Source organism: Schistocerca serialis, chromosome 7 (assembly GCF_023864345.2).
Source record: "Schistocerca serialis cubense isolate TAMUIC-IGC-003099 chromosome 7, iqSchSeri2.2, whole genome shotgun sequence".
Lineage (NCBI taxonomy): Eukaryota > Metazoa > Arthropoda > Insecta > Orthoptera > Acrididae > Schistocerca > Schistocerca serialis.
The window spans coordinates 70630724-70774902 of NC_064644.1; the positions used below are offsets into that span (position 1 = coordinate 70630724).

The 144179-nt window shown below is 40.8% G+C and overlaps 2 protein-coding genes across 2 annotated transcripts; one reads left to right on the plus strand and one right to left on the minus strand.

Annotated features, from left to right (window-relative positions):
- The first annotated feature begins 44180 nt into the window (after positions 1 to 44180).
- Positions 44181 to 91797, plus strand: LOC126412892 (uncharacterized). The gene is made up of 3 exons (XM_050082781.1): positions 44181 to 44297; positions 85984 to 86164; positions 91540 to 91797. Exons 1-3 carry the CDS (start codon positions 44257 to 44259, stop codon positions 91795 to 91797), a joined length of 480 nt encoding a protein of 159 aa, XP_049938738.1. The 5' UTR covers positions 44181 to 44256.
- A 9258-nt stretch (positions 91798 to 101055) lies between these two features.
- On the minus strand, positions 101056 to 102063 carry LOC126412893 (uncharacterized). The gene has a single exon (XM_050082783.1). The coding sequence runs from the start codon at positions 102061 to 102063 to the stop codon at positions 101056 to 101058; it is 1008 nt and encodes a 335-aa protein (XP_049938740.1).
- Positions 102064 to 144179: the final 42116 nt, after the last annotated feature.

Below are 144179 nucleotides of genomic sequence, written 5' to 3' on the forward strand. Positions count from 1 at the left end.
CAAGCAGGTCGAGCCGCGAGCTGTATTACGGCGTGAGCTAAGACCGCAGAGACCAGAGTGACACCTGAGTTGCTTTGCTCAACGCTCTGGCTAGAGTCGAGAACGGTAGGATGAGCGTGGAGCGGGCGAGTTCCGAGGGTGGGGTGAGCAGTGAACGGCCACCAGTCACCCGCTCCGAGACAAAGCAGGTTGTTGCAAGTAGTTCTTATGTTCTCCGCTAGGAGGCTCTCTGTCCTGTTGCTCGCATCAACTGCCCAGAGGGCAGGATGTGCGACTGAAACGATCGCTGATGGAGTGCGATGCTAAGTTAAGCTGCGTCAGACACTGCACGCGGCAGAGGAAGCACTGAGACGGCACGGCATATGTGAAACACAAAATCCAATGGGGCACTGCACAATGCAGGCAGCCAAGGTAGAAGCAGGGCAGAGGCCGGCGCTGGCTGTGTTGTGTGGCGTGCAGTGTGCTCTGACCATCAGAGGCCCTGCTGATATGCTCCGTCTCTCTCTCTCTCTCTCTCTCTCTCTCTCTCTCTCTCGCTCTCTCTCTCTCTCTGCTGTGGGAAACGTTTGGAGCTACCGTTCTTTTTTTCTGAATCATTGATTGTTCACTCCTTTGAAAGATTCAACTCTATGAATCAGTTCAGGAAAGGATCCCCCATCTCTACTCCAGACTGTAGCGCCTAGAACCGCACGGCCAATCCGGCCGGCCGAAACACTAGAGGAATGGGATGTGTAACACCTCATTACAGATCTGGTCTTTTATGAAACTGAGATTGATTCAAACTGCCCATGAACAATTTCCGTATTTCACATAAAACCATGAATTCATATTTTAAAGATGATAAAATGAAATAAAAAAATAATAAGAGTCAATGGAACAGAGTGTTATATACAAAGTACCAAGGAGCTTTATTTGAAGAGTTTCTAACAAACGTCTCTTTTCTTTTACAACCACAATATAAAACCAACGCACGTATTGTTAACATCTTTAGCGTCAGGGAGTCTTTGTGTTTGAGATTTTAGTATCCTAGCTTTTAGCGTCTGAGTCCTGAGTATTTGCGTCTCTTAAGTTCATGCGCCACTTCGTGAAACCGTTAACTTCGTTGGAAGCGGGGCTAATTAAAAATAAATTTCTGTTCATTTAATTTATTGTCAAAAGTACGAAAACTGACAGAAGTGAGATAACTGTAACGTCCAGAGAACATCTAAATCGAGAAAAGATCCGCATCATTCACTCCAATTTAAGAACTTCATTTGTTGCCAAAGCTAATATTCAAACATCGCATCGCAACTTGACTTCGCGTAGTAGACCCTGTTTGGACATTCATTATCAAGTTGAGGTGGGACCAGTCATAGTAGTGAATCACATCAAATAAACTGTGTTAATAAAAACCGAGTTAAGGAAAAACTATAGTGTCGTACGATTTCGAGGACAGTGTCAGAATAAGTGAAACGTGTATTGGATTACCACTGGACAATAATAATAATAATAATAATAATATAATATTCCACATTAATATTAAAGTGAGTCATTTTCAAAGAACAAGCATCGTGCTGTCTTACATGAACACAGTGCCTTTTGAAGGAATTAAAGTGCGCGTCATATATCTTGGCGGCCGAGTTTAGGTTCGTTCTGCGCATCTGACGTCCCAAAACACAGTCAGCCAATGAACACAGAACGACGTTGCCAGATCTCGACAGCAGTGCAAAGCACGGACGAGTGTCTTCAGTTTTAGAAACGTTCAGTCATAAATAAAGTAATAGAACAAAAGCAATGTCTTGATAGCAGACTTTCTTTTACAGAAAGTTTGGAAAAAGCATTCTTTATACCAATTGCTTCGTATTCTATTAATTAATTAAACCAAACAAGCAATAAGACTCCTAATTAAGGCGATAGCAAGTAAAGGTGTTTGTTTCAATCTCACGAACTGCTTTTTCGCAATAAAGAACAACGGTAATTGTTTATTTCCTATTGTACTTCGACGAAGCGTGAGTAATTCATAGTCATACCAACAGTATTTATAAGCAGTTGCGTGAGGTGTTAGACTCCTTATGGAGTTTCACCATGCGATGAGTTGAGATAGTGGAACAGTTAAGATGTTGGGCTGCGAAGTGAAAGGTTAAGAGTTCAAACCTTATGCGGTGCTTAATATTTTCTTTATTTAAAAACAATATTGGAGTGCCTTACTTCACGTATTTTATTCGTTTGAATGAAATTTCTAGTGCTTTGCCTCTTCATTAACTTTTTCGCTGCTGCAGACACATGCTTCCCGCATTCCGCGCTGTGCGCGATTTTGTCATCACTGCACTTCTCGCCTGTGCAGACACATGGTGTTCCCACTGCTTTGACACACTTATCATTCGATTTCACAAAAACTATTTGGCCAAAAAATTTGATTTTTACACGTCTTCTTGCCTGATACCTTCCCCCCATAAATGACTTAATTTTGTTTTGATGTGCAGCATTAAATGTAGTAAACCATTGCACGAAATTTTGAAGAGTTTGCAGAGGTAAAAGTCCATAGCGTATACTTTCCGTATGGTCGATTTTAGTTGCCACAATGTTGAGAATGAAATGTGGACAAGTTACCTAAATTTCATACAATATTTACTGTATAACAATATCTCATTTAATTTAAGTACCACATAGGTGTCGTATGTAATACTGAGAAATATTCCGTCTTTCGCGACTGTAATAAAAGTTTTATATACACACGGCGCGATTGGCTTTATTTTAAAGCATTTCCATCGGTGAAAGGTATGGCACATACACAATGGTATTCATGTTCTATTTCTTGTTTTTGTTCCACAGTCGCAGTTTTACCAATGGTATTGAAATATATCCCTCTTCTGCAACTGTAATAAGCGACTTATTTAGACCAGACGCGTTTCTCTCTTTTGAAGCATCATAAGAGGACTGTATTTTGTGTCCTCCATTGCCAAGTCACCTTTCGTAGTTTTGTGCTGCGGTAGCACAATATTCAACGTTTGTGTTGGCTCATCAGTGTTTTAGCAAATAAATGCTGTTTGTGTGTGCCACACACAAAATTATATTTGACATAGCTCTGAGCACTTCACTGACAGACGGTATATTCAAGTCCTAATGTTTTTGTAAGTCCACAGTTTTGTTTAATGTATTTTGTCTACTTCCTTTTGATTGATTGAAGTTCTTTAAAATAAAGCCAAACGTGCCCAGTGTAAGTAAAACTTTTGTTACAGTCGCGAAAGGTGGAATATTTCTCAATATTACATACGACACTTATGTGGTACTTAAATTAAATTAAATATATAGGTATCTTGTCCACATTTCGTTCTCAACATTGTGGCAACTAAAATCGACCATACGGAAAGTATACTCTATGGACTTTTACCTCCGCAAACTCTTCAAAATTTCGTGCAAAGGTTTAATATATTTAATGCTGCATAATAACGGCGTTGAACATCGAAACAAAATTAAGTCATTTATGGAGGGAAGGTATCAGTCAAGAAGATAGGTAAAAATCTAATTTTTGAGCCAAATAGTTTTTGTGGAATCGAATGATAAAGAGTGTCAAAGCAGTCGGAACACAATGTGTCTGCACAGGCGAGCAGTGCAGTGACAAAATCGCCCACAGCGCGGAATGCATGGAGCACGTCTTTGTAGCAGCGAAAGGGTTAATGCGGCCGTGGTGGCTTTACTTCATGAACTGCGCGCTCCCCCCTACACGTAAGCTTGCGAACTATGCTATACTATGGCGCTGCTTCTACTGGCGCGTGCGTCGTGTGCAACTGGCAACACAGCAATCTCCAGCGTCTGGGCGGGCATGTGCGAGCCGCCAAGATAAAAGAATTGAACTATAATTCGATGTACAAATGCTACACTAACCAAAAATATCAATTCATTTTGAAACCCGAATCGGCCTCCTAGTATTGTTAATAAGCATCTTTGGCGGCAACCGCTAAACAACGCAGCTAGCCGGTAGTAACAATTTTAATCTAAACCTATTAGCAAAAGAGACTTTAAAAGATTTGTGTAACTCCGAATATAGCCTCAAATAATGCAAAGAGTGGACATTATTAGCAGATATTGACTGCAATAACAGATTGTGTTGCACCGCTTTGCTTTCACATATCTCGACGACGTGAAGAATACTGGCTGGGCATAGAAAAAGGACATTCGTTTTCGCTGATCGTGGAAGTGCGAGGAGACAGCAATTGGAGGCGTCAAGACCTCTCCCCAGGACGCCACCATACTCGCCGACATTAGTCACCCGGGGTAGTACAGAACCGCGATTCATCGCTGAACACATTCCGACGCCGTTCATCATCAGCATTTCGTGCTTTCAGGCCATCGCATCACACCACACGCAGCCACCTGTGTTGCGCTGTTAATGGCAGCCTACGGGGCAATTCTTTACTCCGGCCTGTGACTAATGATGCGGGATGATACAGAATGTTGCAAGGAAACCATTAGTTCTTCTCGGAGTACAGGCGCGAAGGGCCTACAATATGCTTCGTGCATAATACAGCGATCCTCCCTTGTGGACGTCTGTCGTGGTCGACCGCAACGTTGGCGACGAATATGTCTGCCTTTACGATCCCAACCAGTCCAACATCTGTCATATCTGAAAGCCCCACAAATCTGAATATTGCACAATAGCAGCCCAAATGGTTACCCACAATACGGCCCCCTTTCAAGCTCTCCCCTCATGCTATCACAACGGTGTCCCACACATACAAAGGTCTCTCCAACATCTGATGCTGTTTACTCCCCACCCTACCAGGCATGATAACAACGCTAAGGCCGGTATTACACTATCAAATTTCTTTGTCCAATATCTTTGTCCAGTATCTTTGTCAAAGATATTTGATAGTGTAATAGGGATCTTTGACAAATGTCGTCCAATACTTGATCAAATCTAGGCCAAGGCCGTATATTTGATCAAAGAAATCGCTTGTCTTCTGTTCACTGCAATGCGATATGTTACCACACGGAGCGCTAGCATCGCTGCACCGTTCTGTCGTCTGTAGTGTTTTTATAACCATTGCCGGTAAATACAATTGGTGTGTGCCGACAACTACAGAATTAATAGAGATGTCTGAAGCTTATGAGGCGCTTTACAACGTGAGGCACCCTGAATAAAATATAGATTAAGAAGATTGGAGACCTAACCTGACCTAACCTAACCTAACATTACATAACCCTCTCCTGTAGCAAGGAATCGGAGTGTTATAGTGAGCCTGTCTTCTGAAGATGTAGCAGTTCTTAAGTGAAAATTGTGCTTTGTGATATGAGGATACACTTCATTGAGCACATACAGAAATGTATGCTCATCCATTCTTAAGTAATTGATGTACGACTTGACGTCTTCCACTGTAAGCTCACGTAACAAGTTTTGTTGAATGCTTTTATCATGTCGTCGTAAAACCCACGGCTTCACCCAGATTAGATTAGTTTTTCGTTCCATAGATCCGTGCTGAGGAAATCCTCGTGGATGTGGAACATGTCGATTTTTTTTAAGCTGAAATAAAAATACTAATAGTATGAATAAATACATCATTTGTTTCTATTAAAAATTTCGCCAATGGAGTAGAAGGAGTTGGCCAGTAGTAAGTCTTTCAGGCTCCTTTTAAACTGATCTTTATTTCTAACTAAATTTTTTATGTTTCCTGGCAAATTATTGAAGATGAGTGTTCCCGAGTAGTGGACCCCTTTTTGAACTAAAGTAAGTGTTTTTAAGTCCTTGTGCAGATCATTTTTGATCCTGGTATTGTATGTATGAACTGAGTTGTTTGTTGGAAAAAGAGATATATTATTTACGACAAATTTTATTAAGAAGTAAATATACTGAGAGGCAGTAGTTAACCTGCGATCCGGAAGTATAGTGAGACTCTGTCATTTGGGCCTACGAGAGTTATAGTTTTTTTTTGTTTGTTTCTCATGCCTAGATAACTGTACAAACATATCGTTGCATGTATTGTAATAATCATTACATATAATGATCCACATGCAACAATATCTCTACGGAAGTATCTAGGGATGAAATACAAAACAAAAAAAGCTAACCTGCAAATCTCGTACGTCCAAACGACAGTCTCACTGTACTTCTGGCCCGCCAACAGTTTCATTTTCTTTCTTATTTTCCCCCAGTACCAATGCAAGAATCTGAAGTACCCAGTTCTTTGAAGAGGTTTCTGCAGGAGGTCCGTGAATTTACTCCACAAATAATACGTATTACACGCTTTTGGACCTTGAAAACTTTTGTTTGACTTCAAGATTTACCCCAAAATATTATCCCATATGACATTATGGAATGAAAGTATGCAAGCTTTTTCATTTTTACAGAGAACTGCAACTCTAAATCATTTGCTTACCTGCCGACGGTGTCTACTAGTGCGAAATTACATTGACATCCAACCCTGTATTGTGGGTGCTTCACACTTTGTCAGGCAATGTATAACAACGTAAATACACGGTAACATGAGAAAATTATATCATATTAGACACTTGGTCACGTTCTGTAAGATTTAGACGTCCTCATGTTGCAATCTAGCTTCCTGGATTCAAAGAAAGTCTTTTGGACTATTAGAAACACGAACTTGTACAGTTTCTGTTGTTACCGACAGTGTGTGCTACTATCGTGTATGGTGAATGTGGGCGTTCTTAACTTCAGAAATCACAGTTTCTTTTCCTTCATATATCCTGTATTACACAGTTCTGCGGAGGTTTTGGATCGCAGGCTGGCTTTTTATCATCAGCATAATGCGTCGGACGATTTCTTTATTACTCGTCAAATTTTTCTAACTAATGAGGTCGACTTCTCAAAAGCTTTTGTAGTGGAATGACTGGTGCAGCGTCGTTTTATCTTTAACGATGCCATCTTCGTAAGTGTATGTGCGCTTCTTTTCCAACCATATCCTGTGTAAGACGCATTACTTTAATGATCTTAACAGTTGCTCTAGCCGTAGGTACCTCGGCTACATGTTTGCATCCTTAGATTACCCCGAAGCTATCATTACACGGGAGGTCATTATTGGGTCCTTCAAAGACTGAGTCGGTAGCTTCTGTTTGCCAAAGAACAGGTATGTTCTTTGTGAAGTACTCGTTAGCCTTCCTGCTTTCACATTTCTTTTCCGAATCAGAAACGGACGGTAATGATGTCACTAGAATACTCAATGCTCGCTTCTCTAAAATATCTTCCTGCATCTTCCGCGTTGTTGGCAATCGTCGTTTCCTTTACGTTCCGTGTGTATGTGTGAAAATAGATATGTTTGGCTCGTATGATATATGCATCTAAATGCAATTATTACCAAAAAATTCAGCAACAGTACTTCGCTGTCGTTCAGGAACAGTTTTCCTCGATGTTAATAAGTGAGATACAGCAGCGTTCACTAACGATCTTCATTGTTCTAATTGAAGCAAACGTGCTTTTACCAAACTGTATCATTGTTAGTCACAATTCTCGTAGATGTACGAGTGTAAACGTTGTTCAAATGAAGTGAAAATAGTGAATATTAACTACTCGTGTAAACATGCAAGAACACATACAAGAATCATGTTCTGGAGTCTAAACATTTAATGTTTTGGTATTAATATGTTTGTGTAGTTCAAATGCATTGATCACGAAAGTCGGCGGTTCTGGTATGGTTACTGTAAAAATAAATAAATGTAATTAAAAATACCGATTCAAAACTTCAGAATTTAAGTAAAAGTATTGTTAGTACCCTAAACCCCCCGTCCCCCTAACGTCGACCACTCTATGACGTCACAAGGATGATGAGTCTCCAACAGGAAACTAAACAGGCTAGGTAATATTTTGGCCATAAAAAGGTAATAAGAAGGTTTGTGGTGCTAGGAGAGTTAAAACAGACATCTTGATAGCCAGTTTGGTCGGAAGGTGTTGAAGCGTCATTTAGCAACTAACAAGCGGGAGACAGGTCAAACCCAAAAAGATGTACCTGGGTTTTCAAATGTTTGCCCACCCAGTAATGACAATCTATGTCAGCAATTTATTTATAAATCTATTTGCTTTATTGTGTTACTTCAGCGTCAGGAAAGTTCAGCCAAAGACAGTGAAGTGCTTCAAAATGCGACTATGATAGGTAGCGGTTGTTATACAGTCTGAGAAATAGGACTGTAACTCCATCCCCTCAGGGTTTGGAATTGCTGCAGTCACTGTCCATGTGTTACCCACGAGGAGGGGAAAGTAGGGCAATATAACTAAGATGGCAATATGAAGAATTTGATTATTAACGAAGATGATGATAGACCAAGGAGCTGTGCCAATTTCATTGGCAAGTCAGGTGTGTCAGTCCCAAAGATTTTATCCTGCCGTAGCTCCACTGTTCTCAAGTTCCTGTGTTTACTTCTTACGCTACAGCGTTTATCGAGTGAGTATTTTCTTCGTGTGATATTTCTAAAATATTGCTCTGGACTGGTCATCTAATGTGTAATTTTTGTTTTCAGATAACTGGAATACTTAAGAGACAAAAATATTCAATTTGGTATGTACCATGTATGAGACCAGCGACCTACTTTCATACCTCAAGAGCAATAATTCCAATTCCAAAAAAGGCATGTGCTGACAGGTGTTCATATTACAGAAACACTAGTCGAATAAGGCATGGTTGCAAAATGCAACACGAATTATTTACAGAAAGATGGAAAAACACGGGGAAGATCAGTTTGGCCTTACTGACCCTACAACTTATGTTAGAGGATACGCTGGAGAAGGCCAAACCTACCTTTATAACGTTTGTAATTTTAGAGAAAACTTTCGACAGTGTTAACTAGACTACATACCTTGAGATTCCGAAGATGGTAGGAAGCCTGTACTGCAATCAGACAGCAGTTACAAGAATCGAAGAACAGGAAAGGAAAGTGATACTTGACAAGGTACAGAGACTTGATTGTAGCTTATCTTCGATTTTATTGAATCTGTAAATTTAGCAGACTGTAAGTAAAACCAAGCAGAAATATGGAAAGGAAAGTACAAGAAGAAGAAGTAAAAACATTGAAAATTGCCGATGAGATGGTAATTCTGTAAGCGATGGCAAAGGACTTGGAAGAATAGTTGAAAGGAATGAAAAGAGACTGTAAGATGGACATCAACAAATGAGAACAGGGGTAGTGGATTGTAGTCGAATTAAATCAGTAGATGCTGAGGGAACTATATGAGTTTTGCTATTTGAGCAGAAAATAACTGATGTATGCCGAAGAAGACAAAATATAAAACATAAACCAGCAATAGCAAGAAAAGCGTTTCTGAAAAAAAGAAATTTCTTAGCATCGACTGTAAATTTATGCGTTAGGAGGTATTTTCTCAATGTATTTGTCTAGAGTGTCGCCTTGTACGAACGAGAAGTATGGACGACCAACAGTTCAGACACAAACAGAAGTTTTTTTAATACGGTGCTACAGGAGAATGCTGAAGGTTAGGTAGAAACATCGAATAAATAACGAGGAACCACTAAATTTAGCTGGCAGGAAAGGAAATTTATGGCATAAACTGACTGAAAGAAGGGGTCCGTTGATAGCGCATATTCTGAGGCATCAAGTAATTGAATTTAGTAATGGAGGAAAGTATGGGGCTGGATAATTTTAAAACTGGGCAACCACAGCTAAAATAGTTATACATAATTCGTTGACACTTCATGCAGTGAACTGGTTTTTTTTTCTTATTTTATTTTTTCTTATTTTTTTATTCAGGTGAGATGAAAGTGAATGAAATGTTCAATGGTCCGCTGTAGCTGTATTTGTTCAGGTCACTTATATAAACACACAACCCGTTTCGCAACTTTTAAGTTGCACCTTCTGGTACAAATATCCACACAAAATAGTTTTTTTAAACTAATGCAGTTATACAACATATCATAGATACTGAACAACTAGGGTTAATTGTGGAGAAAAATGTTACTCATCAAGCTAGGAAACTGATGTGGATCGCATACACCCCACAAGAACAGGCTTTTCTATACTTAATAAATGGAACCTCTAAGTTCATACCAAAAGGAAGTTACTTACAAATGCTGTTTCATAAGTTACAGAATGCCGCAGAGTAACAATTGGCATGGTTAGGTTAAGTTTTCAGCACTCCTTAGTTGATAAAAACCAGCATCAGTTCATAAAAAGACCATTGTCAGTGATGAATGCCATGTCTAATACGAAAAAACAGAATTAGGAATCAGACCTGATCCTTAATTTTTAAAATAACAATATAATAGTAACTCCAACGAAAAATAGATGGGCGCCATCCCCACATGACGTGGACCAATTGACAGAAACGGGACTTACCTATGTTAAGTCACTTTCCGATCAAAATATGGTCTTGTCGGCCTATGTCAAGCAACAAAATGCCCTTCACAGATGTTATTGAGGGAAGTGCTGGACCCTGTAGTAACTGAAAAATAAAATGCAGTTAGTGACGAAAACTAGTAAATTTAATGCATCGAAATCTACTGAAAATTATTTTAACTGTTATCAGGAAGCCACCAATGGCTGAAAGGAAGAAGTGTATTCTGCCAGTTAAACTTACAAAAGCCGATAAGCTGACGTGTATTTGCCAGGTGACACCATAAACTACAAGCGTCCCGAGTGTTGTCGAAGTGTGTGATGTGATTGCCGCTGGGTACCGCGATAGTGACGAAATCTAAACTAACGAGGGCAACAAATAAAATAAGAAAGCCTGATGCTAGCGCTCTGCTGAGGATTTAAGGTCGCTATGCAAACTATTAGTCTCTGTTCTTTGTATTACATAAAATTGAACCTGAATAACACTAAATGTAATAATGTTGCCAAGATGAACTACTTATTTCTGAATTATTGTTTCTGAATGATTAAAACAGAATAAACATAAAATGGAGCAGATGACATCAAAGTGGACCAATAGTGGGAACAAACGTGAACGCTAACTTAAAAAAGCTGTAATAAGCTAACCAATAGATTAGATGTTGAGTCGCCTAAATTCAAAAACTTAAATAGTCAAAATTGGCCAATAAAGCTCAGTGCCTTAACTCTATTTGATTACTGAGGGAATTATCAGGGAGCTGTCTTATGAACTTTATTACATATATTTTTTAAGCACGTTTAAAACAGATCTGCTTCAAACCAGTCTTCGAATGCAAGACCATAATAACAAGTTGATATCCCACTATTCTGTTTGAATTAAAAACGCAAGGTCTGCTCAGATAATCAATTGAACAGAGTATAAAATGATGATTGTCAATTTATCCTTTAACTTTTTACAAGAGTTCGTTATGTTACCTGACAATTTATTAAGCCATTAGGGTTTGTAAACATTTGTTTGTATTTTTGTTGTGTTGTGATATAAATCAGAGGTACCTGAACAGTTCCATCAATATCTGATACATAACTGATCCTAATACGATCGAGCCTCGTTCTAGTCTGTTTCTATGATAACTTCTGTCATTCCCCACCTGAACCAGCTATGTTTTTTTAATCTGCACAAACTTCCGACTGAGAAGAGAAAAAAATATAGGACAGGCAGTGACCATTCGTTTAAGCCTAGTTAACCAGCAGAGCAGCAAGTTACGTATTTAGCTTTCTCTTTTTTTCGTAGTTTAATTCTTAAATTCAACGCGTTTTTTGTGTGTATGAGTTGCAATCTCGTGGTTTAATAACTGTAAAGTGTAGATGCGCGCACTGCAGTGCAGCTGTCATTTCTTTTGAATGGTCAGCTACACAGCTCAGTAACGCGTCAGCCTCCGTTGGTGGCACATTAGGAAGGTAGCAAGTTACATATTTATCTTACTGTGTGTGTTTTTATTGTAAATTCTTAAGTTAACAGTACTAAGATGCACGTGCTGGCTGTCTGCGGACACAGGAGGAGCTGGCCACAGTTTTGCGAACAGCTCAATATGCTTTCGCCCACCGTTAGTCACTGTCTAACATTCTGCATGATGTCTGTTAGTTCTAAGTCGTGTCTCCCTACCACTTTCGCGCAACGACGCTCTGAGCGTGTTTTTCAGGGAATTGACTAGTTTGAACCTGGGACCTGTTGCTGGTAAGGAGACGCCAGACCATACGTGACATGTAGAGTTCAGAAGAGTTCAGTGAGACTAGCGATGATATAACCAAATACTTAATGATTTCAGCGTCAGCTCCACTGCACTCCCTGTAAAAGAATCTTACTTAATACTAACTAAATTTACTGGAAGTGGTTCAAGGCTTTCCTATTTTTAGTTAGCTGCTAAAATAACATCGAAAAAGCAGTTAAGTTTACCATTGGAAATTTTATTCTACTCACAAAACATTGTTTATAAATTGCACTATTGATAAAAGGAAATATTTTAATACAGGATGATAAAAACCAACTGCATTCAACAAAAATGTGAACGAATATTCCCTGAGTGGGTTTCCAAGTTCTACAATGGATCGAAGGATGACCTATGCCATATCACATCTATAATCTAGATTTAAATTAAGTTTCACAAAAGAGAAAACTATCAAAATAGTCTACAGTGACCCTCAATTATCTTTAATCACTTATCTAACTTTTCGTAAATTACAGTGGCTGATGTTGCTTCTCAATAATTATATAACAGAAAAATCATCGCATTTCAGATTTTAACTTACGTAGCAAATGTGAATACCAGAGCTACAATTGACGATCGACACTAGTATTACGTAAAAAGGGGATGTAACAGATGAGACTTCTGCAGTTCTGAGTGACACCTTATGTGCTCAAAAATGCGGCATCGCGTGCATTCATTACCTTGTCGGTGTTCGTCAGGGGGCGGCGGGCGGCACAGCTCCACGCACCTCGCCGTCTCGGAAGCAACTCTCTCCTAACTTCTCCTTACTACAATTTACCAAAGTTGGTTTAAAAAAACTACTTGCCTGTGTTTTCATCTGACCAATCAGGGTCTCAATGTTAACCTTAAGCTCCGTCTACAAAAATTCTGTCTATCCAATGAGAAACATTATACTTTTCGTGGTGGGGCAATGTTTTTAACGTTTGCAACGTAACAGAGACGCGAAAAAGTCTCACGCTAAGACTTGCAGCTGGTGTGGCCCTTTTAGAGTTATCATAAGATCTATACTGTTCTTCTGGAGGGCTCTATCTTTTAACATGGGCTGGGGGGTGGTCCTGGCGGTTACTTTTCGTGGTGGGGCAATGTTTTTAACGTTTGCAACGTAACAGAGACACGAAAAAGTCTCACGCTAAAACTTGCAGCTGGTGTGGCCCTTTTAGTGTTATTGTAAGTTCTATACTGTTCTCCTGGAGGGCTCTATCTTTTAACATGGGCTGGGTGTGGTCCTGGTGGTTGGCTGGCAACATGGTAGTCCGTCTCTTATCGTAGGGCCTTCTAGCTTAGCACGGTTCTGCTCTCGGCTTCTGTTCTCGTTTCTTCCCTCGGAACTGCGTCTGTTTCACGGTGGGAAGGTATGACATGCATTTAGGCGTTCTTGTGTTAGTCTGTGGTATTCCATTTGCTCACTCGTTGATCGTATTACTTTGGTTAATTTAATGTCAGGATTTATTCAGAGCTATGTGACATACTGCTGGATTTGCTTATCATGTCAGGGTTTTCATGGAAGGTGTTGAATTTGCCTGACACCTTACATATTACCACCCTTCGAACTTAATTTTTGCACTGAAGTTAGGCAATGATTGAATCGTTGTCTAAGTCAGTCAAAAATTATTCCTTTATTTAAATTTTGTTGCCTACTGTTCTGCCACGTTATCTTGGTTCTATGCTAGTTTGTATTACTAATTTAAATTTTTATATTCGTCCACATTATTCTCAAAAATATGTTTATATTGACAAGAGGAGAATATTTTATGCTATTATAATTATAATTTTTTTAATTCTTTTCTTTCTTAATTTAAGTGTTTTTTAAGAAGTTTTTTATCTTAGAAATATTGTTTTTTATAAATATAGTAATTAAGTAAAATCTATGCCTAACACATTGTCTAAATATCATGTACAAGTAAAATGTTGTTGTTTCTAGACACTCATTTCAACATTGTTACACTAACAAATAAGAATTATTTCCAAAAATTGCTTTGACAAAGAAATATACATACACGAGTATTGAGATATTATCCTAATAAATGGTACTAATATTTAAAAAAAGGGAAAACATCTAACAAGATAATTTTTTATTTTTTGTTTTTATAAGGAGAAAATAAGTAAAATATAGTTATTCTTTTCTTTTTATGAGGAGAAAATAAGTGGCATATACTTTTAGTGTTTATTATGCCTTATTTTTGTTCTTTATATACTGTCCATTTCAGAACTAATGACTTATTTTTATCGATAGCCTATTTTTTAATTAAGTCCATAGTCAATGACTGTTATTTTGCAGTTTATTAGTTGTCTGGTGTGCTTAACTTATGTAGTTTTTCACACATTTCTTTTGCACAATTCCTACATCACATAATTTGATTTCACACATTCACACAATACCATGAATGTTTAAGCATGAGGTTGGCGAATGTTTTTGCACGAAGGTGATGGACTTGAGCGAGATGGATGTGGGAAAGTATTTGATGTACAGCTTTGTTCGTCGTTCCTTGTTGGCTTTGCAAGTGTGTGTTGCTGTTGTGGAGGTCCATAATGGAATGGAGCTGTGAGTGCAGAATCTCGTGGTTTACTGGCTTTGTATGCGTGAAAGTCATTGTTATGTGTCGCTGAAAGCAGTCGGTTTTCGTTGTAATACTTCGCAGACGACTAGATTACAATAGGATAGGGCTTTGGGAAGGTAAGTCGTCTATTCTTCACCCATCTTCTTTCTTGGTCTCAATCTTGCGAATCTTCAACTTCTGTTCTGCCTGTTTTTCTCTGCTTCTTACTTGATTCTTGGTTCTTGTCTGGGTGGGATATGGAAATATTTATTGATATCTAGTCGCTTTGAAGTTCTCCTGTTAGTATCAGTTTGATAAATTGTTTGGGTGTGTCATTTTTACTTTGTGGAAGTTTTCTTCAGTTTCGTGCATCAGCGTGCTGTTTAATAGCAGTAGTGTGACTTTTACAGATATTTTTTTCCAGTGGTGGCTTGCCCAAGTGGTCTTCCTGTCGGGCCATTTTTTGGTCGCTCCGTTTGTGGGGCGTCCCGGGGTTTATGAGGAGTGAAAGTCCGGTGTTTGCTTGTCTGCCCCTGCACCGGTCGCTGTCCTTTCCCTTCTCTCAACGCTTCTGCCTTGTAGGAATCGTGTCTTGCTAATTATGTCCTTTTCTTTCTTGATACTTCTCACGTTGCAACTTGTGGGTCGTTGCATCTAGTCCTTGTAGGAGTTTTTACAGTGGTTCTTACAAAAAGTTTTACTTACATTCATCTAACATATGTCTAGTATCTACATTGTTTTACGCCTTTTTAAAAAGCTTTACAAATTTTGGCGCCCTTTCTATGTTACAATTCTAAGATATTTTGAGTCTTAACTTCTACAAGAACCCTCAAATTCGTTTTTTATTTTTGTGTAATGTCGTGGTGTATAGCATTTTAGTATTTCATGCTGTTAGACTATCTATGTTTTATCCCTTCGCCTGTTGGCGTTATTTTTGTTTTTGTTTTTATTGAAACTACTTTCTTTTTCCCACATCCCTCTCTCTTCATTCTTCTTTCTCCTGACGATCTTATCTGCAACATAATCTTGAAATATTGTGCTGATTATATACCAGTAATAAAATTAATCTTCAAACTTTTTGATATGGTTCATATGGTGAAGTCCTAAGGTTTTGCCTGTTTTTGGGTTCATTAGTTACACAGCATTATCATGAGCAATTCGGCTAATTATGACAGGTCCTTTGTATGCAGCGTAAAGCTTATGTATTTTGTGTTTCTGTTTGCTGGAGAGATGGTGTGTTTTTACAAATACTTTCTGGCTACTGAAAATGTTCTTTTAGTTGCTGCTCTATCTCCTCTTTCTTTTCTTTTAAAGGCTGCCTTTCTGATGTTGGAGAGTGCTGTTACTATGACTTGTTTGTGCTGTCTACGTGGTACAATAGGAAATCTAACATTTTCTCTGGTTATGTTTGGGGGTTCAATATTTTTAAGTACAGTAACTGGAGGTAGTAGTGTAGTGCTATGTGGCATTTCATTTATTACTTCTTGAAAATCTTTAAGGTATATATCTCAAGTGTTGTGTCTTTTGCCTGCATATAATCGGCATAAAGTGCCTATGTCCTTCATAGATCGTTCTGCTGGATTTACGCTAGGTTTGTACTTAGATATGTAGATAGGTTTTATTTTGTGTTGTTTTAACGTGTTCTGCCATTGCACTGATTTGTATTATGGACCATTATCCGAAATTATTCCTTCCACTCGACCTACTTGTCTGAGAAACTCTTGTCTAAATGCTTTACTTATAGTAAGACCTGTTGCCCATTTTAATGGTGTCAAGGTAACATATTTAGAAGTAAGTTCCAAAACGACAAATATGAAAATATATCCATTTTTTGTGCGTGGGAGGGGCACCATCAAATCTGTTGCAGCTATTTGTTTTAATTTTTTAGGGATTATTGGAAACATAGGTGGTTTGGTTTGGAAAGTGACATGTTTAGCCCTCATACATTTTTTGCATTTGACTAACACTGTTCTAATTCGTCTTTCCATATTAGGAAAATGGCTTGTTTGTGTTTTATTTTTTAAAAGCATTTCTTTGGTCCAAAGTGGCCATTACTTAAATGTGTATACCATATGTACTTATTAATTAGTTCATCTGGGATGTGAATTAACCATTCATTCGTTGCAACATTTCGTCTAAAAAATAAAACATTGCTTTTTACGAGATAGTGCTGTTGAATGTCTGGAAAATCCTTACTTCTCCACTTGTGTTTGATTCCTAGTATTTCAGGATCCTTGTCCTGTTCTTTGCCTATGTTTTTCAATGCTGTCGTAATGTAGTTTTCGAAAGGTACTTGTTTCATATAGTACATTGTAAACTGGTCTTCTGCTGCTTCCAAACCTATGTTATTGTCCTGCGCCCTGTGGACATCGTGATAAAGCATCTGCTAATACATTCGCTGGTCCTGGTATGTGTGTAATAGTGAAGTCAAATTCTTGTAGTATTAAAATCCATCTGGCTAACCTCCCATGAGTTAGTTTGGCGGATAACAGAAATTCTAATGCTTTGTGGTCAGTGTATACTTTTGTTTTTCTTCCTAATAGGAAGTATCGAAAACGTTGGAAGCCCCATACAATGGCCAATGCTTCCAGCTCCGTGACTGAATAGTTTTTCTCGCTTTTTGTGTGTACCCGACTGGCAAATGCAATTGTTCTACATGATCTTAGCCCTGTCTGTTCATATTCTTGGAATAAAACAAATCCTAAACCTGTTTTCGCGCTATCAGTGGCCATACAAAAATTTTGTGTTAGATCAAGATGTGCTAAAATCGGTGCTGTTGTTAGTGCGTTTTTCACTTTTAAAAATTCTTCATTGGCTTGTTGATCCCATACCCATGGCGTGTTTTTTCCAGTCAATGCACATAGGCGTGAATTTGCGAGAGAATCGATCCAAATAATTTTTTTATAGAATCCGGTGAGACCTAGAAATCCTCTGAGAGTTTTCTCATTATATGGAGTACAGAATTCTTTGATTGCCGTTAGTTTTTCTGGGTCGGGCATTACACCTTTCTCTGAAATTATGTGTCCTAGAAATTTGACCTTTCGCCTTCCAAATTTGGATTTTGTTTTATTTACTGTGACCCCATGCTCTTTCATGATCTGTAAAAACTAATTCAATGTGTCGTTGTGATGATCCCAAGAGGGTTCTGCTATAATCACATCATCAACATAACAAGTAATTTTTTGTAAAATTTCAGGACTGAGTATAGTATTAAATCCCATAATAAACGCTGCTGATGATATGTTTAAACCAAATGGCAATCGTTTAAATTGGTAACATCTACCGAATATGATAAATGTAAATTTTCTACATTCTGGGGCCAATTCTATTTGCCAGAAACTACTCTGTAAATCAATTGATGAAAATATCTTAGCACCATGTAAGTTTTATATCAATTCCTCTATTTTTTCTGGGCGATCTGTCTCAGTGATTATGATTATGTTGATCTGTCTGGAATCAAGCACTAACCTGATGCTCCCATCTCATTTTTGTACAATATGGGGCGGGCTGTTATATGAGGAGGTAGCTGGTTCAATAATATCATCATCTAACACTTTAGATATCTCCTGGAATACTTTATTCCTGTAGCTTAATGGGGTTGTATAGGGTGGCACTCTAAATGGTTTGTGCTGTTTTACTTCAAACTTGTACTGAAAGTGTTTAATACTGCCTGTCTTAGGTAAAAATACCTCTGCTTTATCTTGCAAAATACCCTCTAATTCTCTTTTACTGTCTTCCGAAATACCTTGAACTTCTTGCAATTTTTCGTCGATTACTTTATGGACTTCTAACACGAGTTGAGGCGATTCCTCCTTTTGTGCATACCATTCTAATTCTTCATCCTCTTTATCTCGCGTCATTCTTAATTGTTTGTTTATAACTGGCATTTCTTCTAATTTTAGCTTTTGCTCAAAGAGAAGTGTGACATTCCCGAATGTTACGCTACCTTTCCCCATATCTATTATCGCTCATCTCTCATTTAAAAAATCTGCACCTATAATCAAATCTACAGTTAGTTTAGGTATAATCACGAAGTTGGCTCGATCTTTTGACCTTGGCACGAAAGAGTTAACCTTGTTTGTCTCGTAACTTCCGCAGCATTGTTTCTAATAGGACCTCTTACTTTAATCTTACGTGTTTTCAGAACTGGCAATTCCTCATTGGCATTACACTGCATGAATAAATTTTCTGAGATCGCAATCAGTTCACTTCCGCTATCAATTACAATATTGACTGGGATATGCTTTACCATGGCCTTCACAACTGGTTGAATTTGAAAGGGTTGGTTCTGTTCTTCTTCTTCTTGCACCAACGAATCCTCCACTGAATCATTCATGAGTCTTTTCAGGAATTTCCCTTGTGAATTCGAACTTTCTGTAGGATAAGCTTCGACTGCTACTTCTCTCTCTTTTATTTCCTCTTCTCTATTTCTTCCTTCATTTACGCTTTCTTCAACATCCTCTACTGTTTCCTCATCCTCGTCTATCTTCTCCTTCTTCGTCGCTACTTCCACATAATCGCATCTAAATGCTCTAATTATCGCTTCATAACCTCCTTCATTATATACGTTGGGTTGTGTGCCCACTAGTAACTTATTTTCAACTTCTGTCGACTGCGCATTATCCTCATTGAATTCGCTTTCCCTGGTTTCCATCTCAAATAGCTCTGCAATACTCATTACTTCGTCCTTTTCTCCTACATTCGTTGTGCAGGCCTCTGGTAATTCATCTTCCTCGTCAGTATTCTCCCAATTAATTTCTTCCCAACACGATATTGTTATTTTCCTGTCTTCGTTTTCATCTGGTCCCTGCGGTTTTGTTTCTTCCTTCTTCTCTTCTCGTGATAAGGTATTTACTTCTCTGTTCAAGGTGCTGCAATTGTCCTGGGTCGGCGCGTCATTCCCTTTGGCATAGGCGCTTAGCTATCAATTCGAACGTTTTTCGGGGTTTGGTGGTCTTACCTCCACCTCTTCTATCTCTATTCTCTTTTCTTGCTCCGCTTGTTGATATTGGTTTCTTTGTTGATAATTTGTCGGTCTATTGGCGCTCCAATACCCGTTCCGGTTGTCGTTATTCCCTCTGTAATAGTTGTTGCCGTTCCTGGGTGAATTATAGTTATTGCCATAGTCTCTTCTAAATCCATAGCCGGTTCTTTGTTGAAATCTATTGTCGTTTCTTGATGCGAAGTTATGACGTGGTTCGTAGTTATTGTTTCTTCGTACTGTGTCTTGTGGATTCCACTGCTTATTGCTTTCGTTTTCACGTGCGCTTCGTCTTTTTCTTGCGTCATCTTCCGAAAATATGAACTCTAATTCCCTTAGAATACCTTTAAGTGCTTCGACGTCATTGCCTCCGCGACCTACTAATGATTGCTGGTACTTCAATGGTAGCTTCACTGTATGGTACATCTAAGCATTGATTTTTCTTTGCCATTAATTCGAAAAATTTCACGGGACTCTTCTCTCCTGAATTTTCGAAATATAGGTTCTGTAATAATTCGTACTTCACTCTGTTCTGTGCTTCGCTGGACCAATATCGTGAGAGAAACTTCTCTCTGAAATCTTCGTACGATCGGCATGTCGCTGCAACATTCTGCATGGTTTCTGCGACTGTTCCTGACATGTGTGCACATATAAAGTCTAATTTGTGTGCTAGCGTCCAGTGTTCTGGTAATCCTACTTGGAACTGATCAACAAAAGTTCGTGGATGTAATGAGTTTCCTTTTCGAAAGTGTTGAAATTTTCTGACTGTGAGGAAGTAATCGTTGTCGTACTTCGTCACAGTTCCATATGAAATTCGCGATTCTTCGCCACTTTTGTTTCTGATCATTTCTCCCTTCGTTATTTCCGGTTGTGGTAGATCTATTGGATATTGTCCACTGTAACTTTCGCCTACCCTTGCGTAGTAATTTTCTTCCATCGGTTGTGAACGTGTAGCTGAATGCATTGCACAGTACTCTTCGCGACCTGGCTTTCCATCGTCACGTATTGGTTCGGTATCTTGTCTGGCTAACCTTTCTGCTTCAATGCACGATCCAAACTGTCTTGAAACATACATTTGTGGTTCCGCATACGTTTGTGGTGCCGTTTGTTCATCAAGAATTTCGAAACGTGTTTGTTGCTGTGCAGGCTGTCTGATTTCACGTATGTTACTATCTGCCTGTGATTGGAATCGCAAATGCATGATATCTTCGTTAATTGCTTGTTTTTCCGGTGCTGTTACAGATACGGATGTGGTTGCAAACTCAGTGCTTGTTCGATCTTGTTCACTACGCTCTTCAATGGTTTGCAACAACTCTGTTCGCAATTTCTGAAATTGTTGCTTCGTTTGCGCTTCTATTTTGACTATGTGGTTATCATATCTTTTCAGCGCTGCTTTTGTGATACGTTTGCGTAACACACTGTTTTCAACAATTTCACGCGCTGTACCTGCTGCTTGTCTAGTAATTACGTTTATCTCTTTCTCTACTTTCTTGACTTCTCCCTGGGTGTTGTTACGTAATGTTTTGATCTCACCCTGAGTGTCATTACGCAATGTTTGTACGTCCGCTTGTACCTTGTCAATGTTCTCAATTGATTGTGACCTGTTACTAAGTTTCCTATCACTTCTCGAGATTCTCTACTTTCCTGCTCCTCTGTCGTATGCTGACTTACGTTTTCTATGCCTTGACGTACATTATCCTCGTTATGGTGCGTTATCTGTCCTATTTCTCGCGATACTGCATCGTCAGTTGTACTGTCCTCTATTCTCTGTCCATCTTCATGCTGGGTCTCTACGTCAGTTCGGTCAAGGTCTCGATCTGCCATTGCTAATCTTTCCGAATCCCTTATTTTCTGTTTTAAAAGCAATTCACGCGCCCTACTTCGCGTCAACATGCGCTCATACGATCTCACGCGTTTCATAAACTTTTTGCACACACGACTTGACAATCCATTCACTTACTTGTTGGGTCAGAACCAACTTGTCAACGGTGCATTCGCCACCTGTGCGCTTGCATTGGAGAGAAAACTTAATTCTAACAATATTAAAATTCATAACTTAATTATGCTATTGTCTCTGCTAGAATCTCTCGCGTTCTATTCAATACGTTCTTACTATCTATCGCTGCAGCTACTGTTTTGGCCTATTTATAACTTTAGGAAAAAAAAATTTTGTTACAAAAATTTTTCAACAAGACATTTTTCTTACCTAGTTAGGCATGTGGTCGACCTTCAATCAGGTATTTTACCATCCTGGCAGGGTCGCCATTCTCTAACATTCTGCGTGGTGTCTGTTTGTTCTAAGTCATGTCTCCCTACCACTTTCGCGCAACGACGCTCTGAGCGAGTTTTTCAGGAAATTGACTAGTTTGAACCTGGGACCTGTTGCTGGTAAGGAGACGCCAGACCACACATGACATGTAGAGTTCAGAAGAGTTCAGTGAGACTAGCGATGATATAACCAAATACTTAATGATTTCAGCGTCAGCTCCACTGCACTCCCTGTAAAAGAATCTTACTTAATACTAACTAAATTTACTGGAAGTGGTTCAAGGCTTTCCTATTTTTAGATAGCTGCTAAAATAACGTCGAAAAAGCAGCTAAGTTTACCATTGGAAATTTTATTCTACTCACAAAACATTGTTTATAAATTGCACTATTGATAAAAGGAAATATTTTAATACAGGATGATAAAAACCAACTGCATTCAACAAAAATGTGAACGAATATTCCCTGAGTGGGTTTCCAAGTTCTACAATGGATCAAAGGATGACCTATGCCATATCACATCTATAATCTAGATTTAAATTAAGTTTCACAAAAGAGAAAACTATCAAAATGGTCTACAGTGACCCTCAATTATATTTAATTACTTATCTAACTTTTCGTAAATTACAGTGGCTGATGTTGCTTCTCAATAATTATATAACAGAAAAATCATCGCATTTCAGATTTTAACTTACGTAGCAAATTTGAATACCAGAGCTACAATTGGCGATCGACACTAGTATTACGTAAAAAGGGGATGTAACAGATGAGACTTCTGCAGTTCTGAGTGAAGCCTTATGTGCTCAAAAATGCAGCATCGCGTGCGTTCATTACCTTTTTGGTGTTCGTCAGGGGGCGGCGGGCGGCACAGCTCCATGCATCTCGCCGTCTCAGAAGCAACTCTCTCCTAACTTCTCCTTACTACAATTTACCGAAGTTGGCTTAAAAAAAACTATCTGGCTGTGTTTTCATCTGACCAATCAGGGTCTCAATGTTAACCTTAAGCTCCGTCTACAAAAATTCTGTCTATCCAATGAGAAACGTTATACTTTTCGTGGTGGGGCAATGTTTTTAACGTTTGCAACGTAACAGAGACGCGAAAAAGTCTCACGCTAAAACTTGCAGCTGGTGTGGCCCTTTTAGAGTTATCGTAAGATCTATATTGTTCTTCTGGAGGGCTCTATCTTTTAACATGGGCTGGGGGGTGGTCCTGGCGGTTACTTTTCGTGGTGGGGCAATGTTTTTAACGTTTGCAATGCAACAGGGACGCGAAAAAGTCTCACGCTAAAACTTGCAGCTGGTGTGGCCTTTTTAGTGTTATTGTAAGATCTATACTGTTCTTCTGAAGGGCTCTATCTTTTAACATGGGCTGGGGGTGGTCCTGGTGGTTGGCTGGCAACATGGTAGTCCGTCCCTTATCGTAGGGCCTTCTAGCTTAACACGGTTCTGCTCTCGGCTTCTGTTCTCGTTTCTTCCCTCGGAACTGCGTCTGTTTCACAGTGGGAAGGTATGACATGCATTTAGGCATTCTTTTGTTAGTCTGTGGTATTCCATTTGCTCAGTCGTTGATCGTATTACTTTGGTTAATTTAGTGTCAGGATTTATTCGGAGCTATGTGACATACTGCCGGATTTGCTTATCATGTCAGGGCTTTCAAGGAAGGTGTTGGTTTTGCCTGACGCCTTACAACTGTCTCGAGCTGTAGCGGTGGCAGAGGTTCTGGCAAGTCACATGGGACTACTCAGATGTCGCTTGTGTTGACCACTGGCTCTGCTGCCAAGACACCTTGCAATGTACATGAGATGGGTGACCTGCTTGTACCTCAGGGTGAGTGGTGAGTGAGAACACGTTTGAGTCACTTGAGCTGGAGAGTCAGTGTGGAGGTTGCCCATCTGGCCTTGGTCATTCACCTGCGAGTGGACAGGTGGTCCCTCTTCAGCAGGGTCTAGGCAGGTACATGGAGGGAGAAAGGTTTGCAACTTGCCAGAAGCTCCAATGTTAGGCACATTATGTAGCCCCTTAGGGAAATAACGTCGAAGGCTGGAAAGAAATCCAGTGTGCACTCGCTTAGTTTGCCGGGAGCCTCATCCAAGACGTGGAAGGGGCCCTGCCTGCAGCTATCTAGCGTACGGGGTGCAATCATCTGCAAGTTGTGGCTCACATCGTTACCAATGACGTCTGTCGCTTGGGTTTTGAGGATACTCTTAGTTCGGGATTACAAAAGTGTCCGATTCTACCCATTTGCTTAGATGCATGACGTCATCAATATGGCGGAAATGGCTATTCTAAGCGTCTCCAATATGGCGCCTATGACGTCACTATGTACACATGGCAACAAACACGAAAATACATGTAAATAAAACAATAACATCTCCCTCCAAAAGTACAGTCAAACTAATGGGACAACCACGGGAAATTTGGGGTTTTAGAGTGGGTGCGAGCTAACATCCCAAAGATGTTCAGGCTCACATGGGCTTCCACTTCGTCGAAATGCCTTGGCTCAAACTAGTCTACGGGTTGACCCACACGTGTCGCATACACGCCCTAAATTAGACACTTGTGACCCTGTGGTTAGATTGTTTGGCTCATAGCAAGTTTGCGAAATTATATGAAACATATAACAACAGTAATAATAATATCGGGAACTAATTTAACGACCCATAAATGATGTAGGCCACACAGTCGCGATTTGGTCAGAATAATGTTTATTCAGAAAGCAAACTAATAGCCAAAGTGGTCGTATTTAGAATTACTATTACACTCGAGCGCATATCCATTTGACACAGTTTGATCATTCACAATCTCATCGCGAATTACAAGTCCAGTACTCCACCTCGTTAACTACGCGAGTTAGAGTTCACACCAGGGTCGCGGCTGCTCACCGGTCAGACAATAAGTCCCGCGATACCAAACAACGCGAAATTTTCAGGTCATTTCACTTCCTAGCCACCTAAAGACCGATCGTCCGCTTTTTCGTCTCCACCAACACTGTCCCTCTGCCCGTCCACGGCCGCGTTTCCCGAGCGCCAAACATCCTCGCTCAACTGACTAGGACAGTTCCCTTTCCTGAAGCCATCCATCTGATAGGCTACAGTTTATTCTACATTATTTTACATTTTAACATATTTATATAATCAAAACTTGACCACTTCACATTCTAAATAAAGTAACAATAATATCCACTATACAGGGTGACTCACTAACTATTGCCACCTAGAATAACTCGAAAAGTATGATAGTAGATGTAAAGTTTGTGGGACAAATGTTACATGAGACAATGAGGGCCATAATATGACATTGGTTTTTTGTTGCTAGGTAGAGTCGCATCAGAGATATGAAGGTCAAATTTGTTTTCCTAAATGGGACGCTATAGTTTGGTACTTATTTTCTAATTGCGGCTATCGAGACGAATCCAGTGATGTATAACATTAAGGTCTTTGAAGGTCAAAAAGGTGCCATGAACGTTCATTTACAGAAGGTGTTTGAAGTGATCACCATTGCTATCAATGCAGTGCTGCCATCTTATCATGGATTGAGTGGTATACCTTATCACTTTGGCACTTATCGAAGCACTTGCTCTGACAATTCTCTCTCGTATATCGTGCAAATAGTAACTATTCGCCGAATACGGCGTATGCGTCAAACGTGACATTGACATGTAAACACCATTCGACGGTTTCGCAATACAGCACTAATATGAACGGTAAGATTAGTATCGTCGAATCAAGCGAATGTGAATGATGTAGTCCTATGAAGAACAAGTCGATATGCTTCTCATTTATGGAGAATGCCAACGAAATTCAGTGAGAGACAGAGAATTATACACTGGAAGATATCCTCAACGTACTCACCCTACACATCGTACATTTACATATGTATATGATAAACTGAGAACAATTGGATCTTTAATGCAGCAGAAACATATACGGCAAAGGAAAGTTACTAATGAGGAAACGGAAGTTGGCACTCTTGCCACTGTGGTCCGAGCACCTTAGTTCGCCTCAAATAGCATGAGCCAGATTAGTGTTGTTCGTGTTCTGCATCGCCATAAATATCATCTTTACCATATCAGTCTCCGCCAAGAATTAACTGGTATGGATTGTATACATCACAATGAATTCTGCCCATGGGCTGAACTTCAGATTCAGAGAGATGACACATTTATTAATTTGATTTTATTTACTGACGAGACTACATTCACGAACCATAGAAATGTTAATTTGCATAACATGCATCATTGGGCAACTGAAAATTCATGTTGGCTGTGGCAAGTTGCACACCAAAAACCGTGGTCAGTGAATGTATGGTGTGGGATTCTGGAGGACAGAATTATAGGCCCCTATTTCATCGAAGGAAATCTTAATCATAGGAAGTACACCACATTCCTGCAAGAAACATTAGGACTTCCTTTAGGAACAAGGAACAGAATGTGGTATCAACACGATGGGTGTCGGCACATTTTCGCTGATGGCTAGAAATGAGTTTCAGACACAATTCCCAAATTGTTGGATTGGACGTGGAGGAGATGTGTCATGGCCGGCTCGTTCATCAAACTTGACACTTCTGGATTTTTTCTTGTGGGAATTCGTAAAAGACATTGTAAAGACGTTCTAACTACACCTGAAGATATGCAAGAGAAAATTGTCAGAGCATGTTCTTTGATAAGTGCCGATGTGATAAGGAATACCACACAATCCATGATAAGAAGATTGCAGCACTGCATTGATAACAATGGTTATCACTTCGAACACCTTCTGTAAATGAACATTCATGCCACCTTTGTGACCTTCATTGACCTTCAAAGACCTTACTGTTACACAACACTGGATTCGTCTCGATAGCCAATATCAGAAAATAAGTACCAAACTATAGCATCCCATTAAAAAGAAAAGTTGACCTTCATATCTCTGATGTGACCCCACCTAGCAACAAGAAACCAGTGTCATATTATGGCCCTCGTTGTCCCATGCAACTTTTGTACCACAAACTTTTCATTAGTGTATCACCCTGTATAATAAACGTTAAATTCTTTTACATAAAACCAATAAAATTTCCTTCTTAACTCTGAATGCCACGGCTAGTAGCCTTGCACCAATGTGCTTTCTGATAAATAACTAAAGAAAAAAAATAATTATTTTGCACTAAAATTTACCTAATAATTCAATACGGTGTCACGTTGTCATTGTTCAATGTGTTTTGTATGGAGGAAGTGATGATCTGATGCTTAACTGAAAATACTGATAATTTAAATTTACTATATCTTTGAAACAAATAAAGTTACAGAGTTGATATTTACAACATTTGTCATTTTAATGATACGCTTCCATATGAAATGTCGATTGTTAAGATCGACCAAAGCGTTCAGGTTTTAGCATTCAGGTCTTTTTTACAAAACTTGTCAATTTCACTTCAACATTAAATCCTAAACTATTATAGATAAGATCAATATTCAAGTTTTATAGGGATCACCATGAAAATTTATTAAGGATGGTAGATTAAAATTACTGTGGCTTAATTCCCTGAATTACTACAGAATTGAACAGTTTTCATAAACGTTTCCCTTTGCGGCCGATCTTAGGTCCTCCATATTTAATGCTGCTATGTCTCCCTGGCCACAAATAGCTTCTATGGGGTTTCCCTATGACGTAGGTTCTTGTTTGTCTGACTCTCACACTACAGCATTTAGGCCTCATTCAGCACAATAGGTGCCTGTGAATTTCCCCATCTCGTGGCAAAGCTGTGCTCTTTGTGCCGAATGGTCCTGGACGACAGGGTTCGTTTCACAATTCCTGAAGGCTGACTCTTTCTGCCATATATTTAAATGAGAGAGAAATGCTCCTTAACTCACACACCTCCATTTCATAACATCTTGGCGTGCCATATATGTTATGAAGTAACATCCAAATTTTCAAGACACAAATTCATAACACAATAACATAAATATACTAAGTGTCTGATCAATAGTGTGGTTATTTGTAGTGGCATTGATGCAGCATGCTTTAAATTTATAGAAACTTATATCTAACATAAATTATGAATTGCGGCATATTAAAATGCCAAATAAAACTATGAATTTACCAAAATCGACTGTCTACTAAAATGCCACAAAAATATCAGCGCCACTGCGCTCACTTTCACAGAAACTTTTCGACACAATGAAGTCTCCAGCGGCCCTCCACAGATTCGGAGCCGACTACTGAAATTCTGTATGACGCTGCCTTCCAGCGCCATCATTTTGCGGGAACAAATCTGTTGAAATTCGAATCGGGTACAGATACCAGAAAACAAACACTTTCCGAAACCATCTAGGATCTGCACTGAACACTTTCCCCAGTAGAATCGATACAAACACATCTAAACTACAAAGTAAACAACTGATTTACAGCGTTTGCAAGATGCTCGTAAATTCTTCAGTGATTGGGACACAGTATTCAAGTCCCACTAAATTCATGCATTCATTCCCAATCGACTTCATCGTTAAATTAATACTTTCTTCTAATTTAAATAACTTCCTTAGACTCAAAACTAACGACAGATATGAGCAAATCTCACCCCACGTTTAATTTCATGAAGTGAAGCTGCATACACAAATCTTTACTCCATTCAGCAATAAATTATTCCCCCAAAATATTCTCATATAAGTAGATAAACATACATCTGTCTTCCTAGGTAAGCATTATTAATTTTCATTTTCCTAGTTTCTCTTACCTCCATGCACCCAAATTGGCGTGACATAACTTATAATTTGGAAACTACAACTAACAAAATACCATCCAAAAACTTAAGTCTAACACATACATACACATAAATAAATCCCCTACATACCCCCAAAAACCTAATTTATATGCATACTGAGCACTGATTTTTGACTTGGTACCATTCACCAAATAATCGAATTCTCTGACCACCTTGCACCCAAATGTGCATCTAAACTATCTCTTTATAATTGTACAGACCTTGTGCCAAGAAAATCCTTATGGGAAGAAACAACAGACAATCTACAATAAATCCTGAAATAAAACATTGCAAATTACCCCTCCAAATAATCTTATAATCTAGACACAGACACACTTATTACTTAAACTGTTTTCCCCTTCCCTTCCATCTCTGTTGTTCTTGTGGTCTTCAGTCCAGAGACTGGTTTGATGCAGCTGTCCATGCTAATCTATCCTCTGCAAGCTTCTTCATCTCCCAGTACCTACTGCAACCTACATTCTTCTGAATCTGTTTAGTGTATTCATCTCTTGGTCTCCGTCTACGATTTTTACCCCTGCGCTGCCCTCCAATACCAACTTGGTGATCCCTTGATGCCTCAGAATATGTCCTACCAACCGATCGCTTCTTCTAGTCAAGCTGTGCCACAAATTTCTCTTCTCCCCAATTCTATTCATTACCTCCTCATTAGTTATGTGATCTACCCATCTAATCTTCAGCATTCTTCTGCAGCATCCCATTTCGAAAGCTTCTGTTCTCTTTTTGTCTAAATTATTTATCGTCCACTTTTCACTTCCATACATTGCTACACTCCATACAAATACTTTCAGAAAAGACTTCTTGACACTTAAATCTATACTCGATGTTAACAAATTTCTCTTCTTCAGAAACTCTTTCCTTACCATTGCCAGTTTACATTTTATATCCTCTCTACTTCAACCATCATCAGTTAGTTTGCTCCCCAAATAGCAAAACTCATTTACTACTTTAAGCATCTCATTTCCTAATCTAATACCCTCAACATCACTGGATTTAATTCGATTACATCCCATTATCCTCATGTTGCTTTTGTTGATGTTCATCTTATATCCTCCTTTCAAGACGTTGTCCATTCCTTTCAGCTGCTATTCCAGGTCCTTTGCTGTCTCTGACAGAAATACAATATCATTGGCGATCTTATAAGTTTTAATTTCTTCTCCATAGATTTTAATTCCTACTCCGAAGTTTTCTTTTATTTCCCTTACTGCTTGCTCAATATACAGATTGAATAACATTGGGGATAACCTAAAACCCTGTCTCACTCCCTTCCCAACCACTGCTTCCCTATCATGGCCCTTGACTCTTATAACTGCCATCTGGTTTCTGTACAAATTGTAAATAGTCTTTCGCTCCCTGTATTTTACCCCTGCCACTTTCAGAATTTGAAAGAGAGTATTCCACTCAACATTGTCAAAAGCTTTCTCTAAGTCTACAAATGCTAGAAATGTAGGTTTGCCCTTTCCTTAATCTATTTCCTAAGATAAGTCATAGGGTCAGTGTTGCCTCATGTGTTCCATCATTTCTACGAAATCCAAACTGATCTTCCCTAAGGTCAGCTTCTACCAGTTTTTCCATTCATATGTAAATAATTCGCATTAGTATTTTGCATCCGTGACTAATTAAACTGATTGTTCGGTAATTTTCACATCTGTCAGCACCTACTTTCTTTGGGATTGGAATTATTATATTCTTCTTGAAGTCTGATGGTATTTCCCCTGTCTCATACATCTTGCTCACCAGATGGTAGAGTTTTGTCAGGACTGGCTCTCCGAAGGCTATCAGTAGTTCTAATCGAATGTTGTCTACTCCCAGGGCCTTGTTTCGACTTAGGTCTTTCAGTGCTCTGTCAAACTCTCCATGCAGTATCATATCCTCCATTTCATTTCATCTACATCCTCTTCCATTTCCATAATATTGTCCTCAAGAACATCGCCCTTGTATAGACCCTCTATATACTCCTTCCACCTTTCTGCTTTCCCTTCTTTGCTTAGAACTGGGTTTCCATCTGAGCTTTTGATGTTCATCCACGTGGTTCTCTTTTCTCCAAAGGACTCTTTAATTTTCCTGTAGGCTGCATCTATCTTACCCCTAGTGATATATGCCTCTACATCCTTACATTTGTCCTCTAGCCATCCCTACTTAACCATTTTGCACTTTCTGACGATCTCATTTTTGATACGTTTGTATTCCTTCTTGTCTCCTTCATTTACTGCATTTTTGTATTTTCTCCTTTCATCAATTAAATTCAGTATCTCTTCTATTACCCAAGGATTTCTATTAGACCTCGTCTTTTTACCTATTTCCTCCTCTGCTGCCTTCACTATTTCATCTCTCAAAGCTACCCATTCTTCTTCTACTGCATTTCTTTTCCCCATTCTTGTCAGTCGTTCCCTAATGCTCTCCCTGAAACTCTCTACACCCTCTGTTTCTGTCAGTTTATCCAGGTCCCATTTCCTTAAATTCCCACCTATTTGCAGTTTCTTTAGTTTTAATCTACAGTTCATAACCAATGTCTTACAATTTAAAAACTTGTTCCTAAATCTCTGTCTTACCATTATATACTCTATCTTAAACCTGTCAGTATCTCCAGGCCTCTTCCATGTATACAACCTTCTTTTATGATTCTTGAACCAAGTGTTAGCTATGATTAAGTAATGCTCTGTGCAAAATTTTACCAGGCGGCTTCCTCTTTCATTCCTTACCCCCATTCCATATCCACCTACTAAGTTTCCTTCTCTTCCTTTTCCTACTACCTAATTCCAGTCACCTATAACTATTAAATTTTCGTCTCCCTTCACTATCTGAATAATTTCTTTTATCTCATCATACATTTCATCAATCTCTTCATCATCTGCGGAGCTAGTCGACATATAAACTTGTACTACTGTGGTAGGCATAGGCTTCGCATCTATCTCGGCCACAATAATGCGTTCACTATGCTGTTTGCAGTGGCTTACCCCCATTCCTATTTTTTTATTCATTATTAAACCTACTCCTGTATTACACCTATTTGATTTTGTATTTATAACCCTGTATTCAGCTGACCAGATGTCTTGTTCCTCCTGCCACTGAACTTCACTAATCCCCACTATATCTAACTTTAACCTATCCATTTCCCTTTTCAAATTTTCTAATCTCCCTGTCCAATTAAGGGATCTGACACTCCACGCTCCAATCCATAGAAAGCCAGTTTTCTTTCTCCTGATAACAACGTCCTCCTGAGGAGTCCCCGCCCAGAGATCCGAATAGGGGACTATTTTACCTCCAGAATATTTTACCCAAGATAACGCCATCATCATTTAACTATACAGTAAAGCTGCATGCCCTTGGGAAAAATTAGGCTGTAGTTTCCCCTTGCTTTCAGCCATTCGCAGTACCAGCACAGCAAGGCCGTTTTGGTTAGTGTTACAAGGCCAGGTCAGTCAATCATCCAGACTGTTGCACCTGCAACTACTGAAACGGCTGCTGCCCCTCTTCAGGAACCACACGTTTGTCTGGCCTCTCAACAGATACCCCTCCACTGTGGTTGCACCTATGGTACATCTATCTGTATCGTTGAGGCACGCAAGCCTCCCCACCAGTGGCAAGGTCCATGGTTCATGAGGTGGGGCTTCCATCTCTCTCACATACCCTGTTCGATCCGTCCCTCTATTTTGTACTCATACCAAAATAATTCATTAAATGCTTCTTTCGCTCCAGTTTCATTTTTTCTCCCTTCTAGATCTCTCGCTAACTTAATCTCCTCTTGAGTCCATAAATGAGGCAATAAGGATAGTAATTTTTGTGTAAATAGTTCCACGTAGTCAGCGCATACACAACTTTCCCACTAGAGCGCGCCCCACTAAGCACAACAGCGCAGGTGCAGCACTCGTCCGTCTCCACTCTACGAGATGGTGCTGCCATAAAGACGAACCAAATTCTGCTTCCACCGATCCGCGTATTAATATGTAACGCAGCCAATGAGATTGCTGCTAACGTAGAATCTCTTCTCCTCACGGATCACACTCGCGCAGTGATACCTGAATGCTCGAGGTATTATAACGAGTGTACAGACCTCCGATTAGTCAGTCTGCATTTGTCTGCATTTGTCTGCACCAGTCTATAGTCAAGTTTCAGTCTGCACCTAATAAGATTACCATATTCCTGTACATAGCCATGAAGATAAATGTATAGACACTTTGTCAAGTATCAGAGATATGTGAGAATAAGATTAACGTACCAAGACCAAAGGAACTTCAGATTGTCAACTGTAAATAGCATCCAGAATCAAGTTAAGTAAGGTTTATGTTTGTTATTACTTTAATAAATGTGTGTGAAAATTAATCAAGTTCTGTTTAAAGATGGTCACCATCAATCTGCTACTCTAAGCGTGCAAGTTGCATTTCTATCGTCTGACCTAACGGCAGAAGATACACACGCCACGATAAGACCACGAGACATATTGCTGACACTCGCCTACTTCGTTAGAGCGACAAGTCAAATAATCTGATGGTGTGTGTACCAAAGGTCTTACAGTACGCACACCACAGTAATGTTCTGCCATACCATTGCCAATCAATTACAATAAAATTACGTCCCTCCTTAAGATACCAATCTATTAAATGCAAACATTTTGGGTTAGGCTTTAATGTGACTGTTATTGACATTAAATGAAGCAACAAGTTTACTGTTAGCAGTCACTGTTTATTTATCTCCACTACACGTTTCAAAGGCTTAAACCTCCAGAATCAGGTGGATTTACATTTGTTAATATGACATTTGCGTGTATGTTGTGTTATGATGTTTTGGAAGAACTTGTGGCACTGTCTAGTGGGGAAACAAAACACTACTTCAGAACATGGTTTTGGGTGTCTTTTGACAAAAAATTAAACGTGTATCTAACGGTAAACATAAAAATAAGTGAAATAAAATACCTCCAGTGGACACAGGTTCCTTTTCATGTCATAATATGCTGCCATATTTTGTAAACAAATATGGCGTCAGAAACTATTGGGTGCATGGATCATATAGCAGAAGAGAAAACACTATCGCAAAGTACAAAGAATATACACCCTAACAACATTATTACAGAATAAACTTTTTAAAGGGATTTGGAGGTGTTGTTTGAAGTGTTGAATACATTCGTTGGAATAAATACTTCAGGTGGTATATAAATCAAGTCTTTGACAACTTAAAATAACTTAAAACTTCACACTCATTTATATAATGAGGTGAAGTGTTACAAACATTAAGCACAATGATGATATTGGCTACAGTGTAATAATTACACACAAATACAATTTTGGTTGGGATTCATAGATAGATATGAAAGACTGGATTACTACAACCTTTAGGCAGTTATTACAGATACAATCTTAAGACTCCTTGCCCTGTAAAGTCGCTCTTATACAATCACTCTTTCCACCTGCTCTCTCCCTCTCACTTTCTCTTTCTCTTCCTCCCCTTCTGCCTCTAGCCTTTCATATCTATCTACAAATCCTGACCACAATTGTTACTTGTGTATAGTTTTACCACTGTAGCCAATATCATTTTTGTAATTCAACTTTGTAATACTTCACCTGATTGTATAAATGAGTATGAAGTTTAAGCTTTAAACTTATCAAAAACCTGATTTATATACAACCTGAAGTATTTATTCCAATGAATGTATTCAACACCTCAAACAACACCTCCAAATCCCTTAAAAATTTATTCTGAAATAATGTTGTTAGAGAGTATATTCTTTGTACATTGTGACAATGTTTTCTCTTCTGCTATACGATCGATGCACCCAATGGTTTCCGACGCCATATTTGTTTACAAAATATGACAGTATACATGTGGTGTGTCATGACACGAAAAGGAACCTGTGCCCACTGGAGGTACTTTATTTTACTTACTTTTATGTTTACCATTAGATACATGTTTAACTTTTTGTCAAAAGAAACCCAAAACCATGTTCTGAAATAGTGTTTTGTTTCTCCACTAGACAGTGCCACAAGTTCCTCCAAAATATCATAACACAACACACAGACAAATGTCATATTAACAAATGTAATGCCACCTGATGCTGAAGGTTTAAACTTTTGAAACGCGTAGTGGAGATAAATAAACAGTGACTGGCAACAGTAAACTTGTTGTTTCATTTAATACCCTTCTGTCCAAATATCGCTTTCTTTATTAGAATCAAACTCGCTGTATTCTCCCTTAAAATTATCGACATTAGTAGCTCAACATCATTATCATGAAATAAAGCATTACTTTTTACTTCCACATCATTACAAACATGTTCACAAACAGTACTCTTTCAACAGCCGCTGATACAACATACAGCTCGGTACATAAAACCTCATTTACCTCCATCGACCAATCACAACTATAAGAATAGTCCATTGATTCACCATCCTCGGCCGTTTCATCACCTAAATTGTAGCTACAGCGTTGTGCAATTTCTGAATCAACAGTACCATTAAATTCCACAGTGTTTTGATTTAAACCTGAGCATCCACATTAATTTCAGATCGCACATCAATTTCAGATCCACATTCATTCTCAAACAAACATTCGAGATCCACAGATCCACCAGACTTTCTGGTTCACCTCCATTAGTTGAAAGATACACACAGATTTCTTCCCAGTACCAACAGCTTCAACTTTCGTAACTTCAGCACACAAAACATCATTACTACCTTCCTTCAAAAATAATTCACCAATATCCGCCGATACACACACAAATTCATCAACAGCTGATGCGACTAATTCTAGGCCGCCTTTATTAACCTCCCTAACAACTTTCGCCATCACAATATCACCTGGGACATCATCACCTTCATCACCATAATCGTTACTGCTGGTTAGTACCTCTTTAGAATTTTCTATACCATCTAACTCCAGCAAATTCAGCTCCACCTCAGCCTTCTTTTGGCATGTAGAATCTTTCATTGTATTAACAGTCACATACTCTTTCGTCTCACATTCATAAAATAGATAATTTAGTCCTAAATAGTCGTCATCACCTTTATCACTATCTTTCATTATCTTATGATTACCCCTTTTCTGTATGATCTGATTTGGAAATTTACCTATTTGATTCTAATTTCTTACTAATTTCATTTCAATATTCTGAAGCCTTTCTGCCGATTTATTGACACCTTTCACATTTCTGTTTACTCACATCCTAATCACCGCAAGTATATTTTACCATCTCCGGATCTGAGATGTGGCGAAACTTCGTTTCCCGATCTCCCATCTCACTGGTTCATTCCGCCAGATGCCGGTCCTTAAAATCTATGTTCTTGGTCTTGGCCCCTGTCACGAAAGTATTCGTTCCCATTAACCCTTTCAAATTTATCATTGGATGTGTTCCTGTTACCATTTCCCTTACCAAAACTGCTGTTTGCATTGCATTGATAACTTCCTGGATGTCTTTCATAGTAGTTACTCAGACTGTAGTTATGATTTTCACTCTGAAAACTATTTGACTGCTTACTTTGAGGTTTAAATTTCAACGTCCAAAAATTCATCTATTAAGTTGCTAGGACTGTGCACTAGATCCTACTGCAAATTTTCTCATAACCGCCTTTTCAACGTCGTAATTTCAGTAATCACTCCCAATGGACGTTTCACATGCATTAATCTCGCAAGTTCACCTTTACAAAAATCTCGCATCGACCCATTCCTGTATTTAAATGTTGGCCCTTTCAGAAACTCATTTTGGAGCCGTGTTTCCTTCGCTTCACTCCTGAACTTGTTCACGAAACTGCTTTCAAATATTTCATAGGTAGTGAATGTATCACTGTGTATATTTGCCCTCGATTGCGGCTCAACTTCTAAATGTCTTTTCACGAATTTTATCTTCGCTTCGCCAGACATTCCCCTTATGAAACCATCCCTGCATGCTGCTAGAAAATTTACTATTTGATATTTCCCATCGTCTGCAAAACATTTGGCCATTCCCAAGTTCATACACGAAACAATGATCACTCTAGGGGTTTGATGTGCAGCTAAAGAATTCAACTCGCTTTTTATTTAATTGATTTGCTTTTTAACTTCATCATTTTCAATTTTAATGCCAGATTCGACTTGTTCCTTTATTTTATCTACTTCTTTCTTCCCTTTACCTGTTCGAACAAGTAAGTTGGTAATAGCCTCTGTTGTCACAGCCATTAGAGTATCTTGCCTACTCATACAATTTCTTACGTTGCCTCCCAGATCTGCCTGCAACTGCTCCACCTCATCACTGAAATTTTTCTCTACTTGATCTACCTTTGAGTCAATTATCCCAACTTCATCAGGAATTTTACCCATTTCACCCCAGATGGTTTTTAATTTTCCATCTATCAATTAACGCTTCCATTAGCAGTTTTACTTACTTCGTCTTTCACAACCAAAGCTATTTCGGATTGAACTGAATCAATATTTAAATTTACTTCACTCATATCGGTTTTAACAGAATCAGTTTTGGATCCCAATCCTCTTATCATTTGCATTAATTGTGACATCACTTCTCCCGCAAACTGCCTGATTTAGGACTATTCACCCTACTCAATTCACCACAGATCTTGCTCTCCTGCTCCGACTTTGGGCTAAGTGGCTCGCTAGTATTTTCGGACCCACACAAACTGGCTGACTGCTTAATATTAGCGTCGTCTATTACTGGCGATTGAACTACAAAATCATACATAATCTCGCTATCAGAGCAGGTACTTAGCTTTGTTGTGCTGGATACTTCTGCCATGGTATTGCTGTAGCCTCTGCCATCGTATTGCAGCCGCCACTGCATGATGAATCGCCATTGAAGGTGCTACTGCTGGCTGGAACCACATGCTTTCGAAGACGACTCTTCTTCTGCATTATTTTTTTATCACTCCTAAACACAGCTAAAACTCAGTGCACACAACTGTTGAAAAATCCGTAGCTCGGAGTCCCCACGCAAACAGCCTAAACTGCCACAGACTTGGAACCTAGATCACAGAAGGTCGTTCACTGTGAGAATTACAATTGTAATTTCACAACTATTAAAGAAACCTTATTTTCAGCCCTGAACCGGTCTCACATTTAACTTTTGCGAGAGGTTCAGCCTATCGTAGTTCAGACAATACTTTTGGAAAGACTTTGCAGAATTCAAATACAATTCTAAACTTTCCAGAGTTCATATTCCGCAACTAACACTTTCCAAAATCCAGTCCTGTTCCAACACTTTGCAAGATTCTTATCCCTCAACTAACAGTTTTGAAGTTCCTATCCCAGATGAGCCCCCAATTGTGAGCAAACATCCCAAAGATGTTCAGGCTCACATGGGCTTCCTCTTGGTTCACTCATCTAGGGGTTGAACAGTACGTGTCGCATTACACGCCCTATATTAGACACTTGTGACACTTTGGTTAAATTATCTGGCTGACGGCAAGTTTGCGAAATTATATGAAACATACAGTGTTAATATAACAAATAACAACAGTAATAATAATATCAGGAGCTAAATTAACAGCCCATAAATGATGTAGGCCACACAGTTGCCTTTTGGTTAGAATAATGATTATTCAAAAAGGAAACCAACAGCGAAAGTAGTTGTATTTAGAATTACTATTACACTCGAGCGCATATCCATCTGACACAGTTCAAACATTCACAATCTCATCGAGATTTACAGGCTCGATACACCACCTCGTTAACTATGCGGAAAGATAGAGTTCATACCAGGTGCGTGGCTGCTCACCATTCAGAGACTAAGTCCCGTGATACCACACAATGCGAAATTTTCTAAGTCGTTTCAATTCCTACCTACCTAAAGTCTGGCCGTCCGCTTTCACGTCTCCACCAGCACTGTCCCTCTGCCCATCCCCAGCCACGTTTCCTGCACCCTGAACATCCTCGCTGAACTGGCTAGGGCAGTTCTCTTTCCTGAAGCCATCCATCTGAGTGCCTACAACCTATTCTACATTATTTTACACTTTAACATGTTTAAACAAACAAAGCTCGACCACTTTCATGTTCTAAATGAAGTGACAATAATATCCATTATATAATAAATGATAAATTCTTCTGCATAAAACCAATACAATTCTCTTCTTACCTTTGAATGTCATGGCCAGTAGCCTTGCACCAATGTGCTTTCTGATTAATAAATAAAGAACGAAAAATAACTTTTATACACTAATTTTACAACAAATATTCTATAACCTAACGATTCAGTAAAGTGTCATATGTGAAGGAAATGATGATCTGATGCTTAACTGAAAATACTGATAATTTATGTAACTTTAAACAAATAAAGTTACAGAGTTGATATTTACAGCATTTGTCATTTTAATGATACGCTTCTATGTGAAATGTCGATTGTTAAGATCGACCAAAGCATTCAGATTTTAGCATGCAGGTCTTTGTTACAAAAGTTGTTAATTTCACTTTAACAGTAAATCCTAAACTGTTATAGATATGAGCAATATTCAAGTTTTATTGGGATCACCACGAAAATTTATTAAGGATGACAGATTAAAATTACTGTGGCTACAGAATTAAATAGTTTCCATAAATGTTTCCCTTTAATGCCGATCTTAGGTCCGCCATATTTAACACTGCTACATCTGACTGGCCACAAACAGTTTCCACTGGGTTTCCCTATTATGTAGGTTCTTGTCTGTCTCTTTCACACACTACAGTGCTTAGGTCTCATTCAGCACACTAAGTGCCAATGAATCTTCCCATCTTGTGACAAAGCTGCGCTCTTTGTGGCACATGATGCTGGACGACAGGGTTCGTTTCGCAATTCCTGAAGGCTTACTCTTTCGGCCACATACTTAAATAAGAGTGAAACGCTCGTTAACTCACGTGGGGACAAGCTAAATATAATAGTAAAAGAAACACATGACAATCCCAAAAAAAAACAAGAAATGATGAACAAAAAAAATTACATTATTCTGCTACAACAACAAAATCAACAGGAATCGGATTTTCCCTTTACCTATATAGGTCAACCACAGCTGGCAATATCAAAACACCAACTCCTACAACTAAAACTACGAAAATTCGAATCTGATATTTCCCTTGACCTATATTGCTCAATCACAGGTGATGACACTGAAGCACCAACACCCAAAACTAAAAGTATGAAATTGGCATTGGTCATTTCCCTTCACAAATATTGGTCAACGACAACTATTGATAGCAAGAAACCAACACCCACAACTACAAAAAATTAAATGAAAACCACAACACCTCAATAATTCAAAAATCAAACATCCCTATTTAAATCAAAGGACATTCAGTACAGCATAAATACACAAAACATCCCAACTCAAGAAAAAGAAAACAGTTACTTACTACCAAAAAATTCTGGCACTTTTATATATATATATATATATATATATATATATATATATATATATATATATATATATAAGTGTGTGTGTGTTTGTGTGTGTGTGTATATATATATATATATATATATATATATATATATATATATATATATATATATGTGTGTGTGTGTGTGTATGTATGTATGTATATATATATATATATACACACACACACCAGTCCCCAGTCCGAGACATCAGAACTCTGGTCAATCTCATATTCTTGTGACAAATACTACACTTCACAGTTACAGCACTCAGTAAAAATAACTGGAGGAGTTTAATAACAGACAACAAGTCCTCCCCCATCTGCGGCCACAACATAGCACTGTTACGTTTCATTGTCATATCCATACCTAACAACAGAAGCCCACAATAAATTAAACATCTTACCACAACAGAAACAGCAAACCAATAACACCTAACGAAAACGCCAAACTCATAAACAAAAAAAAATTTAATTGATAACTCACTGAAAACACTTCCAAACCTTAAGTTTGGAACTACAAACACCGCCAGCAACTTCAGATATCCAACACCCAGGCTGAAATGAGCTCGCCCGGCTAGCTGCGCGGTCTAACACACTGCTTCCTGCGCAGGAAGGCATGCTGGTCCCTGGCACGAATTCGCGCTGTGGATTAGTGTCGATGTCTGGTGTGCCAGCCAGCCTGTGGGTGCTTTTAAAGGGGGTTTTCCATCTACCTCGGCGAATGCAGGCTGGTTCCCCTTATTCCACCTCAGTTACACTGTCTTGGCGATTCAGCGATTGCTGCGCAAACACCATTTCCACATAAGTATACACCATAACTATTCTACCACACAAAACTCATCTGGTATGAGATGTTCCTGGGGGTGGAGGTGGGGGGGGGGCCGAACCACACAGTAATACTGGGTTCGATGTGGGGCATCAGTGTGGTGGATGAACTGCTGTGGCCTGTTGTGGAGTTGTGAACCACTGAGGGCTATGGTGGGATGAAGCCTCTCTGTCGTTTGTATGTTCCCAGTTTAATACATACACACAAGGCTCAAATGGATCCAGTACAACACATCACATTCAGCACATACATACACACCACTAGAGGGCACCATCAAACACAACAAGACGTCATCTATGAACACAACCAACTCATAAACGCCCTTACATCACAGTTCAAAGCAGATGAGTGGAATCAGATGCTTCCATTGATCCAAAATGTTACATATTGTGATTTGTATAGTCACATTCCTTTTGGAACAGAGTTTTGTATGGTAAAATTTGCATATCTGATGCACACTTTGCACTCACACATTGTTTTTGGTTCATGATATGACGTGTTGTTGCAAATAAGGTGGTGGAAACCATGGACTGCCAGTCTGGTGATCACATGCCTCATTTAGAAGTTTTCCTATGCCCATGCCCAGTCAGTCATGGAGCCTGTGCTGTAAAATTCTGGAGGTGTATCTTTCTTTTTTTCCTTCAATGTTTTAAGTAGACTTTTCAAAGCCCTGCTGTTGTGTAAATGAAACACTCATAAGAAATGGGAATAAACTGATGTAACTATGCTACCATTAGAGTTTTGACATAATGGTCAATACATCCATCGTATTTAGCTGTAATTTTTTGTATAGCAGACAGAAGATACAAGAAAAGGAACACGTCTCAATGCAAGCATAACTAGAAACATCTTACCTATTTCTGCTTTTGTACTGTATGTGAGCCTGAATAATTAGATTACAGTTTCCTTTATCTGAAATACCGGTAGTATTTAAGTAGTTCATGCATATTTTAGGGGGTTTAATAATCTGGTATTAACAGACGTAGCTTGCTGATGTGCTTTTGACCAGTTTTGATCAATTTCGGCTTCTCTTCGAATAATATGCTCGTTATGAAATTGCTACTGTAAGTACAACATGCTATTTGTCGTTGATATTAAGTGTTTTTATTCATTTGAGTGTTCTTACAAAAGCTATAATACGCTTTAAACATATATATATATATATATATATATATATATATAACTTGATGCTCTTCTCATAACACGAGTCTACATTGTATGTGTTAAACTCAGCTATTATACAAATTTTTGCTCAACTGCAGAAATTCTTTAAACCATCTTGTAAATCTCAAAACGCCATTTCGTTTCAGAAAATCGTGTTAGGACTGGGCATATGATTAGCGAAACCGAACAATTCAAATTTCTAGGTGTTCAGATAGACAGTAAACTTTTGTGGAAAGCCCACATTCAGAATCTTGTTCAAAGACTTAATGCTGTCATTTTTACTATGGTATTCGAACGGTATCTGAAGTGAGTGATCGTTTGACACGAAAATTAGTATGCTTTGCTTATTTTCATTCGCTTATGTCGTATAATATTATATTTTTTGGTAACTCTTCCCATTCTAAAAGGATATTTTTGGCTCAGAAATTGGGCGGTTTGGGCAATAAGTGATGTAAGTTCATGAACCTCTTGTCGACCCCTGTTCACGAGTCCAGGTATTTTGACATTGGCCTCTCAATATATATATTCCTTATTGTCATTTCTTGTTAATAATATTAGCTTATTCCCAAGAACAAGCAGCTTTTACTCCGTTAATACTCGGCAGAAATCAAACCTGCCTTTGGGGTGGACTACCTTAACTCTTGTGTAGAAAGGTATGCAGTATACTGCTGTATCCACTTTCAATAAGCTACCACTAGAATTCAAAAATCTTAGCAGTAGTCCACGCGCTTTCAACTCTGGACTCAAGAGTTTTCTCATGGGTCACTCCTTCTATTCTGTTGAAGAGTTCCTTGAAAAATTAAGCTGATTCTCGTTGTATTGCTGATTGCGTTTACTTAAACTTATGGCTTGACTTTTTTTCGAGTTCATAAACATTTTATTTTTATCTGTTATTACCCCTATGTTGTAATTTCATGTACTGACACTTCCATGACCTTGGAGATTTGCTCCTCAATTTGGTCCGATGGAACTGGAGGATATTAGTGTTTAACGTCCCGTCGACAACGAGGTCATTAGAGACGGAGTGCAAGCTCGAGTGAGGGAAGGATGGGGAAGGAAATCGGCCGTGCCCTTTCAAAGGAACATCCCGGCGTTTGCCTGAAGCGATTTAGGGAAATAACGGAAAACCTAAATCAGGATCGTCGGAGACGGGATTGAACCGTCGTCCTCCCGAATACGAGTCCAGTGTGCTAACCACTGCGCCACCTCTCTCGGTCCGATGGAACTTGTCATCTAAATGAAAATAAATGAACACAAACTTCCTGACATCGTCATCTTACCTCATCAAATGTCAGGGTTCAGAAAAAGTCGCTAGTCTAGTAATGTATGTCTGTGTGAAATTGAGGAACTACATTAGATGTAGTTTTAGTTTCATAGATCCAAAAATAAGATGTTCTTCTAACAACAATAAAGTTTATTAATGGCCAAAGCAAGCTCCACGATGTATCTTCATCAGTTTTGTTTGGTAAAGTGCTGTGAACTGAAACAACATTTTAAAACGTCACCATTTATTTACTAGCGAAAATGAGGACATAAAAAACATCAAACAACATTTATAAGGGAATGAATAGATTTGTTTATCTTAGTCATTGTTTTTCCCTTGCATAACTGTAATAAACAACTGTATTTTTCTTCTTTATTAGAACTGACTCTTTCACTTAAAATGTTATTTACTGAAAATTACTTAGTCAACTCATTTTCTTTTTTATGTACAGAGTGGGCGTCAGGCCTGTTCTGCTATTACAAAACCTTAATATTTTTTCGTTTTCAGATATCTGACCTTGCTAGTGGAAGAACACTCAGTGGAAAAATATCCAAGTCGTCGTACAACATTTGGAATTTGCCACGAAAACAAACCACAGTTATAGTGAAAAGTAAAGTTAAAGAAGACATAAAAGCACAAAATCCACTGCTATTTCATTAGTGACCGAGGCGAAAATAGGTTAACTTTCTATGTTACCAGACGACAACGCCGTCAAAACTTTCTTCCCCAGAAAATTTGATGGGACCTGGCGTGAGGTGACGGCCCATTGACGGCCTGTGTGAATGCCGCCAGTTGAAATGCATTGACGTGACGTGACGACCAGAGTGAATTGACTTTAAGATATCTCGTTGTGGTAGAGGTTTCTTTGTTCTTATTTGCGGCTTCTGTTAATTGTACAATCTGAGAAGTCGTAATATGCCTATAAAAACAAAATCCAACAGTAACACGTCATACTTGTTGTCACACCTGAGTGTACAAAACATTTGAGCGGATCATCTGTATGGCACGTTCAATAGCGTTGTAAACGGTGCTGTGCGTCGGAAACAGTGACCTCAATAAGCTCACTGGTCGGAAACAAAGATGTAGATTTCGAATGACTGATCGGAAGTCATATGTTTTCAGTCGGCGCGAATTTGGATATTACAGCTGCTTCGTAAGTTTGACACATAGTTGCATAGCGTTGGCTTGTGATTGTGTATTTTGTTGGGTTATACGTGTTTTGTAAGAGAGGCTCGTGATATGTAATTGCAGTCAAGAGGGAATGAACTAACGCCTTTTAAGTGTATTGTTTGGTAAATAGCTCCGGTTTTTAGTTTGGGAACAAGTGAAGGATTTTTGGACATGTATGCCTATTAACGCGTTCGAACCAAAAACTTCGTATTGGACCGCAGTATGAATATACGGATATTTGCTAGAATGTAAATATAACTGCGGAAAGCGCCCTACATTAAAGACTGTGTCACGACACATTATTTGCAGTCTCATGTGTAAATTAAACCAGTTTTATTAGGATTCCTTGAAAACTTTAGAATTTGTGCATACGGTGTATATTTGAATGCAAATAAACGATACTAAACGAGAACCTGCGGTGTTCACGTGTGGAATGAGAGATATTCAAATGAAACATGGTGACAAAAATAAAATTGCAATTTTAAAACCCCACAGAAAGTAAAATGCTTTTAGTAACTCCACTGCATTATTTGAGTATTATAATTATGCACAACACTGGTAGGTTATTCTAAATTCGTTTTATACTGGTAATGTTTTGGTGATCATATTTGATCTAAAATTTTACATATTCAAGGACGTGGGGGACAATGATATTAATCACATTACAGCTTCAGCCCTTAGTTTCTGATTTCAGTGATCATCAGCTTGAAAACGTTCCATCCGATTTGTTTCAACTGTCAATAAAATTCACTTATTTTATCAAAAATTTTAATTTTGCGTGGAAAAATTGTTTTGTATGTGTAGACTGTAGCGACTTGTTAGGTGTCACTTAATACTTTGAACTCTATTTGCTCCAGTCAGAAATCTCGGCAAAATATGCGAACTGTCTGTTGAAATGCACCACAGCTAAACGTCAGTTCACTTGCCGTTTTTGTATAGTGCTATGTACGCTATTAACGTGCAATTCTAGCCAGTTTAATTTTGCATTTCTGCCAAACTTACGACCAAAACACGATGTAGAACGAACGCGAGTTGCTAAGTCGAAATGAGTTCATTAAATGCCGAAATTCAGATATCCTTGATATGCAAACTGCCCAAGAACATCTTCCGGTGGCATATACAAACAAATAACAACTCAAAATTCCACAGAAGATGCTTCACAAATAATACGTAAACCACTTATAGTACAATAAAAAAGAGTATTTTATTTAGTTGCATTAGACGAATCACATCCCAAGAACATTAAAATGACTTGCTGGTGCCAGAAACATACCTTAGGATCATACAGTAAGTTAAACCCTGTGTGTGAAATTCCTTTGCGTTTAGCTAGATAGCAAAATTAGTCAAAACAGATTAAATAACAAATCTCAGATCACTGTTTTTGTACCTACCTAATTTCTGACTGTTCACTTGAAGACAGAGTGCTGGCTTATTTTCATAGTTTCAGCCACTTTTACCCTAAACAGTTATCCTTTGGGGCAATGCAGCTACAAAAACGAATTAAGTATTCATTCAGTTATTTACTACATTGTGTAGATCCCATCAAGAACCAACTTTGTGGATGCTGGAGTGACACATTGTGTACATTAACAGATGATAAGCAAATAATAGAAAAATCTGTATGACATTAACAATAAATTAGTGCAAACAGTGGAAAAATCCAGGTTGAAATGTAATGATATTGTGAAAAGGATAGTTCTTAATCACTATACAGCAGAGGTTCCAAGTCACAGATAGGCACAACAAAAAGAAACCAAGCTTTTGGCCAACAAAGCCTTTGTCAAAAAAAAAAAGACACATGAACACAACCACAGTCCCTCGCAGCTGAAGCCAGTATCTGGCTTCAGCTGTCAGAGACAAAGTCCTTGTTGGCCAGAAGCTCATTTTGGGACAGTCTTTTTGTTGTGCCTATCTGTAACTCAACATCTCAACTATATGGTGAGTTGTAACTAACCTTTTCACAATACTGTTACAATAAATTAGTGCCATTCACACATAACCACTGAATGGAAAACTGTGCCCGGTAGCTGAAGAAAGCACTGATCACAACAGTTTACAAGCAGGGTAGCAGAATGATCCACCAAACTACTGTTCAGTAGCCTTGACATCCTTTTGTTGTAGAATCTTAGAACATATTGTGAGCTCAAATGTAATGAGATATCTCATACAGAATGACACACTCCATGCCAACCAGCATGAACTCCAAAAACATCAAACTTGTGAAACCCAGCTCACACTTTCCTTACATGACGTCCTGAAAGCCATAGATCGAGGCAGTCAGGTAGATGCAGTATTTTTTTATTTACAGAAAATATTTCACTGAATACAACACCTGTGCTTATTATCAGAACTATGATTGTGTGGAATATTGAGAGAAATTTGTGAATGGGTAGTGGATTTCTTTACCTTGGATGAAGAGTCCTTGATGCAGAAGTAATTTCAGATGAGCTCCAGGGAAGTGTGTGGGGATCTTTGCTGTTGATCTTGTGTATTAATGATCTTGCAGACAATATTAATAGCAACCTCAGAATCTTTGCAGATGATGCTGTTACCTATAATGAAGTACTGTCTGAAAATAATTAAATACAAATATTCAGTCATATCTTGATAAGGTTTCAAAGTGATGCAAAGATTAGCAACTTGCTTGAAGTCTTCAGAAAAGTAAAATTGTCCACTTTCACAAAATGAAAGAACCATGGTATCAAACAGTATCAGTTGGAATCTGTCAACTTGACATTTACTTGTCTGCAGGCCAACTCTTTGTAGGAATGTGTAATGGATCACTTTGGTTCAGCTGTAGGCAAAGCTGGTGGCAGACTGTGGTTCGCTGATAGAATATTAGGGAGATGTGGTCAGTATACAAGAGCGATTCCTTACAAATCACTCATCTGACCTATGCAAGAGTATTGCTCAAGTGAGTGTGATGCATGCAAAATAGGACTAACGGGGGACATTGAACATATTCAGAAGAGGTCAGAGGTTTGTTCGACTTCTCGGTGTGTCACAGAGATACCGAAGAAACTGAACCGGCAGACACTTGAAGATATATATGTAAACTATCCGTAGAAAACTTACTACAAAATTTCAAGAACCAGCTCTGAATGATGGGTCTAGGAATATACAGCATCTCCTGTAGGGATTGCGAGGGTAAGATTAGAGTAGACTAATTTCAATCTGCACAGACACATTTAAACAGAATTTTTTTCTGCATTTCTATATGTAAGTGGAATGGGAAGAAGCCCTAATAAAATGATGGGTGCAGTGGGACATTCCCTACCATGCTGTTCAGTGGTTTGCAGAGTATGGTTGTAAGTAGCAGCTAAATCAAACCAAGTAAGGAAGAAATCTGCTACTTTGAAAAACTTTTTATTAAACAGCTTTCATACACAACATAATATTTCAACAATGGAAAATCTAGGATGGAAAAATGACAGTATCATGAAAAGGATGGATTGCTACTCACCATATAAAGCTGATGTTGAGTTGTAGACAGACACAGCAATTACACTGATTTGTTTTTATAGAGAAAATGGTTTCCTACATGTGTAAATATTCAGCCATGGTTGCATTTGTCATGAAGCCTCACAACACACTGCTACTTGCCATATAGCCAACATACCTTTTAAATCTTTGAGTCTAGATATTCAGTTAATTTGTAGAAAGAATGACTAATGAGATAATTTTTAAGTTTTCCTCTGAACTGGTTGTGATTACCCATTTTTTGCTTTGTCTGATGGGAAGTAGAATACTTTTGCACCAGGTAGAATACATTTGCATGGGCCCGGGGGGGGGGGGGGGGGGGGGACAGTTCAGCTTCAATTTATTTTTGTCAGCAACATTGTAAATATATTGGGATGCAAGAATTTAGGTTTTTAAAAAGGCATCTGCAAGATGAGCAATTTTCTACTTAACATACTATTCTTACTGGTCACTTCTGTTTATTAAACAGTTCATTTCTTTAGGTACACACTCCAGAAGATCCCCCCAGTGGATCCACAACTCTTTTGTGGATACGTGCGTAGCGAGCACGGGGCCCCGAGCTAATGTGGCCTTCCTTCCTTTCCGGGCTGCATACCTTCCCTTTCCGCATCCTTCCCCATCCCCTGTCTTTGCCCCCTCCCCCTCACCTCTGGCTCTTTCCTTCACTTTCTCCCCCTCTGGGAGTATGGTTTGTGCCTACGTCCGGAGACGGACGCTTGCAAATGTACCACATTCTTCACCTTCCTTGCTTGTATGTCTTCTTCCTTCCTTTGTCCTTCTCTTTTCCTTACCTCTTCTCTTTACCCTTTTCTCCGCTGCGGCGTTTGAGACCCCCTCTTCTTTCCTTTCCCTTTCTCTTTCTTCCTCCCTGTGCGTGTCTGAAGGCCGACCCACGCACTTCCATGCGTAGCCGGTGACGGGGTAACGCGTAATTCCCCGCCCCGGGTAGACAGGTAGGACACGTACGTACCCCCTGGTAACGGCCAGGCCCAGGGAGGGGTGATTACCCGAGCTGATACCTTCCGAAAGTGCCGATTGGTCCCTCCGTCCGTTTGTTGGGAGGTGTGACCTGAGGTGTGAACAGTCACCTAAGGCGGGAGTGCCCTCAGAGAGGGCCCCCACAAGGGAGGAGCGCGCCATCGGAGACGCCGGTAATCATGGGGGATTCTTCCGCAATGGTTTCCTCACCTTCCACTTTGTCTGCTCACAAACGTAAGTTCACTGAGTCTCAGCCACAGTCAGTTCTTCCATCGTTGCCACAGTTCCTTGTTGTTTCTCGGTCTGACGAAGGTCACGACTTCTCCACGGTCAACCCTTTCATTATTCAGAAAGGTGTCGACGCAATTGCAGGTCCTGTAAAGTCTTGTTCCAGATTACGGAATGGCACCCTGTTGTTAGAAACAGTCAGTGCCCTCCAGGCACAAAAATTGCTGCGTTCCTCACTACTACACACCTTCCCTGTCCGGGTGGAACCGCACCGTACTTTAAATTCCTCGCGCGGAGTCGTTTATACACGCTCCCTCGATGGCTTGTCTGACGAAGAAATTCAGCACTACCTGTCTGAACAGGGCGTAACGGCTGTTCGTAGGGTTATGAAGAGGGTTGACACAAACATCATTCCAACCCGCACTGTCTTCTTGACATTTGACAGAGTTCAACTCCCATCAAAGATCAAGGCAGGCTATGAGATAATTTCCTTTCGCCCTTACGTCCCAAACCCTACGCGTTGCTATCGGTGTCAGCGGTTCAATCACACCAGCCAGTCCTGTTCCAATCCGGCCAAATGTGTTACGTGTGGCAGGGATGCCCATGAGGGTGCTTGTCCACCTCCATCCCCTCGCTGCATCAACTGTATGGGTGACCACGCTGCTTCCTCTCGAGATTGTCCCGTTTTCAAGAACGAAAAGCTCATCCAGGAGATCAGAGTAAAGGAAAAGGTGTCGACCTTTGCTGCTCGAAAATTATTCGCCAGTCGACAGCCCACCGTGCCTCAGAATGGAAAATACAGCACTGTCCTTGCTTCTCCTCGGCTAACAAAGGAGGCAGCCACGCAGACTTGCGACCTCACTTTTAGTGCCAAGGTCGTCAGATCGGCCAGCGCAAAGATCGCCCGTTCAACCTCCCCGCTTTCGCCTGCCCACTCTATGGCTCACCCTTCGTCGGGTTCTGCTAAATCTCGAGCCCACAAGTCAGACACGAAGTCTTCGAAAACAGAGCATACTCGTGAAGAGTTTTTACGTACCGCAACTTCACAACCATCGGTTCCTCCTTCATCTAAACATCATACTTCCAAGAAGGCTACAAAGAAACCCAGTTCCTCTCCTTCTCCGCCAAGGCGTGTCCCATCTACAGCACCACCTGGCGGAAATCGCCCTCGGCCGTCCTCTGTGTCGCCGAGGCGCACTGCTGGTGGCCGGTGAACCGGCCGATCGCTGGTGGCAGGAGCTGCTCCTGACCAACCTATGGATCAGGATCTTCTGCCTTCGGCTGAATGCCATTCCATCCTGTCGGTCGCAAGCTCTGAGCAGTCGTTGAGTTGACAGCGACCTTGGTCACAGTCCTCAATTTTCTGTTCACCCTATGTCCATTATCCACTGGAATATCCGCGGCATTCGAGCCAATCGGGATGAATTGTCGATCCTCTTACGATCCTACTCGCCGGTCATCTTCTGTCTTCAGGAAACAAAGCTGCGTCCCCATGACCGCTTTGTTCTCCCTCATTTTCAGTCCGTCCGATATGACCTCCCCTCTGTTGAAGGCACCACAGCACATGGAGGACTCGTGATTCTTCTCCATGAAACTCTCCATTATCACCCAATCCCCTTAAACAGTTCCTTCCAAGCTGTCGCCGTCCGTCTTTCTCTTTCTGGATACACGTTCTCTCTTTGTACTGTATACATTCCATCGTCCACACCAATGGCACGAGCTGATCTCCTTCATCTTCTTGCTCAGCTTCCACCCCCCTATTTGCTGGTTGGGGACTTCAATGCCCACCACCCGCTTTGGGGATCTCCACATCCTTGTCCACGTGGCTCCCTATTGCTAGACGTCTTCCACCAAGCGGATCTAGTTTGCCTCAACACTGGGGCCCCCACATTTTTGTCTGCCTCCACGACACGTTTATCTCATTTGGACCTTGCGGTCGGTACTGTTCCGCTAGCTCGGCGCTTCGAATGGTTCGCCCTTGATGATACACACTCGAGTGACCACTTTCCATGTGTCCTTAGACTGCAGCCTCAACTGCCATATATGTGCCCGCGACGCTGGAAGTTTGCCCAAGCCGATTGGACACTTTTTTCGTCTCTAGCGACATTCGATGACCATCGCTTTCTCAGCGTCGACGATGAGGTCACACATATTACCGCTGTTATTCTTACAGCTGCGGAACATTCAATACCACGCACCTCCGAATTGCCCCGGCGCCCCCCAGTTCCTTGGTGGAGCGAGGCATGCCGTGACGCAATACGTGAGCGGCGACGTGCTCTTCGCATTTTCCGTCACCATCCTACTTTGGCCAACTGTATCCGCTATAAGCAGCTCCGTGCGCGATGCCGTCGCGTCATCCGCGATAGCAAAAGGCAAGCTGGAATTTCTTTATTAGCTCATTTAACACCTTCACTCCCTCCTTGGAAGTTTGGAGTCGGCTTCGACGGTTCTCAGGCGCGCCTAGTTTCTCCCCGGTCTCTGGGCTCACTGTCGCGCATGATACCTTAGTGGACCCCGTCGCAATTTCTAACTCATTGGGTCAGCACTTTGCTGAGATTTCGAGCTCTTCCAATTACCCGCCAGCATTTCTCCCGAAGAAACGTGCAGCGGAAGTGCGACATCTTGCTTTCTCCTCTCAAAATCACGAAAGCTACAATACTGTTTTCTCCATGCGGGAACTCCAACATGCCCTCTCTTCTTCTCGCTCCTCCGCCCCAGGACCGGATGGTATCCATGTCCAAATGTTGCTGCATTTATCCCCCCATAGTCTGCGTTTCCTCCTTCGCCTTTATAATCGAATTTGGACCGACAGTACTTTTCCCAGACAATGGCGGGAAGCTATCGTCGTTCCCGTTTCGAAACCTGGAAAGGACAAACATCTCCCCTCTAGCTATCGCCCCATTTCTCTCACGAGTAGTGTCTGTAAGGTTTTAGAGCATATGGTGAATTACCATTTAGCTTGGTGGCTGGAATCCCGCAGTCTTTTAACACCTGCCCAATGCGGATTCTGAAAGCATCGTTCTGCAGTTGACCATCTTGTTGCTCTCTCCACTTATATCATGAACAATTTTCTCCGGAAACGCCAAACAGTAGCAATATTTTTTGATCTGGAGAGAGCATACGATACCTGTTGGAGGACAGGCATCCTCCGCACACTGTTCTCTTGGGGCTTTCGAGGCCGGCTGCCCCTTTTTCTTCGCGAATTTATGGCAGAGCGCACATTTAGGGTGCGGGTGAACACTACTCTCTCCCGTACTTTCTCCCAAGAAAACGGGGTACCCCAGGGCTCCGTGCTAAGTGTTGTACTTTTTGCCATCGCCATAAATCCAATTATGGATTGTCTCCTTCCTCATGTCTCGGGCTCCCTCTTTGTGGACGATTTTGCGATCTACTACAGCTCTCAACGGACAAGCCTTATTGAACGACGTCTTCAAGGATGTCTCGATCGCCTCCACTCGTGGAGCATCGAAACCGGCTTCCGTTTCTCACCCAGTAAGACCGTTTGTGTTAATTTTTGGCGACGTAAGGAGTTTCTTTCGCCCTTCTTACATCTAGGTCCTGTCAACCTTCCATTTTCCGACGTCGCTAAATTCTTGGGTCTTATGTTTGACAGAAAACTGTGCTGGTCCTCCCACGTTTCCTATCTTTCGGCTCGCTGTCTGCGTTCCCTTAACACCCTCCGTGTCCTGAATGGTACCTCCTGGGGAGCGGACCGAGTGGTCCTTCTCCGCCTCTATCGCGCCTTAGTGCGCTCGAAATTGGATTATGGAAGCATAGTCTACTCCTCTGCTCGGCCGTCTATTCTTCGGCGTCTCGACTCTATCCACCACCGTGGATTACGTTTAGTGTCTGGGGCTTTTTACACCAGCCCTGTGGAAAGCCTTTATGCTGAGACTGCTGAACCTCCGCTGTCCAATCGGCGGGCAGTCCTTCTGAGTCGTTATGCTAGCCATCTGTCTTCCATGCCTGCTAATCCAGCCCATGACCTTTTTTTCGACGCCTCCTTTGATGTAGGGTATGCAGGCCGCTCCTCCTCCCTACTACCCCCGGGAGTCCGCTTCCGTCAACTGCTCCATTCTCTTTCCTTCCGCTTTCCTAAAACCTTCTTGACAACTTGGGGTACAGCACCGCCTTGGCTCCGTCCCCGGATCTGCTTGCTCCGTGACCTATGTCAATTTCCCAAGGATGGTACCCCTACACTTGTTTACCGTCGGGCATTTGCTGCTCTATGTGCACAAATGACTGACGCCACATTTATTTACACCGACGGCTCGAAAACATCGTTAGGTGTAGGGAGTGCCTATATTGTTGGCGACACCCCAAATCACTTTCGGCTTCCCGACCAGTGTTCGGTTTATACTGCGGAGCTTTACGCTGTTCTCCAGGCTGTCCATTACGTCCGCCGCCATCAGCGGATACAGTACGTAATCTGCTCAGATTCTCTCAGCTCTCTCCTCAGTCTCCAAGCTCTTTACCCTGTGCACCCTCTGGTCCACCGGATTCAGGACTGTCTGCGCTTGCTCCACCTGGGGGGCGTCTCGGTGGCGTTCCTCTGGCTCCCGGGACACGCTGGTATCTGTGGGAATGAGGCGGCCGATATAGCGGCCAAGGCTGCAGTCTCTCTTCTTCGGCCAGCTATTCAGTCGCTTCCCTTCACCGATCTACGGAGCGGTTTATGTCGCCAAGTTGCTCATTTATGGCATGCGCATTGGTCAACACTTCCCCATAATAAATTGCGAGAAGTGAAAGCCCTTCCTTGCGCTTGGACCTCTTCCTCCCGAACGCGTCGTCGGGAGGAGGTAATTTTAGCTAGACTCCGGATAGGGCACTGTCTTTTTAGCCATCGACATCTTTTAAGCGGCGATCCTCCCCCACTCTGTCCCCACTGCTCTCAGCTGTGGACGGCCAGACACCTTTTAATTGAATGCCCCTATTTTAATCAGTTACGCTCCCATCTACAGCTATCGCCTGATCTATCGTCGATTTTAGCAGATGACACGCGCTCAGCCGACCGCGTTCTCCAGTTTATTAGTGACAGTGAAATGACTTCAGTTTTTTGAAGCTTTTTTTGGGGACAACCAACCCCTTTCTGTAGTGGATTTTTAAGCATTCCTTCTGCTTTTAGTTTCTCAAATTTTATGACTTTGTTCCCATTGCTGCTGGTTTTAAATTTCGGTTTTTTCCTGTTTCCTAAGTCACGGGCTGGGCGCTAATGACCATAGAAGTTTTGCGCCGAAGATAATTCCAGAAGGCAATGAGGAGTGAAAACATGTGAAACAAACCACCACAATGAGAGATGCTCCTAACAAAACATGCAGAACTGACCATTTAGATTTGTTTATTAATATGTTGTCTCCAGTTTAACTTGTTTTCCAACAGGACAAGGCATTTCACGCAGGGAATTGAATGAAGGAAAAAAGTTATAAATTTTATAAACTCCCTCTTGATTGTCAAGTCTTAAGTAGTCCAGTTAGAAGCCCAGAGCCACTGAACTTGAAGTGCCTTAGCAAACGATGTTTTGAAACTGACAGATCTAGGCTAGTTAATCTGTTTGGCCCTAACAATACAGGAATATTAAGATGATAGTTGTTCTTATGTGTAAGGGGAATAGATAGGCACCAGGTATTTATTGAATCACGCTGACATGGAGGCTCTTTGTTGATAGATTCCTCTTTCATTGAAGAGGCATTCATCCATGGAAAGGTATACTGTGTAGATGTAGTCGTTACCAAATCAGTTGGCATAAAATAATGCATTGTCCATCTTATGGCTGGCTGTTCCAGAATGAGCAACATAAAAGGAAACCATTTTGGAGGTTGATCACATGATCATCTTCCCTTCACACTTCTCAAAGGATATTTACTATTCTATGGTGATTACATTATAGCTATGTCTAGTAGGCTCATTGTCATATTCTCAGGCAAGGGGACCCATCCTATTGCCATTGTGAAGCCCCTTGTTGGTGCCCCACATTATGCTAGTACTCCCAACTTCACTGCCCTGTAATGAACACTGATGCTTCACAATTCTGGTCACAGTAGGTGATGCCCAAGCTGTGGACATGGTTTTTAAACTTTAGAGAGAGTTTTTGTCACCATGGTCTCATCTTATTTTTCCCCATTCTGTGATTCGAGCATTCTGCCACTATTCTGCAATGAATAAAGGGCTGTTATCAGATGAGGAAGTTGACATTCAGCTACAAACTAGGTGCATGAGAGGAGGAGGGGAGGTGGAGCAGTTGTGACTCTGGCTGCTTCAGATCGCCTACCTCTCCTATTTCATTGCAGTTCCTTACTTTTTGATGTTTATTTTCCTCCTCCTGCTTTTCACCTGGCTCCCTGGCTCAGGTGACGCCACAAGGATAAAGAGTAAATTGGCAGTCTCTACTTTCCTTCTTCCAGAAAGTTTTTGGCCTAGATTATTAAAGAAATTAATGGGAGGTGATGACCTCAATGTTTAGTCCCTTTCAAACTCCTCAAAAATTCGACAATACTATGGGAAGGATAGATTGCCACTCACCATATAAAAGAGATGTCGAATGGCAGACGTGCGACAAAAAGACTGCTGCACATGTGAACTTGCAGCCAAAAGGCCTACATCTAATCTAGCGAACACACGTGCATTCATGCAAGCGCAACTAACACACAAGTGACCACTGTCTCTGGCCACTGAGTTCAGTCTTAGACATAGCTTTTCCCTCGTGCCAAGAGTTGTCATGTGCTCAGTCATTGGCTGTGCAAACCAACTGTGTGCTTGAATACATTGTCAGGTGCTAATCTATGTGGGTTCAAAAGTTGTGCTTCCTATAGTTCAATTCGCATGAGTAATTTGTTCCACTCACGGGATTCTGTTACCCAGTTGTTAGGAAGTCATCATTGGTGTTTGTAGTACCTGTAACGACCGTGTGGAATAGCGGCGTTGTCACGCCTGCTGCAAATACTAAAACCTTCAAGAGGGATTCTGATTCAACAACATTGCAACCAGAGATGGGTAGTAGGTGTGTGGATAAAATGTGAAAACAGCATGGACAATGTGTTGGAAGCATTCTTCCCAATTACTGAAAACACATGTGCCATGTGACATAGAAAATTAAAATGATATTTTGTGTCAGGTCAGTTCTGTAGTGCTAAAAATAAATGATGAGAGAAACACAATGTGCATAAAGCGGAAATGTGTCTACCCAGATTGCAGTGGAACAAAAAGGACTACAAGATGGTGACCAATTTCTATGTCTCAACAACCGGAAATACGGAAGCGTCCGATCCCACCTGTCTGCTTTGACCCATGACGTCACCAATCTGGCGGAAACGACCATAAACGACAGTTCCAATATGGCGCATATAAAGTCGTTATATACACATTATGAAGACGAAAATACATCGAAAAACAAACACACACCTGTTCCACAAGAAGCCTAGTGACACTAATGGTACAAATGCGGGAAATTGGGGGTTTTTGGTTGGGGTCAAACTAAATATAAACAAATTTAGACACTCACCCCCATACAAAACCACGCAAAACGACGAAAAAATCGACATCACAAAACTCCCCAAATACCACTAAACACAATATCATCTGGAATCGGATACTTCCCTTGACCTCTACAGCGTGAGTCACCTAACGTTACCGCTGGATATATTTCGTAAACCACATCAAATACTGACGAACCGATTCCACAGACCGAACGTGAGGAGAGGGGCTAGTGTAATTGTTTAATACAAACCATACAAAAATGCACGGAAGTATGTTTTTCAACACAAACCTACGTTTTTTTAAATGGAGCCATGTTAGTTTTGTTAGCACATCTGAACATCTAAACAAATACGCAATCAGTGCCATTTGTTGCATTGTAAAATGTTAATTGCATCCGGAGATACTGTAACCTAAAGTTGACGCTTGAAACCTCCGACGTTCAGTTGCGAGAGCCGGTGGACTGAGTCAAAGTAGTGTCATGCGCATACTGCATCATCACCGCTTTCACCCGTTTCATGTGTCGCTACATCAGAAATTACATGGCGATGACTTTAATCATTGAGTGCAATTCTGTCAATGGGCATTAACAGAGAATGTGTTGCAGTTCTACCTGTTTACCGATGAAGCGGGTTTCACAAACCACGGGGCAGTGAATCTACAGAACATGCATTACTGGTCTGTGGACAATCCTCGTTGGCTCAGACAGGTAGAGCGACAGCAACCGTGGACTGTAAATGTATGGTGCGGAATTATTAGCGACCACCTCATTGGTCCTCACTTCACTGAGGGGCCCAAACAGCTGCAACATACATCGCATTTCTACAGAATGATCTGCCAACGTTGCTCGAAATTGTCCCACTGGAAACGCGTCGACGTATGTGGTATCAGCATGATGGTGCACCTGCACATTCCGCAATTAACACTAGGCTGACCCTTGACAGGATGTTCGACGGGCGTTTCATAGGACGTGGAGGACACATAAATTGGCCAGCCCGTTCTCCTGATCTTACACCTCTGGACTTCTTTCTGTGGGGTACGTTAAAGGAGAATGTGTACCGTGATGTGCCTACAACCCCAGAGAATATGAAACAAAGTATTGTGGCAGCCTGCGGCGACATTACACCAGATGTACTGCGGCGTGTACGACATTCATTACGCCAGAGATTGCAAGTGTGTGCAGCAAATGATGGCCACCACATTGAACATCTATTGACCTGACATGTCGGGACACACACTATTCCACTCCGTAATTGAAAACGGAAACCACGTGTGTATGTGTACCTCACCCCTCATGGTAATGTACATGTGCGTCAGTGAAAAAGACCAATTAAAAGGTGTTGGCATGTGGACGTAATTTGCTGTTCCAGTCTCTTCTGTACCTAAGGTCCATCACCGTTCCCTTTGGATCCCTACGTAATTCGGTGCTCTCCGATACACACGATCGAACAGCGGAGGAGTGGTACTCAAGCATCAACTTTAGGTTACAGTATCTCCAGATGTAATTAACATTTTACAATGCAACAAACGGCACTGATTACGTATTTTTTTATATGATCAGATGTGCTAACAAAACTGACAGGGCTCCATTTAAAAAAACGTTGGTTTATGTTAAAAAACATACTTCTGTGCATTTTTTTATGGTTTGTATTAACCAATTACACTAGCCCCCCCCTCCTCACGTTCGGTCTGTGGAGTCGATTCGTCAGTATTTGATGTGGTTTACGAAATATATCCAGCGGTAACGTTAGGTGACTCACCCTGTATAGCTCTACAACAGCTCCCGATCCCATAAATTGGGATCGAACACTTCCCTCGACCTATATAGCTCAACAGCAGCTCCCAATCCCATAAGTTAGGATCGAACACTTCTCTTTACCTTGTTGTTGTTGTTGTGGTCTTGAGTCCTGAGACTCCATGCTACCCTATCCTGTGCAAGCTTCTTCATCTCCCAGTACTTACTGCAACCCACATCCTTGTGAATCTGCTTAGTGTATTCATCTCTTGGTCTCCCTCTAAGATTTTTACCCTCCACGCTGCCCTCCAATGCTAAATTTGTGATCCCTTGATGCCTCAGAACATCTCCTACTAACCGGTCCCTTCTTTTTGTGAAGTTGTGCCACATACTCCTCTTCTCCCTAGTTCTATTCAATACCTCCTCATTATTTATGTAATCTACCCATCTAATCTTCAGCATTCTTCTGTAGCACCACATTTCGAAAGCTTCTATTCTCTTCTTGTCCAAACTACTTATCGTCCATGTTTCACTTCCATACATGGCTACACTCGATACAAATACTTTCAGAAACGACTTCCTGCCACTTAAATCTATACTCCATTTTAACAAATTTCTCTTCTTCAGAAATGCTTTCCTTGCCGTTGCCAGCCTACATTTTATATCTTCTCTACTTCGACCATCATCAGTTATTTTGCTCCCCAAATAGGAAAACTCCTTTACTATTTTAATTGTCTCATTTCCTAATCTAATTCTCTCGGCATCACCTGACTTAATTCGACTACATTCCATTATTCTCGTTTCGCTTTTGTTGATGTTCATCTTATATCCTCCTTTCAAGACACTGTGCATTCCATTCAACTGCTGTTTCCTTTACTGCTTGCTCAATATACAGATTGAATAACATCGGGGAGAGGCTACAACCCTGTCTCACTCCCTTCGCAATCACTGCTTCCCTTTCATGCCCCTCGACTCTTATAACTGCCATCTGGTTTCTGTACAAATTGTAAATAGCCTTTCACTCCCTGTATTTTACCCCTGCCACCTTTAGAATTTGAAAGAGAGTATTTCAGTCAACATTGTCAAAAGCTTTCTCTAAGTCTACAAATGCTAGAAACGTAGGTTTGCCTTTTGCTAATCTTTCTTCTAAGATAAGTTGTAAGGTCAGTATTGCCTCACGTGTTCCAATATTTCTGCGGAATCCAAACTGATCTTCCCCGAGGTCGGCTTCTACCAGTTTTTCCATTCGTCTGTTAAGAATTCGCGTTAGTATTTTGCATCTGTGACTTATTAAACTGATAGTTTGGTAATTTTCACATCTGTCAACACCTGCTTTCTTTGGGATTGGAATTATTATATTCTTCTTGAAGTCTGAGGGTATTTCACCTGTCTTATACATCTTGCTCACCAGATGGTAGAGTTTTGTCAGGACTGGCCCTCCCAAGGCCATCAGTAGTTCTAATGGAATGTTGTCTACTCCCGGGGCCTTGTTTCAACTTAGGTCTTTCAGTGCTCTGTCAAACTCTTCGCGCAGTATCGTATCTCCCATTTCATCTTCATCTACATCCTCTTCCATTTCCATAATATTGTCCTCAAGTACATTGCCCTTGTATAGACCCTCTGTATACTCCTTCCACCTTTCTGCTTTCCCTTCTTTGCTTAGAACTGGGTTTCCATCTGAGCTCTTGATATTCATAGAAGTGGTTCTCTTTTCTCCAAAGGTCTCTTTAATTTTCCTGTAGGCAGTATCCCCTAGTGAGATAAGCCTCTACATCCTTACATTTGTCCTCTAGCCATCCCTGGTTAGCCATTATGCACTTCCTGTCGATCTCATTTTTGAGACGTCTGTATTTCTTTTTGCCTGCTTCATGTACTGCATTTTTACATTTTCTCCTTTCGTCAATTGAGTTCAATATTTCTTCTGTTACCCAAGGAGTTCTACTAACCCTCGTCTTTTTACCTACTTGATCCTCTGCTGCCTTCACTACTTCATCCCTCAGAGCTATACATTCTTCTTCTACTGTATTTCTTTCCGCCATTCCTGTCAATTGTTCCCTTATGCTCTAACTGAAACTCTGGACAACCTCTGGTTCTTTCTTTTTATCCAGGTCCCATCTCCTTAAATTCCCACCTTTTTGCAGTTTCTTCAATTTTAATCTACAGTTCATTACCAATAGGCTGTGGTCAGAGTCCACATATGCCCCTGGAAATGCCTTACAATTTAAAACCTGGTTCCTAAATCTCTGTCTTAGCATTATATAATCTCTCTGATACCTTCTAGTATCTCCAGGATTCTTCCATGTATACAACCTTCTTTCATGATTCTTGAACCAAGTGTTAGCCATGATTAAGTTACGCTCTGTGCAAAACTCTACCAGGCGGCTTCCTCTTTCATTTCTTAGCCCCAATCCGTATTCACCTCCTATGTTTCCTTCTCTCCCTTTTCCTACTCTCGAATTCCAGTCACCCATGACTATTAAATTGTCGTCTCCCTTCACTACCTGAATAATTTCTTTTATCTAATCATACATTTCTTCAATTTCTTCATCATCTGCAGAGCTAGTTGGCATATAAACTTGTACTACTGTGGTATGCGTGGGCTTTGTGTCTATCTTGGCCACAATAATGCTGTTTGTAGTAGCTTACCCGCACTCCAATTTTTTTGTTCATTATTAAACCTACTCCTGCTCTACCCCTATTTTATTTTGTGTTTATAACCCTGTTTCACCTAAAACGAGCGAGGTGGCGCAGTGCTTAGCACACTGGACTCTCATTCGAGAGGACTACGGTTCAATCCCGTCTCCAACCATCCTGATTTTGGTTTTCCGTGATTTCCCTAAATCGCTTCAGGCAAATGCCAGGATGGTTCCTTTGAAAGGGCACGGCCGATTTCCTTCCCCATCCTTCCCTCATCCGAGCTTGCGCTCCGTCTCTAATGACCTCGTTGTGGACGGGACGTTAAACACTAATCTCCTCCTCTTCCTCCTCCTCCTCCTCCTCGTCCTCCTGTATTCACCTGACCAAAAGTCTTGTTCCTCCTGCCACCAAACTTCACTAATTCTCACTATATCTAACTTTAACCTATCCATTTCCCTTTTTAAATTTTCTAACCTACCTGCCCGATTAAGGGATCTGACATTCCACACTCCAGTCCGTAGAACGCCAGTTTTCTTTTTCCTGATAACGACGTCCTCCTGAGTAGGCCCTACCCACAGATCCGAATGGGGTACTATTTTACCTGCGGAATAGTTTACCCAAGAGGACGCCATCATCATTTATCCATACAGTAAAGCTGCATGCCCTCGGGAAAAATTACGGTCGTAGTTTCCCCTTGCTTTCAGCCGTTCGCAGCACCAGCACAGCATGGCCGTTTTGGTTAATGTTGCAAGGCCAGGTCAGTCAATCATCCAGACTGTTGCCCCTGCAACTACTGAGACGGCTGCTGTCCCTCTTCAGGAACCACACGTTTGTCTGGCCTCTCAACAGATACCCCTCCGTTGTGGTTGCACCTACGGTACGGCCATCTGTATCGCTGAGGCACGGAAGCCTCCCCACCAACAGCAAGGTCCATGGTTCATGGGGAAGGTCTCTTTACCTATGTAACTGAAAAACATCTCCCAATACCAATACCAACTTTCACAGCCACACATTTCAATGAAACACTTCCCTAGACCCCAACACACGACACATACACCGAAAACAAAACAGTAAAAACTTACCACAAAAATGTTCCGGCGCCGCAAACTAGATTGGCCACCACTATATATATATATCTCACACACACACACACACACACACAAACGAAAAAATACTCAACCAAAAGAAAAACCCGACCCACCCACACCTCAACCCCCCCCCCCCCCCCAACCAACCCAACCTCCTCCCTCACCCCAAAATAAAAAACTCACAAACAAAAACCAAATGCAACATAAAAAAATCTCAATCACACACTACAACTCAACAAAAACTTCAACAAAATAGATCCTCCACAACTAAAACACGAACAAATACACTCCCCCCCCCCCCCCCGTCACAAACACTCTAACACAAAATAAACCACCCACCCCACCCTGAGCTGCAGCCAGTCCAGCGACCCACCCACCCACCCACCCACCTACCAAGACCACCCTAACCAACTACTTTCGGCCTATACGTTTTACTCACAGCCCTTAAGAAAACCCGAACAACACAATAGCCCTCAGGGATACTCTTCCGCCAACAGTACTCATCTAAATGAGACTGAAGGTTAGAAGAGCGCATCTTCCCCCTCCGAAGAACTGACTTAACCAGCCTCCACATCCCCTCTATTGTACTGGTACAAGCCCCCATCTCATAATTCTTGAACTCTAAGCTATGATTCACTACTAAATGATGAAATCCCCTCTCACCCAACCCCCTATACGAAGAAAAAGCATCAGAAACTACTGTGGACCCCAGCTCTATATATTCCTCAATTAACCCCACTAATTCGGCCATAGACCTCCCTTACACAAACCTAAAAACACATTCGGAACAACCACGCCCCGGAACAACAGCCCCCCACACCCAGAGACCAGCCACAGACTTACCCCTCCCATACTTCCTATTCCTAAACTGCGACTCGTCCACCTCCACAACAACCCCATGCCCCCCCCCCCCCCCCCCCATCTTACCCCTGTACTTAATAAACTCTGAACACACTTCACAACAAAAAGAATACCAATCAAGACTACTCCTCTCACTCACACCAGTCTCATGCGTGCAAAAACTGTGTGGGGATCTATAACAAAAGTAATAAGTAACCGGTGCAACCTCGTGCATGCCCAACCTAGACTTCTCGAACCAGGTACCGCACCATATAGAACGCCAAATGTTGTCTTTCCGACAGCGCCACATATAACTGACCCTGGTCTGAGAGGCCGGAACTTTAGCCAACTTCATTTCTTCACGGCAAACACTGCATTTGACCACCTTGGCAATTAAGCCAAAAAGCTGCAGAAACTTAATGAGCTCTAAAGAGGTGTTCCCCGTCATAGCCCTCAAACGGGAACTATTAATCTTATCTGTCATATCCATTCCTGATCAAAAAACAACAACCGATTAAATTTAATAAAAATACCACATGGCGTACAGCGATCACCACTATATTAACCTTCACACAAAACCACAGAATCGTTAACCACTGAAACGAATTCCACTTCAAACACACTCGAACAATACTCGACACAGCAACAGCAAACTAGGCCCAAAACACCAAACAAACGAAAACCCTGAACATACCACCAGGGGGCACAACAAACCACAACACGACGACATCTACAAACACGCCACACTCACAAACCAAACTCCGTGCTGTCATGACGCCACACACCACAACACAACACCCTTACGTCACCGGTCAAAACCGGCCCGTGGGATCAGACGCTTCTGTTGACCCCAACAGCCTTATCTGTAATAATGGGGACATAGACGTGGACAACGGCAGCATAATTGGGAGAGCTTCTACAATCTTCCAACATACATTCAAAGGGTGTGTCCACAAAGCTTTGGTCGTACTATTATCATCCTTCCGATGGCCATATATGCGTGTTAGATGTGGAAAATATCAGTAAAATTGATACACAAGCTCAACGTTTTGTACCAACAATTCTTCAGGAAAGTTCTGAAGGTCAGTTATCACCACCACATTTCAAATGAAGAAGTGCTGAGAAGTGGTGTATCCAGCCTGCACAAAGTCATTGCTGAAAGAAGGCTGAAGCGGGGCATGTTCTCTGCATGAAAGATGGAACAACCTCAAATCAACATTTTTGTTGAAATAAACAGATGGATACAGCAAGATCTTGTAACACAAAGAAATAAACTTCTGCAAAGGATCATCAGTGCATGGACATGACCTGGGAGGAAGCTGAAAACCTGGCAGCTGATAGTTCACTGGAGGATTCTTGCTGCCTTATTTGGTACTGAGCATTGGGGGAACTAACTGTAAGTTGCATCACTATGATGCCCATCTGATCACAACTGAACCGTTTGTCCGAAAATTAAATTTCAGATGTTTGCCAGTCTTCCTCTCCAGACATCACGTATTGTGACTTATTGCTGTTTTTTAAATGAAGATGCCTTTGAAAAAACCCATTTTGAAAGGAGAGTAGACAAAGTGAAACATGATGATGGATAGCAGTAGATCATAATAGAAGAAATTTTTTTGAGGTGTTTTAAGCATTGGAAGGTTTGATGGGTCAATGCTTTGACGTGATAGGATTCTACTTTTAGGATTGCAACCCCATCAGATACACCATATATTTTTCCTACCCAAAATATAAGGTTGGAAGCATGGATTCTGAAAACATGATAATGTGAAACCCAACTAGCACTTTTCTCACATGACATACGAGAAGCTATATAACAAGGCAGTCAGGTGGACGCATTATTTCTTGATTTCCGAAAAGCATTTGACTCAGTACAATACCTTTGCTTATCATCAAAAGTTCGATCATATGTGTTATTGAGTGAAATTTTTGACTGGATTGAAGACTTGTTGATAGTAAGGACACAGTAGTTTATCTTGGATGGAGTCATTGTCAGATGTGGAAGTAACTTAAGGTGTGCCCCAGGCAAGTGTGTCAAGACCCTTTCTGTTCATGTTGTATGTTAATGACCTTCCAATATTACATTTTAAGCACTGTTCTCCTTTGTAATTTCATGCATAAATGCAATGTTTGATTATAAACTTATTAATGAGAAAATTATTTTCTAAAATTTACACGACACATTATTTCTTTACTTTGTTTCTCATGGAATACAATATATAGAAGTAGTATAAGTATTGTGTGTGAGTGTGAGTGTTTTGTATCTCAGGAGAAGGCCATTTTGCGTAAAGCTTGTGTGTCTAGCAGTCTTTTTGTTGTGCCTGTCTGCGACTCAATGTCTCCTCCAAGTGGCGAGTAGCAATCTATTCTTTTCATAATTTATATAAAATCTTTGAAATGCTAATGAAACAAACATATAGTGGAAGCATTGGCATATCAACTGTTTGTATTTTTCAGAATTATTCTCCTTGAATCTGTAGATAATTTCTAAAACCCACAGTCCTGTAAAATGTACATTATGAAAGTGCACATACTTCACCCTGTCTTTCTGTTTGTGTGTCAGCCTCATAATGGTTGAAAAATAAAAGTGAAATCTTCATTTTATCCAGCATTTGTAACACCATATTCAGTTACACACCATGTTCAATAAATTGCATCCTGCAAATGAGTATTTAGGTATATGGAGTGAGTCAAGTTGTGTATTAGCGAGCAAAAGAGTCATTGCAGGCAACTTCTGTGAAATATACTAACCACAAATTACAACTGTCACATTGTTAGTTATGGGAATTGCTTCTAGATTATTTTGTAATGTGCTATAAATAATGGTATTATGTATGTAAAGTTGTCCTCAAACTGAAGGTTGGTTTGGACACTACAGTAGTTTAGTAGCAGGGTCCTTTGTTTGAGCTTAGAACTGATTTACCAACCAATTATAGGAGGGACCTACCGTTTAATGTCGACTCAGAATCATTACACAGCTTGTAATTTTTCACATGAACTGATCATCACTTGGTAATTTACAGAAAAGTATTAGGGCCACTGTAGTGCTGAACCCCAGACCTTTGGATTTGTAGCCAGAGAGCCACCAAGTCAACTAATGGCTGTGTCTTAGAAAACTCTTTACCCTTCATTATTTCTCACATCAGGGTGTCTCTATTGATTTCATATAGCGATACTGGCTGTCTGTATACTGAAAAGTTGAAATCTTGTTAGGCATGTACTGAAACTTAGACTGTTGAACCTTAATACTCAGTAAGTGATAAGATACTCTTGTATTTAATTTTTGAAAAGCTAGAGATTTCAAATCTCCTCTCTGGTTTTTACTGGCAGCCTGTTACTTTTGCACAAGAATATAAAACTACATTCTGAACCTGTAACATTTTCAATTTTAGTGCTGTGGTTTTAAATTTCATTGTTCATCTTAAGTTTGACGTTCATTTCTCATCAGACTAATGTTTTTGTAACAATTGTAAATGATTATTACCTTCATCTCAGACTTGGTCACGCTTAGCCCACAGTTTTCTTGTTAGAGTAATGAGAATGCATATATAGAAACCACAGTCTGAAAATTCAGGTGTGCCGTGTTTTAATTATAGGTTATGACTGGCTGTATTGCAAGGTGGGGAAGTGCAATATGTCTATAATCCTGCCAAAACAATGAGACTGGAAGTAACCTGCCCAAATAGGAAAGAAACATATTCAGTCTCTCAGTAATATGAAGAAGAGAGAAGGCTGCCCACCACATGTAGGAGACATTGATGTGAAGTAATACGAAGAAGATAGAAGGCTGCCTACCACATATAGGAGACATTGAGTCTCTCTCTCTCTCTCTCTCTCTCTCTCTCTCTCTCTCTCTTTTGCTAAAAGATAAGCAGTCTTTTCATTGTGTCTGTCTGCAACTCAATGCCTCCTCCTATTTGATGAGTAGCAATCTATCATTTTTCATATTGTTGTTATTCTGTACTGAACTCGCATTATTTCTTCCTGTGTCACCAAAAGACTATTTCCATATGCTTTCCTAATGTCCCGTTATTTCCTGCCCCCTTATTGTCCTGTATGTCTTTCCCCTCCTAGCAGGGCCAGTCCTTCACTATTCTCCACACACACACACACACACACACACACACACACACACACACACCTCTTCCAAGGCATCCACTTTGTACCAAAAAACACCAAGATTTCTCAAACCAAAAAACAAAAAATTTCTTTTTATTCCACATATTTTCAGTATCGGTACCCACCCTATGGAAAGTCTGTTTGATTAAGGCAGTGCTTGACATCAACACACAGAAGAAAAAGCAAATAATGAAATCTTGCTTATTGTGCATGTACAATGAGGTGACAAGTCATGGGATAACAATGTGCACATATATAGATGGTGGTAGTATCGTGTACACAAGGTATGAGAGGGCAGTGCATTGGCGGGGCTGTAATTTGTACTCAGGTGAGTCATGTGAAAAAGTTTCCAGCATGATTGTGGCTGCACAATGGGAATTAACAGTCTTTGAATGTGGAGTGGTAGTTGAAGCTAGACTAATGTGACATTCCATTTAAGAAATCATTAGGGAATTCAATATTCCGTGATCTTCAGTGTCAAAAGTGTGCCGAAAATAGCAAATTTCAGGCATTACCTCTCACCATGAGTGAAGTGGTGGCCAGTGACCTTTACTTGATGACTGAGAGAAGTGGCATTTGTGTAGAGTTGTCAGTGTTAACAGACAAGCAACACTGCATGCAATGACCATAGAATTCGATGTGGAACATATGATGAACGTATCCACTAGGACAGTCCAACGAAAATTTGTGTTAATGAACTATGGCAGCAGACAGCTGCTGCAAGTGCCTCTGCTAACAGCATAACATCATCTGCAGTAATTCTCCTGGCTTGTGACCATATTGCATGGACACTAGATGACTTGGAAACTATGGCCTGTTCAGGTGAGTTTAGATTTCAGATAATGTGGGCTTTGTTTACATGAAATGGACCAGGTTCTGTGGTCCAACCGTACCAATCATTGACAGGAAATGGTTATGTTCAGCAGCTTGGAGACTATTTGCAGCCATTCATGGATTTCAACTTCCCAAACAATTGTGGAAGGTCACAGTTCTTTGCTGCTGGTTTGAAGAATATTCTGGACAATTTGCACGAATTATTGGGCCAGCAGATTCCCCGACATAAATCCTATCAAACATTTATAGGACATAAATGAGAGGTTAGTTTGTGCACAAAATCCTGCAGCAGTAACACTATTTGCAGTTATGGATGGCTATAGACACACCATGGCTCAATATTTCTGCATGGGACATCCAATGACTTGTTGAGTCCATGCCACATCGAGTTTCTGCACTACGCCAAGCAGAAGAAAGTCCAACATGATAGTAGGAGGTATCCCAAGACTTCTGTCACCTCACTATGCTGTATAGTAAGAAGAATACACAATTTTGTTTGTATGTGGTTTTGGAGTATACAGGATGTGAAATGTATACAAAGCTGCCAACCGTAGCCACAACAATGGCTCCAACCAGGCTGAGCATTGGGTTGAACTGAGAGTTGACTATAGGTATGGGTAATTTGTTCTATTCTAAAACTTCCTGGCAGATTAAAACTGTGTACCAGATCAAGACATGAACTGAGGACCTTTGATTTTTCAGTGGCAAGTGCTCTACTGACTGAGCTGCCCAAATACGCCTCTGTGAAGTTTGGAAGGTAGGAGACCAGGTAATTATGGAAGTAAGACTTTGAGGGCTGTTCATGAGTCGTGCTTCGCGACCTCAGTCGTTAGAGTATGGGCCCAAAGAAGGCAAAGGTTCACACTTCAACTGTTGGTCCAGCACACACATTTAGTATGTCAGGAAGTTTCATATCAGTGCACATTCCACCACAAAGAGGAAATTTCGTTCTGGCATTCTATTCTGCTTCAGCCTTATGACAGAGTTCATCAGTCATAGCAGCTGTTAGTTGTTGGCGTGCCAGTCTCTCAGCAAATGGCCAGGTGTTTTCAGTTGGTCGAAGTTCTGGAAAACATTGGCCAGAGCAGTAGCAGAACAATCTCTGTATCAGGTGGGTAGGTCAGGACAGCAATGGTGACATGTGATATTAAGTTGCCTTGTTCACAGATAGTCACAGTGACTTCGGAGACTCATCTCGGCTAAGCCACTTGCCAGAAATGCAAATTATGCTGTCTGTATTAATATCTATTTGAACCAGAAGTGATTGTGTTGAGGTGTTTATATCATGTTTTATGTAATGTAATATACCCGTGTATAAATTTCTGTTTGCCATTATAGAATTATTCATACCTAGATCGGACTAACTGTGCAGTCTTCGTTACTGTAGACTTTGTTTCCTTCTGCAACTTCTGTGCTGGAAGCTGAACAGATCTCTTACAAATCTCAAATTTCCAATAAATAATGTAGAAACGTTCTTTGTTAATATTAATACAGTGATCTATTAATTACAGCAGTCAAACATGTCATACATTCCTTTATGACCAAGGAGCAGTATCATTAGATTTGCTCAATACAGTTACGTATGATAGTAATTGACCTTTATTCTCTCTTGGATGACAGCTAACTGAATGATCTCAAAGACTCTCCAGATATTTGGGACATCATCACGATTGTCACAGACGTCCTCCTCCTGTGGATTGCATCATATCTCCAAGGTAGGAGCAGACAACGCAAAACCAACAGGTACTATGAAGCTTAGTAAGATTCCTGTTGTCATCCTGACTAGCAGATATGCTGTGTCCATTCAACTTACACACACAGAAAGAAAACAAATTTCCAAACAGCATGCTATACTAACTCATTACTTAAATTTTTGTTGTTGCAATCATCATTCGTTGGTTTGGTAAATGTTGTGCAACACCTCTGCTCGTTAAAGTGATATGTTACCTTAGAACTTGTGAACTTGGTAGTGCCCCCATATCATCACACTAAGTGCTGGGCTCATATGACAGTGTTGAATGTAATCTGATAATGTTTATACTCAGAGCTACCCCACATGATTACATCCATGACAATAGTGTATGCAGAGCTGGGACTCATCCAAACAGAATTTGTCTTGTCAGTATTAAATCCAATGTTTTTGTTGCGCACACCGCTGTGGTTGTGCCTATTTCCACCGGTGTTCTTCTCACTGCCACTGTATTAGTGGATGTCACCACAGTGACAAACATACTGACAGTAGATAGGGCTCCAGACTTCGTCCCACTGACCATGTGGATACTCGTGTTACTGCAAAGTAGCCAGTTTCTTGCCATCTCTCAGGTTTTATCGGTGTGACAGATTGTGTTCTTCCAGTTATTTTGCTGAGTTGTTTCCATTTTATGCACAACATGTTGATTACTAACCCAACTGTCTTTCTAAAGTGCTGCAAAGTTTGCTGCTGTGTGTACTCGATGCATGCACTCCAAAAGACTTGACTGCTATTATTGGTGTCATGCTGCTATTTCTAGCTGAGTTGGATTCCAGACACCTACTTTGCCCTTTAATGTGCTTGTTTTTCAGAGCTCAAACTGAAATTCCATGAAATGCAAATTCTGTGTCCCAGCTCTGGTGAATATAATAGCCAGAGAGAACAAAATGAGTGCAGGGCCTCAAGCCTCGTTTAAAATCAAGCCTTTGTCCTTGTTTGTTAGGTTTTCCAACATACTTGTTGCAGTTGGCTCCTTAATTATGCTGTCCCAGAAACCTGATATTTCCACTACAAGGCTGTGCACATTATATTTCATTTCATAATTATATTCGAAGCAGTACTTAGCGATAGCTGGTTTGCCTGGTTGTTACAGTCGGATGTGTCACTGATGTGCTTTCACCTCTCCTCGAATGTCCCAATAGTCTGCCCCCACGTAGACATGCTATGTTCTAATGGCATTTGATATACACCAGACTTTTGGAGACATAATTTGTAAACAGTTATAGTGAATGTTACATAGTGCAGGTCTTTACAGTGGAGAGAGTGGCGAAACCACAAAAAATGACAAACTGTGAAAACAGTTATAATAAGAAATACAGAAACATGGGAAAACGATAGCATTTTGTAACAAGGACGGAAATAAAGCCCCACTGATGATGTTGGAACTTCAGCGAAACATGTCTGGAAGATAGAGGAAAAAATAAAATTGTGTTTTGCTCAAGGTGGACCCCCCTCCAAAATCAAATCTATTTGTAAGCAGAGGTGGACAGAAGAGCTTCAACCTCAAGGTGACATATTGTCTTTAACACTGTAAAGACTACTTTTTATCTTAGTTGAAAGGAGTGAAATGCACTGTGTGCCATATTTCTATAGGGGCCTACTGATCTTTCTGGATATTTTGCCGGCATTAGATATGTAAGCAGTTGTTTGCTTCTCTTCTTCCTTCTCAGACTTAATCTTTTTCTCATTCATTCTTGATTTTGACAATCTGAGTACCCATTCCTGTGGAGCATTGCTTGTAATTCTCCAATGATGCTCTCCTTGTCTGAAAGTATCGACCAGATTTCGTAGCAACAAATTTTTGGTAGCTGATGATGACTTGAGGCATGGAGATAGGTCAGTGCATATAGGTTTGCCGTATGCATTGTGACAAAGGTGTCAACGTGTACTCATATCATGTCAAGGAAAGGTAGCTAGTTCTCTTTTCAAAGTTGCATCGTGGGTTTTATGTTACAAAGAGTTTACGTGTTCCAGGAGCTCAAGTTTTTCTGCTCGATGTGACCAAAAGATAAGTGCTGTCCATGTGCCAATAGAAACATGTTTCAGCTTGGAGGATTTTAGTACCTTTGTTTAACTGGGTTCCATGAATAGGTTTGCCATCAGGGGTTTGGTCATCATATTTTCCTTTGAATAGGAAATAAGTTGACTTCAGAAAACACACAAAACTTTCTGTGATACAATCTTCGATGTTTTCCATGATTAGTTCCAAGGTGTCAAAGTGGAGCCTGGTCAAGAGGGCAAAACCACTGAAACTGACCGTAATATCAATATTCCGCTTTCGCTGTTGGCTTGGGGGGGGGGGGGGGGGGAGGAGGACTCAGCACAACACACCATTAATCAACCACACTTGGAAAGCCTGAGAGATCACCTCACTTCATTCAACAGGGAGTAAACATTTCACAATGCATATCAGTTGGAGAAGCTGTGCCAGATGAAAGGTAGACTTCTCAGTACACAGATCTATTCGACAAGGTGTCAGGATGAAAAAGCCGTACCTACATCTGCAGACATCGAACATCACATTAACACACCAGCCTTGCAAAATTGGCCCTAGTAAGAGAGATAATTCATGAAATCCGAAGAATGCCAGACATCACTTAAAAAAAATTCTTCATCTCCATCTTTACATGTCAGCTACACACTCTGGAATTCTTGGGAATGGGGTGACAATATGGCCTTGTCACAAACAGAATCAGTGCAGTTGAAAATTACTTCACACCAGAAAACAAAATTCAATCATTAGCACAAAAAGCCAAGACAAGGTAGAGGGATACATACTGTCATTAATCTCACTGACAATCGTGTAGATGAGAATACAGTGAAGATCCTTGCTAAAGGGCTCGATTTCATACACACTCCAAAAATTATATCAGTAGTAGATTACATCAGCTCCATGGAATATGTTGCAGCTTCTCTACCACCGGAAGCAGAAGAGGTGATTTGTTGTAAAACCTTTAGAGCACTTATCACAGTGCCAATACTAAGATCCAGCATCTCCAAGGAAGAGCAAGCAACACTGAGAAATCTGCAAGGGGACAAGGAAATTATAATCCTACCTGTCAACAAGGCGATCCTACAATCCTAATGTCACAAGGACTACAATAAGATTTTTCACCTTTTCAGTTACGTAGCATACAGACAAATAAATGTCGAACCTACAAGTAAAATCAAATGGAAGTCTGACCCTTCTCAATGACTCGAGGCTCGTCATGCAACATGATTAAGGCTCTTAGAATACGCTGAAGCCAGACAGTTGTTTCACAGAAATTTTTATGCACATTGTGGCATCAGTTTATCTCCTGTTCTTTGGTAACTATTATGAACAAACTAATGATGTGGTAGTGGGTAGTCCATTATTCAGTACCAGCCTATGCAAAGACCCTAATTTCGCTAATTTGTTTCTGTTGGTATATGATACATTTATGGGGTGTTACCACTTGGAACAGAAGAGATGAAGAGTTACTGGAACATTTAAACTCTGTCCATCATAATACAAAATTTGTGACGGAACTGAGAGAGAGAGATCAAGCTACCTTTCATTGATGTGTTAGTGTTGAGAAGAATCACAATGGATCCCTAGGTCACAGTGTATGTAGGAAGTCTACGTATACTGACATTTATCTCCAAGAATAAAGCCATTGCCGTCCATCACAAAGGAATTTGATGCTAAAGAATGGTCCATGTGTAGCGGTTCCACCTGCTTTGTTTCTTTATTTGTTGTCCTCGCTGATGACATACTGCATTGCTACACTGGCTGAAAAATGGGTTGTGGATTCCGACACTGACTACTGTAAATAATGTAGCTGACAGGTGCACAGTTGCGCTTCACAGTACTTTTATTTCACTGTTCACAACCCGCTAATAATACACAGTTATTTGCCCAGTGCACAGTCTCTTTAATAGTTTGCAGGCAGAGCTTCAAATACTGCTACAATAGTTTACTATTGAACATCTACGAGCAGTAAAAACCTAACCACAAAGTTCACAGTTCTTGAAGAATAGCAAGGTACATATGGAGCAGACACTGTCATTGGTTTGACACGTGGCCTAATTGTTTAACACTTATTCCACAGTTAAGCTGAAGTATTGTAGTTGTTCTAACCAACACAGATTTCTCATCTGAAACTCGGACGTGGACTGACTGACTGACTCGTGACCAAAAAGTGGGCCGTTGTATATCATCGGAATAGTAGGCCCTGAAACTACACATTGTTCAATGTTTAATCTACAGAAATTACAATTAAAACTTAACTCATTAAATTAACTGAATACATCAAAAAATTGGTTCTTTTTAACAGTTTCTTCTACTACAAGATGTAGACCGAATTATTTATTTAAATCATGAAATTAACAAATATAAGTACACAAACAATACTTTGGACAAAACTGTTAATTACTTTGGAATTAATTAAAAGCTGGATTTGCTAACATGTTTTTGAATAGAGCCAAATAGATACTTTAAGATTACTAGTATTTTGTCTTCCAAATCTTTACAATTATTACAGAATTTATATTTGTTTATATGTCAACAGTAGAATTTAAGTTAAGAAACAATTACTGATTTCACCCTATAATGAAATATACTAACTAGTAATAGTCAAAATAAATTAGAAAGTCAATTACATATATAAAACTAAGCACAAAATTAGATCTGGTGTTATATTCTTTAAAACTGAGGGCCAACCTTTCTGTATTATGAAAATACAGATTATACTCATGTATGTTAATGGTAATTAGTTCAAAAATGAAAAAAACAAATTTAAGTAGACAGATAAGAGGGGAATTAAAAATATCCCAGCTTGCTTTGTCACACTTGGAGCTCAAACACTTTCAGACAAGAAGACCCTTGCTGAAAAATTTAAAACACTTATGAATAATGTTCTGAAGGAATGGGTACTCATTATCATATGAAATCAAAATCAAGAATATGTGAGATAGAGGTTAAGACTGAAAAGGAAGAACAGGAACTAAGAATTGCTCGTCTGGCTTACGCTGACCAAATATCTGGAAAGATTGGCGGAGTCTAGTGAGAACATGATATCTGTTGTATTTCACTCCTTTCAACTAAGATAGAAAGCACTTTTGTAATATTAAAGATGATTTAGGCCTCTGTAAGTCTGTTGTGTACCACAAGGTAGACTATCGTAACAATCAAAGAGAGATGTGAGTTACATCAGTGATATACTAGACCAACACAACCAAGCGAATTGATGTTGCCAAGTATAGCAGAACCTCACTATCCACATCCTACAGGACCAGAAGCATGGTCAGACCACAAAAAGGCTGGATTATCAAAAGAACACTTTTATTGACCCACATCATCATAATACAGTACAGCACAGCACAGCACAACTTCAATGTTCAACTGAAAATACTATCTGAAATATTGTTCCATATTAAAACAGCAACAAAATGAAAACATTCACACAATCAAAAATCTTACAAAAAAGTATAATGTTTAGTGGTGCGTGTATTGTAAAATATGTCTGTATCGTACAGTAATATATTGTCTCTGTGAGTGGCAGCTGAACATCGGTTCATACCTTTTTACAGTACTGCATTAACATGCAATTCATTTACACTTACCTCTTCAAAATATGAGAAATCTACAATTACATTTACACCTATACCTATACTCTGCAAACCATCATGAAGTGCTTATTAGGATTTCTTCCCATTTCATTCACGTATGGTGCGTGGAAGGAATGATTGTTTGAATGCCTCTTTGCACACTGTAATTTTTTTAATGTCACCCTCACAATCCATGTGTGTGTGATACATAGCGAATTGAAGTTTATTCCTAGAGTAATAATTAAAGCTGGTTCTTGAAACTTTGTTAGTAGATTTTCTCAGGATAGTTCACATTTATCTTCAGCAGTCTGCTAGTTCAATTTTTTCAGCAACACTGTAGCACTCTCCCACACTGGTGCTCATTCTTGCTGCCTTACTCTGTATGTGTTCAATATCCCCTGTTAGTCCTCTTTAGTACAGGTCCTACACACTTGTGCAATACTCCAGAACCGGTCACACGAGTCATTTGCAAACAATCTCCTTTATAGACTGATTGCACTTCCCCAGTATTCTACCAACAAACCGAAGTCTGCTTTACCCTCAACTGAGACCTTGTGAGCATTCCATTTCCTATCACCACAAAGTGTTACATCCAGGTATTTGTATGAGTTGGCTGATTCCAACAGTGACTCATTGATACTACAGTCGTAGGATACTATGTTTGTTTTTTCTTCTTGTAAAGTGCACAATTTTTTGTTTCTGAACATTGAGAGCAAGTTGCCAATCTTTGCACCACTTTGAAATCTTATGAAGATTCGACTGAATATCTATGCAGCTTTTTCCAGACATTACTTCAGCACAGATAATTGCATCATCTATAAAAAGTCTTAATATTGTGTGAAAGGTCATTGATAGACATCATGAACAGCAAGAGTCCCAGCAACTTCCCTGGGGCATGCCTGATGTTATTTCTACATCTGATAATGACTCTTTGTGCAAGATAGCATGCTGTGTCTTCCCTGCCTAAAAGTTCCAGTCCAGCCACAAATTTCGCTTAATACCTCATATGATCGTACTTTTGACAGTAAGTGTAGGTATGGTACTGAGTTAAACACTTATCAGAAATCAAGAAATAATGCATCTGCCTGACAGCCTGATCCAAATCTTTCAGTATGTTATGTAAGAAAAGTGCAAGTCGGGTTTCACATGATTGACTCTTTGGACTCCATACTGGTTGGCATTGAGGAGGTTATTCTGTTCAAGATACCTCATTATGTTGGAGCTCAGAATAAGTTCTAAGATTCTACAACAAATTGATGTCAAGGATATTGGACGGTAGTTTTGTGGATCACTTCTTCTAGCCTCGTTGTAGATGGGTTCGACCTGTGCTTTTCTCCCTGAACTGGACAAGGTTTGTTGTTTGAAGGGTCTACAAGAGAGTATAGTTAAAAGAGGGGCTATCTTGGCCACAAATTCAGTATAGAACCTGACAGATTCCATCGGGTCCTACAGTTTAGTTCAATTTTAAGGATTTCTTCCCTTTCTCAACACCACTGACACTAACACTGAACACTGAACACTGACTTCATTTATCTTTCCAGTGGTAAGAGGATTAAAAACAGGACACTTCTCCTTGGTTTTCCTTCGCAAAGGAACATTTGAAAATAGAGTTAAGCATTTCAGCTTTTGCTTTGCTACTCTGAATTTCAGTTCCTGTTTCATTCACTAGGGTTTGGACACTAACTTTGGGGCCACTAACAGCCTTTACATAGGACCGTAATTTCTTTGGGTTTTATGAAAGATCGTTTGACACAGTTCAGCTATGGTAGTCATTGAAGACTTAAACCATTGTCCTCTTGACAACCAAAACTGCTTCATTCAGCAGCTCTGTATGTATAAACCCAATGCTGTTTTTGTGGGGGAACGCTGGGCGATGCCTAACTCTAAACTTTTTCGTCAACAAAGTAATTTTTTTACGATATTGAGAACTTGGAAGAGTGCCAAAGATTTATTTCACAGGCGTAAATTTTTTATTTCATTTTTTCGTGTTGGTAATTGCAATAGGAATGATACCAGTGCAGTTTTTGGTAGGAAAAGCGATGTCATTGACTGTTTCAAGCAGAAAACTAACAAACTATTTTACTTGTTCTCCTGCATCTGTTGTTGTTGTTGTGGTCTTCAGTGCTGAGACTGGTTTGATGCAGCTCTCCATGCTACTCTATCCTGTGCAAGCTTCTTCATCTCCCAGTACCTACTGCAACCTACATCCTTCTGAATCTGCTTAGTGTATTCATCTCTTGGTCTCCCTCTACGATTTTTACCCTCCATGCTGCCCTCCAATGCCAAATATGTGATCCCTTGATACCTCAGAACATGTCCTACCAACCGATCCCTTCTTCTAGTCAAGCTGTGCCACAAACTTCTCTTCTCCCAAATCCTATTCAATACCTCCTCATTAGTTACGTGATCTACCCACCTTATCTTCAGCATTCTTCTGTATCACCACATTTCGAAAGCTTCTATTCTCTTCTTGTCCAAACTAGTTATCGTCCGTGTTTCACTTCCATACATGGCTACACTCCATACAAATACTTTCAGAAACGACTTCCTGACACTTAAATCTATATTCGATGTTAACAAATTTCTCTTCTTCAGAAACGATTTCCTTGCCATTGCCAGTCTACTTTTTATATCCTCTCTACTTCGACCATCATCAGTTATTTTACTCCCTAAATAGCAAAACTCCTTTACTACTTTAAGTGTCTCATTTCCTAATCTATTTCCCTCAGCATCACCCGATTTAATTTGACTACATTCCATTATCCTCGTTTTGCTTTTGTTGATGTTCATCTTATATCCTCCTTTCAAGACACTGTCCATTCCGTTCAACTGCTCTTCCAAGTCCTTTGCTGTCTCTGACAGAATTACAATGTCATCGGCGAACCTCAAAGTTTTTACTTCTTCTCCATGGATTTTAATACATACTCTGAATTTTTCTTTTGTTTCCTTTACTGCTTGCTCAATATACAGATTGAATAACATCGGGGAGAGGCTACAACCCTGTCTCACTCCTTTCCCAACCACTGCTTCCCTTTCATGCCCCTCGACTCTTATAACTGCCATCTGATTTCTGTACAAATTGTAAATAGCCTTTCACTCCCTGTATTTTATACCTGCCACCTTCAGAATTTGAAAGAGAGTATTCCAGTTAACATTGTCAAAAGTTTTCTCTAAGTCTACAAATGCTAGAAACGTAGGTTTGCCTTTTCTTAATCTTTCTTCTAAGATAAGTCGTAAGGTTAGTATTGCCTCACGTGTTCCAACATTTCTACGGAATCCAAACTGATCTTCCCCGAGGTCCGCTTCTACCAGTTTTTCCATTCGTCTGTAAAGAATTTGCGTTAGTATTTTGCAGCTGTGACTTATTAAACTGATAGTTCGGTAATTTTCACATCTGTCAACACCTGCTTTCTTTGGGATTGGAAATATTATATTCTTCTTTAAGTCTGAGGGTATTTCGCTTGTCTCATACATCTTGCTCACCAGATGGTAGAGTTTCGTCAGGACTGGCTCTCCCAAGGCCGTCAGTAGTTCTAATGGAATGTTGTCTACTCCTGGGGCCTTGTTTCGACTCAGGTCTTTCAGTGCTCTGTCAAAATCTTCACACAGTATCTTATCTCCCACTTCGCCTTCATCTACATCCTCTTCCATTTCCATAATATTGTCCTCAAGTACATCGCCCTTGTATAAACCCTCTATATACTCCTTCCACCTTTCTGCCTTCCCTTCTTTGCTTAGAACTGGGTTGCCATCTGAGCTCTTGATATTCGTACAAGTGGTTCTCTTCTCTCCAAAGGTCTCTTTAATTTTCCTGTAGGCAGTATCTATCTTACCCCTAGTGAGACAAGCCTCTATATCCTTACATTTGTCCTCTAGCCATCCCTGCTTAGCCATTTTGCACTTCCTGTCGATCTCATTTTTGAGACGTTTGTATTCCTTTTTGCCTGCTTCATTTACTGCATTTTTATATTTTCTCCTTTTATCAATTAAATTCAATATTTCTTCTGTTACCCAAGGATTTCTGCATCTAAAAAACTGAAAACTGTCAATAATTCGTGTGTGAGTGAAAAGCTAGGAAGTTCAACATCAGTGGATGACGAAAGTGAAACTGTAAACCTGAGCATTGAACCTACGTGGAAAATGCAGTGAACGAACTAGTGCATGATAGAAAATTAAATGATCGTCCAGAGTGTTGGACTTTGGAACAAGTCCGATACCATTTTTTTGTAGTTCGACATGTTGATGACATCATGGCTAAAAGCAGACGGGTGGTATCCCTTGCTTCAGTTATAAGTAATTTTCGCTGCATTATATCCAATGTCGGAGTACCCTCAAACTTTTTTTTAGGATAAAGCACTGTATAAACCTATGCTTTGTTTTTACAGCTATTATTCAGTTATTTCTGTTTCTTTAGAAGTTTCTTTAGAATGACTGACAAGGGAACCTCCCCATCGCACCCCCCTCAGATTTATTTATAAGTTGGCACAGTGGATAGGCCTTGAAAAACTGAACACAGATCAATCGAGAAAACAGGAAGAAGTTGTATGGAACTATGAAAAAATAAGCAAAATATACAAACTGAGTAGTCCATGTCCAAGATAGGCAACATCAGGGATAGTGTGAGCTCAGGAGTCCCGTGGTCATGTGGTTAGCGTGAGCAGCTGCGGATAGAGAGGTCCTTGGTTCAAGTCTTCCCTCGAGTGAAAAGTTTGCTTTCTATATTTTTGCAAAGTTATGATCTGTCCGTCCGTTCATTGACGTCTCTGTTCACTGTAATAAGTTTCGTGTCTGTGTTTTGCGACCGCACCGCAAAACTGTGCGATTAGTAGACGAAAGGTCGTGCCTCTCCAATGGGAACCTGATATACTCTATACGACAGTTGTGACGGCATGTGCGTCACATGACAGGAATATGTTGTCAACCCACCTAACTTGTACACTTGGCGAATCGGTATAAAGATTCTTCTACCTTGCCCGATTTAGGTTTTTTTGTGGATGTAATAATCACTCCCAAAAAAGTGATGAAAACATAAGAGTTTGTCACATAAACTGAAAATAAAAAATTAAACTTTCCATTCAATGGAAGACTTGAACCAAGGACCTCTCGTTCCGCAGCTGCTCATGCTAACCACGGGACCAGGGCGCTCCTGAGCTCACACTGTCCTTAATGTTGCCTATCTTGCGCATGGACTACTCAGTTTGTATATTTTGCTTATTTTTTTCATAGTTAAATACAATTTCTTCCTGTTTTCTCGTTTGATCTGTGTTCAGTTTTTCAAGGCCTATCCACTGTGCCAACTTATAACTAAATCTGAGTGGGGTGCAATGGCGAGATTCCCTTGTGAGTACCAAGGACAGTCTCTCTCATTATGAAATGTTCTACTAGGTACATATCTAACCACTCCATGGTCAATTATTCTTTTAAACTTGAGCCATAGTTCCCCTACATGCTCATGCCCTGTGCTGAAAGTTTCAAGTTCCTCACTGAGATATGACACTACTGATTTCTTATCTATTTTATTGAAGACACATATATCTTTGCTTTTTTTAGTAGTCCTTTGTACTTAGGTAATCATTGTTGCCACAACTGTGTCATGGTCACTGACACTGGTTTCTATGTGGGCATCCTCAAAGAGGTCAGGTCTATTTGTTACCAATATTTCTAATATATTTCCAACATGAGTAGAGTTCTGAACTATCTGTTCTAGGCAGGTTTCAGTAATGTTTCACAGGATGTTTTATCACACAGATCACTAACAAAACTGTAATTTTCCAAATTGATTAGCGGATTATTAAGGTCTCCACCAATGATTACATTATGGCTGAGGAACTTACGTGCAAATGAACTGAGGTTCTCTCCAAAGTTTTCAGTTACATCAGCAGATGAGTCAGGTGGATGATAGAAGGCTCAAATTATCATTTTATGCCCACACCTGATACTGAGTCTTGCCCAAACAGTTTCAGATGCAGCTTCAATTTCTATCTCAGTGGATTTGAGTTTCTTGTCTGCTGCAACAAATTGCATTTGCCTTTCCTTTTGATATACACTTAGATATTCCACAAAAATCTCACTACTATCAATTTCAGGTTTTGAGCAGATTTCTGTACGTAGTGTTATGAGAGCTTCACTGCTTTTCATAAGCAATTTGAACTCTGCCACTTTTTAGTGAATGCTCCGGCAGTTAACCATCAGGATTTTAATGCTCTCATCTGTGGGAGGCCTTTCTTTCAACCTTACACTGATACTTCTGAGTTTTGTACAGCTATTGTTATCTGGATTGGATGGAGAGTCACTTAATCTAAAAAAAATCTTGTGTACACCCCACACAGTCAGCTACCAGAGTAGCAGCATCTGATGTGTAGGCCTAGTGCACACCTTAGACATGCTGACATGTTTAGAGGGACCCTGCAGTTCTCTAAGGCACAAGTCCAGGGAGTTGCAGCCTAGCTTGCCACAGTATCTTCGAAGTTGCTGGTTCAGTCCTTCCATTCAGCTCAGAACCAAAGTGCCATGATCAATTTTGGGGACAATGCTGCAAATTTCGAGCTTTATTGAAATTCCTTGCGCAAAGCTGGTCTTCTCAACTTTCTCTGCCAGTCACTTGATTGACCCAAGTATGACCTCGGACACCAGGTAACAGCTATCATTTGTTTGAACATGTACCACACTCTGCAATTGTTTGCACTCAGTTTCCTCAATGGCTGCCAGAATAGCCTCTTTAACATGTTGAATGATGCCCTTAGATGTACCAGAATGAGTGCATGTGGTGTTCTTTCCTGCCTACTGTTGCCATTTCCCTAAGGGTTACCACAATTCGTCTTATGTATGGACTGCTGATGATAATATATCTCTACCTTTTTGCATTTGCTTCCTTTTGGCACTGTACAAAACTGGTGAAATAAGTTCCACTGGCTCATGCTCAGTTTCACTTTCAGTGAAAGACAGCACCTCAGACTTGTTGGCTAGGGGGATCGATACAACACCCTGAGTCCTCCCTCACCATCCACCCTGTACAGGATGCCTAGCTCTACCATTGAAATGCCACTCGCAGTCAAGTGGATGAGTAATACTTCTTGCAGAGGACACAGGATCCACAGAAGTGGATATTACTTCTACATCTACATCTACATTTATACTCCGCAAGCCACCCAAAGGTGTGTGGCGGAGAACATTTTACATGCCACTGTCATTACCTCCCTTTCCTGTTCCAGTCGCGTATGGTTCGCGGGAAGAATGACTGTCTGAAAGCCTCCGTGCGTGCTCTAATCTCTCTAATTTTACATTCGTGATCTCCTCGGGAGGTATAAGTACGGGGAAGCAATATATTCGATACCTCATCCAGAAACGCACCCTCTCGAAACCTGGCGAGCAATCTACAGCGCGATGCAGAGCGCCTCTCTTGCAGAGTCTGCCACTTGAGTTTATTAAACATCTCCGTAACGCTATCACGGTTACCAAATAACCCTGTGACGAAACGCGCCGCTCTTCTTTGGATCTTCTCTATCTCCTCCGTTAAACCGATCTGGTACGGATCCCACACTGATGAGCAATACTCAAGTATAGGTCGAACGAGAGTTTTGTAAGCCACCTCCTTTGTTGATGGACTACATTTTCTAAGCACTCTCCCAATGAATCTCAACCTGGTACCCGCCTTATCAACAATTAATTTTATATGATCATTCCACTTCAAATCGTTCCGCACGCATACTCCCAGATATTTTACAGAAGTAACTGCTACCAGTGTTTGTTCCGCTATCATATGATCATACAATAAAGGATCCTTCTTTCTATGTATTCGCAATACATTACATTTGTCTATGTTAAGGGACAGTTGCCACTCCCTGCACCAAGTGCCTATCCACTGCAGATCTTCCTGCATTTCGCTACAATTTTCTAATGCTCCAACTTCTCTGTATACTACAGCATCATCCGCGAAAAGCCGCATGGAACTTCCGACACTATCTACTAGGTCATTTCAGTTACCTTTGGTACTGGTACCACAGATACACAACTCTCAAGAGATCTTCCAGCACAATGACTCACAGCAGCTGTTAATTGTTTGACTGTAATCATGGACATTACCAGCTGCTAATGAATGTCAACCAATTCATTCTTTGAGAGCAGCACTCAAAGTGGGGCTGCATTTTAGCTGGTGAGATGTGTTACAGGACAGTGAACAAATAAACACTGTAAAAACAGTTGTTCTGGTCTTAAGAAGGACAAAAAAGTCTGTAATGTCCGTTTGCTTAGGAGACGACAGCTTTGATTTTGCTGCTATATTCTACCATTTCCTAATCCACAAAATGTCTATTGTGGTAGACCTAGAACTTTGTTCGGTGTATTAAAGGGCCATATCAAATGCATTTGTAGCAATGATACCCAACCCATAGGTTCATTGTCTTCCTCATTCTCATTGGTTGTTCAAGTTACAGTGTCAGAGTTGGTAGTCAGTTAATTCTGCTTCTGTTGTGCAGTCAGCATCAGCTATACTGATAGTCACTTACGACACTGGACTCAATGTCTGCTTGTTAAGATAGCAACACATGTTTACATTTAGTTGGTGGCATAATTTAGTTTTACACACTTTAATATGAAAGAAGTATATTATCACTGATTTATTAAAAAATGTGTGGACAGTAACACTTATTAATGGAGATAGAAAAAAGTTAATTCATACTAAAAGTGTTGGAACTATCGCACGTAGCAGCTGTCAACTGTCTATAGATCCATATTGCAGACAATGAGCCATCACCGAGTCCAGTACTGACTGTAGCAGTGGCCTGTGTAGGTGAACAAACACTGGAAATGGGATAGTCAGACTAAGTGGGTAGTTGGACCATCAGAGATTAGATTAGCGAGGTTCTACTGTACCACCAAGAATATAACCATGAAATGAAATGCTATAAGACTAGTCTTGTGGTGGGCTTCTGAGACTGTATAATTAAAGCGTCTATTGAAATGGCATCAGGAAACCTAATATATAGGGATGGAGGTTTCAGCCTGCTACGTAGCCAATGTGTTAAATAAGGCTTGGGGTCTGACACTCGGTTAAAGATCTTGCTGGCCATCACATCCACCAGAGCTGGGAAACACACAGAATTTATTTTACGGAATGTAAATGTTGTGTCTGAAAACCAAGGGCATCACATGTCATAGTTTATATTGGGAATCGTACATGGCTGTAAAGAGCAGCATGAGACCAACTATAGTTCAGTCTGGTTGGGATCCAGGCAGTAAGTATACATGTCAGCAAAATTGCAGGCTTGTTCAGTTGTCAGAAAATTGTGCAGAAAATGTTAACAACTTACAGAATAACTGGTAGCATGCCATTAAGTCTGTTTCGCAATGCAATGGATGTGATGTGGTTATAAAATACTGTCCGATGAACAGTATGTGTCCTCTTGCATGTTAGTCATGTGGTACTGTTGGTATGGTGTTCCTTGGTGAATATGGTCCTCATGAACCCACTGATTGCAATTGTAGGAGTCATGGGATCCCAGGCAGTATGAGTAGCAAAAATCTTTAGATGATAAACAATAGTCACAGTAGGCCACAGTCATGTTGCTTTGGTGAATTTTGTTTTGTGTGTGTTAGTTGTGATCTATGGCTTACTTGCCTAGTATTTCATCTCCATTGCTGTGAACATCAACAGAGGCTATAAAGAAACAGGTGGCAGCTTAAAACTAGAACAAGATCAGCAAGCCCAGCTGTTTATACATATCTGTGCAGTGGTTGGATTGAGACATCAACAGACTGCTGCCTCAGATTGTGAATCCATGTATGTTTTGGAGCTTTTAGTTGGGAAAAGTTGGCACAAGGGACCCTAGTGATTGTCATCTGGGAAATAAGGCTACATCAGCAGTTCCAGATTACCCACTGGGGCGAGGCAACCACCAAATTCATTTCTCTAATATTGTGGATTTGTCAAGACCTAGTCATTACTATGTGGGAATTTACAGAGGCCATCAAAATTCTAAATCACAAAAATAACTTGAATAGATTTAAGGAAGATTGGATTTAGACCAGTTGTACTCCTTACTACTAAACTCTTCCCCATTACAATTTCCACAACCCAGCTCGGCATGGATTCACAATCTCAGGTAATACTTTTCACAAACTGACAGTTACATGGATAAATATAAACATTTTGGTTTGCAGAACTTATTTAAGTTTGAAACAGCTGTCCAAGCCTTTATTGCTTCTAATATGCCTCCCACTTCAGGAGGTGAAACATCACTCGGATGTATGCTTTAAATCACAGCCTAATGTGCATAAAATAAAATTCACCAAAGACATAAACACCAACCTTGAAATCCTTCCTTGTATCATCCTGTTGCTTTTAAATTCAGGCACATGCTGGTAAACATTACTCTTTCTTATAGAGATATAACACCATCTTTCAGGAAACAGTCAACATCCAAATGAATGAGAAATCCTCAGCATAAAAGATCAGCAATGTAGTTATTGTACCCGTCTAAAAATAAACAATAAAATCCACAATTCCACAATTAATGAGCATAGTTTTCATGCAGGACTGTATGTGCATGCACAAAGGTATGCACAAACATCTGACATAAGTTTGGAGACTGCATTGACTATCCTTATCAAGAGCTCACTTAAAACAACAAAGCAGGATTCTCATGTTGTTTCCAATACTGATTTATGATAGGCTTTGCAATTTGGTAAACCATAATTCACATACTTTTATGTAAGATTCTAATGCTTGCACTTGTAACCTCTGGAACTACTGTTAAAACCGTCTATAATTTGAGACAGTTAGTGTGCTTTTCTGCTTGGTTACTTTCTCTGTGAGGCTGCTGTCATCATTATTGCTAACAATTATAACTTTTATTATTTCATGGCATTATAATTAAACTGTATTTTTTCCTTTGTGTATCTGTATATTAAAACAGTTACCTTGGTCTACATTCTGTTACAGTATGAGTGCTAAGGAGTGTGATTCATTCAAGGTTCTGAAGGAGTGTGCACGGAATATAGACAAAAAAATAGTACACTTAGAGAGGGAGCTGCTTAGCCCTAGCCTCTTTGGAGATCCCCTGAAGGCTACAGCATCAGAGGAATTTGTAGACCAGCGCATTGAGGAGGTTATTGATATCAAGGTATCATTGTAACAGTTACAAAGTTACAAATATAGTGTTGCTTATGTCATTCTTTCACAACTGTGTATGCAGTTAAAACTAATGAACAGTAAGCTGATAGAAATCATGGATATTTGTTTTAGGAGGCTGGGATGAAAATAATACATGACAGATACATACATCCCAGGTTTCAGTGCTAGTGATGTGTCAGGTAATGAGTCATTTTAGAAGTTGCTTTATTCCTCACATTGTGAATGTGGTTGTTATTCTTGAGTGACCATAAACATGAGCAAGACTCGGATGCACTTAAGAAGTACTGAAGATTTAAGAGAAACAGTCAACTACAGCTGACAATTTTCCAAGACTATGTAGGCATATCACCACAGTTTCCTATCAGTGCTGGTGGTATACGTAACATGTTGGCTGCCACAAGGCCGGTGGTGACCTAAACAGAGCCTTAGGCCTTTGGGTGCCTGTAGCAAAGCCTCATGCCTGAGGTCATGGCACTGGCCTGGCTTGGCCTGGTGATGAAACATCCAACAATATGAATGTGACAGTCAGTATTAACACTTGCCTTGGTATGGCTCATATAAATGAAATGAACTGGTATGCTAGTAATGAGATTTGCAACAACTATATCTCAAGGAAAGGGTTGAAAAAACAATAAATTATTTCCTATATTGTCTGCAGCACCGCAGTCTCTGTGATTCGTGAATATGGGAACCCGAATCCATATGGTAAATCTTTTTTATGTACTTTGGAGTCTAGCACTGGCTATCCTCTCCCTGTGAGCTTACAATTCTTGGGGGAATGTGTGTGGGGAGCACACAGGAAAGGAAGGAAAATGCCCTTCATCTTTGACTTGATACGTAGGATAGCTTCCAAACTGTCAACCTGTGCCTGCTTGTCTACTTTTGGGGTGCAGGGACACCAAGCAATGGTTTCCTTGCAGGGTAGTAGCTGCAGTGGTGAAAAACTGTGTTGAAATCCCCATTACAGTCACCTTTCATAAGAACAACATGATCCAGAATGTCATAAAGACCTCATGTAATGTGTAGTAACCAAGTAGCACACAAAACTGATCCAAGAAATAAGAATATGGCTTTTATTCATAAACCTCTGAACAATAATGGAAATAAGCCTCTCATGACTTCACATGTAACAAGACAAAAGAATTATACAGAGGTGCAACATGAGTGATACACAGAACAACTGATGCAAAAGGTACAAACTAAAAGAACATAGTGAGAGTGAGTCAGCATTGTTCTGAATGTATATAAATGTGAGTTGCCAGTAGATGGTGTGGCAGAGACCGTGCCGTGTGCACACTTCCTACAGGCAGCCTCTAGTGCCCAGCCTGCACTGATACAGTTGGCAATTTAAGTACACGCACTCATGTGATCACATGCAATAGTAGCAGGATAAGCACACCTCCCCCTTGTGTGAAGTGGGCACCTAGGTGGCAGAGGAGATGCCATTGACTTGATGAGAGACACATGCGTCGAATGCAGAGCGGCAGTAGCTGATGGCAGAAGTGGGATGACGTGCCAGGTGGGGCCCGGTGCATAGGGTTGGAATATGCGGAGATGCGAGCATGTCCGAGGATGGTAGGCCTGTGCGGCACGCAACAACAGCACCGAGCTAGAGAGTGCCATTGCCATCTTTGCATTGTCATCAGGAGGCATGTCCCAGTGCAGAGAAGATGGGGCTGGACTCACCAGTGATTATGGCTGAGGTGATGATGACGAGGGGGCTGGTGGAGGCAGCCCGACTGGAACAGCAGGCTATGACAATGGACACAAGACCAGAGATTGACCTGCACCCAGTGCTGAGAAGCTGGCACCCCATGGTGCCGCACATGGAGGTGGATAGGGGTACCTGCACAAGAGGCAATGATGGGCTCAAGGCAGAGAGTGGCACAATTAGCTGTGGTAATGAGTGCCCCGCCAGCGAATCAGTAGCATCTGGTGGCGAGCTGAGGCACAACTGGTCAAAGCAATGCATCACCAGCACGTTGGTCATGCGGATGTCACGAAGGTAGTATCCCTGGTGGCAGTCAGCTGTGACTGGTATCAACTTGGGCTGGCGATCACAGCACGAAATGGCCAGACGAACCCGACCTTGGCAGCTGCAGTGCTGGTCGCAGAAGGTGGAGGAGCGTCTGAGGCTGCCAATCATAAAGCAACTCTGCTGGGTCGTTCCTCCCCCCCCCCCCCCCCCCCTCTCCCGCACCATGCCTCCAGTGGTGGGAAGCGATAGATACTAGATGCTCATAAAACAGAGAAGGGCATTGTCTGGCGAAGAATTGACAACAACCATTTTCATTTTGGACTTGAATGTATGCACTAGTCATTCTGCCTCCTCATTTGATTGGGGGTGGTATGGCGGAGCCATAACATGGTGAGTACCATGAAGGAAACAAAACAGTTGAAAGGTGTGAGAAATGAATTGGGGCCCATTATGGGAAACTAAGGTACAAGGCAACCCGTCAGTAGAAAAAAGCCTCAAAAGCATATGGGTTGTGACCTCAGCCAATGTCGACACACACCAGAGAATGTAAAGGAACTGGGAAAATGCATCCACAACCAAGAGCCTATAGGAATTGAAGAAGGGATGTGCGAAGTGTACATGAATGCACTCCTGTAGCTGGCACAATGTGGGCCAGGGGGACAGAGATGCCCTGGGGTTGTCTTGTCAGGCACACTGTTCACAAGCCACAACAAAACAGACAATTTTGCTTTCAATCTCTGACCAAGAAACATGTCTCCTAGCTAACAGATTAGTGCACAAAACTCCCCCTGGCCCTGGTGGAGAAGGGCTAGAACCTCTCATCATAATGCGGCAGAATGACTGCTCTGGGAGAGGTGTTTCCCATGGACAACAGCAAAACACCGCCAAAAACAGAGGGGCAGTACTGCAAGGAAAAATAGTTGCACAGGGGGTCCAAAGACTGGTAGTTCAGCCCTGTTGAACAAACCGAACCACCTGGCAGAGAATGGTGTTGATGGGAACAGCAATTGATATGCACGAGCTTGTAATTGGGAAACCCTTGACCGCAGCCTATGTTTCAATATCAAGATGGAAGCAAAGCAATTACTCAAGATGAAGGTCAGGATCAGAAGCCACAGGAAGGCGGGATAAGGCATTCACATTGGCATGTTTAGACTTGGTCGAAAATGGATTTAGTAATTGAGACAAGAACATTGCCCATAATTATAGGTGGTGTGCTGCCTTGTCAGGCAAGGAAGTGTGATGGTTAAACAAGAAAACCAAGGGGTTATGATATGCAGTAAGGTGAAACTTGAAGCCATACAAAAAACATAAAATGTCTGGAGAGCATAGACCATGGCAACAGCCTCTTTTTCCATCTGAGAGTAATGCCGCTGGGCTGGAGTGAGAGATTTGGAGGTGAAAGGAACAGGTTATTCAGGGCTTGTTGGCATATGGGTGCACTGGGACTGTGCCGAGACCTTACTGTTAGGCATCAGTCACCAAGACCGTGTTTTGGTCCGGCGAGTACCTGCAGTAAAACAAAAATTATTAGAAAGCAAAATGGACTTGGCAGTAATTCCAGGTGGAATTACGTCAATTCTGCAACAACTTGATGTCTATTTGAGAAAACCATTTAAGGACAAACTTAAACGCATGCACACGGACTGGCTTTCGAAAAATGACAGACAAGTGACACCAGCAGGATGTATAAAACATGCAGGTTTTGTTGTAAGTGTGCCATTGGAGTGGTGATGCATGAAATGTGTTCCAAATCAGACGCTTAAAAAATGTTCAATATCAAATGCACTAGGTGGTATGGAGTATTATGCTCATTACAAAGAACTGAGCAGCAAGCACTCAAGTGAAAGTGATTCAGAATTATCTAATTGATATTTTAAATGTTTCATAAAGTTTTTATTATAAATCTAATAAAATTTTATTTTATATTTCCACTTTTAATTTCTAAGTAATTTTCATTCTTATTTTGTAACTTTTGCTTTTCATACATTTGAAGTCCTCATGAAAATTGTGCTATGAAAAGCCGATTGGTAAGCCCGTGTTAACAGTTTTTGTCAATATGGCCAACGCTATGTCTTGGATGTTTTCCTACCAGTGACAAGAGATGGTTCCTGTGAATCCTGAATCAGTATGCTCTTTGTTGTAAGAATAATATGAATGTAAAAAGTGCACCATGCATTCTTTCAAGTTAGCTCTTACCTCATTTAAATCCTGTTCGCCTAACAAACTCGAGTGAGGCAACAGCAAGGAATGTGCATCTCATGTACTGTGTACATTCATATTCTTATGCTGAATAGTAAGACAGACAGAAATGAAGCATAGCTTGTTGCATTGTATCTATAGTTTTCACCCAGCAACCACAGTGCACTGTTCATTCTGATCATGTTATTATCACACAATACTTTGGGGCATGGCAAACTTTGCTCAAATGTCTGCATCTGACAACTACCTCTCAGTCTTCAGTGTACTTAAGACAGGTAGGGGATAAGAACCTGGCCTTCACTGCTAAAGATAAAGCAGGAGATAGGCCTCAGCTCCTGGGTAAGGTAATGAAGAAACTTCAGTCAGTCCACAAAAGAGACTGCTTAACAAAACACTTCTGTGTCCTACAGAATATTGCTGGAGTGTGTGGTGTCCATAACAGATAGAACTACCAGGGGATACTGAACATCCATCAAGAAGGGCAGGTTTGTTTTACTCATAGGAAAGTATCACAGAAATAATGAATAATCTGAACTAGCAGATGTTTAAAGATGTACATTAGTTATCACGCAAAACCATACTTACGAAGTTTCAAGGACCAGTATTACCACAAGTGAACAATCTAGAAATATTCTTCGGCCCCAAACACAGCAGTTCCTCAAAGGCAAGCTTACACCAATTACAGTGCACACACAGGCATTTAAGCAGTCATTTTTCCTGTGTGCCATACACAACTGGAGCAATAAGGGACTCTAACATGTCCCACAATGTTAAGTATCCTCTGCCATACATTTCACAATGGTGTACAAGAAAACTTGAAACTACTCCTAATGTAATGATTTTCTTTTGTGTCTATATGATAATCTATTGTAACCATAATCTTTGAACAGTATACCTCTCAGTGCTAGTCAGTTTCATTCTGTTGTCTGTGTTAGTATTTGTTCATTACAATGTGAAAGTTCAAGGATGTCCAATTAAGGTAGTTGTCATTCCTTGTTGATACACCATGATATAGTTTTTATTCGGAACTCTGTACTTCTGTTTAAAGCTGTGAGGATAAGTACTGTATAGTTAGTGAAAATTGGAATGGATTTGCTTAATTTCTAATTCTTGGATGTACCTCAAAATTTTCCCAGTTTTCAGTAGCTGATGTTATAACTAATTTACAAGTCCTTTCTTTTAAGGAAAACCTCAAAAAACTGATTGAAGAAACAAAACATAGCCTAGAAGTTCAGAAAAAATTCAATGAACAGTTGTCTGCAACAAAGAATTCACTGATCCAGCAAGTAGAGGAGACAGAAAGCCACTTACAGAAATATGGCTATAAACCTTCACAAAAGAACTACAGAGATTTGTATCCTTTTCACACTCCAAAGATATGTGACTTGAGTATTTATATGTGTGGTTCTGAAATATCAACATATAAGTACAACACCAAGTGAATATGGGTAGCTAGTATAAAACTTGTTGTTGGTTAGCATGATTACCTTAATGTTTAGATTATCCTGTAGTTTATTCTTGTTTTATTCATTCTCTTACAGTTATTTTATACATTAACCATTTTCATACTGGTCAGCTTCTAAAAAAACTTCATGTGAAAATATTGTGACAGCATTTTACTGGCAATGCTAGGAATTGTCCTCAAATGCTACTCAAAAGTGACATAGTATTTCATCTGGATACCATATTAAAGCCATAATAGTGTAACATCTTACTGATTTAAGTTTTGGTTGTTATTAAGAATAACTTGGTTTTATTAAAATTCATTGTAACTTTGTCATGATAATTTGTGATTAATTTATATGCGAACAGTGCATATTTTAAAGCATTTTTCATTACTTAATTGAACAGAATATGGAAATTAACCACCAACAGAATATTTTGTCATGCAGAATAGTCCAAAGTGCCTGTAGTGCAGAATAGTCCAAAGTGCCTGTAGTTTTTCCATGCCTGCAAATATCTACTGGTTTGAAGTTACAGGTGTTGTAAAGCAAAGTATGAAATGTTTTTTTGTGTGAAAAGGAATTTCCTTGATATCCATTTGAGAAGGGGTGGCAAAGGTAAATATTCGCAAGAATAAGATGAGAAGTTGTGCAGCATGCCCTTAATCTAACATGGCCTGTGCTACATCATTTGAAGAAGAGGAGGGAAAAATATTAAATTTCTGCTCATTTATATCACGAAAGATACAATATTTCATTTATTCTTCCAACTTGATGATGATAGACAGCACCCATGCCTTAATTCTTTTGCTTAAGCGAGCACCCATGCCTTAATTCATTTGCTTAAGCCAGCACCCATGCCTTAATTCTTTTGCTTAAGCCAGCACCCATGCCTTAATTCTTTTGCTTAAGCCAGCACCCATGCCTTAATTATTTTGCTTAAGCCAGCACCCATGCCTTAATTATTTTGCTTAAGCCAGCACCCATGCCTTAATTATTTTGCTTAAGCCAGCACCCATGCATTAATTATTTTGCTTAAGCCAGCACCCATGCATTAATTCTTTTGCTTAAGCCAGCACCCATGCATTAATTCTTTTGCTTAAGCCAGCACCCATGCATTAATTCTTTTGCTTAAGCCAGCACCCATGCATTAATTCTTTTGCTTAAGCCAGCACCCATGCATTAATTCTTTCGCTTAAGCCAGTACCCATGCCTTAATTCTTTTGCTAAATATATTCATTTTCTTTGCATTTCCATGGTCTTACAGTGTGCCTTCAGTGTGGCACTACACACAGAGGTGACAAGTCATGCGACAGCAGTATGCACACATAAAGACGCAGTAGTGTCGTGTACACAAAAGGCATTGCATTGGCAGAGCTGTCATTTGTACTCAGGTGATTCATATGAAAAAAGATTTCTGATGCGATTATGGCCGCATAATGGGAATTAACGGATTAAACGCAGAATGGTTAGAAACATTGCTCGTGTGTGTGTGTGTGTGTGTGTGTGTGTGTGTGTGTGTTGGCTGAAAGCTTACTTGTTTAGCAGTCTTTGTTGTGCATGTCTCCAACTCAGCAGCACCTCCACTATATGGTGAGTAGCAGTTTATCCTTTTTATAATATGATCATTATTCTGTCCTGGATTTTCCCTTGTTTGAATGGTAGTTGGAGCTAGATGCAAGGATGGTTCCATTTTGGAAATCATAAGAGAATTCAATATTCCGAGATCCACAGTGTTGAGAGTGTGCCAAAAATTTCAAATTTCCGTCATTCCCTTTCAACATGGACCATGCCGTGACTGAAAGCCTTCACTTAATGACCAAAAGCAGCGTTAAAAGACTAGTAACACTGAGTGAAATAACCGCAGGAAACAATATGGGTGTACGATGAACTTATCCGTTAGTATAGTGAGGCAAAATGTAGCATTAATGTGGCAGTAAATGACCAGTGCGAGTTCCATTGCTGTCAGCATGAGGCCACCTGCAATGCCTCTCCTGGGCTTGTGACCATATCAGTTGGACCCTAGACGATTACAAAAACATGGCCTGGTCAGATGAGTCCTGATTTCAAATGGTAAGAGCTGGTGGTGCAGTTTGAGTGTGGCGTAAACCCCATGAAGCCATGGACCCAGGTTGTCAACAAGGCACTGTGCAGGCTGACGATGGCTCCTTACTGGTGGGGGTTGTATTTATATAGAATGAACTGGGTCCTCTGGTCCAGTTGAACCAATCATTGACTGTAAATGGTTATGTTTGGCTACTTGGAGACCATTTGCAGCCATTCATGGACTTGATATTCCCAAACAACAAGGGAATTTTTATGGACAACAATGCACCATGTTTCTGGGTACAATTGTTCACGATTGTTTTGAAAATCATTCTCGATAGTTCAAGCAAATGATTTGGCCACCCACCAAACATTTATGGGACATTATCAAGACATCAGTTCGTGTACAAAATCCTGCACCAACAACACTTTCACAATTATGGGTGGCTGTAGAGGCAGCATGACTCAGTATTTCTCCAGGGGCTTCCAATGAGTGGTTGAGTCTATGCCAAGTCAAGTTGCTGCACTATGCCAGGCAAAAGATTGTCCGACACAATATTAGAAGGTATGCCATGACTTGTCATCTCGGGGTATACAGTCCCTGCTGGTTACATGCCCGTAGGTACAGCTGCTGCCTCTGTTGCTGCTACAACGGGAGCCAAGGTGCAAGTTAGTAGCCAGAGACATCCAGTGAAGACATCCTGTAAAGAAAATCGGAATACAGAAAAGTGTCAACAGTTGCTCTTATTGTGAGCTAACAACGTTAAGTTTTCTCCAAAATGAGTTTAACTTATGTTGTTGTTGTTGTTGTTGTTGTTGTTGTTGTGGTCTTCAGTCCTGAGACTGGTTTGATGCAGCTCTCCATGCCACTCTATCCTGTGCAAGCTTCTTCATCTCCCAGTACCTACTACAACCTACACCCTTCTGAATCTGTTTAGTGTATTCATCTCTTGGCCTCCCTCTACGATTTTTACCCTCCACGCTGCCCTCCAATACTAAATTGGTGATCCCTTGGTGCCTCAGAACATGTCCTACCAACTGATCCCTTCTTCTAGTCAAGTTGTGCCACAAACTTCTCTTCTCCCCAATCCTATTCAATACCTCCTCATTAGTTATGTGATCTACCCACCTTATCTTCATCATTCTTCTGTAGCACCACATTTCGAAAGCTTCTATTCTCTTCTTGTCCATACTAGTTATCGTCCATGTTTCACTTCCATAGATGGCTATGCTCCATACAAATACTTTCAGAAACGACTTCCTGACACTTAAATCTATACTCGATGTTAACAAATTTCTCTTCTTCAGAAACGCTTTCCTTGCCATTGCCAGTCTACATTTGATATCCTCTCTACTTCGACCATCATCAGGTATTTTGCTCCCCAAATAGCAAAACTCCTCTACTACTTTAAGTGTCTCATTTCCTAATCTAATTCCCTCTCACATCTTGCTCACGAGATGGTAGAGTTTTGTCAGGACTGGCTCTCCCAAGGCCGTCAGTAGTTCTAATGGAATGTTGTCTACTCCCGGGGCCTTGTTTTGACTCTGGTCTTTCAGTGCTCTGTCAAACTCTTCACGCAGTATCGTATCTCCTATTTCATCTTCATCTACATCCTCTTCCATTTCCATAATATTGTCCTCAAGTACATTGCCCTTGTATAGACCCTCTGTATACTCCTTCCACCTTTCTGCTTTCCCTTCTTTGCTTAGAACTGGGTTTCCATCTGAGCTCTTGATATTCGTACAAGTGGTTCTCTTTTCTCCAAAAGTCTCTTTAATTTTCCCGTAGGCAGTATCTATCTTACCCCTAGTGAGATAAGCCTCTACATCCTTAAATTTGTCCTCTAGCCATCCCTGCTTAGCCATTTGCACTTCCTGTCGATTTCATTTTTGAGACGTTTGTATTCCTTTTTGCCTCCTTCATTTACTGCGTTGTTATATTTTCTCCTTTCATCAATTAAATTCAATATTTCTTCTGTTACCCAAGGATTTGTACTAGCCCTCGTCTTTTTACCTACTAGATTCTCTGCTGCCTTCACTACTTCATCTCTCAAAGCTACCCATTCTTCTTCTACTGTATTTATTTCCCCCATTCTTGTCAATTGTTCCCTTATGCTCTCCCTGAAACTCTGTACAACCTCTGGTTTAGTCAGTTTATCCAGGTCCCATCTCCTTAAATTCCCACCTTTTTGCAGTTTCTTCAGTTTTAATCTACAGTTCATAACCAATAGATTGTGGTTAGAGTCCACATATGCCCCTGGAAATGCCTTACAATTTAAAACCTGGTTCCTAAATCTCTGTCTTACCATTATATAATCTATCTGAAGCCTGTCAGTATCTCCAGGCTTCTTCCATGTATACTACCTTCTTTTATGATTCATGAATCAAGTGTTAGCTATGATTAAGTTGTGCTCTGTACAAAATTCCACCAAGCAGCTTCCTCTTTCATTTCTTATCCCCAACCCATATTCACCTACTACGTTTCCTTCTCTCCCTTTTCCTACTACCGAATTCCAGTCACCCATGACTATTAAATTTTCGTCTCCCTTCACTATCTGAATAATTTCTTTTATTTCATCATACATTTCTTCAATTTCTTCATCATCTGCAGAGCTAGTTGGCGTGGGCTTTGTGTCTATCTTGGCCACAATAATGCATTCACTATGCTGTTTGTAGTAGCTTACCCGCACTCCTATATTTTTATTCATTATTAAACCTACTCCTGCATTACCCCTATTTGATTTTGTATTTATAACCATGTATTCGCCTGACCAAAAGTCTTGTTCCGCCTGCCAGTGAATGTTCCTCCTGCCAGTGAATTTCACTAATTCCTACTATATCTAACTTTAACCTATCCATTTCCCTTTTTAAATTTTCTAACCTACCTGCTCGATTAAGGGATTTGACATTCCACACTTCGATCCGTAGAACTTATGTGTGAAGTATGAAATGTGCAGGCAGCACCAGCCGGCAGAGGTAGACGCAGGAAGAGGGAAGTAATCGATTTTGTGAGTGAGTTCCTAAACAGGAACAAATTGTATAATTACATGTGTGTGCTTTTATAACAATGATACAATCAATTATCGACAAAATTATTTAATTGGATGTATAAAAATTCCACTCACCAAGCGGTGGCAGAACACACACATGAAAGATGCTTGTAATTGGCAAGCTTTCGTAGCCAGTGACTCTTCTTCAGGCAGAATGGTTGAAGGGGGAGGAAGTCTTTCTTGAAATCTACCCCTTTTCCTAAACCTCTCCAGTCCTTTTCCTTTACCCCTCTTCCTTCCCCTTCAATCCCCTCTGCCTGATGGAGGAGCCATTGGCTCTGAAGGCTTGCCAGTTACATAGGCCCTCCCTGGTTAGTCTGACAAGTTGGTTCCATTTGCTGTCTGTGGCTGAGACTGCTGCTCAGCCAGAAGGAGTCACTTGTCCTGTTTGAGGAAACCTCTTAGCCTGCTAGATCCGGGCAGTCACAGAGGGTGGGATTATTGGTAGTTGGGAGCTCCAATGTTAGGCACTTTATGGGGCCTGTTAGGGACATGGCTGCCAAGAAGGGAAAGGAAGCCAGTGTGCACTCCATGTGCATACTGGGTGGAGTCATTCCAGACGTGGAATGGGTCCTTCCGGATGCCATGATGAGCACATTGTGCAGCCAACTGCAAGTGGTGACTCTTGTCGGTACCAATGATGTGTGCTGCTTTGGATCGGAAGAGATTCTCTCTGGTTTTGAGTAGCTAACAGAAGTGGTAAAGGCTACCAGTCTTCATTGCGAGTTGAGGCTACCAGTCTTGGTTGCGAGTTGAAAATAGAGCTCACCATTTGCAGCATAACTGACAGGACTGATTGTGGACCTTTGGTACAGAGCCGAGTGGAGGGTCTGAATCAGAGGCTCAGGCGGTTCTGTGGTGGTGTAGGCTGCAGATTCCTCGACTTGTGCCATAAGGTGGTTGGGTTTCAGGGTCCGCTGAACAGGTCAGGAGTCCACTAATGCAGGAGGCAGCTACATTGGTATCAGGGGTTGTGTTGCATTGAATGGGCGGTTTTTTAGGTTAGAGGGTCTCTGGGAAAACCAAGAAGAGCTTTACTCACAAAGGGTGCAGGCCGAACACAGGAAGAACGTAGATACAGGAGCCATCGGTATTGTGTTGGGAAGGTACGAGAGCTTCAAGTGCTAGTAGAAGGCACTGATGCTCAAATCATTATAGGCACTGAAAGTTGGCTAAAGCCATAGGTAAGTTCAGCCAAAATTTTTGTGAAGAACCTAATGGTGTTCTAAAGGGATAGGCTTAACACAGTTGGCAGTGACATGGTTGTTGTTGTTAGAAGTAACTTAGCTTATCGAAAAATTGAAGTAGATAGTTCCTGTGAGTAAATATGAGCAGAGGTTATTCTTGCAACTAGAATAAAATAATAATTGGATCCTTTTACTGATCTCCCAATTCGGATGATGCAGTTGCTGAAAGGTTCAAAGAAAACTTGAATTTTATTTCAAACAAGTACGAAACTCGTACAGTTATAGTTCATTATGTCTTTAATTTACCCCCACTATATTGGCGAAAATGTGTGTTTAATTCCCGTGGTACACATAAAACATCACCAGAAATTGTGCTAAATTCATTCTCTGAAAATTATTTCAAGCAGTTAGTACATGAGCCCATGTGAATCGTAAATGGTTATGAAAACACACTTGACCTCTTAGCAACGAATAATCCTGATCTAAAACGAACATCAGAACAGGTACTGGGATTAGTGAACACAGGGTTGTCTTAGCGAGATTGAATATTGTAAGCTGCAATTCCTCCGAAAATAAATGAAAAATATACCTATTCACAAAAGCAGATAAAAATTCACTTGACGCCTTCCTGAGAGACAATCTCCACTCCTTACCAAATTAACATTGTAAGTGCAGAACAGATGTGGCATGAATTCAAAGAAATAGTATCGGCAGCAGTTGAAAGATTTACATGAAATAAATTAACAAACAACGGAGCTGACCCTCCTTGGTACACAAAACCAGTCAGAACTGTTGTAGAAACAATGGGGAAAAAAACATGTCAAATTTAAATGGAACTTTGTCTCGAAACCTGGCAGAAAATCCAAAAAGGCTCTGCTTGTATGCGAAGTATGCTAGCTGCAGGACACAATCAATGCCTTCTCTGCACGATAGTAATGGAAATACTTTTGACGACAGTGCTGCCAAAGCAGAGTTACTAAACACAGCCTTCTGAAATTCGTTCACCAAAGAAGATTAAGTAAATATTCCAGAATTCGAATCAAGAACAGCTGCCAACATGAATAACATATAAGTAGATGCCCTCGGAGTAGTGAAGAAACTTAAATCATTTAACAAAAGCAAGTCTTCTAGTCCAGACGGTATGCCAGTTAGGTTCCTTTCCGAGTATGCTGGTACAATAGCTCTATACTTAACAATCATATACAATCGTTCGCTCGACGAAAGATTCGTACCTAAAGGCTGGAAAGTTACACAGGTCACACCAATTTTCAAGAAAGGTAGTAGGGTTAATCCACCAAATTGCCAGCCCATATCATTAACGTAGATATGCAGCAGGATTTTGGAACGTATATTGTGTTCTAACATTATGAATTACGTCAAAGAAAAGGGTCTATTGACACAGTCAACACTGATTTAGAAAACATCGTTCTTATGAAATACAATTAGCTCTTTACTCACATGAAGTGTTGAGTGCTATTGACAATGAATTTCAGATTGATTCCATATTTGAAGATTTACAGAAGGCTTTTGACACTGTACCACACAAGTGGTTTGTAGTGAAATTGCGTGCTTATGCGATATTGTGACTGGATTCATGATTTCTTGTCCGAGAGGTCACAGTTCATATTAATTGACAGAAAGTCGTCAAGTAAAACAGAAATGATTTCTGGCATTCCCCTACGTAGTGTTATAGGCCCTTTGCTGCTCCTCATCTATATAAACAGATCTAGGAGACAATGTGAGCAGCCATCTCATGTTATTCGCAGATGGTACTGTCGTCTATAGACTAGTTAAGTCATCAGAAGATCAAAATGAATTGCAAAATGATTTAAAAAAGATACCTGTATGGTGCAAAAATTGCCAATTGACCCTGAATAACAGAAAGTGTGACGTCATCCACATGAGTGCTAAAAGCAATCTTATAAACTTCAGTTACACAATAAATCAGTCATAACTATGGGCTGTAAGTGCAACTAAATACCTAGGAATTACAGTTACGAATAACTTAAATTGGATGGAACACATAAGAAATGTTGTGGAGAAGGCTAACCAAAGATTGTGTTTTATGGCAGGACATTTAGCAAATGTAACAGATCTACTAAAGAAACTACCTACACTACACTTGTCGACTCTCTTTTAGAATAGTGCTGTGTGGTGTGAGATCCTTACCAGATAGGACTGACGGAATGCATCTAGGAAGTTCAAAGAAGGGCAGCACGTTTTGTATTATTGCAAAATAGGGGAGAGAGTGTCACAGACATGATACAGAATTTGGGGTGGACATCATTAAAACAAAGGTGAAATCTTCTCACGAAATTTCAGTCACCAACTTTATCCTCTGAATGGTAAAATATTTTGTTGACACCCACCTACATAGGAAGAAACGATCACCAAAATAAAATAATGGAAATCAGAGCTCGCACTGATAGATACAGATGTTCATTTTCTTCTGGGCACAATACGAGATTGGAATAATAGAGTATTATTGTGGAGGTGCTTCAATGAACCCTCTGCCAGGCAGTTATATGTGATTCGCAGAGTATCGATGTAGGTGTTTTATAAGAGTTGGCTTAAAAGTGCAACCAGCAACAATCAAATTGTCTCAGGGAATCAGTCAAAACCAATGCCAAAGGTAACTGGCTTCAAACATCTAAACATGATATAACAATGTGCCATGCAATTTCATACGAAAGTGTATGCTCCTGTAAAACTTTCAGTACTGTCCAAATTGTCCACCTTTTCTCTTTGGACACACAAGTATGATCAGCTCAACATACGGTAGACTTAAAATAACTTTGTGGCTGACATTTCTGCATGTTGAGTGTTAGCACGAAGTGACAGCCAGTTACAGTTCTTTGTCAAGTTCCAATTGCTCAATCTGTTGCCTTTTCTGTAGATTCATGCAGATTCTTGTTGTCAGTGTGGCTCTCAGCACATAGCTAACACTGTCCCCTCCCATCCTGTCTTGTCTCAACTCATTGCCTCCCCTCGCCCCTGCCCTCCACTCGCCTCCACTGCCCTCCGCTCGCCTCCACTGCCCTCCGCTCGCCTCCACTGCCCTCCGCTCGCCTCCACTGCCCTCCGCTCGCCTCCACTGCCCTCCGCTCGCCTCCACTGCCCTCCGCTCGCCTCCACTCCACTGCCCTCCGCTCGCCTCCGCTCCACTGCCCTCCGCTCGCCTCCGCTCCACTGCCCTCCGCTCGCCTCCGCTCCACTGCCCTCCACTCCACTGCCCTCCGCTCGCCTCCGCTCCACTGCCCTCCGCTCGCCTCCGCTCCACTGCCCTCCGCTCGCCTCCGCTCCACTGCCCTCCGCTCGCCTCCGCTCCACTGCCCCCCGCCCGCCTCCGCTCCACTGCCCTGCCCCCCGCCCGCCTCCGCTCCACTGCCCTGCCCCCCTCCCGCCGCCGCTCCACTGCCCTGCCCCCCGCCCGCCTCCGCTCCCCTCCCCCGCCAGTGTCCGCGCCGCTGCCCCCCGTCCGCCACCGCTCCGCTCCCCCGCCCGCCTCCGCTCCGCTCCCCCGCCCGCCTCCGCTCCGCTCCCCCGCCCGCCTCCGCTCCGCTCCCCCGCCCGCCTCCGCTCCCCTGCCCCCCGCCCGCCTCCGCTCCCCTGCCCCCCGCCCGCCTCCGCTCCCCTGCCCCCCGCCCGCCTCCGCTCCCCTGCCCCCCGCCCGCCTCCGCTCCCCTGCCCCCCGCCCGCCTCCGCTCCCCTGCCCCCCGCCTGCCTCCGCTCCGCTGCCCCCCGCCCGCCTCCGCTCCGCTGCCCCCCGCCCGCCTCCGCTCCGCTGCCCCCCGCCCGCCTCCGCTCCGCTGCCCCCCGCCCGCCTCCGCTCCGCTGCCCCCCGCCCGCCTCCGCTGCGCTGCCCCCCGCCCGCCTCCGCTCCGCTGGCCCCCGACCGCCTCCGCTCCGCTGCGCCCCGCCCGCCTCTCTCTCCACTGCCCTCCAGTCCACTCCAGTCCCTTGATCACCAATCTGACGGTCATGAAGTTAACTGTATTCAAACTATATTAAAGCAAAATTTTTCTGACCAAAACAAATTGGGTTTCAGAGAAAAAATTATGATTTAGTACTGTGGTACATGTAGTACAAACTTACTTTCACTGATTCATTGAATCACTCTTTTTTTCTTGTAATTGCATGAAAAGATAGTTTTTATCAGTTTGTGTGCAGTTTCCTGTTCATTTAATGTAACATGTTTCATCGTTCTTGACAAGTTAACACCTTAACATTTCTTCATACTACCTTATGAAGAAACAGAAGAAGAATCCTGTGATGGAAGCAAGAATATCACTGATGATAGTTGTGTATCTCATGAGGATGAGGTAACGAAGGATTTTGAAGAACTGAATCTAAGCTACAAGGAATGCCTCACACCATTTGTATCTGTTGCACAATCAAGAAATAACAATGTAGTATCAAGTAACCAACATTTCATTCCTAGGAAACTGCTTGACAATGAATCTACAGTGTCTGAAAGTGCCCCTGATCAGACAATAAGTGCCAATGATATTAATGAAACTACTGGATATTCTGAAACATTCTATGCACTGGAGAGAAAGTTTAAAATGTATAAACTTCAGAAAGGACGTGAATCGCCATTTTAAAATGTTACAGTTTTTTTAGAATTAAAGTGTTTTTCAGTGTGTTGTTTACACTAATTTAAATCATTAGGCACTGCGGAGGCGACTCGGATCTATCACAGTATATCATTAGCTGTGACTATGTGACAATTTGACCTCTCCTCCCACTCTACAGGGCAGTTCAGATAGACGAGACTGTTGCCTGTAAATTAAAATTACTGGCAGAAAGCACTGACTGACTGTCTTCTTATCTGCATGCTCCTTCAGGTGTTTCCCCTCAAAAATAACTCTTCCACTGCAGCTATGAAACAGAATTAGTGGGCGTAGGAACTGACTATTCACTAGGAAAACATGTTGTGTAAACCACTATATACTTTCTGAAACTAACTCTTCAAAAAATACATGGTGCTCAAGTCTTTTACCACAATTATTTGTGAAATAATCCAAAGATTTTCCCCTCACTGTTGACATCCAGAGCCCACACTCACAATAACACTGTATTCTAATGGAGTAGTTTCAATTTGTCAGAAAAGTTCATTTAATAACTTGCCCAAAAGAGAATTCTTGAAATCATAAATTCAATAAAGGTTCTTATTGTGAAAAGAATCCACTCACCATGCAGTAATATACGTTGATATTACCATGCAGTAATACATGTTGATATTACACAAGAAACAGTTCATAAGGTTTATTGTTCCAGCTACTAGACAAAATTTAGAGTCCAAAATAGAGCGAGAAATTCTAAGTTCATACACAATACATTTTGGAAGGTAGTGCTCAGACTAATGCAGTGACAGAATCCTTATACCACTGCAACTCTCCTCTGGCCAGTGAGGGGCACAACTTTTCTCTGGCATAGCAGACGACAGACAGACATCTGTCTTCAACTCACTTATGGTCGTTTTCAACCCAACCAAAATGTGATCCATCCAATTAACAAAATTGGTCATAATGTTTCCCATTTGGCTCTCCACTACAGCAATATAATTTTTAATATTTGGGGAAGTCCTGCAAAAAGTACAGCTGTGATCTTCTGGCAGAAGCACAATGATTCATTAAAAATGTGGCGTGGTCATCTGTGTTGTGGAAAGAACCTGTAAGAAACATTATTTCAGCTGATTTATTAACTTCAGATAGTTCAAAAACTACATATCCCTTTGAGTTCCTGTAATGAAGAATATATCAAAATATCTATACCGAGAGCTTCAGGGCACTTAATCTGAAAAGGTTTTACCATATTTAGAAGAATGATTAATTTCTTTAATTGCCATAAACACATTTTAAAAAAGCACTGATATCTCCAAAAGTGAATGTTAAATTTTGAAGAAACTTTGCAAAATGTGTTTCTTTGTTATGTCCCATGCTTTGACCATATTCTATTTACTGTATGAGCTTTCTTGAACAATCGAACAAACACTGGCCGCCACGTCAACCTCAGCCCTTAGGTGTCACCAGATTGAGGATACGGAGGGTCACATGGTCAGCACAGCACTCTCCCGGCTGTGGTCAGTTTTCATGACTGGGACCACTGCGTTAATCAAATAAATCCTCAACTGGCCCTACAAGGGCTGAGTGCACCCAGCTTGCCAACAGCGCTTGGTAGACCTGGACAGTGACTCATCTAAATGCTAGCCAAACCCAACAGCACTTCACTTTGGTGATCTCACAGGAACCGGGGTTACCACTGCGGCAAGGCTGCTGGCACAAGCTTTCCTGAGCAGCTCCAAAATGATAAAATGGATGATCAACAGGCTGTGATGTTATCACTACACTTTCAGTGTGGTCGGCTGACAGAGCAGCTAGCTGTGTGTGGTGGCTGGGAGGAAGTCTATCACTAGCTTCCCTATAGTACATTATAGTGGCTATACATATGTTGAAAATTTGTATGTTAAACCAAAAATATTGGCTCTATTTTTATGATGTCAGGCTGTTACCCATGTGAGTTATTGATTTGTTCCTATATAGGTAAATCTAAGATTATGAAATCTTTGCTTACCTAATCAAATAGTTTGCTTGTAGTTTCCTATTTAAGTTGTTGTTATGAAGTTTGTTGCTGTAGACATGTTATAGACATGTTATGTTACTAGCTTGATCCTAGCTTAGCTTTCGTTGCTTGGTAGGTACTTACTTGGCTCTTACCAGTTTATATTAGCAGTGTGGTATGTTCACCTTTGTACAGAAATACTTTTTGTGAGACAGATTGTGACAAATACTTATATTTCCAGTTTGGTATGTTCACCTTTGTACACCAATACTTTTTGTTAACTGGCTGGGATAAATATTTTAAAGATATGAAATTGCACAGAATCATAAAGGGATGTGTGGAAAGATTTGAAATTTTCTGTTCAGATGATACTTACAATATTATTTTATTTGTAGTTACTTTGTGTCTCAGTTACTAGTGTCTGCTTTTTGTACTACATGCACAATATAGCCTGGCCCCTTTCATGCAGATCTTACTGCAAGCACACAGTTGTCACCCAGCAATTGGGCTGCTGTGGGTTGAGAGGTGTGTGAGTGGGATTGTGAAGTCATGCTTCTTCCATGCAGGGCAAGAAGCACACTGGAATCAACATTGCATTGACAATGTCTATTGCAGTTTTACAGTGTGTTCCATTGACAAAAGATAGAAACAATCCATATGACCTGAAGTCATTCAGCTTCCACAGATTCCTCCAATCTCAAAAAATTGCCAAGTTATATTGGTCATGTAGTAGAAAGTGTGTGTGTGTGTGTGTGTGTGTGTGTGTGTGTGTGTGTGTGTGTGTGTGTGATATCCGTCAATCATCTGCTGGTGGACAGTAGCCATTTTAAACTTTTTGTTTGTTTCAATTCTGGTATCTTTTCTTGTACTGTAAAACACCTACAGTTGGTAGTCACATACCACAAATTTTAAAAATCTTGTTTTCTTCAGTTTCACTGTTTTTATCAGTAATAAACCTGCTTTCTTTGAGTGTTGTTGTTGTTGTTGTTGTTGTTGTGCTTTCTTTCTGTCCGGATTATAATTTGGAAGATCATGTCTGTTGTAAGACAAGATGAAAACTACTTTATCTGATAATAGAAGACTTTTTGAGAGTGTGTCAATTTGTTTGTGTTTCGTTACTCAACTACCTTAATCATACATCTTTAGTTGCCAGTACCTGTGGAGTGGCTAAAATCTGTTCCTAAAAATGAAACTCCAGATAGCAATATCAACAGTATATGGTACTTACCATACTTACCATAAAGATAACACTCTGAGTTGCAAATGGGCACAATTAAGAGACTTAAAACATAAGCTCTTAGCCACAGCCTTTGTTGAAAAAAGAGAAACACGCACCATTGATTCACACAAGTAAGCACACCTCACACTCACGTGACCGCCAACTCCAGCAGTTCGGGCTAAGCTGCTGGAGTTCGCACTCGTGTGTCCATCGGGTGTACTTGCTTGCATAAATGAACTGTGTGTGTTTCTCTTTTTCTGCTAAAGGCAATGGCCGAAAGGTTATGGGTAAGTGTCTTTCAATTGTGCCTGTCTGCAACTTAGTGTGAGGTAATACTTTATGTTAAGTAGCAATCTGTCTTCTCTACATTGTTAAAATCTGTTTCTCTTTGTGTGTGGGTGTATGCATGCACATGCATGCATATGTACATGTTACTAGTGTTGAAACTGAATGCACAGATGTAACTTCATTTTAGCTGTAATTACTGCAGAAAAAAAATTGAAAAAAATTCTTGTATTAAAATACATAATCAATCATCTGATCTTTCTCTTTAGATTTATTTTCTAGCCAATTTAAATCACGAACACTTGAACAAATCATAAGATGAAAGTACAATTTAGTGTCCTCAGAGGAGTACAGTATGATACAGCTTGAAACATGTAGAGACATTATGATCACTGCACTTGTCGTTGGTATGTAACTCAGGTAAACACATGCACAAATAAGAACTTAAAACTTCTTTATTATAACATTTTATAAGACATGAATTGGCATGTTGCTTAGGCAACTATAGATTTTACAACTCTCAAAAACAGTACAATCTTCTTTTGTCTCTTGTGATATCACAGATCATACAGCTCTGAAGCCGACCTTATCGATGTCGAAACACTCACTAACACACCAAAACACCATATGGAAGAGAAACCTGCTCCCACATCACCCCCTTCTCAGTAAGACAGTCACAATTCACTGTACCACATCCACTAGTGCTGCGGGAAATCTAATTATGCGACCCAATCTTCATGTTTGTGGTTTTTTTATCTTCAGGCTATTTGTCCTGGGGTGGTGGTGAAACTGGAGTATCTTCCGGCAATCTGAAGTCTTCGTTCAGCAAATATGCAGGTTTCAATCGCTCAATGTAAATGTTTTTTACTTGGTCTTTAATTTTAAGTCCAAAAAATTTGGTGTTCTTTCCACAATTTCGTATGGGCCTTCGTGTGGAGGTTTTAATGACTTTTTAACTCTGTCAGCTCTTACAAATATGTGTGTTGAAGTGCTGAAGTCCTTATATACAAATGGTGTCTCCTTTACTTTGTGAGCTATTTGCACAGGTTTCAACCGTTTCATATTTTGTTGTAGTTGTGAAACAAATTGGGGTAAATCTGAATCCCTTTTTGTTCTGACTTCTTGAAAAAAATCACCAGGTATTCTGATGGGTGGACCATAAACCATTTCTGCTATCATAGCATTCGTGTTTTCTCTGATTGAGCAACATAGACCAAGAAGGATTACAGGTATTGTTTGAGTCCATTTTGTAGTTGAATGTGAGTGGATTGCTGCTTGAAGCGTGCGATGAAATCTTTCTATTTTTCCATTGGATTGAGGATGATATACTGTAGTTTGAGTTTGATTACAACCACACATTTTTGATAGTGCTTGAAATAGCTCAGAATTAAATTGTCTTCCCTGATTGGTTACTATTTGATAAGGTGTGCCAAACCTAGTAATCCGATAATTGAAAAAAGCCTGAGCTACAGCTTCTGCTTGTATATCCTGAAATGGTATTACCTCTGTCCAATTCGTAACTATTGATGCATGTTAAGCAATACTTATATTCATCAGAAGGAGGCATTGTTCATCAGTGTCAGGAAAGTGACCTATTGGTGAATTCACATGTCACGATACCTTGTTTTTTTTTTTTTTTTTTTTTTTTTTTTTTTTTTTTTTTTTTTTTTTTTTTTTTTTTTTTTTTTGAACAAGCATTACATGCTCGTGACCAATTTGAAATGTCCTTTTTCATATTCATCCAGACATCTTGATGTAATCATTTTTATAGTTATCTTGATACCTGGATGAGCCAAATTATGATAATGTTGAAAAATAGCATAACGGAATTGTTCAGGAATATAAGGTTGAATATTTTGTGTCGAGACATCACACCACAATTGCTTTCCTGTCTGAGGCAAATAGTATTTTAATTCAAGCAAAGCATTATTGCCAGACTGCAGTTGTTGAAGCTCTTCATCCTTTTCTTGTGCTTGGGCTATCTCTTCATGGTTAATAGGAACCAATTCTTCAAGCCTTGAGAAGTTATCAGCCTCAACATTTGATTTACTAGAAATATGTCACAAATCTGTTGTAAACTGTGAAATATATTGGAGATAATGTAATTGGATTGACGTTACTTTCTCATTCTTCTGCTTGAATGCATATGATCAGTATAAATAACAGTCTCTACCTTCTAACAGATATTTGAAATACTTGACAGCCATATATATACTAAGTAGTTCTCTGTCATATGTGGAATACTTTTTCTGTGCATTTGTGAGCTTTTCTGAAAAGAATCCAATAGATTTCCATTGTTCATCTTGCCACTGTTGCAACACAGCACCAGCTGCATCCACAAATAATGCGAGTTGGCTGTGCAAACCCAGAAATGTTAAAAGTATTGCATTTGCGAGATCTTCTTTACATTTTTGGAACTGAGCAATTGCCTCCTCTGTCCAGTCAATATGTCTTCAGTCATGTGCTAAATATCTATGATAAAAATGGATGATTCCTAAAAATTTTCAAAGTTCACGAACAGTTTCAGGTCCCTTGTAGTTCATTAGTGCAGATACTTTTTCTGGGTCCGACTTAGTTCCTGAGGGTGTGATTAGTTGTCCCAAGAATGTGAGTTTTCGCACTCAAAATATGGATTTTGCAACATTTATTACTAGACCATACTGATTCAGTTGTTTAAAGAGTAAATTTATATGCGCAATATGTTGTTCGGGAGATTCTGATGATATTAAAATATCATCTAGATATGGAACACAGAAATCCAGCTCTCTCACAACTTTGTGTATAAACCTCTGAAATGTACTAGGTGCATTTCGAAGTCCGAAGGGCATATAATTAATTTCATACAGACCAAAAGGAGTAATAACCGCTGACTTTGATTTGTCTTCTTCGGCTAAAGAAATTTGATAATATGCTTTTAGTAGGTCAATCTTTGAGAATATTTTCTTATTCTGAAGCATCAAATTTTTGTCATCTACTTGAGGGACTGGATACCGGTCTAGGAGAGTCCTGTCATTAAGATGACGATAATCTCCACAAACTCGCCACTGATCATTGGACTTCATAACAAGGTAAAGTGGACTAGCCCATTGTGATTGTGATGGACGTATAATACTGTTATTCAGCAGAAACTGAAATTCTTTCTTAGCCATTTGCAATTTATGCGGGTCCAACCTACGAGCTTTACTATACATCAGTGGACCACTAGAAGTGGTGATATAATGCTGTACTTTATGCTTTAACACCTTTGGTATTATAGATGGTTTTGTTAGCTCAGGAAATTTCTCTAACAGCTGTGAATACTGACATTTTGCTTAGAGTGGGCTTACTGAATCATCAGCATCCACAGCGGTTACCTCTGCAAAAATTTTTAACTTAGTAATGCTATCTATAAGCTTTTTATTTTTCAGATCTTTGAGTAAATCAAAATGATGAAGAAAATCGGCTCCCAATATTCCTTTTGATACATCTGTTACTATAAATGGCCATTACGTTTACGACCTAAATGGCCATTATGTTTAAGACCTAAATCAATGGTTAACAGCTTTGAGCCGTAAGTTTTTATTTCAGAACCATTTGCAGCATAGAGACTAAAGTCAGAGATTTCAAGCTTCTTAGTTTTTGACACTGGTATAACAGACAAATCTGCACCACTATCTACCAGATAAGATCGTACGCAACTTCTGTCTTTAATAAATAATCGATAGTGGCGGCTTACTGTAGGAACTAGGGTAGAACATTCAGCCGCTTTTGACTCTACCCTTCCTTGTTTTCCTTATTTTTCTATTGGCAAGATTGTACACACTTTTCAGGTTTACACCATCTACATCTACATCCATACTCTGCAAGCCACCTGACGGTGTGTGGCGGAGGATACCTTGAGTACCTCTATCGGTTCTCCCTTCTATTCAAGTCTCGTATTGTCCGTGGAAAGTAGGATTGTCGGTATGCTTCTGTGTGGGCTCTAATCTCTCTGATTTTATCCTCACGGTCTCTTCGTGAGATATACGTAGGAGAGAGCAATATACTGCTTGACTCTTCGGTGAAGGTATGTTCTCGAAACTTCAACAAAAGCCCGTACCGAGTTACTGAGAGTCTCTCCTGCAGAGTCTTCCACTGGAGTTTATCTATCATCTCCGTAACGGTTTGCGATTACTAAATGATCCTAACGAAGTGCGCTGCTCTCCATTGGATCTTCTCTATCTCTTCTATCAACCCTATCTGGTACGGATCCCACACTGCTGAGCAGTATTCAAGCAGTGGGCGAACAAGCGTACTGTAACCCACTTCCTTTGTTTTCAGATTGCACTTCCTAAGGATTCTTCCAATGAATCTCAGTCTGGCATCTGCTTTACCAACGATTAACTTTATAAGATCATTCCATTTTAAATCACTCCTAATGCGTACTCCCAGATAATTTATGGAATTAACTGCTTCCAGTTGCTGACCTGCTATTTTGTAGCTAAATGATAAGGGATCTATCTTTCTATGTATTCGCAGCACATTAAATTTGTCTAAATTGAGATTCAATTGCCATTCCCTGCACCATGCGTCAATTTGCTGCAGATCCTCCTGCATTTCAGTGCAATTTTCCATTGTTACAACCTCTCGATATATCACAGCATCGTCCGTAAAAAGCCTCAGTGAACTTCCGATGTCGTCCACAAGGTCATTTATGTATATTGTGAATAGCAACGGTCCTACTACACTCCCCTGCGGCACACCTGAAATCACTCTTACTTCGGAAGACTTCTCTCAATTGAGCCAAATCTTAAGAGATAATAACAATATTTACCATTTTTGTAAAAACTGTGTTCTGTTTCTAATTCTGCTGCGCATCCTGGATCTATTTGATTCTCGGAGCGTCTTCACTTCATTTTCTAAGTCTTTAATTTTTACAAGAAGATCTTGGACTGTTAAGGATGTGGAAGAAACTGGTTGGGATGAGGTAATTTGAAGCTCCTCAGCATATTGCATCTCCACTATACGATCTGCCATCAGTGTGATCTTGTCCACCGTTTCTTCCGATATCACTAATATACTTCGACTATTACTAGGAAGTTTATCGAGCCAATGTTTTTAAAGCGTTCTTCGATAAGTTGGTACCAGCATAGTTTTGCATTTTTCGTAATAACGGGCTAGGTTTCATATCGCCAAGTTCCAAGCCACCCAATAGTTTCTTTATTTTACATTCTTCACTTTCTGTGAAAATTTTTTAGATTTGTTCTTTTGCCAGTGAATATTTATTATTTTCATCACTGGTTACCAGATCCCAGAAGTTTTGACATATTTCATTTCAAGCCGGGCCAGCAGATAATTGAACCTATTTGCTTCCGTTGCTATGGCAGTGATTGTAAACTGAGCCTCGGCTTGGCAAAACCAAATATCGGGCTTTTCTACCCAAAAGGGAGGAAGCTTTGGCTTACATTATTGATTTCCGGAGTACTCACAGGATTGTCCCCATCAAGTCCACTTCCTGATTGCATTTTGAGTATTTTATTGAACACCGTCTGCTCCGAATTCCACCAGATTCTGCGTTGGACAATTTGCCAATAATTACGTTGCAGGGTTTCTTTTGTTGTCTTGCCGATCACGTCGGGGTCACCAATTTGTCGGTGGTGTCTAACACAGGTAAACACATACACACACACACACACACACACACACACACACACACACACACACAAAAATAAGAACTTAAAACTTTTTTATTATAACATTTTATAGTTTTATAGGCCGTGAATCGGCGTGTTCCTTAGGCAATGATACATTTTACAACTCTCAAAAATAATACAATTTTCATTTGTCTCTTGTGATATCACAGAACATATAGCTCTGAAGCTAACCTTATCGATGTTAAAACACTCACTAACACACCATAACACCATATGAAAGAGCCACCTGCTTCTACACACTCATACCCTCAACTTCAGATTTTGTTGTACTTGAAAGAGAATCATTCATAACAATGCAACCAGTGAAAATTATAAGATAAAAATATGTAGCAACTCAACTTCACAAAAATGGAAGCAAACAACTATTTTCTGATGATATGTAGCCTCAGTCATCATGTAATACTTAGTTTTTGTCATGAGTAGATTTGTAAAAGGCTTTGCAAATCATTTTCTCGAAATGTTTTCTCTCCTCTGCACATTTTGAAACCAAAAGTACATAAAGTGCATGAAACAGAGAACCCATATGTCAGCTAACACTTACCAAGGAAGTGAAAATGATGAATTTTTCTGAGCAAGGCAAAATACAGTCTGCAGACCTTAGACATTTGTGGAAGTCATAAATATTCATTCAGTACTGTGGAAAATTGACATGAGGTAATGTCATGTCTGTCGCACATACCAGTTTCTGTGAATCACCATCATAGTACACCAGTTGCATATTGAGTGTTAACTCAGTATATTCTGAGTAGTCTGCAGGCATGAACACTGTCTGTCTGTGTGTCTGTCTGTGTGTCTATCGGTCCGAGGCATTTCAGTGTGCTAGAGTGAGAGAGAGAGAGAGAGAGAGAGAGAGAGATAGTGGGGGGGGGGGGGGGGGGGGGAGATATGCTGTAGAATATGCCTACTACTGTTTTACAGCTAACAGTTCAAATCTTAATCTTGCAAAGGATCGTAATGTTCATAGTCTATAGTTGCAGTATTTTTATTTTGCCTCTCGGCTACTAGTTTCAGTACACAGTGCCATCCTCAGGCCATCCTATGATAAAAAAAATTCCAGTACATAGTCAGAACAACAATGCAAGAGAAATTTGCAAAATGTTTGCTGTATATCAGCAGCGCATGCTATATAGTGTGTGGGGATCGAGATGTTACGCACGATAATCTCGAACCCAACATTAAGTATTCGCTCGTTTATAATGAATTAACTTCATTTTGATCATGTCGGTACAAACACATCCACTCAAATACAGAGTTCGGAACACACTGACATCAACAGTTTTCAAAGAAGTTCGTTGTCAAAGATGAGGCAGTCAACTCTTGCAGTCAATAACCGCCACAGAGCCCCTGCCGGAGCAAGGTAAGGATGATGAGAGGCGTGTGTGCACCTGGCCGATCGTGTCGTGGCAGGTGCTAGTGCGAGGCGCGATCGGACCGTTTCTTGATGTCTTGGTAGGCACGACCAGTGGAGGGAAGGAGGCACGGAAGGCGTCCACAGGTTGACCGTGCCATGCTACTGTTGGCACGGTGGAAGCAGAAGGCGGCGGCGTGTCGGTGGGGAGAACATTGTCGTGTCAAGGCCGTGTGGCGCAGCAGGGTTTTGATCCGATCAAAGGTGTGGAGTGCGTCGAAGATGCGTTGCGATGTATTGCCAAAGTATTTGCCGGCGACTGCCACGGTAAGTGCAACATGTCCGGTAACAGTTTGTTATTAGCCGTATGACATAAAGGAGCAAGCATGCTGTGGCTTAACAGGTTGCGTAAGAGATGCCGAATGAGCAACACACGTGGTAATGATGAAGTTATAGAGGCACTTGATGTCACAGCAAGGGAGAAAACAGCAAGCTGCACATGACTGACCTTGGCGGCAGATGACTTCGGTGTAGACGGAAGCGTCACCTCAGAGTCCGTGGACGGTGAGTGTGTTACAGCGGTAGATGGCAGGATGTGACAAGCAGAGTTGACAGTGTTGGTGTTTTGATGTGCGAAACAACCGTGATTGAAGGTTGGGGGGCGTGGCCGTGATCCCCGTGCATGAGGCATGGCAACGGCAAGAGGTGGTGGAAGGCGGATGTGGTTGGTGAAACCATGGTCAGAGCAGGAAGGCGATGAGACATAATGTGAACGTGAAGAAGTCGAATCGGCAGATGAACTACTGGTCCGTGGTGGAGAGGCGACACAGTTCAGTGGAACTGGAGCTGCATGTGTGCTGTCGCTGTCGGCGCTGTGGTCCTAGAGTCGAAAGGCTGCAAGCTGCTCGCGCGAAACTGCTGCACGGTCGTGTGTCAGAGTGGAAAGATGCTCACTCGTCGAAGCAGAAACGGCAGATGTGTTGGTCGTACATTGTGGAGGTAGTGAAGAGGGCGGCACTGGAATGCGGTGGTTATGCCGTGGTACAGAAACGAAGTGTCTGGAACTACCAAGGAAAGATGGCAGCGGCATACATAAGTTGCTTGTAACACATCCGTAACGTAGAATTTCCACTTGAGGTGGCGTGATGATGACAGTTGTGACATCTGGGATATAGATCCATGTAGCGTGATCATCAAGGTATTAGATGTAGCTGGTAGTTACGGCAAAGGATCGTCAGCAGTCGGAGGCGGAACAATGACAGGAGCATCTCGTTGCATGTCGTGCTTGGTCGGTGTCGGCTGCAGCATGTGTAACTGATCTTGTACCAACAATTTGTGTGTCGCAATTTGCTCACATAGCTGTTGCAGTTGTTCAGGCGGAAATGTATGTCATGAAGCAGTCTGCTGTGTATCTCTGAGTAAGATGGGGTCGAAATCAGAATCTGTCTCTATCAAAGGGTAACCTGGCGTACAAAACAAGGTCGTCGGCACAGTATTGACATAACAGTTAGAGTAGAAGAGATCGTGTGTGCGATCACGAATGTGAAACTCAGTACTCAGCGGCGGCGGAGTGAGAACACATTCACTGTTGTATGAAGCAGTGATACAGCTGAAATCGTCTTCTAGGGTGGATGAACAAGTTGCGGGTGCGATCGAGTAGTGAACGGCCGGGCGGTAAGCGTGCATAGTGTCGGCGAGTTGTTGACAAGATGCGGGTGCGATAGCCGTGGCGAGATCGCATGTCGCGCAGCTGTTTGTTTTGACTGGGTTGCGGTCAGTGAGCCAGCAGGCGGCAGTCGTGACGTCGCTGTCGGTAGCAGTCGGACAGAGTCGGTGCGGCTCGGGTGCTGCGTACAAGGAGGCGTGGCACGTCCAGTGTTGCACTGAGAAACGGTGTAATTGGTGCATTGTCGTTGATCGGTAGCATGTCCTTGATGAAATGGTTCCTGTGAATTCGACCAGGCATGCAATTTAGCCGTAGTTCGGAGTTTGTGTGAACTGGGATTTGCAACATAGTCCCCGCTTGTTGCAGTCCATTGTTTGGCATTATTGTCCGGTATTGAAGCACTGCACAAAGTTAATTCATTACACCAAAGCAAGTCAAAATAGTCCAAATTAATCGGCAAAGGAGCACTGCACTGTCCAGAAGTGAAATTACTGACACGTTGAGCGGGTTTTGACGAATGACGTGTGCGCCTCGGTCGCATTGTCAATGTGTGAGAAGGTGACGAAAGTTACCAAAAAGCATGATTCACACAAGAGTCGGGTATTGACACACTAGTTACACTTCCTGTACACTGCATCCAGATGCGGCGCGATGCGAAGTCGATGGACGTAGAAATCTGACAAAGGGTTGCTCCATGGCGATGTTCCAGTACACATTTCAGGCGTCATAAGCGGCGTTCGTGAGCATCAGGGTCACCAGTGTGGGGATCGAGATGTTGCATACGGTAATCTCGAACCCAACGTTAAGTATTCGCTCGTTTATAATGAATTAACTTTATTTTGATCATGTCGGTACAAACACATTCGCTCGAATACAGAGTTCGGAACACACTGAGATCAACAGTTTTCAAAGAAGTTCATTCTCAAAGATGAGGCAGTCGACTCTTGCAGTCGATAACCACCACATGTGCAACCTTAAAATGTATAGGTAGCCCCCTTACCCCTGGCATGCAGTCTTAAGAAATTACATAAGAAAATACTTCTCACTATAATAAAATATTTAAAGTAAAATAGCAAATCTATTTAGCCAAGTATACATTCACCATTTGCATATGGTTTGTACAACTATAAAACACTGATATGACATGATTCTTCAAATGAAGCAAGTACTATCATAATAATAGGATTATGTATTAAAAACACGAAGCTTTATTGGAAGGAAATCTAGTGTCCAGAAGGAATAGTGGCACAGGGTGGCTATGTATTACAATGTGGCCATCAGCGGACGAATTTAGGCCGCACTTCCTGGTGCATGTTTATCCAGCAGCTTCCATGTGTACGCTGGAGCTCTGTGGTGCTGCTTTGCACTTTCTCTATACGTTGCTGCAGCTCATCAACCAGCCATTGCTGCGATGACCACGCCTCATGGGTATTTGGAGTTGTGAAAGGCTGCAGCAATGGTCTTTGATATTAGGCAACCACGTGTTAGAACATTGTCTTATTGCGGCCCTTCAATCCAGTTATTATGTTCTAAACCTGGTGGTGCTAAGATCGTTTTAAGTCCGTAGCTACCTTGCACATCCATACATGGCTGGTCAATGACCTGCAACACTGCATGGAGAAGGCATGACACAGCAGCAAGGAGAACTCCAGTGTACATACAGACACTGCTTGGATAAATATGAAAATGGAGAAGTGGCCAAAGGTCATCAGCTGACAGCCACATAACACATAGCCACACTGCACCACTATTCTCCCTGGATGCTTGATTTCTTTCCAATAAAACTAATTTTGTGTTTCAAATAATGGAAAATCAGGGATGAAATAATGACGGTGTTATGAAAATGGTATATTGATACTCACTATACAATGGAGATGAACGAAAAGACTGCTAATCAAGTAAGCTTTCAACCAAAAGGTGTTCTTCTGAATTAGTCAACACACACACACACCAATGTAACTTGTCGTGTGTGTGTGTGTGTGTGTGTGTGTGTGTGTGTGTGTGTGTGTGTGTGTTTTGTCTAATTCAGAAGGAGGTCTTTTGGCTGAAATCTTACTTGTTTAGCTGTCTTTTTGTTGAGTGAGTCTGTGATTCAACATTATAGTATATAGCGAGTAGCAATCTATCCTTTTCATAATATTGTAATTTTGTGTTTCTAATATATAATGCTATTATTATGATGAACATGCATGATTTAAAGATTTGTGGTCAGGTCAGTGTTTTAATATTTTATTACGTGGGGATACTTTTCTTATGTAATTTCTTAATTTCACATTTTATGCTATTTTTGGCATCTTTTACATTGTAACTCTTTCTAAAGTGTAAAAAAGAAGCTCACTACGTAGGGGGCACTCTTATCACTGCTGGCCACAATTTACATTTATTTAAAGCTCAAACTTGACTTTTAGTATTTGACTCACCTACTTAGGAAATGAGCGCAAAGACTGTGCACCAGAGGTAAGGGGCTAAGGTTGCACTATATTTCATATGGACTGAGAGTAAATCAAAGAAAGACAAAAGTAATGAGAAGTAGCAGAAATGAGAACAGCGAGAAACATAACATCGGGATTGATGGTCACTAAGTAATTCTACTACCTAGGCGGAAAAATAACCAGTGATGGATGGACTAACGAGAACATCAAAAACAGACCAGCACTGGCGAAAATGGCGTTCCTGGTGAAGACAAGTCTACTAGTATCAATCAGAGGCCTTAATTTGAGGAAGAAATTTCTGAGAATGTACATTTGGAGCACAGAATTGTATGGTAGTGAAACATACGACTGGGGGAAAACTGGAATAGAAGAGAATTGAAGCATTTGAGATGTGATGCTACAGTCAAATGTTGAAAATTAAGTGGACTGCTAAGGTAAGGAATGAGATGGTTCTGCACAGAATCACAGAGGAAAGATATATATGGAAAATGCTTACAAAGAGAAGGGACAGGATGATAAGACATCTCTTAAGACATCAGGGAGTGGCTTCCATGGTACTAGAGCGATCTGTCAAGGGCAAACTGTGTAGAGGAAGACAGAGATTGGAATATATACAGCAAATAATTGAGGAAGTAGGATCAAAGTGCTACTCTGAGATGAAGTAGTTAGCACAGAAGAGGAATTTTTGGGGGCTACATTAAACCAGTCATAAGACTGAAGACTCAAAAAAAAAAAAGTTTCAAATGTTGCTGACAGAGAGAATTTTGTAAATTTCTCCTGCTTTGTTGTTCTAACTATGTATTGGAATTTTTAAATCATAAGATGGCCTGAGGAGGGTACTGTGTACTGAAACCAGTAGCCAGTAGGCAAAATAAAAAAATAGCAACTATAGACTAACACAGATATTTTTCTGATGTATACTGATCCATGTTCCACCAACAGTATGACATGAATACGTCTCTTACTATGTTATGGTGGCTACAAAGCAGTAATATAGGGAATTATCAAGGAATTTTATGCAACTGGCAAATATCAGGGAATTTGAAACTTCCTGACGGATTAAAACTGTATGCTGGACTGAGACTTGAACTCGGGACCTTCGCCTTTCGCGGGCAAGTGCTCTACCATTTGAGCTACCCAAGCACAACTCGCATCCCATCCTCACAGCTCTACTTCTGCCAGTACCCCATCTCCTACCTTCCAGAAAAAGCTGTGAGGACAGGGCATGAGTCGTTCTTGGGTAGCTCAGATGGTAGAGCACTTGTACGCAAAAGGCTAAGGTCCTGAGTTCGAATCTTGGTCCGGCACACAGTTTTAATCTGCCAGGAAGTTTCATATCAGTGCACACTCCGCTACAGAGTAAAAATTTCATTCTGGAAATCAGGGAATTTTCTTGTGACTACCCAGTATGTTTCTTCATTTTTCTTTTTTTTCTTTATTTGTTTACTGCAGAGAGAGGTTACTGTGTACCAACAGAATTTCCACAATATGACATGCCATCTGTGGACTGCAACTGTAAGCCTGTTGTTGTTGTGGTCTTCAGTCCAGAGAGTGGTTTGATGCAGCTCTCCATGCTACCTTATCCTGTGCAAGCTTCATCATCTCCCAGTACCTACTGCAACCTACATCCTTCTGAATCTGCTTAGTGTATTCATCTCTTGGTCTCCCTCTACGATTTTTACCCCTCCACACTGTCCTCCAGTATTAAATTGGTGATCCCTTGATGCCTTAGAACATGTCCTACCAACTGGTCCCTGCTTCTAGTCAAGTTGTGACACAAATCTCTCTTCTCCCCAATTCTATTCAATACCTCCTCATTAGTTATGTGTCTGCCCCTGGTAGCTGAGTGGTCAGCGCAACGGAATGTCATACCTAATGGCCCAAGTTTGATTCCCAGCTGGATCGGAGATTTGCTTCGCTCGGGGACTGGGTGTTGCATTGTCCTTATTATCATCATCATTTCATTCCCATCGACAGGCAAGTCGCCGACATGGTGTCAACTCAAAAGACTTGCATAAGATGAACAGTCTACCCGACGGGAGGCCCCAAACACACAGCATTAGTTATGTGATCTTCCCATCTAATCTTCAGCATTCTTCTGTAGCACCACATTTCAAAAGCTTCTATTCTCTTCTTGTCCAAACTATTTATCGTCCATGTTTCACTTCCATACATGGCTACACTCCATACAAATACTTTCAGAAACGACTTCCTGACACTTAAATCTATACTCAACGTTAATAAACTTCTCTTCTTCAGAAACGCTTTCCTTGCCATTGCCAGTCTACATTTTTTATCTTCTCTGCTTCGACCATCATCAGTTACTTTGCTCCCTAAATAGCAAAACTCATTTACTACTTTGAGTGTCTGATTTCCTAATATAATTCCCTCAGCAACGCCCAATTTAATACGACTGCATTCCATTATCCTCATTTTACTTTTGTTGATATCATCTTACATCCTTTCAAGACACTGTCCATTCCGTTCAACTGCTCTTCCAGGTCCTTTGCTGTCTCTGACAGAATTACAATATCGTCGGCGAACCTCAAATTTTTTATTTCTTCTACGTGTATTTTAATACCTACTCCGAATTTTTCTTTTGTTTCCTTTACTGCTTGCTCAATATCCAGATTGAATAACACCGGGGATAGGCTACAACCCTGTCTCATTCCCTTCCCAACCACAGCTTCCCTTTCATGCCCCTCGACTCTTATAACTGCCATCTGGTTTCTGTACAAATTGTAAATAGCCTTTCACTCCCTGTATTTTATCCCTGCCTCCTTCATAATTTGAAATAGAGTATTCCAGTCAACATTGTCAAAAGCTTTCTCTAAGTCTACAAATGCTAGAAATGTAGGTTTGCCTTTCCTCAATCTGTTTTCTGAGATAAATCATAGGGTCAGTATTGCCTCACGTGTCCCAATTTGCTACGGAATCCAACCTGATCTTTCCCGAGGTCGGCTTCTACCAGTTTTTCCATTCGTCTGTAAAGAGTTCTAGTGTTTTGCAGCTGTGACTTACTAAACTGATAGTTTGATAATTTTCACATCTGTCATCACCTGCTTTCTTTGGGATTGGAATTATTATATTCTTCTTGAATTCTGAGGGTATTTCGCCTGTCTCATACATCTTGCTCACCAGATGGTAGAGTTTTGTCAGGACTGGCTTTCCCAAGGGTATCAGTAGTTCTAATGAAATGTTGTCTACTCCCAGGGTCTTGTTTTGGCTTAGGTCTTTCAGTGCACTGTCAAATTCTACACGTAGTATCATATCTCCCATTTCATATTCATCTATGTGCACTTCCGTTTCCATAATATTGCCCTCAAGTACATCGCCCTGATGTAAACCCTCTATACACTCCTTCCACCTTTCTGCTTTCCCTTCTTTGCTTAGGATGGGCTTTCCATCTGAGCTCTTAATATTTATACATGTGGTTCTCTTTTCTCCAAAGGTCTCTTTAATTTTCCTGTAGGCAGTATCTATCTTACCCCTAGTGATGTATGCCTCTACATCCTTGCATTTGTCCTCCAGCTGTCCCTGCTTATCCATTTTGCACTTCGTGTTGAGCTCATTTTTGAGACGTTTGTATTCCTTTCTGCCTGCTTCATTTGTTGCTGTAAGCTCACTGTACATTATTGTTTGGGATATATACGGGGTGGAATCCAAAATTTTCAGAACTGGTGCTGCAATGACTCAACAACTGTTTGGTGGACAGATCATGAGCCATATGCGTGTGTTTGAGTGGCATGCTCGGTTCAGGGGCGGCCATGCAGATGTCGAAGATGATGCTCACACTGGCAGTCCCGTTAGCAGCACAACACCAGACATTGTTGCCAAACTTCAACAATTGGTTCGTGTGGATCGACATCAAACGATTCAAGACCTTGCGGATGAAGTGGGTGTTTGGCTATGGGACATGTCAAAGAATGTTGTCTGATGAATCGGGCATGCATTGTGCCACCGCAAAATTTGTGCCAAGGATCTTGACTGCCAATCAGAAGGCACAGCATGTTGAAGTGTGCACGGACCTTCGTCAGACCACATTTGATAATCCAACTGTCTTTTCATGGGTTATCACCGGTGATGAGAGCTGGATTTATGGTTATGACTCAGAGACAAAGCAACAATCATGCCAGGGGAAGAGCCCGGGCTCTCCAAGACCCAGAAAAGCAAGACAGGTGAAGAGCATGATCATCGTTTTCTTTGATACCAAGGGAATTGTACTCAAAAAATTTATCTCACCCAACCAAACAGTAAATTCCACGTACTACTCTGACGTTTTGCGACGGCTCCGTGAAAATGTGCGGTGACGACAGCTCGAACTTTGGTGTCAAGGGAACTGGCTGCTGCATCACAAAAACGCGCCCTGTCACACGTCCTTGCTCAGCAGGACCTTTTTGGCGAAAAACAACATGGCGGTTGTACCCCACCCACTGTACTTGCCAGATCTGCCACCTTGTGACTTTGTGATATTCCCAAAACTGAAACTCAACTTGAAAGGCCGTCGATTCGACACATTAGAGAGGATTCAAGAAGCATCACTGGTGGTGATAAACACACCAAAGAACAGGACTTCCAGAAAACGTTTGACCAGTGGCAGAAGTGCTGGGACCGGTCTGTACATGCGGATGGGAACTACTTCGAGGGTGATGGTGACCATTAGTCCAAAGGTAAGGTTTACAACAGATGGCAGCACCAGTCCTGAAAATTTTGGATAGCGCCTTGTATATATGTATTTAGTGTACACTGTACATATACGAACTACCATGAGGCTCAGGACTGTGTAGACCCGTGAGTTTGTCATATTTTTTTATTACATATAAGTACAGTTTCTGAGAGGGACTGTCTATAATGCACTTTCAGAAAATCCTTGTTGTTTACGAGGGGGGACCCAAAAGAAACTGGACTCTGAGGGTTCTGCTGCTCGTAGATGTAGTGCAGGGTTCTCACGCTAGATAGTGTTAGTAGAGACCTTCATGAAACAGCTGTGCAGACGGCGTCAGTGTAGAGCTGAATGTGCAAGTGTGGTATTGCGTTTCTCTGACTATTGGCGGGTTACCTCTGCGAAGTCGTTTTGGCAACTTTAAAAGAACAAAGAGTGTGTGTGAAATTTTGTTTCCTGCTTAAAAAAACTGCAACGGAGACACACCAAATGCTTCAGGAAGCTTTCCAGGAGGACGCTATGAGCCACACACAGGTTTTCGAGTGGTTTGGGCGCTTCAAACGTGGTGAGATGTGTGTTGAAGACCAAGCTCGTTCTGGACGCCCTTCAACATCGCGAAATGAGGAGACCATTGAAAAGGTCCGCCAAAAGATCAATGAGGATCATCGCCAAACGATCGATCAAATTTCAGCAAAGACAGGAATCAGTTGGAGCTCGTGCCAGCGGATTTTGAGTGAGGATTTGCATATGAGATGTGTTGCTGCTAAATTTGTTCCGCACCTTCTCAGACAGGAGCAAAAAACCATCCGCAAGAATGTGTGTCAGGACTTGAAAACAGAGATTGCACGTGATCCAAACTTCCTGAACAAAGTCATTACAGAGGATGAGAGTTGGTGTTGCGGGTATGACACAGAAACCAAGCAAGCGTCAAGCCAGTGGAGGATTCCCAACTCTCCCAGACCAAAAAAACCAAGGCAAGTGAGGTCAAATGTGAAGACGATGATCATTGTCTTTTTTGATGTTCGTGGAATTGTGCATCGGGAATTTGTACCCCCTGGCCAGACTGTTAACCAGCACTTTTACTTGGATGTTTTAAGGCATTTGCGAGAGGATGTGAGGAGGAAACGCCCGGAACTTTGGCAATCAGGTGACTGGTTTCTGCATCACAACAATGCTCCAGCACACACGACCTTACGAGTGACCCACTATTTGGCATCTCAGAGGAGGTCTGTCGTTATGCACACTCCGTATTTGCCGGACCTAGCCCCGTGCGACTTTTTCCTATTTCCATGAATGAAAAAAACTCTAGAAGGGGAGCATTATGACGATGTGGAGGTGGTAAAAACAGCTTCGCAAAGGGCACTGGACAATATCAAACTTGAAGAGTTCGAAACATGCTTCCAACAGTGGGAAAAGAGACTTGAGAAGTGCATTGCATGTAATGGAGAGTATTTTGAAGGTGACTGAAGTAATTTTGTAAAAAGGTCCATCAATAAATTTTTTATGACAACAATCCGATTTCTTTTGGGTCTCCCCTCGTATATCGTTGGGTAAATGTTGTAACAGTAATAATGTCAAATATCCCTCACGCTTTCTATTGGTTGACTGTCCCAGATTTGAAGTTGTGAAATGCAAAATGTGTTTTATTCATCTCATAACATACACAATTTCAGAACATATGTCTGATGTACAGGAGACATGTCAAGGTTACAGTTTGCTTGTTTAAAATTTTGTCAAGCTTACAATAATACTTCGTGGAGCATTTGCGTACTTATAATTTGTCAAACTTACAGAATTTACATCTACTATAACTATCATAAATTTTTATTCCAGCTCAAACTATCACTTCGTCCTTCATGAAATCTTCCACAGAGTAGTGGCATCATTCAATTAGAAAATAATGGAACTTGCTTTTTAGAATATTTATCTTCATATTCATTATGTCACCCCCATTTATTGTGTTGTGAATTTTCATGGCTATATACTCAGGAGTCTGAGCACGCAGTTTTAAGCAATGAGAGGTGAGCATAAAGTTCTCTTTATATCTTGTGTCATTTGAGTGTTCAAAATGATTTTTTAATAGATCAGCTCTGCGGCGTGGGAAAAGACCCACCTCAAAGATGTATACAGAGTGGACAGTTAATATTTTTAGGTCCTTAAATAAGAAGTTAGAAAAGATTCCAAGAATGCAAAATGCAGTTTTTGCAGTGTTACTTTTTCTTTAAGCACTACGGGTACAACTGTTGCCAAAAGTAATGGTGAAGGATTGAAACATATTAGCAAAGTTAAAATCTACAGAAATACTACTACTCTTCAAAAATTTTTAACTCATTTACAACATGCTAGTACTGAGATAATTAAACATGATTTGTCAGAAAAATTAACCATTTCTCATACAGTCCTAATAAAGAAAATGAACCACTAATTCAGAAATCACAAAATACAGAAGTTTGTACATTATACTTAACATCTACTTCTCCTCATTGTACAAGAACTTCTGATCTTCTTCTCTCACTTAAGGAAACACTTATACCTCTTACATGTCTTTACAAAATTTTACAAATCTCAATGGATAGACCAAATGTTAATCATAAATTTTCAAGAGGTCGGAAATCTGAGCTGCAGTCTACTAAAAAAATCAATGATCAAGTGATTCTTGATACGGGCAGTTGCAGTCTTCATATTATGCTTGGTGCATTTGAATGTGGAATTAAAGCCACTAATTGGATTTTTGTTACATTTTTGATGATAATATATTATCTGTTTAAAGACGTATCGACTCATCCCACTCAATTAACGGAGTATTCAGGATCATATCTTCATCATAAGAATTTTTCTGCTGTCTGTTGGGTAGGAAATGAAAGTATTGCTGTTCGTGTTATTGAAATTATTTGGGTTCTTAAAAAAAATGGTGGAAGGTTCACAGTATGATGAAACAGAAATGAGTAGCACCAGCAACAAAATTGTCACTGGGTCACTTTCAGATCCTTTCCTGCCAGCAAAATTTGAATTCTTGCAGTTATTAGAAGCTGAGTCACAATAATTCCTATAATGATATCAAACTAACACTCTCATATCACTGTTTCTGCACAGCTCTTTAGTGACAGTTATTCAAAATATTGTGAAGAGATACATGTAAGTGGATGAACTGAAGTCTTTAGACTCCTTATCAAGTACCGACTTAATTGATAAAAGTAATTTTCTTCTAAACCATCAAATAGACATAGGATCTGGATACTGAAAAAAACTATCAAAGAATTAAAAACTTACATCATCACTGATCTTATGATTTTGCAACTTAGAAAAGATGGTGCAAGTGCTTTCACAGCTTACACAGAAAAATCGTTGATGCAGTCCCCCCCTTACTGTGTAAGCTTATTAAAGCAGTCTTGTGTTTTGATCCAAGTCTTGTACATTTTCCTATGGAGACTGAAAAGTACTCATTATTTCAAGTGAAAACAATTGGATCAGTGAAATTCCAGCTAATGAAATTACTCAATATTTCGATGATTTACGTTCTTAACCTTCGGCACAACAGTTTCTCAAAAATAATTGACAGGCTAACCAATGCCTAGATTATTTTTGGAATGAGTTAATTCTTATACACACCAGTCCACAGTCATTAGTAAAACTGTTAAAGGTAGTTACGATTTGATCTCATGGTAACACCAATATTGAGAAGTTTTTCAGTCAGTTCTGAATGCTTAGTTGAGAGTATGAAAAATGAAACTTTAATCGCTCAATAGTTAATATATGTATGTGTGATGTCTATTCTTTCAGACATCTGAAAGAACGGACATGATTTTGATCCTGCAGCCACCAGGTATCAAGACACAAAGGAATTAGACATTATCTGCCAGTGGGCATTGATTTATATCAATGGAGTAAGCTGAAAATTTGTGCCAGACTGGGATTTGAACACATATGTAAGAGATTTCAAACAAGCAGAAATGACTGTGTAGTACCAGAAGTAAACATTAGTCATTATAGAATGGCAACATCAGTATTATGAAAAGAGTAGATGTCTGTCATTGGAGGGCAGTGTGGAGGGTAAAAATCATAGAGGGAGACCAACAGATGAATACACTGAGCAGATTCAGAAGGATGTAGGGTGCAGTAGTTACTTGGAAACGAAGAAGCTTGCACAGGATAGAGTAGCTTGGAGAGCTGCCTCAAACCAAGTCTCTGGACTGAAGACCACAACAGCAGTCACAGAGCGAGGTGGCACAGTGGTTAGCACACTGGACTCACATTCGGGTGGATGACAGTTCAATCCCGCGTCCGGCCATCCAGATTTAGGTTTTCTGTGATGTCCCTAAATCACCTCAGGCAAATGCCAGGATAGTTCCTTTGAAAGGGCATGGCTGACTTCCTTCCCCATCCTTCCGTAGTCCGATGAGACTGATGACCTCGCAGTTTGGTCTCCTACCCCAAATCAACCCAACCTGTCTGACCACAACAAGAAAAACAGATGGCTGTTCACCACATAGAGGAGACATTCATTTGCAGATAGGCACAACAAAAAGACAATACATTTGGGTTTCTGAAGTAGAAAACTCACACATTCATACAAGCTCAACACATTCTCTCTCTCTCTCTCTCTCTCTCTCTCTCTCTCTCTCTCTCTCTCTCTCTCTCTTTGTGTGTGTGTGTGTGTGTGTGTGTGTGTGTGTGGGCGCGCGCGCGCATACACGCATGTATGAGCAGGCTCTTGCCACTGAAACCAGAGTGCATGGAGCAGCTGCTCCTGATGTGAAGGCAATCTGTGGGTGGTAAGGGTAAGGAGGAGGCTGGGGTTAGGAGGGGTGCGGGAGATGGGGGTTGGGGGGAGTGTTAGGTGTGGAGGAAGGTGTAATGCTGCTTGTAGAAGCATGCAGAGACATAGTGGGGACAGGTTAGCGCTGCTTGTTGCAGTTGGGAGGTTTGTGGGAGGCGAGGGGGGATTAAAGGAGGCAGAGAGAGAGAAACTGGTGAGTGCATTGAGGTGGTGGGATAGAAGACTGTAGTGTCGAATTGGGAGCAGGGAAAGAGATAGACAGAGGAAGGACAGATACTAGTGGAGGTTGAGGCCAGGGGTTATGGGAGTGTAGGATACATTGCAGGGAGATTTCCCACCTGCACAATTCAGAGAAGCCGTTGTTGGCAGGAAGAATCCAGATGGCACAGACTGTGAAACAGCCACATAAGAGAGGCACTTTGTGTTGGGTAGGATGTTCAGCAACTGGGTAGTCCAACTGTTTTAGCCTCAGTTTGTCAGTGGACTTTCATGTGGACAGACAGATTGTTGGGTGTCATCCCCAAGTACAAAGCAACACAGGGGGCAGTTTAGTTTGTATATCACATGACTGATTTCACAGGTAGCCCTGCCTCTGATAAGATAGGAGATGCCTGTGACTAGACTGGAGCAGGTACTAGTGTGAAAATGTAAGGGACAGGTCTCGTATCTATGTCTATTGCAGGGATATTAGGTATGGGATGGGAGCAGGGTTGGACGAGGGTGAACAACAGTACTGTGTAGTTTCAGTGGGCGGGGGAATACCACTGTGCAAGGGGTGGGAATGATAGTGGGTAGGATATTACGCATTTCAGGGGATGATAGAGGTAGTCATAAACCTAGTGGAGGGTGTAATTCAGTTGCTCCAGTCCTGGGTGTGAGGCCTAGTGCTTCATATTGCACCTACATTAAGTAAGAGGCGATAGTGGGCAGACAGCTTCAGACAATGGGTCACGGTTGTTCAGTGACAGATGCGCTCTGCTCCAGGAGCCAGCTGCAGGTAGTTGTGACTGTGGCAAAAAAGTGTCAGTTTCTTACAGACTATGAAATTACCAAGTAGTTTAAAACATATTTTGGACTCAAAACTAGTTTTTTATGGTTACAACTGTCATTAATTGTTGCTAATTTGTTCATTAATGTGAATGGAAAGTAAGATATTGAATAAATACTGTTATGTCTGTTAACTGAGTACACATTAGTGTGAGAACTGAGATTGTACAGAAAAAGTTAATTATACTCTCACAGGAATTTTGTAGTGTACAACTAGCCAATTTATGGGACTGGGAAAACAAGGAGCATTTGAAGATGCAGATATAAGGAGTTCTGAATATATGCGAGAATTTTGCAGAATAGTGATTAAAACATGACCATGGAGTGCTACAAACTGGATGTGATCTGGTGAGAAAAATGTACACATGAAATTGTGATTTTGGTATGTAAACTATGACTTTTAAAAAACTAAAATTGGCGTGGCATGTTATACAAGCTGTGACCACAAGCTGAACATTCATACGTAGTGATGAGCATTGCCTCTCCAAGTACACCAAGAGTGTCACTGAAGCCTTTGTGGACCGAAATTACCACCTGAACCTCATGCAGAAATAGATCTCCCATGCCCTGAGCTGCAAGCTGCAGCCACTGTGCTACATTCTTCATGGGCATGGCAACCAATAATCTGTCTGTCTGCATGAATGGCCACTGACAAACTGTGGCTATGAGACAATTGGATCACCCAGTTGCTGAACATGCTGCCCAACACCATGTGCCTCACTACAGTGACTGCATCAGAGTTTGTGGACCTTGGGTAGGCTTCTGAGTGCTGGTGCTTTTGGATTCTTCTGTATGATGTGTTGTTTTTGTTTATCTGTGCGTATGTGTCTGATGTCTTTGAGGTTGTTTTTTTATGTACGTCTGGAAGTGTGCTGTTGGATCAGATTTTAGTTTTATGATATTGTTAGAAGAGATGAAATCTTTAGTTTTTTTCTGTATATTGTTCTTTATCGGTCAGTACTGTGCTGTTCCCTTTGTCATCCCTTGTGACTACAATGTTGTTAGCTTGTAGTTTTTCTTTTAATTTCTTAGTGATGTAATTTTCTGTTTGAAGTTTACTGTTTTGCTCTTTCTTTGACATGGTGATTATGTTATTTATTTATTTCTTCACTAGTTCCCATGTTAGCCCAATATTTATAATGTTGTTTTCTTTTTTCTCTACCTCTGTCAGGATGTGTTCCATTTCTACAATAAAGTTTTTGTGTTGTGTTTGAGCCATTTCTCTAATAGCTCTGTTTCTTTCTCTGTTAATTCTGCATCTGTGAGATTTATTAATTTTGGGTTAAATTTGTGGTGACGGGTGTGTTGCACTTTGTCATGCTTTTTCTTTATGGTTATTTTTGTTAGTGAGTGTTGTGTTTTATCGTTTGTGTTTGTTCTGTGTTTTTTGCAGTATTCTTGATGTGATGTGTTCAGTTTTTTTGTGTTATGTTGATCATCACTATTGGTCGTTAATAAATGCTGATAACTCGAGATGTATGTCATGTAACATACTATTAAGTATGAATTTCTTAGTATAAAGCAATTTGATTTCATTTATTAACCAAGTCTTTTGTGCAAATGATTTCGTTCTTTGTGCTACCAAAGAGTTGTTTCTGACCTTTACATTAATATAACTTGGAGTTATATTATTTATTTTACAGGTCTGATTGAGTTTAATGTGTTGGATGGTCTTTTTTATTTATTTATTTATTTATATAATAGAGGGAAACATTCCACACAGGAAAAATATATATAAAAAACAAAAATGCTGTTACTTGCCAAACGAGAAAATGCTGGTAGACAGACACAATAAAAAACACACACACAAATTTCAAGCTTTCGCAACCCAAGGTTGCTTCTTCAGGAAAGAGGGAAGGAGAGGGAAAGATGAAAGGATGTGGGTTTTAAGGGAGAGGGTAAGGAGTCATTCCAATCCTGGGAGTGGGGATTGGAATGACTCCTTACCCTCTCCCTTACAACCCACATCCTTTCGTCTTTCCCTCTCCTTCCCTCTTTCCTGATGAAGCGACCTTGGGTTGCGAAAGCTTGAAATTTGTGTGTGTGTTTGTATGTTTTTTATTGTGTCTATCTACCAGTGCTTTCTCGTTTGGTAATATACAGCATCTTTGTTTTTTATTTATATTTATTTATCTCTTGCCCCGGTGATCCGTGTTGTGACACTATAACAGGACATGGAACGTGTCAATTTTACAAGCTTTTGGCCAAAATTTATGGTAATACATAAAACAAAACAAAAACAGTAAGCAGTAACTTAGGTCCCACTACAAAAAATACATTTTAGGGATAGATACATTTTAGAGATGGAGTCTGAGATGGATATTCTTGAAACTGTTGTATAACTTGACGGGAAATGCCTGACATGACTGTATTATCATCGTTTTTATCTTTTTTCCATCTTTCCCTTAGTTGCTCTAAATTCGTGGCGATGTGTATCGTCTATGCAACTAAATGAAAGCATTATGTTTATCGCCATACACGTTTTGCTTCTTTTATTTAGGAAGCATCAGCAGCGGCCTGAAATACATATTTCTTTTTATACATACAATAAACACATTATGTGATGGATATAATATGCTGCTATATTACATTTTGTCATGTTTTTTTCTTATTTTTTAGGTTAGAAGCAACTTTTGTTGCACAAGTTCCGTATTGTAACTGTATTGTTCGGTGTTACTTATGATTTCCAGCGCTGTTATTGCATTTGTTATCCTTTATACTCCAGCTGGCTGATTTCTAGTGTTCTTCCATCCACATTTGTCCCATCACATGTTTCACTTTCCAATCAACATAAGTGTGTTTTCATTTTGCAGTGTTGCCAACTGTTGTTGTGTGTTTGTCTGTCTTTTGTTTGTGTTGTGTTTTTCTTTGTGTGTGTGTGTGTGTGTGTGTGTGTGTGTGTGTGTGTGTGTGTGTGTGAGAGAGAGAGAGAGAGAGAGAGAGAGAGAGAGAGGGAGAGAGAGAGAGAGAGACAAAACACGATTTTTGATACAGTCATCACAAAGAAAGGATACAAAATTGTTTACTGGTACAGATATGGGGACGACATTGTGTGTGGTAGATGAACCAACAGAGAAAATTGACAACCTTCATACAGATATAAACAACATACATTAAAATATTCAATTTACCATGGAAAAGGAAACACAAAAGCAAATATATTTCTTGAATACAACAATAAAGAGAGAGAACACTAAACACATATTTGACATCTTCGGAAAGCCAACACCCACAGCCATAATTATATATGCTTCATCGAACCATCCACAAAACAATAACAATAATAAACTGAAATGTAATTAGGATAAATAATCAATTAATCTCCTTCCCCTCTTCTTTTGCTCCCCCCCCCCCCCCCCCCCACACACACACACATGCTCTCATATTAAAAAATAAATAAATTTACACACTGCCAACCCCCCCCCCCCCCCAAACACACATACACACACAAAAAAAAATACAAATGAAAAACTTACAACACAAACAAAAGACAACAAACACTCAACAACAGTTGGCAAAACTACACAACGAAATCACATATGTTGCTCACCAAATGGAAGGTGAAAGTGAAACAATGTGCTGTGACAAATACGGATGGAAGAACATCAGAAATCAGCCAACTGGAGTATGAAGACTGACAAATACAACTCCAGAACCACACAAATGTGTTAACATGCTGGAAATCGTAAGTAACACCGAACGATACAGTCACAATATGGAATTTGCACCACAAAACTTGCTTCTAACTTTAAAAACCAGAGAAAAACATGACAAAATGTAATATAGCAGCATATTATATCTATCACATAATACGTTTATTGTATGTATAAAAAGAAACATGTATTTCAGACCACTGATGATGCTTCCCAAATAAAAGAAGCAAAACATGTATGGCAATAAACATACTGCCTTCTTTTAGTTGCATAAATGGTACATACGTGCACCGAAGATATTGCCTGTATATGCCTTGTGACTATGCCCATTCATCATGACTGGTAACTGGGTGGTAGTCACACCGATGTAAAAGGCCGAACAGTGTTTACATAACAGATGGTATATGATGTGTCGCTTCACAGACAGAATGGGTGTCATTTCAGGGTATGATTTTAGGGAGTCATGGCATTGTCAAAGTAGCTGATCTACACATTCAAGACCAGGACAGTACTGGCTGACAAGTGGTGTGCTCCGAATTTGTTTTTTGGAGGAATCAGCACAATCAGGATTGGGTGTGATGCCCCATGAAATCTGCTTTTGACTAGGTTGTTGGGATAATTACATCCAGTGGAGGCTGAAGTAAGAGTGGTGGTGTATTGCTGTAAAGTGTCTGCATCTGAACAAATATTTTTGCCTTAAATGCCAAGATTGTATGGGAGGGAACATTTGACATGGAAGGGGCAGCAACTGAAAATGTAGGTACTGTTGTTTGTTAGTATGTTTGATGTGAATGGAAGCGTGTTGCTCGCCTTCAGTGAGGGTGAGATCAAAGCCAAGGAAAGTGCCAAGGGATTCAGAATAGGACCATGTGAAATTTAATTCAGAGAATGTATTTAGAGATTCCAGGAATTTTAACAGGTCAGCCTCACCATGAGTCCATATGGCAAAGATGTCATCAATGTATCTAATGCAAACCAGGGACTGAAGGCTTATGGATCCCAGGAAAGCCCCCTCCAAGTGACCCATGGAAAGGTCAGCATAGGAAGGAGCCATCCTGGTTCCCATGGCCGTACCCCTGATCTGTTTGTATGTCTGTCCCCCAAAGGTGAAGTAGTTGTTGGTAAGTATAAAGTTGATTAAAGTGAGCAAGAAGGATGTCATAGGTTTGGAATCAGGTGGGTGTTGACTGAAGAAATGTTCAGCTGCAGACAAACCATGTACGTGGGGGATGTTGATATAGAGGGAGGTGGCAGCAGTGGTGACAAGCATGGTGTGTGGTGGGAGTGGGACAGGCACAGAATTCTGATGATCTGAAAATGGTTATCATCTTTAATATAGGATGGAAGTCTTTGTACGATTGGTTGCAGGTGTTGATCAACTAAGGCAGATATATATTCGGAGGGTGCTTTGAGGCCAGCAACTATAGGATGGCCAGGGTGATTGGGTTTGTGGATCTTAAGAAGAAGGTAAAAGGTGGGGGTGTGTGGTTTGGGTAGGGTAAGAAGCTCTATGAATTGAGGTTTAAGTTCTTGTGAGAGGTGTGAGGTTCTTAGGAGGGACTGTGGTACAGTTTGAATCACAGGGATGGGATGTTGACAGTAGGTGCTGTATGCAGAGGTGCCAGACAGCTGGCATAGACCTTCACTAAGATACTCCTGTTGGCAAAGTACCACAGTGGTAGATCCTTTATCTGCTGGAAGGATAACGATGGTCATCAGCTTTTAAAGAATGTAGAGCCTGGAGTTCTGCATACGACAGGCTAGTGTCCTGTTGTAGGGACCTGAGGAAAGATTGTGAAGCAATCCTGGATGTGAGGAATTCTTGGAAGATTTGTAAGGAATGATTCTGAGGCAGTGGTGATGAATCGAGTGGTCAGAACTGTTCAAGGCAGGATTCAATGTCAGGTTTGCTGTTGGGAAGGTTTTGGGATTGGGTTGCAAAGTGATATTTCCAGTTGTAAAGGAAAGTAGGTCCTTCACTAAAGCAGCATGGTTAAATGCAGGTTTAGGACTGTAAGTGAGACCCTTGGATAATGCAGACAATTTGGGGGGAGTGCTTTGGACGAGAGGTTAAGAACAGTGTACTGTTGTGACTGGTTCATGTGATCATGAGTTATTACTGGCCTGGACAGCAGTGGTGAAGGCTGTGGGATGTTAAGGAGGTTGGCCAAGCTCGGTTTGTGGGAGAGGAATGGTGGCTGATGGTGTGACTGACTGGGGAGCTGTAAAGGGGTGGGAAGGGAAACACCACTGTTGAGGTAATTTAGGAGAAGGTGGGATAGCTTTTTGAGGTGAAGTCTGGCATGTTATTGAAGTCTGAATTTAGCTTGGCAGAGGATACCATTCAAGGAAACGAAGGGCAGATAACTGCAGGATTTTGTAGGAGGAGAGAAGTCTGGTGGAGTGGAAATGCAGATGGGGCACATAGGTCACATATTAGTTGGGTAATATATAGTATAATATATTCAGAGCTACAGAGAACAATGCTTACATGACAAGATGAGGATAGCAAGAGACCAAAGCAAATAGCCAGGCATCTCATAGCTGCCCTTAAAAAAATTGAAGGCCATAACCTCATTTATTCGTACAGATAATGTGTATGTTAATATATGGACTCTTTGGTTTGGAATCATTACACAAAAATTTACACATAAGAAATAATTTTCATGAAGGTGTATTGCAGCAACCATTAGTTTTTCCCCACCTTCTGTACGTCATTTCTTCTCCCCCCCCCCCCCCTGCTCCCCCCCCCCCCCCCCCCACCTCCTCTCCAGACAATCTTCCAGCTGCACCTAGCATACCTACGCTGTCCTCATCACACCACTACATGCTCCCACAAGCTGCACTACACCTTCCATACTGTTTACAGAATTATTCTCTGAGACAGTGCAACTAAAGTAAACAAAGTACTTATTTGGCAGAAGAAACGACTAAAAATTTTGCATAAAGTAAGTAATTTCACATATTGCAAGGGCATTTTTAAGGATACTGGAATGCTTGTTCTCACTTTCCAGCATATTTACTCCACAACAGTTCTTGATACTGACAATGTTTTGTACAGGACGGCAGGAGTGCTTTTAGTGAGTGTGTCTGGATCAGTAGGGTCCTTTGAATAACCACCAGGAACTTTAAAGAGAGATCCTTGGAGTGTTTTATTCATGATAAAAGGGTGTATGATTAAGATACCTGAGGAAGCAACCACCTGCTTGTAAAGGTGGTCACTATGGCCACAGTACCTGGGATGGGGTGGAAGTGTTGGCAAGCAAGAGAGGGAAGTGATGACAATTCGATACGCAGCTACCTATGCCTGTCGCACTGCATAAATTTCTCTGGTGGCCTTATTGGCCATAGAAGGTAAATGAAGTCCAAGTGTTCTCTGATCAGCAATCCCAAGCAAGTGAACAACAGGTCAGCAGCACATGCTGAAGCTGTGGTTTTAAAATTTACTGCCTTTACCCCCTCCAAGCAGGTGGCTCCTGTACAGTCGTTCCACATTTCTGCAAGAGTCGGTTATCAACATCAGCAAAGGTAATTAGACATTAAAACTTCAGTGGAGAGATGGCATGTGAATGGGACCTTACAAGCTAAGGGGGTTCAGTGATATGGGTAGGTTTACAAAGTTATTTCAATGTGTTACAATGTTTGTGTATTGCACAGTGTGTAATCATCACTAAAGCCCAGATTTTATATAATATCAAATTAAGAAATATGTGCATAAATATGTAACCAAAATTGATGAAATATGTAAATACATATGTAATGAAGAAATTATATGTAAAATTCAGAATTTTACTTCTTCACCAGAAAATACAAGTTCGTTAATAGGATATTCAAATATCTATGTTAATTCTTAATCAGTTCACTTCTGCTTCAAAGTACTGAAGTAAAAGCATCTCCTGTTCAAGCATTTAAGTCACACTGGAACGGGATGCACAATTAATTATAATATACTTTTCCAAATATTCTGTTGCCATGCACAGTCTTGTGCCTGACAATAAGTTTTTATAAATAGAGAAACATCACTCAACTAAACAAGAATTAAAAAGTGCGTGGTTATACAGGGGGATTGTGTTGAGAACTATACTTGAAGGGGACTCTACATTTTCACCATTAAATAAGTGAGACAAAATAACAAGATATGGGTAACCGGGGATCTTATTTAGTGCAGACTGCAGTTTACTGAAAACTCCATTACCTATTTCAACTGGTACAACATTGACCCTCCTAACTGCCTCTTCCATTATTTTTGCAGCCTCTTGGAGAGTGGTTCACACACACACACACACACACACACACACACACACACAAGTTCTCCTTCACTGACATCACAGCTTCAAAGTGCTTATTATAGGAAGTCTCAGCTTCAATCCATGTTGCCCACCTTGTTATCACTGACTCCAGAGGCAGAGCTACATCAGATAGCTGCTGCCTGTAGCTTTGCACATGATAAGGGCATTTCAGGAAAACCTTCTTTTTTGCTGATATCCCATTGTATTTACTTCTTGGAATTGATGTCTGCCTTTGCCACTTGTTGCAGTGCATGTGCCGTGCATGTAACATGCACTACTTTTTGATAAAATGCATGAAGCTATTTCCCCACTTTCAACATGTATGGAGCTGCATCACCATACATCAGTAGGGCCCTCTTTTCTTTTACATTATCTGGCCATAGTACCTTAAGTCCATCACTAATAAATCTAGCAACTGTTGAACTATTTGTTGCCTCCAAAAGTTTACAATAAATTAAATAGGGTTTAGATGCGCCATCAAGGTCCAACGTGCCAGCAATTAAACTAGCAACAGAATTGGCCTACAGCTTCTGACATCTCGTCATCAGAAATCCATATAGGTGATTTGCTAATGTCAGCCCTGATTTTTCTCTAATGTTGCAACATAAAAAGAATCTAGGTAGTTCTTCTTTAAACTGGACGTGTTGGGAATGTTGCGGTTGTGGTATTTCTGTAAGGAATGTTTAAATCCAGGTAACTAAAGTATTTTTTCCGGGTTATGTTCCCCGCAACCAAAGCAAAACACAGTTCTTTGTAAAATTCACTAGTAGATAATTTAGGCAGTCCATGCATCTGTGTAAGTAGAACCTGTTTCTTAAAAAAATCTGTAGTTTATTCCTGATATGTTCAATAGGTTCATAAATGTTGTTCAGTTTGAGATTTCATCATACATCATATACATTTGTCACAAGTTTGGCAGAGGACTATTTTCCCATCAGTTGTTAGCACTGTCAGTGGAAATCTACGTTTACAGTTTTTATGACAATGAAGACACAACCAGTTTCATGGTTAACCTAAAAGCAACTGACTCTTACACACTGTAAAGTGTTTGAGAATGAGAAAGAAAGGTGTTGAAAATGAGTCATTGTTGCTCACATTGAATGCATGCAATTTAGCTTTGAGTGTAATGGGATGACTGTAGTATGAGAAATGCAGTAATAAAACATAATTATCTCCTATTTTGCCATGTAATGAAAATTCATAGGACTTACAAAATTCCATAATAATTTTAAAATATGTAAAATTATGTCATACAGTGTGAAATATGTATTATACCTCAAAATATGACTTACCAAACGAAAGCGCTGGCACGTCGATAGACACACAAACAAACACAAACATACACACAAAATTCTAGCTTTCGCAACCAACAGTTGCCTCGTCAGGAAAGAGGGAAGGAGAGGGAAAGACGAAAGGATTTGGGTTTTAAGGGAGAGGGTAAGGAGTCATTCCAATCCCGGAAGCGGAAAGACTTACCTTAGGGGGAAAAAAGGACGGGTATACACTCGCGCGCGCACACACACACACACACACACACACACACACACACACACACATATCTCCATACACACATATACAGACACAAGCAGATCTGTATATGTCTGCTTGTGTCTGTATATGTGTGGATGGAGATATGTGTGTATGTGCGAGTGTATACCCGTCCTTTTTTCCCCCTAAGGTAAGTCTTTCCGCTCCCGGGATTGGAATGACTCCTTACCCTCTCCCTTAAAACCCAAACCCTTTCGTCTTTACCTCTCCTTCCCTCTTTCCTGATGAGACAACCGTTGGTTGCGAAAGCTAGAATTTTGTGTGTATGTTTGTGTGTCTATCGACGTGCCAGCGCTTTCGTTTGGTAAGTCACATCATCTTCGTTTTTAGATATATTTTTTCCCACGTGGAATGTTTCCTTCTATTATATACCTCAAAATATGTAATTTAAAACTTTGGAATAGGATCTTTTCCTTGTAATTTGTTGACATCTTTCTTATAACTACATATAAAACAACTGAATATGTAATTATTTAAAATCTGGGCTCTAGTCATCACATTGATAGTAGTTGTTGGGTAGAAAGTAGCTTCAGGCAGTGTTGCAAATCAGCTAACATTAAAGTGGAATCCATTCGTTGATCTTTATTAATAATCGGCAATTGGAATCTGAGATACTTATGGAATAGTGTTCAAATTCTGGTATCATGAAATGGCAGCTACCGCATACTTCACAGAAAATTACATTAACCAATGTGGCACCAAGCTTAGGACATCAGGTTAGGTGTTTGTTGAAGGACGATTTATAGGCAGTCGGAAAGAATGAATTTCAAATAGGTTTAGGATAGGTAATTCCCTATCCAAACCTATACTTCAGCCAGTCCTCATATTGCGCACTATGTGAGATTGCAGACTTGCATTTGATTGCAAACAGGCTTCAGGGAAGGTGAAAGTTAGAAATGTGAGACTGGCTGTTTTTTGATCAGGCATGGGTCATTACTAGGCAGGGCAACCATAAATTGCAGGCAACAATGGAGGACCTTCATATTTTACCTGGGTCATGAGCACAGATTAGTAGCTAAGACGTTAGTTTCAGAAAACAATTATGACATAAGGGCATGTAGTGAAAAGCATGCCAGGATATTGCATTTTCATGGAAGCTAATGTGAAGGCATGCAAATATTTGACAAGAAGGCAGCAATTACTAATGCAATGCAGGAAGTGAGATAGCTTCAGTGATAATGAAGGTTCAGTGGACATGTTTCATATGTTCAAAATTGCTGTTTGTTGGTGGTGTTCAACAGTTTATCTACACGGTCATCTTGGGAAATACGCTCTTGAGTGACAGTGACCAGGAACATAGGAGCCTTCATTTCGAGGTCAATGAGGGCTTGGGTGCAAAGTTAGCAACAAGATTGATAGCACTGACTGCGTACCAGATAGGCAGATTCAGAAAAAGTTCACCCCACCATGACAGAACATTGAAGAGAGAAGCTAGTTGATGAGACAGGGAGGGGTGATTGCTCAGTGATGTCGGCAGGAATAGATGTGAGGGCAAACCGGTATTGATTGGAGAATTTAGTTGAAACTACTCTTTTTTGGCAAAAGAAAAAACAAACAATAGAATGAGTGGCTCCATGCTAAAGCAACAATAATAGGGGCAGGCCAAACAAAACCAAGGAGTCTCAGACAGCAGCCACCCACCAACATTAATTCACAACACAGGTTGGCAGAACAGGCAACTGTGTTGGTGCCTCTTTGGTAGCAGAAGAAACTTTGCCACCCAAAGTGTGTCACAACTAGCCCCTGTCTGTCGTGTGTGTGAAACAATCTCTCTAACTTCCCATTCATTAAACAGATGACAACAAAATATGACAGACAAGCTCCACAGCTTTTCACTGTGGATTTCTGTAATTTATGCCCTTCCGAACAGGGGCCAAGCAGTGTAATGAACCCATAATGAATAATGGAAGAGGATTGTTCCATAGTAACCTTATAAGCTGTAGGGAACATATTGTGATAAAGCGCTAGTGCATAGGTTGTACCAGACTAAATGCATTAAATGTTAATCATATATGATGCAGAATAACTCTGCCAATCCATCCAGATCATGCAAACAGCCATTTGGTTGCCTAATGCAAATGGAGCATACGAAGAGGAATCCAGAATTTTTGGGACTGGTACTGCCATCTGAAAGTAGGAGTAGTAGATCTTCGCACCACTAGGTGGCGAGAGCTGCACATCTGATGGGTCAGTGTGTGGGGTGGCATTTAACTGGGAGGATGTGTTGCGTGTCCACAGTGATTTCCGTAATACTCTGTGTTTGGTGTATGGCGTATGGCATATGGATTCATGAACAGAACAGCACGTGTGTCTCAAATTTTGTGCGAATCTCGGGAAAATCACTGGCGTCAAGAGCTGGATTTACGGTTATGACCCAGAGACAAAGCAACGATCGCCCACTAGAAGAGCCCAGGCCCTCCAAAACCCAAAAGAGCTAGACAGGTGAAGAGCAAAGTGAAGAGCATGATCATCATTTTCTTTGATACCAAGGGACTTGTGCACAAAGAATTTGCCCCACCCAATCAAACAGTGAATTCCGCATACTACTGTGACGTTTAGCGACGGCTCCATGAAAACATGCGGCGACGAAGGCCTGAAATTTGGCATCAAGGGAACTGGCTGGTGCATCACGACAACACACCCTGTTACACATCCTTGCTCACCAGGACCATTTTGGCAAAAAACAACATGGCGGTTGTACCCCACCCACCGTACTCACCACGATTTGGCACCTTGCAACTTCGCACTATTCCCAAAACTGAAACTCAAGTTGAAAGGTCGTCGGTTCGACACACTAGAGAGGATTCAAGAAGCATCGCTGGTGATGATAAACACCCTCAAAGAACAGAAAACGTTTGACCAGTGGCAGAAGTGCTGGGACCGGTGTGTACATGTAGATGGGAACCTTCTCGAGGGTGATGGTGAGCACTAGTCCAAAGGTAAGGTTTTCAACAGATGGCAGCCCTGGTCCCAAAAATTTTGGATAGCACCTCGTATGCTGTTGTGTAGTAGAGTGCATACAGAATAACATGGCCTGTAGATGCAGCAGGGCATACATGGGGAGAGTGGTAGTGGTGGAGATTGTGGGAAGGTGCTGTAGGGGAAATGCCAGGTGCTGAAGGAGAAGTGCGATTGTAAACTGAAGTCTAAGCTCATATTTTGTAAATATTAAGTGAAATTCCTCCACACCCACACTTCTGTGCTGATCATTCAAAAAAATCTACTGTCACCTCTGCTTTGGTTAGTATCTTACAAGAAGTGTGTTGAAAATGCAGCAAAGTCAATGACTTACTTTTTCTTGGGTTGTTAACCATTTTTTTAACTTTCGGAGAAGCGTCATGAGTGGCGAATATTGAGTATAACCTAAAACTGGTCTTGTTGTGGGCTAACAGCAGTGCGCGAGGCCAAACAAGGCTCAGCAGCTGATGTGGCGTAGTCCAAGCATAATATAGTCAATCTGGAGAGGCCTTCTGGCCAGAGGCATGCATATAACATCTGATTTCATACCAACAGTTCATCACTGGATAAAGAGGAAGAAACTAATGGAAAATTTACTTTTTTTGCACATATCATAGAGGTGTCTTAATAGTGAGTGTGTAAGGATGGTAGATTCGATTGTAGAGAAGATTTCATGTACTCAGTCAGACAATTACTATGTCTTGCAGACAGGTGCATGAACAATGTTGTATGCAGATGTCAGCATTTGAGAAGGGGGGGGGGGCCATGTAGTGATGGTCAAAGGAGCCAGTTAGAGTGTCAAGAACGCAGCGATAAACATAGCGATATGACAGAATGTAAGGACCGAGCAATCGCCAGAGGCACACTCAGAGCCCTGGATTCATCTTTATTATTGATGCGACATGCAACCGGTGCTTCAGTGATGACAAGGGCAATTTATAGGTGAATCACAGGATGGGGGCTGAGCTCACAGCAGCCCCTGTGCCAACTGCCTTTGATCTCTGTACGCCAACAAGCCTGTTTCCAGGGTGTCAGGTGCATTTGGCCTGGAATCTCATTATCTAGAGTAGAATTGTCCCCAGTGGTGAGTCCTGCTTCAAACTGAGCCCCAGTGACCAGCGAAGATGTGTCTATAGATGACCCTTACAGCAGTGGGATACCAACCTGACTGTCACCTGCCATACACCATGACAACTAGGAGTGATGGTCTGGGGTGCCATTTCATTTCGTAGCAGGAACCCTTTGGTTGTCATCTGCATCACCCTTATAGCACAGCAGCACACAGACAATATTGTACACCTCATTTCATGGCAAGCTGTCCTGGGCTTACATTTCAGCAAGATAATGCCGTCCCACACATGCCAAGAGTTTCTACTGCTTGTCTTCGTGCTTGCCAAACACTATCTTGGCCAGCAAGGCTGCTGGATCTCTCCCTAATCGAGAACATGTGGAGCATTATGGGAAGGGCCTCCAACCAGATCAGGAGTTTGACAATCTGTAGCACCTATTAGACAGAATTTGGCACAATACCCCTCAGGAGAACATCCAACAACTCTATGAATCAATGCCAAGCCATATAACTGTTCCCATAAGGGTCAGAGGTGGACCAGCATGTTACTGACTTGGTAACTTTGTGAATGTCTTTACCTTGAATAAATCATCCCGTTTTTCCTAAATTGTAATCATTTTTTTCTCTGTAGGTGTACATCCCATCTACCGATTTCTGTCACATTCAGATAATTCCTTTGTGGTGTGCCGTTCTTCTTAAAATATGAGTACTTGTACTTATACTTTACCATTGATGTGTTCCTGGTGTAGTAGTGGAAAGACAATTGATTCTCTTCAAATTATTTATGATATGGGGCAGTGTGGGTACCATTTGGGTGACTGAGGGACATACTGATAACACAAAGGTGTTCATGTCGCAGTAGTGTATTCTACTATGGCTTCCATGGACTGGATTCTGAGCAATATCTATCTCAGTATAGGCACATGTTGTATGCCCTTGAACAGCACATAATTGTGCGCACATTAGGTGTGCATTTTAAGACCAAAGTAGTCCTTGCAAAATGATTTAAGAACTGCTGACAGTCCTGTCTGTGAATAACCAATAGAGTAGAGAATGTGTTGCTAAAGCAATCAGTAATTCACTTTGAGAAGGTGGGCATATGGTCCCCTTTAATGCATTCCAAGAGTAACTATGAAAACTGTAAACTTGAAGTTAGAAGAACCAATGTGTCAGCTGATACAGCTTGGTGCCTAGGATTATATGGGCGGACTGGTCAGTTACAGATGGGGCTGACCATGCTAAGAACAATGCCTGAGGTTCTAATCACCCTGGACAGTTTGAAGAGGGGCAAATTTAGCATAAAGGGGAGACAGTTAAACAATTATGAACAATGTAAGGCAATGTTTTGCAAGTAAAATAAGAATCACCTTCTGTTCTTGCTAGCAGGTATGGCTGTGAGTTTGTGCAGTAGTATACACATGCCTGATGTGTGTGTAGACCAGTGTTCCAGCGTCTTTAAACATAAAATATAGAGTATAACGATATACTGTGTGCAATTACAAAACTAACAAGAGGAAACGGTGCCTATACTGTCCGTGAAAAACACACATCATTGGTTTCACAACAACATATATGGTGCTGTGGTTGGGAAGTGACAGCAGAGACTTGACAGGTATCGGGCACATGTATCATGTCTCCATGTGTAGGTGCAAGTGGCAGTGGTTGTAGAGAGAGGAAACACCACGCAGTAACAGAGTGCGGAGGGGTAGGGCTCTACGGGTGAGAGACTTTCCATCTTTCTTCATGGCTTCTCTGGTGGTGGCATATATCACACCACATGCATTGGTCTTTAAACAACATGCACAAAGTGTAGCACTGACAGCTGGGCCACTGCTGACAACGGTGAGTAGCATGCTGCATGCCTATCACCCTTGCCTCACAGGAACCTCCTCTCTCATGTTTCTTACTGGTACCACGAACAATAAGATTGCTTGAGAAAAAGGCATTGTCAATATCAGAATTTACCTGAAGGAAATAATCCCCCCCCTCCTCTCTCTCTCTCTCTCTCTCTCTCTCTCTCTCTCTCTCTCTCTCTCTCTCTCTCTCTCTCTCTCTCTCTTTTTTATGCATGAGATAGATTCTAGACAAAACAAGTAAGTCACAGTATGAAGCCTTAATTCAGGAAAGTACCAATAAGGTCAATGCAAAGACGCAAAAAGTTACTAACAATCAACTGTACAGCCACATAGGTTTGAGACATGATAACTTTCATAAGCACCCCAAAAACTGTAAGAGTATTCATCACTTACATGAACCTGTTATACAACTAACTCTCACACCATAAAATTTCTCACATGGAACTACAAAGCTTCAACACTGCAAGTGATCTCATGGTAAGGGTATGTTTACTACCTCTACATACATAAATACCATACAAAATTACATAAAGGCTAAAATAAAAAGAACATATAATCTTAGGCAGTCCATATACTGCAAGCCAGTGGCACAGTGCAGCACTGTGATGGGGTCACAGGGGACCCATCCTTGAAAACAGAAAGGCAGGAAGCCTTGTAACTGCCCTCATGTTACACCTAGGTGGCAGATCTTCTCTCCTTTGATTGATTTCCTAGATACAACTACAATCAGACTTGACCAGGGTATAGTTGATGGCTGAATAATTGCTGCATCAAGTTGTTGCTGGATTGTTTCTCCCACAACAGAACGTAATTGATGCAGAATTCAGTATGGCTTGTGTGCTATTGGTGAAGAAATTTCCGGTAGGTTTTTCATGGTATAAAGCATCAGTGGCAGGCAAGTATTGCCTCTCATCAACCAGCCACAAATAGTTCTCTAAAACTGGGTACAGCCATCTCTGCTTGGAATCAGTTGAAAATGACATCTTATTTAGCAACTTATGTTCAGAGGATGGCATGATTGTGTATACATCTTGAATAAGCAGTGGCTTCCAT

Coding starts and splice junctions, on each gene's coding strand:
- LOC126412892 (XM_050082781.1), top strand. CDS start 44,257: ATGTTTTCAGTCGGCGCGAATTTGGATATTACAGCTGCTTC. Junction 44,298..85,983: donor TTGGATATTACAGCTGCTTC/GTAAGTTTGACA, acceptor ATTCTGTTACAG/TATGAGTGCTAAGGAGTGTG. Junction 86,165..91,539: donor AGGAGGTTATTGATATCAAG/GTATCATTGTAA, acceptor CTTTCTTTTAAG/GAAAACCTCAAAAAACTGAT.
- LOC126412893 (XM_050082783.1), bottom strand. CDS start 102,063: ATGACCGTCAGATTGGTGATCAAGGGACTGGAGTGGACTGGAGGGCAG.